The 104,095-nt window shown below is 40.4% G+C and overlaps 3 protein-coding genes across 5 annotated transcripts in view; all 3 read left to right on the forward strand.

Moving 5' to 3' along the window:
• The window catches only part of LOC108682451 (rhophilin-2), a 31,657-nt gene extending 8,710 nt beyond the window's left edge, over window positions 1-22,947 (forward strand). The window contains exons 1-13 of one of the 3 annotated variants that reach the window (XM_018171618.2): window positions 5,824-6,200; window positions 9,765-9,880; window positions 10,834-10,962; window positions 11,616-11,691; window positions 12,720-12,797; window positions 13,555-13,679; window positions 14,248-14,506; window positions 15,042-15,155; window positions 16,056-16,347; window positions 17,057-17,251; window positions 18,209-18,435; window positions 18,835-19,002; window positions 21,342-22,947. In XM_018171618.2, coding sequence (XP_018027107.1) covers window positions 6,159-6,200; window positions 9,765-9,880; window positions 10,834-10,962; window positions 11,616-11,691; window positions 12,720-12,797; window positions 13,555-13,679; window positions 14,248-14,506; window positions 15,042-15,155; window positions 16,056-16,347; window positions 17,057-17,251; window positions 18,209-18,435; window positions 18,835-19,002; window positions 21,342-21,716 — 2,196 coding nt within the window. In that variant the 5' untranslated portion in view covers window positions 5,824-6,158 and the 3' untranslated portion in view covers window positions 21,717-22,947. Of the gene's footprint in view, window positions 1-5,823; window positions 6,201-9,764; window positions 9,881-9,934; window positions 9,989-10,833; window positions 10,963-11,615; window positions 11,692-12,719; window positions 12,798-13,554; window positions 13,680-14,247; window positions 14,507-15,041; window positions 15,156-16,055; window positions 16,348-17,056; window positions 17,252-18,208; window positions 18,436-18,834; window positions 19,003-21,341 lie in introns of those variants that run through there. The other 2 variants (XM_018171617.2, XM_047880449.1) reach the window with 2 other exon arrangements.
• A 7,936-nt stretch (window positions 22,948-30,883) lies between these two features.
• Window positions 30,884-54,550, forward strand: LOC108682442. The gene is made up of 16 exons (XM_018171602.2): window positions 30,884-31,576; window positions 32,171-32,345; window positions 32,900-34,551; window positions 34,791-34,920; window positions 39,934-40,148; window positions 40,764-40,892; window positions 41,544-41,745; window positions 42,731-42,872; window positions 44,135-44,514; window positions 45,245-45,330; window positions 45,770-45,943; window positions 46,184-46,321; window positions 48,941-49,095; window positions 51,176-51,336; window positions 53,045-53,268; window positions 54,413-54,550. The coding sequence occupies exons 1-16, from the start codon at window positions 30,884-30,886 to the stop codon at window positions 54,548-54,550; spliced, it is 4,794 nt and encodes a 1,597-aa protein (XP_018027091.2).
• Window positions 54,551-56,945: 2,395 nt separating this feature from the next.
• On the forward strand, window positions 56,946-100,499 carry LOC108682443 (polycystic kidney disease protein 1-like 2). The gene is made up of 32 exons (XM_047880452.1): window positions 56,946-57,098; window positions 58,663-58,757; window positions 59,420-59,504; window positions 60,634-60,772; window positions 61,106-61,220; window positions 64,217-64,367; window positions 67,068-67,301; window positions 68,167-68,337; window positions 70,887-71,047; window positions 71,423-71,575; window positions 72,206-72,383; window positions 72,705-72,915; window positions 73,138-73,385; window positions 73,810-73,942; window positions 74,799-75,034; window positions 75,352-75,526; window positions 77,089-77,258; window positions 77,467-77,578; window positions 77,800-77,953; window positions 78,523-78,622; window positions 80,517-80,655; window positions 80,899-81,004; window positions 81,664-81,782; window positions 87,521-87,592; window positions 89,013-89,215; window positions 91,649-91,778; window positions 91,978-92,185; window positions 95,197-95,264; window positions 97,111-97,197; window positions 97,853-97,956; window positions 98,668-98,757; window positions 99,189-100,499. The coding sequence occupies exons 1-32, from the start codon at window positions 56,946-56,948 to the stop codon at window positions 99,285-99,287; spliced, it is 4,599 nt and encodes a 1,532-aa protein (XP_047736408.1). The 3' UTR covers window positions 99,288-100,499.
• Window positions 100,500-104,095: the final 3,596 nt, after the last annotated feature.

The raw sequence follows: 104,095 nt of genomic DNA on the forward strand, positions 1-104,095 counted from the left end.
GCTCCTAAGCCTTACAGGCGCCTGATGCTCCTAAGCCTTACAGGCGCCTGATGCTCCTAAGCCTTACAGGTGCCTGATGCTCCTAAGCCTTACAGGTGTCTGATGCTCCTAAGCCTTACAGGTGTCTGATGCTCCTAAGCCTTACAGGTGCCTGCTGCTCCTAAGCCTTACAGGTGTCTGATGCTCCTAAGCCTTACAGGTGCCTGATGCTCCTAAGCCTTACAGGTGTCTGATGCCCCTAAGCCTTACAGGTGCCTGATGCTCCCAACCTTTCATATCTGTCATTCAAAGTTACATTTTTAACACTAGACTTTTTTGCCTCTGAAGGTTGTGTTCCAAGGCACGTATCATAAGGCTTTTGCATAGTAGGTTGCAAGCAGATTGGGGTAAGATAGGAATGTGTATTTGAATAATCAGCTTAGGATTGTGTGTAAAAAATATAACTCGATACTCACCGCCGTAAGTGACAGAGAGCGCATTTTCTCGTTGACGGAAACCTGAAATCACGGACGGACGGACAGACAGACGGACAGACGGACATGGCGAGCACAATAGTAAATTTTTTTCATAAATGAGAAAATGCGCTAAGAAGAAGATTTTTGACCGTTCTTTATTGTGTAGTACGCGATATCCCGCGAGATCGTACGCTGTTCGAAACGTCTTGTTGAAGTTAAATGCTGAGTTCAGTAGCCAGTTGTGAACTGTCGCATTTCTCAGGTATGATTCTTGTGTTGCAAGCATGTTTATAAGAAGGAACTGCAATGACTTTTGTTTAACTCAAGAAGCTCGGGTGTTGGTGAACACAGTAAGCAGACCGTCTTGTTGTGCGTGCGTAAAGATACAATACAGCTTACATGTCCTCAGCAGCGGCTTCAGCCACTGTGTACTGAGACTTGTGTAATGGCAAGCCAGAGCTGGTGTGGTGGCAAGCCAGAGCTGGTGTGGTGGCAAGCCAGAGCTGGTGTTGTGGCAAGCNGGGCAAAACATGAGAAGCAGTGCAGTGCTAAACATGAGAAGCAGTGCAGGGCAAAACATGAGAAGCAGTTCAAGGCAAAACATGAGAAGCAGTGCAGGGCAAAACATGTTCATCGCAGCCTCTAAATCAGTGAGATTTAAATTTTTGACGCAGATTACCAATGTTCCTTCTTTACATTTGGGTAAATTTAACATTGAACAACGTTTCATGGTTCAGTGTTACTTTGCTCTATATTATGGTTCAAGTGCTGTGAGTGGCGACTGTACTTTTATTATCTCTTTTTAGACTTCGATGTATTTTATTTTACTGATTTATGTAAGTCCTGAAATCTGATGGCATTAAATCGATCAATTTATAATGCGGCTTGTCAATTTTTATTTAGGTGCGGAAGATGCATGGATGGCGTGAAAATTACTACTTGTTTTGTGTGGGGATTTATTTTTGTTGTAGCACTGCTACACACTGCACTGCTGTGCAGCACTGCTACACACTGCACTGCAGTCCAGCTCCAGCTTGATGCTCGAGACAATAATTCATTAAATGGTGTCCATGTTTCTTTAGTGATACGTGACCGCCAGCACGCAAAGCTTTAATGCAGTAAATAATTTAATTTTTTTTTCTGAGAACCATGCCCCTTGAATTTAACTCAAGCACACTTCTTATTGGCATGTGAGGATTTGAATCACTGCTTTTATGTCACTGCTCTAGAACGCCACACTTCCTGACGTTTTGATTCACCGTTCGTGAGGGAAATCACCATTGCTCATTTATCTTCTTTGTTAATTGTTATTGTTCGTTAAAGTCTGTTATGTACTTCATCGTTATCACAGGAACAGTTTGGTGATCTAAGCTAATATTTTCATAACGCTTCATACACAAATTATATTTATAATAACCAACCATTTTTATGCGTTCCAGTTCTCTCTTTATTAAATTTTTTCTATTTTTAACAATTTTGCAGACATCGTAACTTATTTTAGTTTCTGAAGTTTGGCGTTTACGAGGCTAAAGTTTGGCTTGAGCGTTTGGCTAATAGTTTGAAGTTTAGCTAATAGTTGGCGTTTTCTATGAACCAACGTGTTCTTTCTTTCATCATTTATAAGGTATACTTACCTACTTGTGTAATACGTATTTTACTTGTGTGTAGAGAGCCTGTGGACCAGTCACAATACACCAGTGGTGATCGATTAACCTTTGTGCAATCGAGTACCACGCTGGTGTCCTGTACAGTTACCGCGTACCATCGACATATTAACTGCTATTTTTAAATATAAATTGCTATTCATCTCACTAGAGGTTTAAAAATTATTGCTTTAAGGAGGTGAACCTTTTGAATTCGCTGGTGGCCGGCGGCTGCCGCGAAGGCATCTTGTTATCGGCAGCAATAATTTTTTTGATTACCGAAATTCTTTTATGAGCCCAAAAGATTTCGCCACCTCTCAGAGGGCCCTTGTGTACCGTTAGTGTGCGCAGCACTACGCTTGTTTCGAACTATGGTCTAGATCGAGAGATTAGGTTTTATGTGAACAAGTTGGGAAAATATGTTAGAACTGAGCATCTCGAATGTTGCGCGGAATTATCAACAATTTAACCGATTTGTAGTAGATTTGAGGAAAAGAAATTTGAATGAATTCTTGTAGAATTTTGATAAATGTAGTCGAGTAATTGATTAAATCGCCAAGTTGAGAACAGTTAAACACGCAGTAACAGATAAATTAGATATTTTGCAGATAGATTTGATTAGACAGTTTGCAGAGCAAACTATCAAAACAGTTTTATTCGTCACGCGCTCAAACTTAGACTAGACCTGCTCTCATGTAAGGATTTACAAAGTCGAGTTTCGATTTATATGTTTATTTAATTAATGAATTCAGATCAATTAAAATTGGCTGGAAGCAGCAACAGCGCTTTCAGTAATAGCCACGATGCTTTGTAAAGTTTTCATTTATTTATTTATCCTCCTGTAGCAGTAACAATGAAGTAAAATTTGGTAAGCAATAGCGATGAAGTAAAATAAGGTTGGCTTGTTCCGAGAGTGGCTCAATTTTCAAAGGGCTCCAGATGGGGTCTCCTAGGCGCTGCGACGTAGCCGTGACGCCAGACAACGTAGACGTTAGGTATAAGAAATAACGTAGCACGGAGGAAAGGCTCATCGACAGCACTGGACCAGAAACTTGAGGAATATAGATTCTAGAAATGAAGCATAATCTTGGTCAGGCTCATACAGGATTTGACAGTTAAACAATAAGCTGCAATTTTTAGCAATAAAAATCAAATTGAAATCTTTCAACTGACCTGAGGTTTTTAATGCCCAGTGTTACGACTATTTGAATATGGAACGAATGAAGAGTTTAATTGGATAAATTGAGAGGAAATCAGTTAGAGGAGTAGGAAGTTGGACGGAAAAAGACAGCAGGAATAGCTAAAGATTTCACTGCGTGTTGAAAGAAGATGAAAGACTTAAATTTGGATGGCGCATTCCGAAACAGTATAACAAACTGCCATCGTGAATTGCACGACCCCTCTTCTTGCAAAATAGAATTTTTGATATTTAATATACTTTTGCTAAACTTTGAAACAGTTCAAATTATTTGCTGTAATTTGATATATATTTACCATAGGTACCGTATATTTAAAAACTTTTATAGAAATATTTGATACAGATTTTATTGAAATAAATTTAATATATATATTTAAATAAACTTGAACTTTGCTATAGATTTGAAATTTATTAAATATTAATTTGATAAAAATTAGATATAAATTTGCTTAAAATGATACACTTAAAAAATGTGTTCAACTTCCCACAGGAGCAAAAATAAGCATAATAAATGCAAACCAAACAAAAGGAAAATGACACGGCATTCGCACAAAATAAGGGACAGCGAACCAGGTTTATAGGAAGTTTGAGAAATACTTAATGAATGACGAATATGATGCTTCTCGAGACACTGATTAGTTGACGGCACAAAAACTGAAGTTCGCAAGTATCACAGATTGACGACCACCGCTCGGAACAGCTTTATGAATCTGTCGAGATTGTTCGCCCATTTTCGGACTTTGACTTGTCCGCATAAGCTAGACATATGGCAACCGCACTGCGCCGGAAATAAATCGTTTGAGATTACCTTTATTAACATGGAAGATTGTTAGGAAAGAATATTTAGCGGTGAAATTCAATAGATTATCAGTGAGAAACTTATAATTTCTTACACTCAGCCCCATTCTGGCGTTCAAGTATATTGACTCCCAGCTGCAGACACGCAAAATTTGCATTGCAAGTTAAAGCTGTTCCAGCTGTAATGCTACGACGAAATTTTGTAAAATCAGTAAACAGAAGCTGACTGTAAACAGTAGTGATGCGGTCCTGCACAGAGTTTCTTGTACTCTGGATTATCGACGTCCAATCCATGTCGACATCAAGCCCATGTAATACGGTAACGGCTAATTCATTGAAATTATAACACTTTCAAGGCACAATTCTTAATGCGACCTTTTAAACCATCTAAGCTACCCTTGAAATACTGTAGGACGATGTACGTTTCGTTCATGTGCTGTCAATAATAATTTCGTGGTAACGGTTGATTTAGCCGCTGCAAGGAGGGCTTCCCTGACGCCAATAAATGAAGCCTGATTCACACCTGCCTCGGGTTGATGGTCCGCAACACTTCGTGTCAGCAGTCGCCAGAAGAGACGACGCCCTACGTAGAGGCCGCTAAGATCAGTCTGTATTGCGCGTTGAAGTCCGCGTGGGCCAGTTACTCAGGCGCCTGCGAGTGTCCAGCCAGTGTTGGTTCATCACGCACTCCCATCTCTAGCCACAGATGATAGCCACAGAACGTTGCTTTTTCCTCTCTTTGTTTGTTGTCATGTGTACTGTACATTAATCCTCACATGTGAGAAGATCTCGGGTTTTTAATGATTACGCCGCCACGGGCGCGTGGGCACAGGGAAAAGTGTATGTTAGTGCGGCGGAGCTGCCGTTATGACGTTCCATTTGATAATGTTAGAGTTTTTCGTAAACAACAGAGTTGCCTCAACGAGTTGTGCGTACGTTTGTCCGCGTCGTGCCTCCAGGTGCGTAACGACGAGACGGTCGAGTGGCAATGAGATCGCTACGCCAGTGACGTTCTGTTGGTGGTGGAGGCTGGTATATGTTGATTGAGAGCTCCGATTCCAATCCCTACCGTGATTCCTTTGCATTGTTGGCAGCTTATTGTTGTGAATGGTGATAAAGTGCTGTCTTGTCAGTATTATTTGAGGTGCTGAAGTTTACATGCCATTATTTCTTTGCTACGTACGATCATAAGAAAGTGAGGCAATGGACCATCTTTTTTCTAGCCTTCCTGCGAAGAAAGTTCCGTGGTGCTAGCCTCACATGGCGGTGGATGCTCGAAATTAATTACGGTGTTGAAAATTCAAGCAGCCAATCATTACATAGCTGTGGCTACAATCTAATTTCGACTAACCTCAGCCTGCGATATGTTTTTGCGATCACCGTAGATTTTACGATCCACACTGACACTGGAATTGTTGAGTACCTAGTATCTTGGCTAGGTAGAATTTCCCAAAATTTGAATCAGGAGTTCGATTTTAGACATCGTTACTTCGTATTTCTGGTGGATCTGAGTGGCTAGGGCTAGTTGTGGCTACCTACATTTACGATTGACCGTTGTCTTCATAAGGAGCTTTCTAACTGACTCCAGATTTTATTTTTTCGCATAAAATTCTTTTATTTTCGTTTCCAACACTAGGCTAAAACAAATAAATTACGAATTCTATGCCCAATGTCGAACTGATGTGCTGAGTGTTTGAAGTTTTAGATATTTGTTATTTTATTCAGTTATGCTAATTGTCGTTTTTCCATTAAGGCTTAAGTGACTCGCAAATGCAAAGTTTATCTATGGTGTAAAACAAAATATAAATATCTAGGTATATTGACTTACGAATGTTTCTCGAAGTACTATTAACTGAACTAAGTTCACAGCACTCTCTATCATCACAAAACAATTGTGGACACCACAATAATTGTGGACTAACTATCAGGACATCATAGAATAATTTTGGCTAGCTCAAAGCGATCATAGCAAGAAAAATCACAGGCCTCTTGACTAACCGGTTGGCTGCTAATACTGTAAATGCGAGGCGATTTAAAATAATCTTGACAATATATAGGGCAACGATGACGTCCATCATGAAGATCTACAGCAAAGCTACTCGCAAGGTTGGTGCATTCTTGCAGGATATTAGCAAATAACGCCTTGTGTTACTTACTGTCAAAGTAGCTAATCCTCCATTAACGTTACTGGAAATGAATGGTGCGAGATGTCTTATTTTTGTCTTTGTCACGGGAAACATTTACGTTAATTTAAATCGAATCTAGAGACCTAGAAACTAATGTCAACGTGGTTTTACTGTTTTTACGAAATGAATGCTTGCTAACTATAAAGTAAATGCTTGCGAAGTGAATGCTCGATTGTTGCAAATTGCAACTATAGCTTCACACTTCCAAACACATGCTTCAAAGCTTCTTTCGGTCCTGGTGGAGTATGGAGACACCAATGCCAAGATTGTAGACTCCATTTAATATTATATTGTATTAAGAAGAAGGTTATGTTGGCTTAGTTTAGGTAAGGTTACATGCATTGCCGTGTACCTCAATGGTCCACCAATACTGCTTCTCTTACAACGATTCATCGTATCGGTACAGCGTTGTTAGTCTTGCACCTAATTACGTTCCGTCTCGCTGTCACCGAAGATTACCACTGGAAGCGCAGTCAGCCTGCAGTAATATTGTCGATCCAGGGGGAGTATGGGGACACCTTTGTATGTTATATCGTAATGAAATACTAGGTTGGGAACGTTGGGTTAATTAAGTCTATTATTATCCTATACATTTCAGTTGATATCTTCACTCCACTGCCATTATTTCTCGTAATAAACGAGACGTAATAGTGAGGACGTTGTTAAATTTAATGGGGAGGTCTGATTCCTGCGGTGTATTTTATAATACGAAGTACTGCAAAATATTGTCTCTACCCCCGTACCCCGAAACTGAAAGTGACATCTCCACACCAGCTGTCTCTCTTATTTTACCAATGCCAGCTGTTTTTGCTGCTTGAGAATGTTAATATGCTGGGTTAATTTTGATATTCTGAGTAAGTTTTTCTTGTTTTGCTGCTGTAAGAGTAAAGTTGCTCGAGTAATTTTGTCGTAGTTTGCTGCTGTAAAATTAACAGAAGTCGACGCAGACGTTGAGGATCTGCTTGACTGCTAATAAGGTTTATGGGTAAACGTTCAATAGATGAATATGAATTCAATAGAAACGTTCAATATAATTAAATTCTACAACCCTTGCCTCGTTGAACTATTCGGATTACCGCTGACCAAACGCTTCTGTTATCGTTCTGAGCGCTGCGCCGTCACCTCTTTTACTTTACACCCTCATTTTAATCACCTTCCAACCACCATATGGAAAATCAACTCAAAATTTGAACCATTACTACTTCAATTCCATGCTCGAAATCTTCTACGTATCCGATACTTTAGATAAGATTGGCAAACATCTTGGTCGGTCATCATGCCGTGCGGCCTCTACAATTATTTATATTGCTCACGGACTCCAATAACCGAGAAGTCTAATGGACACACGTGAACAGAAATACCAGGAAGCGCCAAACTTCCCCAAAAATATGAAGTGAAATTTTTGAAAACTAAAATTCCTTGCATGCCTTCCTACCACAATGCCATTACAATACTGTTAAAAGACGTGTTTAGCTCATATAGGTAGTATAATATAATGTCGCCAAACAAAAAGTTGGCGAAATTACCGACTATGATGGTGATTCTGTTTCTTTATTGAGAGATACAGCTGTAAAATTCTAAGAATTTCAGGATCAACAACATCCTTCCAACGTTTTCCGAGATCTGTCAGTCTCTATAACTCACATTTTAACAAGCTAAACTTGCAATAAACTTTTGCTGCGAAAGCAATAAATGTCTAATCAATTTTATCTTATATGTTGCTGTAAGAAAACGAGAGTGTTCGCTTCTATTGCTTCGGGGAAGTTACGCAGCCTCTTGACATTTGCTTCACTGAACATCGCCACCCAAGGCTGTCCAGTATCTGGAGTGCGCGCCAGTTGCCTTGACGTTGCGAGCTAAAATGCTGGGTATGCGAGAGCCTTCTATGCTGCGATGGTGCTTCTGAGAGCGCCTTGGTGCCATGTGATGGAATGCGGGGTATGCGAGAGCCCCCTATGCTGCGATGGTGCTTCTGAGAGCGCCTTGGTGCCATGTGATGGAATGCTGGGTATGCGAGAGCCTCCTATGCTGCGATGGTGCTTGTGAGAGCCCGCCGATGCTGCGTAATGGAATGCGAGGAATGTGAGGAATGTGAGTGCTCTCTGTACTGTGTATATATATGCCGTATGGAGTGTATGGCATGTCTCTGTGTGTGTGTGTCACATACTTCATAGGCCTTGAATTATGCCCCTAGAAATGTCTGCACGCTATTCAATTGTGGCAGCCAATCGTCAGATAAGTCGTAATATTAATGAGTAACTTTCACTTTACGTTCTCTAGTATTTCCTCAATTAGCCGTAATTCTTCAGCCAGAAATTCGCGATCAATGGCTTAATGCCAATGTAAGGGTTTCTTTATAGAGATGGTTTACGGCCGCGTTTTAGCTATTCTCATCTGAATATTTTTGAGCCTTTGCACTTGTGATATACTCGCGTTTTAATTACAATTCCTAATTGATTTACCCATTTCTTGTGAAGTAGCGTGAGAAAAACTTGGAAGTGGTTTTAAGGTATATTCCACTTCAAACGCACCCAAGGTAGATTTCTATTGAATAAGCTCTTAGCTCAGCACAGCTTTAACGACAATCGAGGTAGCGATGATGTTGCACAATCTTGCGGCACACATCGACAGTCATCTCGAGTGTTGTTGGTTCTTACTGCTGGGTTGTTCTTTCCAACGTTCGCCAATAGACCACACCAAGCATGCATGGACGCACGCTCGTTGCGACGCCTTCTACTAACGCAATCGCTTCCTGCTCTGTGCTTCATACATCACTTTCCATTTAGCATTCCATTGCTGTAGAGTGAAATAATAATTAGCTTTCATTAATCCATTTTAATTATTATGACTAATGTTTTGTATTAACATCTAATCGTGAAATTTTTCGGAATTCATTTCCCGTTCGTATTTTTGATTGAAATTTCGATAAATTGGCCTGTTTTTAATTAATAATTGGCTGCCTCTACTAATTGCTGCTGGTCCGACAGAAATTACTTTGAGTTTTCGAAATTTCCTGCTTCGTCTTTATTGTTCCATTTGTACGACAGCGCGCCTACGCGAGTTGAAACAAAATGGGAACACAAAAGTTGTCAGCGGATGTAAGGAGACTCGTGATAACTACAGTTCATCTTGTCGTACATTTGCTTGCCGTTGCCTGGGCAACCATGCACAACGTTGTGGTGGACAGACTTCCGAAGATTATGATTGCATTTCTTCACTTATTACATTCTGCCAGTCCAAAGAAGGTTTTGCAGTATTATATTACTTGAGGTATTTCGCTTTCGCGTTTTTTGTGGTATAAGTACTTCAAATTTATATCACAATAATATTCCATTAATGAAGGTGTCGTTTCAATTGTAATCTGAAAGCATCCATTATTCAGGTAACTCTCCTATTTATGATCAGTATCAACAAATTTCGTAATGTGATGTCCATTTAAATCCCGAGCAAACGTGTATAATTCTAACGCTTGTGACCTCGGCAGGGCTCTGATCCTCGGCTACAGACATGCCGGGGGAAGCTTCAGAACACGCGATCCAAACTCAACCTCGAGATCAACAAGGAACTCATGTTGCGCACCGGTGCTGAGAACTTGCTCAAGTGAGTACCCGGTACAGCAGTCATGCTGCGCACCGGTGCTGAGAACTTGCTCAAGTGAGTACCTGGTACAGCACTCATGCTGCGCACCGGTGCTGAGAACTTGCTCAAGTGAGTACCCGGTACAGCAGTCATGCTGGACACTATAAAACGGTTGTGTATGTTTGATTAATTTAATAATTTAAATAGCTGAGTATCGCATCCTTACATATTAGTATCCAAAAATTGAATTAGTACCATGTACTACATTGTACACTTCAGTGCCCAGGAGTTTTCTTCAGCCATGTACGCTCTTTTTTTCCTATAAAATTACGTCAAGTCATGCAAATTTAGCAGCTAAACTTGAGGCTAATAGCCTACTATGTTTCTCTTGCGTGTTGGCTCACGACGATCTCTAAGATAACCGGCCTCTTGAGTTGTTAGATGTCCTCCGCAATGCCTCTGTTATGTATGCATTTGCTTCATAATTCTAAAAATGTTGTTCTGGTGCAATGAGGGGAATCTATTAATGGATATCTTGCGTCCCATTTCATTTATTGATTTTATCATTGTTGAAGGAAAATGTTTTTATTTGCGAGATCAATGAACGCGTAGAGATGTCAGTAGCGCGCGCCGCCTTGACTGTGGGATTCTGGCGATGCGCTCGAGGCACGCGAGCTCACGTAGAGCATTTCCCTGCGCTCGCTGGCCGGACTTAGGGTACGCAGACAGTGAAAGCAGGTTTGCCCGCGCGGGCAACCTGCTCCAACCTGCCACAAGAATGAACNGCGCTGTTGTCTCACGTGCGCTGTCGTCTCACGGGCGCTGTTGTCTCACGTGCACTGTCGTCTCACGTGCGCTGTCGTCTCACGGGCGCTGTTGTCTCACGGGCGCTGTCGTCTCACGTGCCCTATGAGTTATGTATATCTGTCTTCCTTCATGTTATGCATTATTTTCTTCGTGTTTTTCCCCTGCAGTGCTACACAAAACAAGAAAATGAAGGAACAAGTAGCAATGGAGCTGCAGTTCTTCAACAGTAACCTGATGCTTCTGAAGGAGCAGCTGGCTGAACTCAACAGCTCCGTGGAGATCTACCAGGGCAACAAGTACGTTATTTTGCCTTGTGTTTATGCTGGTGACCTGACATCTCAGCATACGTGATATTTCATCACTAGAGCAATTCATCATTGGGTCATTCCATTATTCCAGCGTGTATTATGAGGTCTAGTCTTTTAAATGAATTCAATTTTGTGTCGCGTTAGTCATCAAGTTGAATAGAGCTTTGAATTTCACCGGTTATGAGAAGATATCTACAGAAAACTATTTGAAAAAGGTTTCGATTTTCCAAATAAACATTGGTACACGTAGAGTGGATTAGGTTAGTTTAGATTGGTAAAGAATTACATGATAAAATGTCCCTAATGATGAAGAGTTAGAGTGATGAAATGTCTCGTTTGATGTCTCGTCAGAGAACCGTTTATACAGGTACATGTCCGTTGCCTTAACTCAGGCAGGAGATTATTGGTTTCAAGGGACGAACGGGGTTTCCTCGGTCTTGTCATGATTAATGTATCGATCATGTCTTGTGATTCTTCCGTCATGCTGTCTCAGTATTCCATCAAAGTATGACGTTAATATATGTGACTGCAATGAATGTTTTTTTTATTATATGTGTAATACTCTAGTCACTACACGACTCTTCATAATATGCTATATTCTTATGTAGAGCTTCTCTAAATGTTCACTGTTACCCTTACAGTTCCAGGTGCAGAATCCCGATGATCCCTCTAGGCCTCAAAGAAACAAAAGAAATTGATTTCAGGCAACCTTTTAAGGTGAGTTTCATTTGTTAATATCAAGTCTTGTCCTGTAAACCAACCCGCAAAAGTTAAACCTTGTATCACGAAAGTTCCGAAATGACAGACGTACGTTTCCTGAGGTCTAGTCTTTTAAATGAATTCAATTTTGTGTCGCGTTAGTCATCAAGTTGAACAGAGCTTTAAATTTCACCTTTTATGAGTTGATATCTACAGAAAACTATTTGAAACTTTAGCTTATTTTGAAAGCGCAGCTTTCCGTAGACCAGCTTCAAAATTGAGTGTCAATAACATGCATCGACAATACCGATGAAGAATTTTACAAAAAAGGTTTCGATTTTAAATTGACAAAAACCGAGGACAAAATGAAAAGAAGGAAGAGAAAAGCGCATAGATAAACTTGCCTGCTGACAATTCAAAGCCTATTCGTGCTATTTGCGATTTTTTTATTTCTAAATATAGGTACACGGATGCTACAACGTTCAACTTGCACGCGCCCAAACGTTATAGTTTATATATATATATAGGAAGGTTATAGTTGAATATCCATCTGGTCTTCGGGACATCACAGCAGATTGTCATAACGTTGACTTCTACCACGCTGCTCTGATGATATATATAGTACCTATACGTAGTAGCTGAACATCGTTTTGTCGTTTTGTGACGTCGTATCGGCGTGCGTCGATGCGCGTACAACTGTCTTCATTATCTTCAGAACGCTGTAGTGGACAGGGAGACTGCTATTATAATTAAATAATGAACCGTTCTAATACTCATTGATTATTTATCTGCTTTTATTTCAAATTATTGTACCATTTTAGCGCTAAAATTTGAATTTTAAGGTTATGATGCCACGGTAGATCTTTGTCCATATCTGAGTTAATAATATGATTTAACAGAATTGCTATATAGGTTTGTTGTAGTCGTTGAAGAATAATTCGCATTAAAAGTTTCCAAAATTCAATCAACAGTTTTTTCAATATTGAGCTGCAATAAATGTTCAGCGAATATCTTTGTAAATTTTAATTTTATTCTAATGTCCGCAGAACTTCATAGAAGAGCACTACCACGAGGACCCTGACGAATACGACGCAGCCATCACAGACTTCATGGAGCTCAGGGAGGTCAGTATACCGTACTCGTCATATAGTATACTCATTTCTGCCATGACCTTCCCAAATCAAATGTCCGTGAATCCATCTGAAAATTTTATACGTTCACATTCTGAAGCCAAATCAAATTTTCAATAATAATTTCAGCATTTTAATATTGCCCTTCAATTATTTCGATAGAATAATATTGGAAATGTACCTTTATATATTCAACCTGGTTTTAGCCTAAGATAACATTTATATTTATACTGCGTAAAATTTCTGAGATGACTTGTTCCATGTCGAACTCGTACATTCATGTTCACAGAACAGTTGCGCCATACCCAAGTGAAACACTCATTTTCAAATGGTAATACTTTTTCCCCAATTGCTTCATTCATGTTAACATGAGATTTGTTCCACCCCCAACAACCACATGTTCATGTGGATGATTATTCTCTCATGTCGCGCGTCTCACTGCAGTCCTGATGATTATTCTCTCATGTCGCGCGTCTCACCGCAGTCCTGATGATTATTCTCTCATGTCGCGCGTCTCACCGCAGTCCTGATGATTATTCTCTCATGTCGCGCGTCTCACTGCAGTCCTGGGCCTATACTTTCAAAAAAAGTTAAAAGATCGTAAGTTCATCAGCCAATCATTGACAGTCTTTTAAGCAAAATCCACCAATCATAGACAAGAAAATAGAGCGTAAGTACTTACGTTCACTTAGCGAGTTTTGAAAGTATAGGCCCTGATGATTATTCTCTCATGTCGCTCGGTCGCGTACAGGCGATGCGGACGCCTGAGCGGGACGCCTCGGGAGTGTCGCTCATCTTCGCCTACTTCAACCAGCTCTACTTCATCGACCGCCGCTTCTTCCCTCCTGACCGCTCGCTCGGCATCTTCTTCGAGTGGTGCGTTATTAGTACAGAATTTACGGCTTCTGTTTGAGGTTATATCCAAATTTATGGAAAGTCATTATTTAACGGCTTCATAGTAATTAGAGAGAAATTTGTAGCTAATAATATAATTGACGTGCATGATGAGTCAATTCTAAAAAGGTATGCAGTCAAGTTAAAAAGGTGACTTGAGAACTATCAACAATAAATACATAAACCCAGCTTCGAGCATATCTTATTTTTTAATTCGTATGAGAAGCAGTAATTTACATTCAATCGCCCCTCATGAAATTAATATAACCAATTAATGAGAATAATAATAGTGCAATCATTAATGAAGTTTATTATTTTTGTCAGTCAATTATTTATGAACGTGATCGTGAGTAATATTGATCCGAACAATTTTCGAGAACCCTCATTAAATCTTTTAATTGTCGTTTTCTTTATACTTCTGATCTTGAACTTTTATTAGTGATCATCTTTCATAATTATCTTGAAGTTCCCCCTGATCGTCCGTATTTGTCTGGTCGCTTGCAATCCCCCTGATCGTTTTTATTTATGTCGCTGCTTGTCACGCGTGCAGGTACGACAGCCTGACGGGCACGCCGAGCTGCCAGAGGACCGTGGCGTTCGAGAAGGCGTGCGTGTTGTTCAACCTGGCAGCGCTATACACGCAGCTTGGTGCAAGACATGACCGCACCACCGCCTCAGGGCTGGACTCCGCCGTCAACTGCCTTCTGCGCAGTGCCGGGGTGCTCAAGTACATCCACGACACTTTCACCAACGCCCCTTCTAAAGACCTCAGCCCCGAGCTCCTTAATGCACTCATCAAACTCATGCTGGTGAGGGAGCGTCAGAGTTCTAGTGATATTAGGAAAATATTGACAAAATGTCAATAATGTGACCAACTGATCGCGATCTAACGCTACATAGTCGTACGTGTGTGACAACTCTATAATCACCCGTGGTGCCTTCATTTATAGTTTAGCTCGAAGAGCGGTCAGTGATAGGCCGATGGAGTTGAGAATTCGTAACTATTTTTGATACTACGGTCCCTGAGAACGCAACGCGCGCTGTGTACCAAAATTATTCACCACCCTAACGCCCCTCACCCTAACGCCCCACCACCCTAACGCCCCACCACCCTAACGCCTCACCACCCTAACGCCTCACCACCCTAACTCCTCACCACCCTAATGCCCCACCACCCTAACGCCCCACCACCCTAACGCACCACCACCCTAACGCCACACCACCCTAACGCCCCACCACCCTAACGCCTCACCACCCTAACGCCCCACCACCCTAACGCCCCACCACCCTAACGCCCCACCACCCTAACACCCCACCACCCTAACACCACTCCCCTGCCCCCAGAGCCAGGCGCGAGAGTGCCTGCACGAGAAGGCCGCCCTGACGTGCGACGACACCACTGAGAGCCTCCTGGAGCTGTCGCAGGAGGCGGCGCACACCTCGCACGAGTACACCGAGGTAATAATGTCACTAGATTGCTTCAAGCGCAGATTCACTAGAAATTTGAAAGCGAAGAAAACTCCACAAAAATTCAGCATTTCTCTATTGAAAACGTGCTGCCCGAGGTACCGGTATCGTTGCTCCTCGTGCTGCTCTTTACTGTGACGCTCTGGCGCCCTGAGGCTCTAATAAGATCATGTTTTATCTAAAGTCTTTCTGACTAACTTGTGTTTAATATCGATGATTTCAATCATCTCCGCGTTGATCCAGGAATATTCTTTAAAAGTTTCCCCTCGGATGATCTTGAATACAATGCATCACAGATGATTAGGTACCGTACTTATATTATCAGTCTGCTTATATCACAAGTTCACAAGGAATTTAAGAGCAAAAAAAAAAAAAAAGCCACGAAAATTCACCATATCAATATTGAAAACGTTTCGGAGTCCAGCTCCATCATCAGTTCGACTAGACTAAAAATGAATAAAATCATTTCTAAAGTCTTTCTGACTAACTTGTGTTTAATATCGACGATTTCATCATCTCCGCGTTGATCCAGGAATATTTTTTTTGAAAATAATTAATGTTGATAGGTCATCACAGATGATCAATTGCTACTGGAATATTTCCTTGACTCGTATAAATCCGTTCCATCACCCGCAAGTCGTGGTGTATATCCTAGGTGTACAGTTACGTTAACATATTTGCACATAAATGCCTACAAGGAACGTATTTGTGCCGTGTCATAAAATGCCTACAAGGAACGTATTTGTGCCGTGTCATAAAATGCCTACAAGGAACGTATTTGTGCCTTGTCATAAAATGCCTACAAGGAACGTATTTGTGCCTTGTCATAAAATGCCTACAAGGAACGTATTTGTGCCTTGTATTCGATGATGCCAAGGTCCACATTCGCAGGTGTACGACGCAATGAACGTGGCGGTGGTGCGTGAATATGTCCCCGCGTCATGGATCACTCTGGTACACATCAAGTCCCTGTACTACAAGGGGCGATCTCACCAGCATGTGGCCGAGGCTCTGCTCTGCTTCACAGGAGACGCGCAGCAAGAACCCGAAGACGACGTCGGGCTCAGCAGCAGAGCGCAGGAAATACTGCAGTATCTGCACAAGCCTCCTGAGGAGGGTCAAAGTGACACTCTCTTCCTTGACTTCACCATGCCCTCCAATGCTAAAGAGAGAACTTATTTGGGTTAGTTGTCTTGTTTTGATAACAAAACACAAACGTTGATCGTGGCCGATTTACCTCCTAACTTACTCGAGATTGACACTATTATGCCTTGCCTGGCTTCAAGGTACGCATAAAAAATTTAAAGTGGATTCTGACCTTGTTATACGCAAGCAGAGAAACCTTAATGCGTGTGTACTTGAATTTTTGATTTCACTGTCATTGATAGGTCACTTATGTCCTATCAACGATAGATGTGCACTTATTCGCACTTAATTATATTTAATCAACCATCGTCATATTCGTCTCCGATTACGTTGCTGTTGTAAAAACCTCCAATGAATGAGGTTGATGTTGAACATTTTTGTGGCTTTATCTTCTCGAATGAAGTTATTGTTAGTCGACATTATCTGACTTTTAGGCAACGCATGACATTTTGGAGCCGCTTTAGTGTCATGAGATTGCATTCCATTTATAATCAGGGCACATTTCATCATTTTATATTCGTTTACTTTAATCGATTTGACCTATGGCCAAATAAATCTTAGTTGTAACTGGGAGGCAACCCCACTAAACCTAGCAGTCAAGTCTCTAAACGTAGCAGTCAAGTCTCTAAACGTAGCAATCAAGTCTCTAAACGTAACAGTCAAGTCTCTAAACGTAACAGTCAAGTCTCTAAACGTAACAGTCAAGTCTCTAAACGTAGCAGTCAAGTATGACGTTGTGTGTGCAGGTCTAACGCACGGCCGTGAAGCAGGAGTGCAGTACGAAGAAGCGCTCCGTCAACAGCGCATGTGCCGTGACCTGAGTAAGCGGCAGGCGCTCACGGACGTGCTCAGGGCAGGACACGCCTCCATCAACAGTCTCCTGCAGGACTTCGAAGAACAAAACGATCTTATGGCCATATTTGATCCTCCTCCCATCATGCGTGAGTTTATCCAAAATCTTCCCTAGTACTAATTTGTTCATATGGATAGATTTTCTAGTAAGAACGAGGTCTATATATTATAAGAACTAAGGAATATTTCACTGAGAGTATAAACAAGATATGTGAAACTATCTGCTTGGGTCAACAATTTTCAAAGGTTTCAGTTCCCAGTGCTCCCCTACTCAGAGGCTCATGTAATAATTATATTTGTTGCTGACATTAAGCTTTGAGCTCCAATGACCTCTTGCTGATCTCAATGAGTGATCTTTGATCTCAATGATCAATGCATTTTGGACCCGTTTCAATTTTAAGACTGAGGCGCGCGAACAGCCACTAACATATCTATTTTAGTGACGGAGTTTGGACCTATTTGCTAGTTACACCTTCTTAGGTATTAATTTTTCAACTTGACGAATTTGTTCTAACCTAATCGATTTCCATCAAAATGAAAATTTCTCCCAGCCAAATAAATTGAAACAATTTCCCTTCCTTGAACCACAAAAGCCTGACTAATTAGGCTATTCCTTCACAATTTCTCTCGGTGTCTTTCTTTTTGACCGCGAGTTTTCCTCATCTTGATAAAATTTTCCTTAACCTGACAAATGTCCCTTTATCTGATAATTTTCTACTGCTCGATCCAATTTCCCGCCGCTTGAACTCACTGTCTGCTGATGGAACTGTAGTTAAAAGACCTTATGATACGAACAGCGTTAGACTGAGCATTTAAAAAAAATCTCTTTACCGTTAGGCGCAACTCAAACTCGTTTTCTGTTGAACCATTACTAAATCCAATGGACATCACTGCACCATTGAGGCGCTTCTTGAGTTATCAAGATCCAACAAATATAAACATGAAAATTCTGCTATACATGCACAAATAAAATATATCATAATTATCTATAAATATATGCAATATATAATTTATCAGAAACCTAAATAGCATTATATCATCGATAGCCTCGACGAAGATCCAACTGACGCTCGCGACGCCCGACTTCACACGGCACCGCGTAGACGACGCATTCCACGCGCTGGGCCCCGTGTCCAGCTTCTCGGCCAAGAAGACGTGGACCGCGCCGCGGCCGATCCTCCTCAAGAAGACCGAGCGCCAGGGTCTGGGGTTCTCGGTCAGGGGCGACGCGCCCGTCGCAATTGCTGCCGTTGACCCTGGCAGCCTGGCCGAGGTGGGTGGTAATAGGTTGTGTTCGTCAAGCATTGTGTGTTCTACTTTTAGATTCCTAGTTCATGATCCATGCTGTTGCGACATTAAGGTAAAAACGTTTTATCTTTTTTAAATTGAATCGCTAATTATCTATCCCTAATTTTTTGTACCTTATGTTGTAAAGTAAATTTTGGAAATGATAAGTCAATTCTTAACAAGCGATACCTATCAATTCTTAGGGTTTACTCTTCGAATTTTTCGCTTATAATTTGTCTTGTGCATGCAATGCGTTCCGTAAAAATGGCTTCCTCTCTTTGCGGTGCTCTTAAGAAAAGATAATGTATATAAAAAAAGATTCAGTACTTCTATTTAATTTGATAGGATAGTGAACGTATTATTAAAGTGTCATTGCTGTGAACAGCGCGCTGGGCTGCAAGAAAACGACATCGTGGTCGCCATCGGCGGCCAGGACGTCAAGTGGATGCCGCACGACCGCGTCGTGGCGGCCATACGTGAGAGCGGCGACTGCCTTCACATGATGGTGGTGTCTCCCTTGCAGGCGCCCCCTTACTACCACCAGCTCAGTAAAGTAAGTAACATGATGGTCGTGTCGCCCTTGCAGGCGCCCCCTTACTACCACCAGCTCAGTAAAGTAAGTAACATGATGGTGGTATCGCCCTTGCAGGCGCCCCCTTACTACCACCAGCTCAGTAAAGTAAGTAACATGATTTAGACTCCTGCATTTGGTTCTTTTTTTCTATTCGAGGCGAGACGAGACAACAGGGTCTGCCCCGGTTAGCAATAAAAACTGGGATAATTCTCAGCAGTATGGGGGAATTCCGGGACAATACCGAGACGAGACGTACCGGTTAGAATAGGAATTTTGAAATTTCGTGCAATTTTCATATTTTATAAAGGGACATATCGAGACATTACGAGACATAATAGTTGAACCTTTATATGTAATTAGAATAATGAATTGTTTCATTCATTATCTGATCAACATTTTGTCTGTTTACAACATTGCAGGAATATTACTATGTAAAATGACATCGCTATTACCTATCTAGCAAGATTAAAGAGCCAGAATTAAATTCATATCTAATCAATAGCCAGACTCCGCAGTATGAATCGACGCAAATTTTTGCGTTGATTCGTTTTCGGTTTAAACTATGGTCGGTAATAATCGTCACTAATTACCAGGCTAGTGGCCTCGTGTACAGATTATCTAATAATGCAAACTAATAATAAATGATGATTATAAATAAATAAATTTACTGCCTGCTTCAGAGGTCAATAGCGAGGAGCGGCCAGTAGCTGCACGTTGTGAGCCTACTTCCAGCCAACGAGTTTTTTCGAAACAAACATCTGCCAGGGAAACAATGATGCTTCTTTTTAGCGCATTTTCTCATTTATAGAAAAAATGCACTATTGTGCTCGCCATGTCCGTCTGTCTGTCCGTCTGTCCGTCCGTCCGTGACCTCAAGTTTTCGTCGACGAGAAAATGCGCTCTCTGTCACTCACTGCAGTGAGTACTGAGTTATCTTTTTTTAACAATCTTTGCTTAAAAATTAAATGAACGTGTGATAAAGCAAACAAGTTCAGAGAGCACAAGGTGGTTTGTTCTCTACTTGAATGGGACGAATTACTCTCATTTGCGGTACCTAGGCTACAGGTAATGATCATTGATGGAATAAGAGACTTTCTTCAATCCTTCACTGGGGGTAAACTTTGGCTTCGGTTAAACAACATCACAACTTGCGACGTATGCGTCTACTATTCTCATTTAAGACTCGAATTTTAAAATTCAGTGCAGCCTCATCTTCATGGCAGATGTTTTCAAGTTCGTTTGATGCCATTTCAGGGTCTCTGTTTTAGCCAGAATTATGTTTCTCTAGCCTAAGAACTAACCAGAGTCGGCACGAAGAAGCTGTCCACGTATGCCCGATGTGTTGCCATCATTGACCTTGTAAATATCGTCACAAAGTTTGCACCGATTATTGATCGGGTTTATACCTCGGCCTTCATCGGTCTCGCCTGTTTTTCGTTCAGATTCGTTCAGGCGAGATAATTTCGTTCAGATTTTTTATCCATGTTCGTGGCATCTTGCATGGCCCAAAAAAGCCTATTCACATTCTACTAAGTGCCTGCCCGATCGACACTGCGTCACAGGCTTGCGATGATGCTATAAGCGTACTGAACTCGTAGTATGGTTCTCGTCATGAGCGATATAAGCTCAACAGCAACAACATCATTCACTAAATATTCAGCCATACATAGTCAAGCTGCCCACTAATTCAACTGCCAAATTAGTTTGGCAGCCAAATGTCACCGAATCTGCTCATGACTGTCAATTGCCCATTAACAATCAGGGGCTAACTTGATATTCTTAACCCCACGTTCGGAATTTTTTTTTTTCGTCTAGTAAGGAATATCTTTTTTTTACCTTGAATATTTATGACATATTGTCTCGTTATGTCACGTCTCGTTTTATATCGATCTGACTCGTATCGTTTCATAATTACGGGTACACAAGATTTAAAGTCCGGGACACAAGTCTTGTTCCGCTTGATTTGTTGATTTCGGGACAAATTTTGCCCCATAACCCGTCATTTTTTCCCGGGGATTTCTCGTCTTGTCCCAATTGTCCCGATTCCTTTCGACAATATTATTCCGAGATGCAGGAGTCTACCATGATGTTGGTGTCGCCCCCGCAGGCACCCTTTTACTGCCATCAGCTAAGTTAAGTTAATACGCAAATTGGATGAAGGTCCTAGGATATTTTTACTAACTTTTCAACTGTGACTACTAAGCCTTCAACAATGCAAACGACTAATTAATTTTCAATTATATTATCGATGATCTGTTACTAAGTCTCTCGTTAATGCAATAGTCTGAGGTATGTCTAATTAAATTTTCTTTTGACAGTGCAAGAGTCTGAAGGATCTCTCGACGCACTCAACCGCGAGCTCAAGTAGTGGCGTGAGCAGCAGCGGCAGCAGCAGCACCCGCAGCAGCAAGTATGGCTCCATCGGCACCCGATTTAACGACTCTTCCCTGAACAACAATCGTTTTAGTGATACTTCTCTCCCGAACTCCAGGACCAGCAATCGGGCGATGGACTCCTCCACACAGTTCGGTCCCGTGCACCGCATCAGAGACCCCAAGTTACTCGGTTCCTTAAACAGCTCTGCTTCAGGTCACAGAGACAAGCGTCTTAGCTGGAATCCTTTCAGGAAGACATTATCGAAAGACAGACTAAAAGCAGACTCCATGAATGATTGTAATCTCATAGCTCGATGATTTTGTATATCTTGCCATTAAGTAACGCGAATGGAATGTATTGCAGGAATGATAAAACTGTACAGTGTACACGTCACGTTGTGATTCAGTGCTTGTAATGCCGTCTCGCGACGATGGCTGGCTTAGTCATTTACTGAAGCTCCTGCGCTGTAAATACAGCCGTTTCACGTTTTATTAAGTCAATATAATTGTTTTTCATTTATAAATATTAGAGTCTAGAGCATAGCAGTGAATGATTGACTGAAACGACAAAAAATTTCGTATTTTTGCTTTACCTCGTGCGTTTCGTAAATGTGTAATACTGTTACTAGGCATCAGTGGATGTTCCTCCTGCTTCTTAACAATTTCGCCTAATTGTCGTCCTTCAGTTTGTATGTATTTATGATTTGCATAAGATATCACAAGTCTATTGCCCACCTATTTTAAGTTTACGTTCGAAGGCTGCGAATCGATGTGTAAATAAAGTCATCCTGAGCGGGTCGAGCTTTCGATCGACATCGCCATCCATTTGACGACTCCTCATCGTTTCATAATACGAGTCGCCAAATATATTCCTATTAATAATCATCTACCTATAACTATGGACCATTAACATCCTCTATTAGAATGTATATCATCCGTATTGGATGATAAACGTTGCCCTCGTCTTCCTAACATTATCAGACCTGACCTATTCTTTATCGTCTGACGACCTGACCTTGTCATTGACTTCGCCCATCCATTGTTATTGGACCTTATACACCTAATGTAATTATCCAACTAGTTTTACCAAATAATGATCATATAATAGTCCTTTTGTTTTTACTGTATTTGACCATCTTGATGTCTGTTCTTGTGAGGATCGTGCTGAATCGCTTGCTAATGACCTCTTAAATTTGCATACGTCTCCTGCTATGGCGACCGCTCACTGAAACAAAATTTCTCGATATCTTTCCAAAGCGGTATCACGTCTTCTTATTCAATAATTTGATCACCCGACAGCCTTCACTATCGTGTTTAGCAAACGCGCCAAACTCGACCAGAGTATTGGCAGTTGAGCCGGTTGCTTCATTTATATCGGCAATTGCTCGTCATCATGACTGACGACTTAATTTGACTCGTAAAGAAGATATGTTTTAATGCATTGTGTCGACCTTGTATGTGGATGTATTGGACGATTATAATGATAATACTGCGATTGTTTTAGGCCATTTATGAATGTATATTATTTGAAGTATATATTTTATTTGAATGCTATTTACTTTCCCATGCGAGTTTCATCATGTAACAACAACGGTAGAAAAATAATAGAGTGATCTTAGTGAGGCCATGCCAATCTCTTTGAATTTCTTCAGTATTACCTGAAACTTCCTCAGTATTAAATGAAAGATTCGGATTTGGTTGTTCGGAAATTTAAAGATTGAATAGTTTCGCATCATAAAGTTGAGGTGTCAGATTAGAACGGTCAAAAGCCCGACTGGGTTGAAGGCATAACTCCATTGCCTTCATGAGACGAACCTCGGTCCTTACGGGGAGAGTCTGGGTCCCAGAAAAAGTTTTTTTTATTTACGGATCACTTTGAAACTTGGTACACATGTGTAAAACAGAAATCTAAGACTTTTTTGTTTGAGTAAATTTTGCGAAAAAATGGAAGAAAACGTAAAATTCTTAGAAAATGGACAAAAAGGGGGTACCACAGAAAACTATCTCCTAGGATTTTCAAGCTACCACATCGAGACGCATATCATTCGATGCGTTAAGACCATATCTATCGACTGGTCGTAGCTTTTTTTTAAATTAAGATTTTTGTGGGTAGGGAGGTCATTTTTGCCCTCCCCCCCGCCTCCCCACAATTTTTCAAAATATTTTAAAAACTATAACGAAAGTGAAAAAAGTTACGACCATCATCTAGATCTTTTCTTTGTAAATCGAATGGTATATCTCTCAATTCTGTAGCTTCAAAAACTGAAGGAGGAGATAGTTTACCATTGACAATAAGTGCGATGTTCAGGAATGTCCAGCAGAGCCTACAATCGGCCGGCCGGTCGCACCGCGTTAAATATAGGCACTTCCCGTAGCTATGTTAGCGAAGTTACGTGTTCTTTCACTTAGAAGAGAGTCAGCGATGTAAATAATGACTACATGGCTAGAACTAGAACTAGAGAACCTTTCCTCATGACAGTTCGAGGGGAACTAAGCTGGAGGCCGTCAGAGTCAGTCCGTCACTCCCGTCAGACCAGGTTTATATGTTCAGGCTCCCTTAATATTTCCGGTAGGGATTTATGAAGGACTCGACGAAAGGTAACTCTTTCGGGATCTGTCATGAACGCATAAATCAACGTACAGAGATGATTTTGGTACTGCTGGATAGCCAGGATAGGTCAGGATGTCAGCTTTAAGATGAGCATAAAAACAGGAAAAGCCTATAATTGTCGATTTTGGACCCTGCCAGACGTAGATCAGTGCTGCCTAACCCTTCTATTTCCGGTGCTCTCTAGAAGCCAGTATTTTTTTTCGAAATGCTCATTCCAGAACCGAATTGTAGGTTACAATACACAAGTTTCCTAGTTACGAGTACTTGCTGTCGCTATACATTTAATATATAATATTAAGTGTATACCAACTTTCCTGTTAGCTCACAACAACGTTGCAAGCGCATTTTCATTTTTGTATTCGAGTGTTGTATAACTGCTTTGGTTTAATTCTAACTATAATTAAGAATCTCATTGCCTCTTCGTTATTGGATTGCAATTGAAGATCACCTGCCAAGAAATTACATCTGTAAGTCTTTTGTTGGGAAAAGTTTCCTCTCAAACTTCCTGAAGCTTATTGTGAAGAAGTAGAGCGGGCTCGTCTTAATTAAACAGAGGGACTTTTTTGCCCATAGTTGCGCGAATTCTGAGCACTATTCTGTCAGGGGGCTACCTGCATGGACGAGTCTCCAGAGCTCACTCAGCTCTAAAAAAAGAAGAAATAGAGGGATGGCTCTAGAGAATATAGCTTATCTTAAAGCGAACAAACACGATGGCAGTTTTCTTGATGCTTTGTGTTGCACCATAATTTCCTATATATAAGAAATTCATTTAAAGTCCTTAGTTGTTGTGCACAAAACCCTGCTGCGTTTTTGTCTTCAGTTAAATTGTGCATGCGTTTTTCACTTCGTTAGGAACATCATGGCAGGCCAGTCAAACTTTGTGGCTGTTTCCCCTTAAGGAAATTTCAGCTTATTAAAACTTAACCTGTGCTTCAGCAGTACTGTAAGTTATCATTACAACTTAGTTAACAGTCTACTTTGATTGGCGGGTTATATTAGAGTCTAAACTCTATACCCTAACCCTTCAACTTTACCTGTAGTGTCAAGATATTCAAAGTAGGTTATGGTGCTTTAAATTAAGGATATGTGTCTACCTGTAAACTTTAATCTCGTGCGCTTATTTTGATTTAGGTAATAAGGTGAACATTACTCTAAATTAAAGTGATGTTGGAATTCTGAAATACTCACAGTATTGTACACGAATCCCCTCGGTTGTAACTTTACGTATTTCCTTGTTCAGTATGTATTCCTCAAAACTCTAAGTTTCGGCCCCCATTAAGTTGATCTGGATGCTAATTTTTATTACGTCGATGGAAGTAACCGCATCTTGTACAGAGGAAGAAATAAAATTAAAAATGTTTAAACATCATTTAATCATCGTCACTGTTTTCAATCATTGTTACATCATTATGAGAAAATTTCTAGAAGATAATAACTCTTTTTCGTAGGGAGAAATTCCCTACACTTTCCAGCTTAACAATCAGTCACTTAATAAATAGTAATATATTTTAGGCGTTCACTCGCCTGAAATATGGCCAGGTGTGACAAAGAGGGCGTTTTCAGTAGGAAATAAATAATTCCGACGGAATTAATAAATTAATTCTGCGAGATTAATGGCAATCAATCGTCCTTCTCCTGGAATAAAGCGTAGGTAATTTTGACTTTAGTTTATTTTATGATATTGAACATAGATTGTGTGGTGACGCGAGTCGCCGACTGCAGTACGGTCGCTGTAAACAATACTGCTGCAGAGATCCGCGTGAGATATAAGGTACTGGTCCTAAGCTCTATCTCGAGCTCTAAATCGTACTGGTCCTATGTCAAAGTTCGATTAAATTCCTTTTACAAGTTCGATTTTTGTTTCGTCCGACCAGGATTTTGTCTTATTTCCCAAATCTTGTGGTTTTCACGTGTCGGTACTTCAACAGAGGAATCTTTCGTGAGGATCTCGACATAGGACCAGTACTATTTAGAGCTCTGCTGATGTCCTTCTCTACATCAATCCAAGATTCCTCCAGGTCGCTTTTAATTTCACCGCGAGTAACAAACGGGTTCTTCTGTACCTTTCTGTTAATCCACCTTGCATTACCGCCCTTTATAGTTTCCTTAGACGACCAGGTCTTGGAAGGTTAGCAACAGCATGCTCGGATGATATCATCAGGGTGATTGCTTCCTGGTGATATTTCCAACTGTACTCAATGATAGATCAGGCTCTTTGGATATTATTAGATACCCCTTCCGTTTCTTTTGACAATCTGTCGAAAATTCATGCACGACAATTCTCGTGTTGTGACATGACGCAAGCCTGTCGCCAACTCTCGATTTTTAGGCATTTAAAATTAGATTTAAACGATGAACAAGAATAATTATAATTAATTATAATTATATAGACACAATTATAATTGTGTCTATATAATTATATAACTGCCTGATTGGTCAATTAGATAACGTTATGATGTTAGTGGAACGTCTGAAGTGAAAAGCGAATTTTGAGTACATCAAAAAATTTATTTTTGTTTATTTTTGAACATGTATCCAATACTTTTGCGTGGGTTAATTTTTCTATTTGTTGAATAAAATCTAAACAACGCATACTTTCAATATACTTTCTATATAATGTTTCTAGCACCATTAGCAATATACTGACCAAATATTATAAAAAATATTGCACTCTAACTTGAGATATGAAAAAAATTGCAATGTTTCCTATACTTTAGCGAGCCACTGTATATTCCTATGGATAGCTGACCGGAGGAAAAACCATACGAAGGTACATCAATGGGCACTTGATTCTCAGTTTTATATTTATGGTATAAGTGTTTCAGTGCAATGCTCGTTTTGTATATCTTTGCCGTTGCCTATATAACGAGAAGTCGAGTAATCGCTCACATATACTCCCAGGAAAACCCGTGACGCTATACGGACGAGACCTGACTAAATGATAGCAGGTATTGATCAATAGTAAATCAATATAATGAAAACGAAAACAACGCTCAAATTTAACTTTAATCATCCCATCATTACTTTTTTAATTCCATCGATCATCCCTATAGCTACCTCTTCATCCACTCAATCATCTCCATCATTACTTACTTCATCCAATATCAACCATCCCATCATTACCCATTCATATGATCATTACCTCCATTAATCAGTACAATCAACTCCCTCAACTGCATCTCTCTAACCAACCCTGTTCAAGATCACATACCATCTATTTTGCCAACATTTCTCGCGTGTTTAGTGGCAGATTAACTTGCTTCGCCTGAGCAGGTGCAACCAATCAAGCGATCTAAAGTCAAGCCTTATCGAAAATCTGTTCGTAAACAAATATATAATCGTTAAATAGGCTTCCTTTGTTCGAGGGAAGTCATTCTTTCGCTGGCGTTGGTCGTGGAAAGCTGTGCTCCCAGGCCAAACTGTTGTCATTTTACGTGCAATTAAATGCAGCAGCATACAATGTGGCAGTGCAATTGGATGCAACAGCATACAATGTGGCAGTGCAATTGTATGCTGAAACATACAATTTTTGCAATGCACACGTTCCACGAATAGAAGGGAAATGATGTCTTCAATTTATGCGTTCAGAGACCAACGTTGTGAGCCTATTTTAAATTTAGTATTTAATTGCCATAAAACTGACTTTGTATAATTCTAATTGTAATCAGGAATTTCATTGTCTTTGGTCATCGGATTGAAATTGAACATTACTTTACATCTTTTAAATTACATCTTTTTATTTTTACAGCTTTACAATCCGTCACTTGATAAATAGAAATATATTTAAGCGACCACTCGCTTGGTGTATGGCCAGGTGTGGCTAACAAAGCGTTTTCTGTCGGAAATAAATAATTATTTCCTCCTTGGAGGAAATTTCCGAGCTGTGAAAATGAAGAAAACTCCTTCATTTGGTGAGTACAATTCTATAACATTGTTCCATCAAAAGTGTTTTGGGGCGCAGCTTATCAGAGGAACGTAAATAAAATTAAATGGAGCAAGCGGATGACCGATGAAAAAAAAATATAACTCAGTACTCGATCACTGCAGTGAGTGACAGAGAGCGCATTTTCTCGTCGACGAAAACGTGAAGTCACGGACGGACAGAGAGACAGACGGACGGACGGATATGGCGAGCACAATAGGGAATTTCTCCCATAAATGAGAAAATGCGCAAAAAACAATTATTTTATTTCGGGACGATGCATTGAATGCCATGATGACATACAAATTAGGCCGCAACAGCAATTAGTAAAGAAAAAAAGTGCAGCTGCGAAAAATAGTTATATTGAGTTTCCTGATAAAACGTTCAACATTTTTAAAGTCCAAGTCTCATGACGTCTTGGTAAAGAAGGGCAAAAGTAATGCTCCTCGCTACGTTTTATTGAGAGGCAGGCTGGAGGCATTAGATCACCTATACGTTGGTATTTGCAAATGCCTCTCGCTCTAGCACGGTGAGTAGATAGAGCACTTGCTCTAGCATAGTGAGTTTGAAAAGCACCTGTGCTAACACGGTGGGTAGATAGAGCACTTGCTCTAGTATAGTGAGTTTGAAAAGCACCTGTGCTAGCACGGTGAGTAGATAGAACACTTGCTCTAGGATAGTGAGTTTGAAAAGCACCTGGACTAGCACGGTGAGTAGATAGAACACTTGCTCTAGCATAGTGAGTTTGAAAAGCACCTGGACTAGCACGGTGAGTAGATAGAACACTTGCTCTAGCATAGTGAGTAGCAAGAACGCGTAGAGTTAGATAAATACCACCTTTAGGTAATGAAACTCAGAAATGGCACTATAATTTACCAGAAATGTATCTCAGAGACAACATGATGATTGAGAAACGTTACTCCAGTGTTGATAGTTGGAGTCTTGATCATAAATTCAATAGCGCCGTCAAAAATACAGATATAAATTCGACGCATAGCCTAACTCGATATTAGTACTTAAATGCTGAATATGCCGCGCATCTTCCGGTTCACAAGTTTCACCTAAATCGACTCCTTTACTTAACGCACTGCCACGTTTTACAGTAATTGATAATTTTCCTACCTCATCCAATTCTCAACCCAATACTAAATTCACCAATACCCAACAATATAATATTATGTTATTCTAAGGTGTTTGTCAGTTTTGGATATTCCTAATCATTAGCCATTACTCTAAATCTGCTAGCTTGAAACAGTTCACTTTCATTTAATTATTTACTTGTAGAGTTTATCGGCCTTATGCGCCGCAGCATATTAAAGCGACGCAGGAGTGACTTGTAGGGCCTCAAGATGAAATTCTGGAAATTCTGGGTGTGAATATTTGATATTTCATTGTCAGCTATTGGAGCGGATTTTATTCTCACTTGGCGTTAAATTTTCATATTTATGTCTGCACCTATTGAAAAATAAATAGATATAAATTATTTACTAATTATGCCACAAGAATACTAGTATGACGTTGCTTGTATGTTTACAAGGCATATACGTGATACTTGAGAGAGGAAAAAAACAGTACTGATGCAGAAAACCCACATCTAGCACAATAATGTGACTTGCATTAACGTAAAATTGCTTAATTTCTTCCAGTAAAACTGGATGCAGTTAAAAAATTTAATGTTGGCATCGTTTAATTATCAAGCATTAATGAAAAACACGAAACCAGTAACATATGAATACTCACAAAAAGACCCAGTTTTGTTTTAATTGAGTTATTCATGCTGCATGCTGTATATGGGAAAAATAGTAAGAAGCAGTCATCACTATCCAAGATAATCTGAATGCGGGAGTTACTTAGGTCCGCCCTAAGGTATAATTCAATTTAAGGTAAAGTTCAATATAAGAAAAAACCGAGGAAGCAAATACCACGAAATAAATTTGTCACCAAAGGCATGCAAACATAGGAATGAGGTGAACCATGCCAATATATATAACTGGTGACCACCGGAGAGATAACTTAGTTTCAATTACTGAGTGATTCAGGCATTTGGTACTTGAATAAAAAACCTTCAGATTAGACTATAAAGCTTCTAAAATAACTTCCGGCAGCGGTAGCGTTCGAGGAAAGTCTTGATGTTACTAATTGGTTGTAACTTGATGCTACCGATTTTTACCGAGCGTGACTGCCTTAACGTACGAGTAATTGGTGATATTTAGCTGTTTTATTCAATGTAATTTCAACATACATGTTATTCATGGAATTGATGGTGTCGTTGCAGGACACGTATGGCTTGTGACGGCGTGGCTGGCTCTGGTGTTGACCAGTCGCATGTCTTCTGGAACATCCCAGACGACGTCAATAGCAAGCAATTCCTCTGACGCTGCTCCAACCACTGATGATACAACAATAGCGGCATCCATTCCAACGACTACTGTTTTAACAACAGCTATTCTATTTAATGATAACTCAACTGATGCCAACACGACAAACGCTGTTCCACAAACTGATTCTCCGACAACTGTTGATGAATCAACCGCAACAATTAATACTTCGGTCAATGTTTCTACAACTGCAACTGCTTTAACACCAACAGTTGCTGAAACCACCATTGTTTCCACAACAAATGCTAAGCCTTCAGTTGAGATATCAACTGCTACTTCAACGACAGATGCTCGAACAATAACTAAGGGAACTATCACCGAGCCTATTACAGAAGCAGCGACCCAAAGAAACGTTTCAACAATGAATGATTTCACAACCGGCACTTCGGCTACAACAGCGGTTGAAACGAATACAAAAGATGTTTCAACTACGAATGCTACAATGGTTACCTCAACAGAAACATCACCTGTAACAAATTCATCATCAACCTCCTCTGACGTAACTGTTCGCACAACGCAGAAATCTCATGAAAGTAATTACACCAACACAACATTTAATGCGACAATAAGCACAATGCACTTTAATGTTTCTGAGCCAACAAATGTTGCAATAACAACAAGTGCTGCTAATGAGACGATACCAACACCTACCAACACAAACACGACAGGCGTCGCCAATACAACTGCGGCCACAACTCCTCGAACTACAACAACCACCAAGAAGTTAGACCCTCCCACGGCAGCCATAACTGAACTGGCTGCAACTCGGGCTACAACAGCTAAAAATTATTACGAGATAGAAAATCAGGTCACTGTCCCTCAACAGAATGTTTATAACTCGTTCTCCACTTCCACCACAACCACAACCTCTTCCCCTTATCCTTCCTCGTCCGTAAGCCCAACTTCTACTGCATCCATCAGGAAGGGATCGAGTGAGGCATCAACCACTGAGGAACCAACTTCTCAAATCGCGTCGACTTTACATTCCTCTTCGACTAAGCTACCCACCACCACTCGTTTGGAGCCTGTCCCTTCAACGCAAGACTCTTTGACTACTGATAGAGTTACACCCTTAAATTTGGTCACAATATCCTCTCAATCTTCAATCTTGCCCACCAACCAATCTTGCTCGTTCCAAATCGCGTCAAATTTCTCAGAAACCAATCAAACCACGCAGTGCAATGTAACATTCGGGGACAACAGCCCCAACGTTAATGTGGACCTTATTGCCTCGAATCAATCCCTACATCATACCTACGCCTTGGAGGTGAGCTTCATTTTAGTTATTCATGAACTTCGTGCTAATTGCAAAGAGTTCGACTTCACACTTGATGTTCAGTGGAATGTTTTGATTGGCGTCGCAGATCGGAATTACGGTGTAGTTTCGGCTCGACAGAAATGATAGACTAACTAGTATTATTGGTGGAGATTTACTGCTAAAATGATTGACTGTCACAATGGCAAGAGAAGCGAGTTTTTATTCAAAGTGACTTTTCAGGAGTTAACTTGAATGATAAGCCTATTATGCGTTCGGAAGATTTAGTCAAATTCCAGTGTTTCAGGAATAAGAACCAATAATAGTGTCCTCGCTCCTTATTTGTCATTTTTTCAAAATTTTAATGATATGCATGTTAACTACCTAAATTTAATTGCTGTTGGAAAACCTGTAGCAATTCAATCTTAATAATTGGATAATTTTTGAAATTTAAAAGAGCATTTATTTTTCATAATGATTCCACATCGATGAACAATTTCACTGGATCATGATCCTAAAATTATTTTTCATCATTACCAATCCACCATATTTCTACGTGCAATGACGCGCTTGAAATTATTTCTCGTGTGAAATTCTTATATTCAGCGGGAAGGTGAGGCAACGGTGGAGGCTTGGTGCTGGAAGGCCAGTGGCGGCCCTATTTCCTCCAGTTCGCTGGTAGTTACGCTCGTCAGGCCTCTCAGTGACGTGCAGCTCACCGTCACGCCCTCTATGGTTGTCGTGCCTCCAGGCATTGTCAACGCTACCCTTACTTTCACTGGTGAGTTTTCCGAGAAATATTCCATTTTTAATTATTTATTACATTTTCGTGCTGTTTAAGTTAACCCTAATCAGTATATTCATTTATTTGTTGTTTTTCAACCTAAATTTGATGGTGGAAAACAGTTCGTGTAATCATGATTCACAAATTCAAATTATATTTTCGCGTCGAGGGTACTTCGTACGATGCGCTTGAATCCTTTGCTGCAAATTTGTGGTCTGAGACACTTTTTATATAGTAATTATGGATTAATTATTACAGAAAAAGTTCCTCAGATACAATCATTAGAGGCATGAAATTTTTAGCAGAAAAAAGGTAGTTTCGTCTCGGGTGTTTGATACTTCTTTCGGACAACAATGACAATAAGTCAAATTTCGTTTCAATGGTTAATGCTAAACTTTCCTCCGTTATCTGATAGATAGTCGACACATGAGCAGTATTTTTAGAGATATTTTTAAATCTTATGAATCTTTCGACTTTTCATATGTGTGGACAAGTAAGATATGTTGTCCTTAGCAATGTTTTCAAATCTCTGATTCCTCCCAACATGACAGGCTACAGGTATGCAAACCACAATCTGACGTTGATCAGAGACATGGGTGATGGGCAAACATTCAACCTTGGCATCAACAACTCAAACCAGCAACAGTCTTTCGTCTTCACGCACAGATACAACATTACGATGGTGTCTGCGAAAATAACCTTTATTCTAATGAATGCAGTAAGTGACGTGACTCTGATAGAGAACATCACCACGCAAGAAGCAATCGGCGGAGGTCAAATCACAGCAGTGAAAACCAAATTGCTGGTGAATGAGGAAGTTAGACTTCAACTCAATTTAACTTCACGTGCAAACGCTACCATCACTATTGACTATGGCGACGGTGCAGTGAACACGTTTTCAACGCCGCCATTTAACACAATGACTCACAAATATGCTAACCCAGGCAACTATAGCGTCAGAGCTTACATTTTCAACAACGTCAGCAGCGTTAACGTTTCCTGCAATAGCGTATTGACCGTCAGGAACGACCTGCAGAATTTAATTATAGATACCCCCGCAATGGTTGCCCTACCAGCCGGTAACTACGTCATTACGTTGAGTTCACCCATACTTTTCATAGGAGTTACATGCACCTTCAACGTGGCCGGTAATGTAACTCCTCAGAAATACTTCCCATTGATCTCGCCCAATTCTACTAGGCAGGTACTATTTAACCTCTCTTCACTGCAGACAAGAGATTACATCACGCGAGTGATTTGCCAAAATGAAGTGTCCAATATTTCTACCTTCACCACCCTCACGATGGTTGAGAGCATTACGGGTATCACGATGAAACTATCAAAGAACATCACCCAAATAGGAGACTCTTTCACCGTCAACCTAGAAGTAGCTTCAGGTTCAAATATTTCATTTGTGGTGAGCTATGGCGATGGAACCTTGGACCTGAAATACGGTGGCGCGGAGTTTCGTAAAAATTTCACAGGGGTATACAACACGACTGGAACATTCTTGATCAGAGGTTCCGCCGTCAACGCACTTTCTTCCGCTACTGCTGATGCAATAATTTACGTTATTGAGCCTCTCGAGGGCGTATCTTTCAGTCACTACAGCATCGATCTGTACTCAGGAAGAATATTCTCAGGCACTGGCGAGAGAAGTAACAAGTATAACCTGGACAGAAAGCTGGTCATTTCAGCAAACATCACCCGAGGTACAAACTTGAATTACGTGTGGATTTTCGACGTGGGTGGCAACAAAGAGTTTGTAACCACAACCGAAGCGCAGGTCATGCAGAAATACTACGAGCCTGGCAACGTAACAGTGACGTGCACAGTGTCCAACGGGGTGGTAAACGCATCCGACCGTCTAGTTGTGGAGATGTTGACACCGGCGTCATTAACGCAGTTTACAAACAATGGTCCGCAGAAAGCACAGAGCAACGTCACTTTCAGCTTAGTTTTGAGAAACCCAACGCCGACCACCTGCGTACTGATAAATCTTCAGAACTCGACTCAACTTTATGGCGCCTCAGTTTGCCCCCTAATCTTCAGGTCTCAAAACTTCGTCGACCTCAATTATGACTTTTTCGAGCAAGCGTTGTCAAATTACGTCAACTTCACTGAGTACTATGACAAGGAAGGGTCGTATACGGTCAGAGCCTCACTTTTTAACTGGGTGTCGCGCTCATTCGCTGCCTCTCAGGTGAGCCAACCAAACAATATAAACTCTGTTATATGCAATCAATTCTTATCTGAATTTTGGTTTAACTTGGCTTCTCAAAATAAAAATAACGGTGTAATATATTCCTACTGTGTACAGGGTTAGCCTCATAGTGTATCTGTCAGTAAATCAAAGTTGTTACTGTCCAATAATTGCATAATACAATAATGAAATAACCATTCGTGACACGAACCGTAACACACCAAACGCCCAATCTTTAGGTAGCCATCACTCGGGCCGAGTGCAAGTACCCGACCGTGTGGCTGTTCGGGAGAGGCAGGGACGTCGAGGATCCTCTGGTCACAAGCGTCGGTCAGCAGGTCGTCGTGGAGGCCAGCGTTACCCTCAACTGTACGTTTACGGTATTAATATGTCTTTGGAGGTATTGTTTAATCTTAAAGGTATCCTGAATTCTCAAACGATGAAGTGTCTTCATATTGAACCCTATTACACCTGCCTCACGAGGTCGCAATGTGACAGGATGAATAAATGAGTCTACTAGGCTCATAACTATAATGCTCAATAATGATCGGGTGCTGGACCAAGATGGAGTGCATAATTCAGACATTCAACCTCCAGAGGCAAGCAACAAACCACTTCTAGGTGTCCTGAAACCAATCAGCGACAACATTTGGCACTCCAAGCACCATTTAGCGACATCATTTTGCCCTCCCAATGCCACTTAACAACATCTTACCCTCTTAACACCATTTATCGACAAAATTTAGCCCTCTTCACTCCATTTGGTCACAACGTCTAGCCCTCCTAACACCATCTAGCGACAACATTTAGCCCTCCTAATATCATTTAGTCGCTGCATATAGCCCTCCTAGCACATTTTACGACAGCATCAATCCCTCCTAACAGCATTTAGCCACAGCATCTAGCCCTCCTTACAGCATTAAGCCACAACATCTTGCCCTCCAAGCACATTTAGCTACAACAAGCCCACCTATCACCATTTAGCTACAACACATAGCCCGCATAACACCATTTGGCCCTACATCAATCTGTCTTATGACTATTCAGTGTTAACTTCTTATCATAGTCACCTCCTGGGTCATCCAGTCTTTTCTTCGAAATCCTGGATAAACACATTTGGCCCACGTGACGTTCTATGATCTTATTATATAGCCATTTAAAACACTGAGGCAACCACATGAAGCTCTTCGCTTTAAATATCATGTAGCAACAACATCTTGCCGTTGTATGCGCATCAGGCCCATCGAGCCCATCCGTATCAAAAATTTGATTTTTATCAGCCGCTGGTACAAGGACGCCCCAAGATCGCCTAGCGCGTAAATTAGCGGCTCAATGTCCGTTTTAGGTACGAGGGAAATTATCGCCTGATTAGAAACCGGTCTATTCCCTGACAACCGTGGGGCGAGTGCGGGGTGCGCTTATTAATTTGGTACCTGATACGTTCGGGACAGACATGGCCGAATCTGAAAAGTGCGTTAAAAAATGCCCCCTCACTTACCCCCTTATGCTGGGGGAAGGGAGGGGCATTTGAATCGCTGTACGCTATATATATGAGCAGACTAGACATGTTTCACCGAGGCACAATTAATGAAGCAAATGGCAAGTAAACACTAGTTTGAACCGGGAATAATCTCAGTTAATACAACATTTAACCCGACTCTCCACATTACCCACAACTTTCTCTAATATTAACCAGAATGCAAGAGTCTTCCAATTGTCCAAACAACATAATCTACAATATTCACCAGCACTCAACATTCTCACACATTGCTCAAAACCAAACATTCTCCGACATTCACAAGCACTCCACAAAAAACATTCTCCAATGGGTGGTCCAATGGTCCAACATTACTGGGCAGGGTGGCCCAATGGTTAAAGTTCAGAGTACCGAGATTGGCGCAGAGAGGCGCGGGTTCGATCCCAGCTCTGTGCGCCAGTTTCTGGTCAGAATCGGCAAGGAGGCCAGGCGGTTAAACAAAGAAAAAATAGAAGCAGTGAGTTGCGAGTTAAAGCCCGCAACAAGCTGTGGAGGTTCTGCAATGTTAAGAATTGGCGACAGGCCTACGGCCTAATAAACCCTGAAACCGCTATATAAAGATATTCAACACCGCTCAATATTATCTCACATTATCCATGTACGAAACATTTTACCATTCATCCGTATGAAACACTCCTACCAATTGCGGTACTAAACATTTTACACATACGGCAGAGCAAAACATTCACCTTAACCAGTATTAAACCTTCCCTCATATTCGCCAGCACCATACTGGCGTATATAAACTGTTATATATCCCTCATATAACAGTATATTCACATATACTGTTGAGCATTCTCCCGCGATAATCGCTTGAAATCAGTCCTCGAAATTATTCCAAAATATTTGCAAACAGCCTATTGTATCTACAGGGCTCAATTCTACCCATATAATCACAGCGCAGATTCAATCTACTATATAGTAGCTAATACCTGTGATTCCAGGTATGAACTACCTAAAATATAGTGAATTGTTCTCGGTAATGCAATTCTTCCCAATCCTGTGTATCTAATATTCTCAAAATGCATACGCCCAAAACTACTTTTCACATTGACCAGTATCAAATATTCTCTCACTAGTCTCATATTCACCAGTACCATTTTTCTGACATTCATCAGTACCAAACATTATCTTGCATTCAACAAGTCAAGAAATTTTCTTCCAATTCACCAGTAAAAACTTCTCCCACTTGCAATAAGAACCAAACATTCCATCACATATACACCAGTACCAAGCATTTTCGCGCAGTAATCAGTCTTCAAACCCAAAGTTCTCCTACAACATTCACAAGCAACAGCCTAGTGTATATACAAGACCCAATTTTAAGACAAGGCTAAATTTTAATCCAATTCAAAATAATACTTCAATTTCACTTCGAATAAAGTTCAAAATAACGGAAACGTACACCTTCCGAAGCGGAATGCTTCCGAATACGCTTTGTAACCCTGTTGAAACAACGTGTTCAGCAGCAAGTTGTTCGCCGACCGGTTGGTAAGACTGCCAGGCGCCGCTACATAACTTGAGCACGTAATTCAACTGTTGACGAATCTAAGCTTTCGGTTCCACAATCCCCAAAACAATCCTGATGTCTTGTTTGATCAATCAGAAACCTCTAGTATATGAGCACGAGTAGCTGAAAAAACACGCTCATGTCAACATATACCCCAAAATAAAAATTTCAGCAAAAAAATGTAAGCAAGATTCTTGAAGCTCAATGATGTGTTCTTGAATGTCGTCATGAAGGGTATTCCAACTGCCAAAGAACTTTACTTCAGAAGGCATTGGACATTTAACACTTATGAAGTTGTGTTTCTAAACATTCCTAAATTAACATGTTCAGCCTTTAGAAACTCAATTATTTTCTTTTCGCTCACATCGCAATTCACACCAAGGTTACACGATTGGAACGAGAAGCATGTCTCACTTATCACCCGCACGAGACGAAATGCACCAAACTACTGAGCGTCGAGGGTGGTGGGGGTAGTGGGCATAACCCCACCTTTGAATGGGGAGCATTATGGGGTTGTTTAGCAGTCTTGCCTCGAATGCGTGAGTTTTGAACACATTTGTGCACAAGTAATTTGCGCGTGTTGCCTAAAATACAAAACTCGCGTGTTGCTAGAACGCGACGCACACATGTAGATATAAATGTAACACAAGCGTGTTCAAGATAACACAATGCACGCGTGTTGCTGCACATATTCGATAATCGCAAGCGTGTTAACAGAAAAACAATGTTCGCGTTAAATGTTGACGGATAATAGTAACAACCCTATTGACATAAAAGTAACGCAAGCGTGTTGAAGATAACGCAGTGCCCACGTATTTTTCTGTGTGCACGCAAAACACGCGCATTAACAGACACCCATTAATTGCTCGCATGTTGAATCTCACGCAACTCTCGCATGAGCAACACCCACTCGATGCAAGCGTGTTGAAGATAACGCCACGCAAGCACGTTGACGTACACGCAATGCAGAAGTGTTGAAACACTCGCGTGTTGATAAATGCGTACCCATGCACAATGAACATGCAGCGTCAGGACTGAGGCAGAGACTAATTGTCACGCTCACGCTAAGAACTCATGCCAGCTACTGAGCAGGATAAGCAAATGGCAGCCTGACCAGCCGCTGATTTCGTGTGTCATTAATAAATAAATAATAATAATAACGGTTTCAGCTCTTATTACGCCGTAGGCCTGTCACCGATTCTTAACATCGCAGAACATTCATAGCATTTTGCGGTCTCGAACTCGCAACTCACTGCTATACTTCTGCTGTGCTTAACCGCGCCGGCCTCCTCGCCGACACTGACCAGAAACTGGCGCACAGAGCTGGGTTCGAACCCGCACCTCTCTGCTCCAATCTTGGTACTCTGAATTATAACCACTGGGCCACCCTGCCCCTGATCATTGATCCTGATATTTACCATGAAACTACCCAAAGTAGCTCCTATTTAGAGGCTGAATACAGGCGGCTGTCATTTCGTGCTTGATTCATCTCTAAGGCGAGAGTGGAAACCGAAAGGCGACCGAGAGCTGACTCTAAATTTTGACTGGGATGTAATTACCAAAATCAGCAGCAGTGTTGCCCCTGCAATGATAGAACGCTACAACCCCATGGCACTGAACATCTTTAGGCGACATTATATAAGCCCTGTAACATCGACATCTAGTGCGTGCAAAATCTTAAGGAAACAACATTATATGTTGCTCATTATAAAAGTGGAAACATAAAAACGGATAAATTGGAGGTCAACCACTATCTAACGCATGTTAAATCGTAAGATAATAATTGACTCGTGTCACAAGCAGCACACAAACTTCAGCCGTTAAAAAATCTCTAGCAGAACGCGATATCTTCAACATTATTTAAAAGCCACATCTTGCCAATTAAATTTCCTATAAGACCAAATCATCCAACCGTTGTGTAAATGAACTTCGCGCAATGTTCATAAAGATTGGTAATACCAACTTCAATAGGCAGAATGTAATACAATAGAGCTAAAATTCACGTATCAAAAGCAACATTTTAAAGAAAACAATGTGTAGAATTTGTAAGATAATAGCGGTGTCAGCGTTGATTATAGACCGTTACTGGAACTAAATCAAGAGGGATATGCGGAAATACAGTGACCGTCTAATGGTCTGTAGATAATTTAAAAATAGACCAAATAATGATGCCACGGAAGCACCACTCAGTTTATTCCTTCTGATTCTGATAGTGATTTTTTTAGTGCCGTCGCATCGTTTATTTAATTGATTTGCATCTTCCGTCCATTTACAGTTTCGGAAAGACTTCATTAGGTTTCTGTCTTTACAATGAAAATGCTTTTTCTATTCGCAGGCCAGTACTCTTCTCGTGCTAACTACACATGGTCGCTGTCCCGGATTGGCCTGCGAGACGCTCTCGTCGACACATACATCAACTACCAACTCAATGCTTCGCTTAGCAACGATCCAAGCGTATTTCTCCGCAGCGTGGTGTTCCCGGCCTTCTCTCTCGCCACCGACATAATCTATAATGTTTCACTCACCGTTACAATGATCGACATGCCCGAGGTGAAGTGCCATTTTCTGATAAATAACTCAGGTTTGTCGCTTTTGTTAACTTGTAATAGGAGGCAATCATCATAATCTTCAATTTCAATTTAGTTACTACGTCTATTGATATGCAACTTTGATATTGTGTTATATCAAGAAAATATGATATCACCTCCTGTTTGGCTAATTGAATTGATATCTGTGTTACCACGTTTATTGGTGATGTAAATAAAATAAAATATGATAGGCTACGTAGCGTTCCACTCTTACTCCACACTCTAGGACTCAACTAAACCTATATAATTATGCCAATACCTTATCTTCATATCATTCGCACTGAAAATTAGTTGTCAAGTCCGAAGCTTTCACTAAGGTATCAATTTAATTTAGGCGGGTATTTGTCATCAGTGGTCTCTATCGGTAGCCTACTCTATATCAATAATATTGCTTATATATAAATATAAAAATTTAAAATCTGCTTCTCAAAGAGATTTGTTATTATATTTTGTCAATGAAAAACATTTTCAAACGCGTCCAACGGAAAAATGTTATATATATGAACTAAATTTCAAGCAGAGAAACAAAATTTTCTATGAGATTCAGAATTAATTTTTCAACATTTCGTTTCCTCAGATCTACCGCACTACTTCGTCTTACATCTACGTTAAGTCTCGACCGCTTCTACTGAGCTTCAGAAGCGGCTCCCAGCGTGTTGTGGGCTACAGTAAACCTTACACGGTCGACATCGTCTCTCAGTCTACGGTACAAACGTGACACTTGCTGTTATTTTACCATGAAATCTACCTCATATGCGTATGAAATCTACCTCATACCTCATATGCGTATGAAATCTACCTCATATGCGAATGAAATCTACCTCATACCTCATATGCGTATGAAATCTACCTCATATGCGTATCTACCAAAACAATTTGTAAGCCTACCTCATATGTCAAGCTGAAATGCGTTTGGTGCGTTGAAGCCATTGCAGTGATAATGTAATTTCAATCTGCTACAGCACGAAGAAATAGTCACAACATTATATAACTTCAAATATGAAATTGGGCGGTCAGAATATTATTGTATTTTTCAGTTCTCGAAAAAAATAAGAAAAATAATTTCCAAAACTGAAATTACGCTCCCATTAACAATGAACGTATAAAGTTCATATATACCATATTATATGTATACGAACACAATTTAGTGTCATTCATTATCATAACGATGGGGGAAAAAAACTCGAAATGGTTTGCAAATAATTTAATGAGTAATCTTGCAAAAAAAAACATCGAAATAAATCGCTTGCAAAAAACCATCAAAATAAAAAGGAAACAACTAATCTGGTTCTAATATTTGAATATCAGGAACATAATGCAAGAGGTACACGATTTTATGGCAATAAAAACATTCCAGGATCCAGACGACTCAAGTGAAGCGTCTAAGAGTCAGTGGAGGTTCGTGTGGTCTTGCTACCGTGAAGGTGAACCTCGACCGGACCCTAGCGTTGCACCCATCATCGAGATACCAACAACACTCATGAACATCACCGTCATGACGGACAAGGGCGGCTGTTTCGGGACGGGACCAGGTCGTCTGAACGTTCCCAATACCAGAGGTTGGTTTATCAAGAATTTGCAAAGAGAGGCTGGTTATCAACCCAATACCAGAGGCTGGTTTATCAAGAATTTGCAAAGAGAGGTTGGTTATCAACCCAATACCAGAGGTTGGTTTATCAAGAATTTCAAAGCAAAGAAGACAGCCAAAAAATTCACCATTTCTTAAGAATGGAAACGTTTTGGAGTCCAGCTCCATCGTCAGTTCAATAGTAATACCTATAAGACAAGTAGAATCAATTAGAAAACTAGAATTCACATTGAAGATAAAATCCTAAATTGACGGAAGAAAAAACAAATACACGTGAGGTGGAATGCCTATCTATTTACAATTTCAAGGGGATAGGAGCTGAAGGTTGCATTTAAATTAGGTTTCTGTTTAAAAATATACAGGGATTCTAAAATTCGAAGGGTTCTTTGAGAGCCTTATGTCCCTATGACTTTGCAAGCTAGGGGCCTCCAATTTTGTTGGCCATTAATATCTGAACACATTATACAGAACGAATAATGTTGCTTGAAAAGCTAATAAAAAACAGCCAAGATTCTGTGAACCAGATCACAGCTTTCAATGATTTCCAGTGATATATTTGGTCTATGGCTCAAGGACATTAAGTTCTATTCATCAGTCAACCTGAACTAACCATTCGTTCAAACTTACATCACAAATAGTTCTTAGAGCGATATTTCAACTTACTATACGATCTATTTCAAATGATACTTAATGATTAAAGATCATAAAAGTTTCTTCCAAAATATAACTACTCCGGTGATATAATTTTGCCGACGTGCTTTTTAGCGCATTTTCTCATATATGGAAAAAATGCACTATTGTACTCGCCATGTCCGTCTGTCCGTCCGTCCGTGACCTTAGGTTTTCGTCGACGAGAAAATGCGCTCTCTGTCAATCACTGCAGTGAGTACTGAGTTATATTTTTTTTTCAAATATCACCCGAGTTATCAATGATATAATGTCTTTGAACATTGCAGGCACTCTGGAGCTGAACACGAACTACTCACCCCTGCTGGCGGTGATAGTCCTGGAGGTGGAGGTACGCACTCCGCGTAAGTCGAGCGTGGCCCAGCACAGGGTGCAGATCGTGCCTGGGGATCCACCGCCAATAACTATAAGGTTAGTATACATTTCTTCACAACGTCTGCTTCGTTTTTAGAGAGACTACAAAAGATTCATCAGCAGGTGCAGAGAAATGCATGAACACCAAGAGTTAAACGAGAAATTGCCCAACTCGAATCTTCCAACGAGGTATACATTTGACCTTCTTCACGACCACGTTCATCTGGCTGACAGCATCCTCATCCATCATCATCCCTCAAACCACTTCAACCTGAAAGTAAACTAAATTTGATCGCCGGATAATTCATTCGTGCAGAATACAACTTCAGAAATCGAGCCCAAAATTCAAACTGACAGACCTGTAATTTTCCAGCCGTCTTTCAGTTACTTGAACGCGCTAACGACTTTGCGACGGTACAACTGTTTATTTTTCGTAGGAATAGACGACGCTTCTGCCCAAACAAAGGCGTAGGCAGAAATACTTCGGGAGAAATTATTGACTATAGTTCTGGACTCACATTTGAAAAGTAATAAAATTAGAAGGCAATCCCCATGTTATTAAAATACACTCACATCCTCATTGGCTACAAGTGCTATAAATTTGAATGAAACCTAACTCACCTATGCTCCGCCACTACACAATCCTACTCTGAGCTAGCAACCTACGGCCGCACCTACACACAATGCATCGACACATAGCAACAGAAGTGCTTCAGTGGCCACCAAAAACGCATGATAATGGCCGCAACTATCCGTGCCGGAAGTACGACATATTAAGTCTAGTAAAAATGTAACAACAATCGACCATGAAACTCATAATACAGAATGAAAATACACTGAAATAGCCAAACATGCACTGATACAAACCAAAATCCCATAAAACATCCTCACTTTCACCAACACCTAACACATCGAACTGACTGCATTATTACTTGCAACCCATACTGCCCGCCTCGCTTGACACGGAATATTCGGTTTAATACTCTGAAAATCACTGAAAGCGAATAACGATATCTACTCTATATTTTCTCGACCGTGACTTAGCTAAAATAATAATTAAACTTTTTCTACAACCACGACGACATCAAAAGTCCTGCAGTAACTACTTCAAAATCTGAACCGAATTTAAACATGACGATGTCATGAGACGGCAGCCGTTCAACAGAACTGCAGCCGGACGACGAACTCCAGAAGACCGACCATCCAGCCTCGGTAACCAAGCCCACTATGAAGACCGTAACCCAAAGAAAAGAAAAATATGTAACGAACAATACAACGAATCGTTGATCACGCAAGGAAATTCCCCTCCTCCCCACCAGGTGCATCAGCAACTGCCAGGCTAAGATACCTCCCCTCCTCCCCAACAGGTGCATCAGCAACTGCCAGGCTAAGATACCTCCCCTCCTCCCCAACAGGTGCATCAGCAACTGCCAGGCTAAGATACCTCCCCTCCTCCCCAACAGGTGCATCAGCAACTGCCAGGCTAAGATACCTCCCCTCCTCCCCAACAGGTGCATCAGCAACTGCCAGGCTAAGATACCCCCCCTCCTCCCCAACAGGTGCATCAGCAACTGCCAGGCTAAGATANCCAGGCAGCCAATTCCGCATCAGCCTCCTAGGAACCTCCCCCTGGGCCGCCCCAACCTACACGCTGCTCGAGTTCGCGACCACCCGACCTCCTTATGGCGGCAACTGCTCCGTCACTCCCATGCAGGGTCTGTTGAGAGCATGCCAATATTTTGCCTGTTACCTTCCTACATGTTACTTGATTACCTGATGCCTCCCCTACATGTTACTCGTTATCTTGCTACACGTTACATAATCACCTGGCACCTTCCTACTTGTTACCTGTTATCTTTCTACATGTCACCTAATCACCTGGTACCTTCCTACACGTTACTTGATTACCTGTTACCTGGAATATATTAGACAAGTATCTAGCCTTTCTGCATGTTAGTCGATGACCTGTTACCTTGCTACATGTTACCGGCACCATAATGCAATTAGCAATAAAATACCATCTGTATTACGGAGCAGTGAGTTACCTCATTTTGCTGTTCCCTGCTGAACATTAACACAGGTAACTGCTGTTATTATTAGAAAACTGGGTAATTACCCCACGGCGTCATTTAATTGCAAGTGAGTTTAGTGCCTGTGAGGCTCATTTGTTCTTAGCTTGTCAATACTCAGACACGTCCCACTGGTCTCCTCTCTAATTGAAACTTCTCCAACATCTCACTCATCAACCTTTCGCCACTTATAAATACTCATCACCATCCGCTCACTAACCACTCACCCTCAGTTTGCCATAACTCACCTCCCACTCATCCGAGTTTTGCCATCACCCACCTTCCACTCATCCCATTTCTTCCCTACTCACCCCCGACTCATCCCGATTTTATTATCACTCACCCCCTCCCACTCACCAGGTGAGGCCATGACGACGGCATTCACGGCCACATGTGCGGGTTGGATCAACCCTGAGACGTTGACCTCAGCAGGGCTCGTCTATAGGGTAGGTTGAAAGCACCTCCGAGCATGTTGAATTTCAGTTTTGTCCTTCAATTTACGCGACGTTTTTGTGACTTTTCATTCGACGATTTGCAGCTACTTGCTGAGGTTATCACTAACCTGCGTGTGCGTTCACTAACCTGCGTTCACTCGAATGAAACTAGTTCTGTTTGGGAGTTACCTAGCTGTGCTCGCGCCGTCTCCGACTTAACATGTTTCCATCGAGGGCTGCATTTGAAGTGTATATGGTGCGGTCGATGCGTGTGGTTAGAACGCACTTCCGTTTGGGATTAACTAATGTATTGAATTCCCATTTGTGGGATGATTTAACCCACGTGGATTGAACTTACTTGCGAGAGTTGAAATTTCTTGCTTAGCTCGCGTCGGTGGAACTCGTCCGTGCGGTTTGAACAACCCCGTGTGGGTGACACTCCCACGCGCAGGTGTGGCGGGTGGTAGGGACGGACGCGCCGGCGTTGCTGCGCTCGTCCCCGACGTCGGAGCTCGTTGGACTCGTGTCAGGACCCGGCGACGCAGCGGCAAACTTCGCCGTGACGTTCCTCGTCGACGTCGCCCATGATCTCGGCGCCTTCGTCAGGACCAGCGTCGCCGTCACGGTGAGATATGTGCAGCATAGCAATATCTGTCAATCTGAAACAATTTTACCCGAACTTTTCAGGAGATATTTTTGCATTCATTTATGTATGGTATGTATGTTCTAGTTGCACGATTCATTCGTGCAGCTGGTCTGTTTTTGTTCCTTAATCTGTGTAAAAAAATATGTCATGTTTTATTTGAATGGAAGAAAGTAATTCACGTGTATGAATAATGGAATGCGAGTGCCTCAATGTGGGCAGGTGCGGCCCGCGGTGCTGGCGGGCGCCGACGTTACAGCTTTTGCGGAGAGCGCCACGGACCTTCTGAAGACGGGCGACCTGCAGACGGGGCTGCAGCTCGCCGCCGCCCTCGCCTCCAGCCTCAACACTGCACCTCAGGTGCGAGAGTGATTAGTGAGGATCTGTTGGAGGTAAATCTAGGCTGCATCTAGGTGATGAGCGGACGCAGCTGTGGATGAGGGATATAGATGCATAAATGTAACGTGAAGCATGTTGGTGACAAGAATCTAGGTGTAGTACAAGTGGTTCAGCAAAAATTATCCATAGTCATCTCGGTAACTATCTTAAGCAGTCCGGTCTCGTGCCTTTCCTTTAGTCCGCATATCGTCGCGGATGCCAAAACTAAATTGAGAACCTAATTTATTTGGTTTATGACTGCTCGGTGTCAGCATCAGCTTCTGGCTGACCCTGTTCGCTAGGTCATCACTCCTGCGTTCTCGATTTTAAACCATGCATTCAGCCGGACTCAAATATCTACGAACAATCACGTCACTATGCCAAGCTCATCACTGCTTCTTCTTGCACTTAGCGACGAATTTGTAGCGTCATGCACCTGTTGTGCCTCGGGAACCTTGTGGTCACATATGTTCAGGCAGGGCGCCGCCGTGGAAACACAAATTCAACTATTGGATAAGCACTGGAGGCAACGCAACGGCAATGCCTCACTGATTAAATTCCGGCCACAGCACAAGAGAAACTGCAATATGTAATGAACGCCGCCGCGTAATACACGAGTTTAAAAAAAAACGGTCACTTGGTAATGACGTTACATTTTTTATTGGTTGCGCAGCGCGCGTTTAGCTGCAAACTTAGTTAAGGTCTGCTTCCGTCGGCAACGGTGATTGCGCAGATTTATAGGCTATAAATTCAACTTTTGAAAAAGCTCTGAAAGTGACGCCCAGCCTCAGCAAGCAATAACTTTACTCAGCCTCAGAGATTGAAGCCGCAGATGATTCTGGAATACTGTAAAGTTCAAACAGGATGACACTAATTGGGCTCAACCATTCCACCCACGACTACCACCGCGTCTCAACGAGAAATTAATGATCGGTGAACTATAATTTATTGAAGAAAGACCAGAGAAAGCTGAGTAACGACATAACCAACTAATTAACAAATTTTAACGCGAATAAATTACCGAATATAAATGGGTACATAGCAACACAGCAGTATTGAATGTAAACAATACAGCGGGGATGCGTTACAGAAGGTAAACGATACTGAAGGTGCAAAAGCATGAAGTCACGCGATACGGTAGATAAACGACATAACACTGAAAATACTATGTGCAGAAAATACTTAGAATAGGAGGTACGCAGAAATTAGGTTACACAACAATAAAGGTACACAGCAATGAAGGTGCACTGCAATTAAACTGTGGCTGTAGACACTCGGCGCTATATCTTTAAGCGCTCAACTTACCAGATGGCTATGCCCCTAGCGTGCTTATTGCTTACTCATGGAATGGAGTATGAACTAAGGTTTGCGTTTGACATATCTGGCCTACGGCATGCGCCCCGTCAACGACGAAAATCATCGTACCAACGTCGGAACTAATTCCTACGGCGTTGTACAAAGTGTTTTTTGTTATTTTTTCCGTCTTATTTTAACTGACTTTTAAAATTTTCCTCAATGCCCTCAGTATGTAACATACCCTCGAAGACCTATTGTAACAGACATCACAATACATCTTCGTAAAATAACAAGGTCATTCGATTTAGCATAGCATTCATACATGTAATGGCAGTGGAAGATCCTTATCATAAAATCGTTGGACAAATTTTTTAATTCGATTTCAAAAATTTATTTATTGCTTTAGATAATTATTCTACGAAGCACATTCCTTAAAACGAGAGTGCAAACCGTATATGATCATCAGTAATTAATTTAAACTATTCTGATCATGTGATTGTTAGAAGTGACAATCAACCAGGAATTAAAAAATATCTATAATAATCTAGCGGTAAAACGAAATTTTAACTGTGGAAATTAAAACTTTGATTAACAACGAGAGATGGGGTGAGGTTTTTCGTTTAAATGTGGACAAGGTTGCTACAGTATGCGATTACTCGAGAATCACTATGGAGGTGTTACTTTTGTAGTGTCTTAATTTCAGGACACAAGTCAGCAAGCGTGTTGCAGTTCCACGCACTATAAGTTCATGCGAAGAATTATTATTAAATTAAATGAATGATTCAAAATCAATCAGCACAGGAAACGATCCCTTAAATGTCGAAAAGCAAATATAATTTGGCTGTACGAGTTTGGAAGAGCCTATAAGAGGCTCTTCGATGTGCTCCTGAATGATGGAACAACTATACAAATTTTGACTATTCCGCAATCAATGTAACTATTTGTGAAACTAAATGATGTAACAAATATTCAAATTTTGACTATTCTGCGCTCAGTGGAAGAATTACAATGGCACATTTAGCTGTTGGAATCTTGATATAGAAAATCGGACAATGGTTGACAATATTGCCTTTCCATAAGAAATTTAGAGTAAAATTTAATTATTTGCAAAATAATCGGAAAGGATACAAGCTATTGAATTAATTTTGTTAAAAGAAAACAGGAAATGATTTCAGAAGCGCACTAAGTATGCAATATCGTAATTTTTGGGAATGATACAAGCTATTAAAATATTTTTTTAAAAGAATACAGGAAATTATAACAGTGATTTGATATGTATGCGATATCTTTACATTTTGTTCTCAGGCGAGTGTGGAGGGGATGACGATGACCGCGGCGTCCGTGACGACGACTCAGAGCTCATCAGTTGACAACGAACGCGTGCGTCTGCGGGACGAGCTCACTTTAGCGGTGACATCTGCGCCTGTCAATACCCTCGAGGCGCTGCAGCAGAGTGCTAGGTGGGCCTGGATGTGATTAAATTTATTACATTTGATGTGATTAGATTTATTACATTTGATGTGATTAGATTTATTACATTTGATGTGATTAGATTTATTACATTTGATGTGATTAGGTTTTTTACATTTGATGTGGTTAGATTTATTACATTTGATGTGGTTAAATTTATTACATTTGATGTGATTAGATTCGTTACTCTTGATGTGATTAGATTTATTACATTTGATGTGATTAGGTTTATTACATTTGATGTGATTAGATTTATTACATTTGATGTGACTAGATTGATTACATTTGATGTGATTAGATTTATTACATTTGATGTGACTAGATTGATTACATTTGATGTGATTAGATTTATTACATTTGATGTGACTAGATTTATTACATTTGATGTGATTAGATTTATTACAATAACGTTATCTTCCATGGCACGTGTTCAGGAACGCAGGCGCTGCATGAGCTTCAACGATCTAATACCATAAACATTATTTGCTCGTGGCGTCGTGGTCCATATGGCGTCAAAGTAACAGCGGAGGTTAACATTTAGGAAGGATTAAACAAAAATAAGGTTTAAAACCTCTACATTGTAAGGAAAAGACACCGAAATTAAACAAGTTGTTTACCGGTGGCATATTGCAAGGGCAGGCTTGAGCAAATCGTTCTTGTCCTGGATGTCTGTCGCTGATTGCCTTTTCCGAATCTGATTCAAAAACTTATTTCCTCTTGGACCTTTTGCACATGGCATTGGATCGTTGGCTACGGTAAACAACTATTGTTAGGATGAAAAATGCTGGAGTCACTTCGTTCTTGCGGACGTGACTTCTTCTTCTCTTACACGTCGCTGCGTAGCTCTAAACTTCTTAATTAAGTTGAACGGCGTCCAAGTTCCAACCATAAACGGCGCGGGAGTTCGAAACGATGAACACTGTGAGTTGTTTGACTGCTAGTAAATCTTCTATATTTTAACGAGACTATTAAATAACGTCGGCGTCTCTCTGCACTTACGGCAAATCTCGGTCCGTTAGAAGTCGTGTTGAGCTTTCGTACTTCATGTCGGTCGTCCGCTCATCACACACTTACATTAAACCTCTGTGATATTAGGTCACTGACTTTACCATTAAATATTTACCATTAACTATCAACCAAAGCTGCTGTTGCAGCTTTAACTGTTGCAAAAAAAAAATAGAAACGACCTTTACAATAGCGAGAAATCTATTTTCACTTCATGAAGAATATTGATATTAAGCGCTTTCGTCCAGCCTGCCAGTGAAATAGGATAGGATTTAACGCCATCCATCAAAACGAAAATAATTCCCAATACAGTGCAATAATTTGCCAGATAACCTAGTGGATATTCGAAGTAGCGTGCTATGTGTGAAGAGACAAAGGATTGGATGGAATGGATTAGTATGATTCAAGGTGATAATCTAGAATCGGCTAATATAGAAATCTTTTGTATTTCCGCTGACTACTCTATTGGCTCCAATATGAATGGCAAATCATAAATTTTGAATGCAACATCGCTAAATTCACTAACAAGCTTGCAATCTAGCAATTTATCGAACCAGAATTTAGAATGAAGACTGAAGAATTTAGAATGAAGCATGAAGCTACGGGATTGCATTGGAAATGTCCTTCAACAACCACTCTTTCATCGCCTCGAACATAAGAGTCCTCAGTCCGCATCAGCCAGGTCTTCACCAAATTCCATAGTTGTTTGATCAGCGGTTTACTTTCTCGTTTGAAACAACCACCGCTTCAGTCTCCTGTGGAGCCAAATTATTAAGCTAGACACCGTCGCGTTCAATCATAATTTTTGTTTCCACAAGGACTTCTCAGTCTCCCACGAGCTTGACACTCACAACGACCGAACATTGGGGCGCGATTGAACCCTGTATAAGGGGCCGAAACCCACAGACGACAATCAGGAACAAATACCCATGAACTCTCCCTCCTGGGAGACTGTTAGACCCACATTGCTCGTACAAATTTTAAGTAATGATTTAAAAGTATTGGTATGCTATAACTTTTTTATTGAAAACGAACATGGAGGTAATTAAGTAATGTCGCTATCAGCACGATGTCAGCCATCACGCAGCAGAAGGAAGAAGTGTCAGCGGAGAGTCAAATGCTCACTGTCGACTTCATGGCTGCGGTTGCTGGCTCCCTGACGCACTTCACCAAAGGCGAGAAAGGAAATCCTCCTTCACTGCAAGACACGGTCAGCTCTGCAGCCGGTGAGTATCAGCTCTGATGTTGGTGAAGCACTATTGGCAGCAAGTCGTAGCTCCGTAGCTAATGAATGTGTTATTTTGGTTCAAGGGTCAGTTCAATTGATAGTGAGTCAGCATCAAAGCTGATGATTGTCAGCAGCGCAGCAGAAGAATGTCAGCTCTGCTAAGAATGAAAGCTTCATTACAATTATTGTTTTAATTGTCATATGTAATTTTGGATGTGATTGTTCGCGCCACATTAGTGACACTAACAATCATGGCGCCATTTTTTGATAGTGTATTGTTAGCGGCACATTAGCGGCTCTCGTTTGGGAAATTCTAAGCTATCCTCTTGGCGGGAAAGGATGGAAGAACTGACGACAGCATTTATTCTCGGAATAAAGAAACGCACAATAGAAAAATACAAGTAGACTATCAATGAGAAAAGTAATTATAAAATTCAGTAATTTATATTTTATTGAAATTATGGTCATATTAAATCCTGAACCCGGTTGAACGAAATAATTGACAAGATCCGGGCTATGAACTTCAAAGCGATTTAGTTGAGCGCCGTTGTGAAAACTCTACATAAGTTAACATGTTGATGCTGGCGGCAGTATAAAAATAATTTCTAAATAAAGACATACTTATAACCGCTATAATTGGTCAAATTTGAGCGATCAACTTTTCACCAAAGACACAATTTAAATTAGTAGGGGTTTACAGTAGAACATTTACGCCGTTTAACAATTTATCATAATAAGGCATTTAATTTTAGGTATATATCATTTTTGAATGATATATGAATTGATACCAATTAATATTTCTTGACCACAGTAAGATCGATCTTAATGAGGCAACACATTGAGCACGAGTTTAAAGTTCATATTGCCGATTAACGTAAAAAGATTATGACATCAAACTTATATAGACTGGCGCATGAACCACAATAACCGTTTTAAAAAAGTAATCAATGAAATTTCCTGAAGCATGTAAGGGAACATGGTGTAGTAAAAGCAAACATACTTGACATATACAACATTACATAACCGTGGTTAGAAGAAGCTTTGATCCAGCGTAGCTTCTAGGCAAGCTCGACGTGCAGTGACAAGGCAAACGATTGAAATTACTGGGGGAAATCACGTAGATGGGGGAAATCACGTTTCTAAGGCAAAATGACACATTTATTCCATTCAGTTGTTGCTTATGTTATATGACGGTTAGACTTACACATGAATTAAACACAAATTCCTGCAGGCTTCATTTTTGGGTCCTATACTCGGGCACTGTCGGCAGAGGAATATGGAGACACGCTTAATTCTCTTGCGCTGTTGCCATTTGAGAACTCGCACTAAATCGAATCGCGTTTGTACTTTTACTAAATGTGAAACATTCAGAGTATTTTAAAATAGATGAAACTTTGGATTATTATGCGACTATCTTGGTCTAAAAAATAATTAAACTGGCCGATGAGTATTTACTCGCAAAGGAAAATGTGAATAGGCTAACATTTTTATAGTTTAAGGCACGCATTGAATTCGCTTTCTGCGATTCCAGATCAGTACACAAATTCATATTTATTTTGCAAAGTTTACAACCGTTCATCCGGTCAATACAGTTTCGGAGTCAGTAGACTTGTATTCTTCGTTGATTCTCGCATGTTCAGTTAGACTGTTGCATCAAAAATAGAACAATTTGACGCGCTCGTTGATGTCTTCAATTGTTACAACAGGTATTATGAACAGCGTCGCTAACGTTGGATCAGCAGCTGCTGCGGCGTACAGCAGCAGCGTACAGAAGGCGCTGAGCCTCATAGCATCGCACAACGGAAGCGAAGCCAACACCACCGAGGCCCTCATGACGAGTCTGGCCGAGCTAACGACCACCACGCAGTCACCAACCACCATCAGCATCATTACATCTACCGCCGCAGCCTTAGAAGCTGCAACCACACAGGTGTTTTACGGACATATATATTTAAATATAAAATACGAGTACATATAATTTTCTTCCTGCTTCATTGAGGATCGAAGAAATCATTTTGTTTTTCTTTTTATTTTTTCTTTAAAATGATAAAAATGTTGATTATTTTATAGTATAAATTTATTCAAATGGTTTTTAAGACTTTAGGCCAACTATAGTAAGTGCATAGAAAATTTTCAATAGACATCAGAAGGTCGCTCCCCCAGCTTGCTTCTGTTCACCCTAATTAAAAAAAGGATTCGTACTACAACGGTGTAGTAGATTGCAAGATTGTGCGGTGGCATAGAGTGATGAAAGCCACTGGCTTCTAGAAGTGTCTCACCTCGCACCAGGGTTTTTACTTTGAAAGGGTCGGACTATTCTCATGAACAAGTCAAACACTTGCTTAACGTTTTGTTCCGTTATGATTTTATACTGCCACTGAACAACCATTTAATTTTTGTGATAATGCCTACTTTTTCACTTTCTTGCAAATGCTTTTCCCGTGCCTCTCTGGTGTGTGCTTGGGCTGACTTGTCTAGTTACTTTAGTTCAATGGAGGAGAGATATGGCTTTTTCTTGAAAAATGATTGAAATGATGAAATATTTGAAATTTCTATGGAAACGAATGTAAAAACTATTGAAGAATTTTGTCCTAACTGTGTTGTCGAAAATAAATAGAATTAATATGTAGGAATTGCTTACAGTAAATAGCAAAATAAGAAAAAATTATTGCATATATTTAAAAAAAAAACTGTTAAAATTCAATTATGTGGAGTTTCTATTTAATTTATGGTTTGGTTCCTACCTCGTGACGCTGGAAGACGTGTTCAGTTAACCGCCACTTCGAAAATAGACCTGCATTACGCGAGTAAATGTTCAATCATCGAATTGAGCTTTCGAAGATTTTTTTTTATCATAATCAATTTTTTTAGCTTGGAAAAATTCCTCGAAAAAGAAACACATTATAAGTTCTTTCTAGGCACCCGCATTATAAATTTGCTGCCAAACTGGATCTGAAATTAGCATATTTTCTATATTCTTATATTTTGCTATCCTGCATATAATGATAGTACATTAATTAAGTTTAATATCGAGGCACAATATTAGTGAATTTCATTGGATTATTCTTCGCCAGGTTCGCGCGGTGACGAACGGCATGGTGGGCGTAACGAGTAGCGTGACCGAGTCCCTGCTGAGGGGTCAGGTGCCAGGTGAGGTCCTTTGGGACGCGCCTTGTGCGGGACAGCCTTGTGAGCCACTTGTGTCTGTGTGACAACTGCAGACACGCTAGCTTTTTTGGGATCTCCTTGTGCTAGCGCGGGACAGCCTTGTGAGACACTTGTGTCTATGGGACAACTGCAGACATGTCAGCTTTTTTAGCGTCCCCTTGTGGTAGTGCGGGACAGCCTTGTGAGCCACTTGTGTCTGTGGGACAACTGCAGACATGCCAGCTTTTTTAGCGTCTCATGTGACAGCGCCATGTTGCAAGTGCCGCATTTAATATTGCGATTTATGGTAGTGCCATTTCTAATGGTGCCACTTGCGGAAGCACAATATGCGTAGGGCAACCTGTGCATGGCGGTACTTTTTAGCGCATTTTCTCATTTATGGAAAAATGCACTATTGTGCTCGTCATGTCCGTCTGCCTGTCTGTCTGTCCGTCCGTGTCTGTCCGTGACCACGTTTTTGTCGGCGAGAAAATGCGCTCTCTGTCTCTCACTGCAGTGAGTACTGAGTTATATTTTTGTGTTAATGACACGTGTGGTAGTGCCCGTAGTGGTGCTGACGATGTTGCTGCGGTGCCACTAAGAAAGAGTGGAAGAGAACAAGAGGTGGCGCAGAACGGTCAGAAAGAGGCAGGAGGAATGAAAAACACAGTACAAGATGAAAAAAATGCGCATTGCACATAATTGGGGTAGTTGTAGGTGAGTGGGGTATATTTGGGGTCGGGAACCCGTCATGGCTTTGGATGGTATAAGCGGGTGGGTGATGAGAAATTGGTTGTGGTTCTTTATTTACATTATTTACATTTTTTTGAGCACAGTTAAACCAAAATAAAGACGATGCATGTTCATGCTATTTACAGGCGTTTTAGCTTTTTAAAATTTTATATTTTTTGCATTTTTCATAAATGATATGATGGAAAGAGGGTTGTCTAGTGATTTCGTGTTTGATTTCGTCAGCAATGTTGCTTCCTACGTCCCCGTGTAGATGTCGTACAAAAATGATCCCTTTAGCTAGGAAATTTGGAGGTATAATGAGTGTTAGGTTGATTTTTAGGAATACATAGGTGTTTTTTTTGCAGTCAGTTTTCAATTTTTGTAGCGTCGTCAGTCACGGCGTAAAATCCTGTGGCAACGTCGGTCAGTCGGATGAGTAGAGCGTCGAGTTGTTTGAAGGTTGTCTGGTATTTCTTGTGTCGGTCCGTCGGTATTCTTGAGTCAATTATTTTCAGTTGGATGCGGTAAGTCTGGGATCTTGAGCGTTCTGATAAGATTGATGATGGGTTGGCTGAGGATGAAGATTGAAATGATGAAGATTGAAAGTCTAGATCGTGATGATGATGGTGGGGGGTTACTGCCTCTTGCGTTCTGGGACAAGCTCGTCATGTTCGAGGCAGAAGTACCCCCTGAAGGAGGGGGCATGAGGGTATGGGGAAGAGGGAAGGGTGCAAACACAGCCGATGCAGAAGTATGCACAGCCACAAGGATGCAGAAGTATGTAAAAAAAAAGAAGAATAGAGACAGAAGTAAAAAAGTCGAGGTTCCTAGTGACACGCTCTATAGTTCTTAGTGACACGCAATCATTGTTAAGAAGGCTGACAAATCCAAGTGAGTCACAAGAGATCACGAGAAGAGAGCACAGTCACAACCACTAATAATGACCCCGGGGGGCTGGTTATGATAGTGTGAAGTTGATCTTTGTCCCTCGCCTTTTCTATTCTCCCTTTGCATTAATGTGAGAATAATTTTTAGGAAGTAATTCCGTAAATATGGATTCAATCGATACTAAATATTAAAATGTTCATTTCATGTGTTGCTCAGGCCAGGATGCAGTGGTGATAATGACCCCGTCCCTGGAGGTGAGGGCGGGACGGGTGCTGGGTGAGGCTGCCAACACCAGCGAGGTGCCCACGAGAGGAGGAGGATTCCAGCTGCCCAGCCTGGGCGCCATGCTGGGCAACGCCTCCGTCAACTTCCTGGACCAAAAGGTTAGTCCAGCGGGCGTTAGGACTAACGATATATTCTCTTATTAAGAGTAGAGTGCGATGTTTTGTTTGCGGCCGCTCATTTTTAGTTCAAGTGTTCTCCTTATTGTTTAGTTTGGGTGCCGAACAAAGACTCCACGTCAAGCGTGCTGTCTTTTTCTGATTTATAAATAGACGAAAACTCAAAATTTTAACCGAGTGAGGAAGTGTAATAGTGGAAATTTCTACCTGTATTTTATAATTTTAGAAGGAAATATCATGTGTGTAGGTGTGGGCGTGCATGGACAACCCGTTCAAATGGCACCACAGCGGCGATCAGCTTGGGTCGCCTGTGCTGTCGCTCGCTATCGGCGACGGCGGCGACGACGGCGACGTTGCAATGCGCGACCTCGCCGAGGACTTTGTCATAAACCTCGACATCGCGCCCCATCTCGTACCCCCTCCAGTACAGGTGGGTGCAATGCGCGACCTCGCCGAGGACTTTGTCATAAACCTCGACATCGCGCCCCATCTCGTACCCCCTCCAGTTCAGGTGGGTGCAATGTGCGATCTCGCCGAGGAATTTGTCATAAACCTCGACATCGCGCCCCATCTCGTGCCTCCTCTAGTTCAGGTGGGCAACACAGATATCCCACGAAATACATCTCCCGTGAAATGATTTGGGAGAAATTTCTTGATCATAAATTTTATAGAACATTCTGAATTACGCAATAATTTTAGTATCCGACAAAAGGATTTATAACCTTATTAGATTGTTCAATGTTAAACATAGATTGTTGACCGACACAGGCGTCTTGCATTAGCCGGCGTTAATTTTTTGTCGGTTGTATCGTTTGGTCATGAGTGCTTTATTCATCTTATTTATCCTAATCTGTCGTAATAAATTTTCGAATTAGTCTTCTCTATAACAAATTAGTTGATCATATGTTTGGATAAGTTTACCTTTGCTTCCGGTGACTAAATAGATTAATTGATTCAAAGGGTGTCAGTGATAAGTGGTTTGTTTTCGTTATTTTCAGTGACTTTCTGTTCGAGGCACTTAGTCATATTCAATGATTCGGCCTTGCTGACCTGTCGCTGATTTTTTACCACCTGACCCTTTTTCCGATTTCGGCCAGAATTGCCACAACTAGTTTCGACACCCAACACGCTGCTACAATCGCTTCAAAATCATTTTAACTGTATTAATATCAATTATATGATAAACGAACATCTAAAGAAAATGATTATATAGCCATGAAAGTGATTATGTATCCATCTCCACGTAAATAATTATGCACGTGAAGTAAACGGTAAATGAAAAGAGGCTAAGCAATTATTATATTTTTTTAACTAAGCAAAATATTTTCAAGCCGCTTGCAGAATCATACTTTTTGTAACTATTTCAGTATTCACCTAAATACAACTTAATATCATCGGGAAAGCAACCTAGATTAAAAAAAGAAGAAAGCAAATGTGGAAAAAATATGGCTAAACTATTACAAATCCAGATTTAAATCCGGAAAAATACATGCTGATAGGGAAATAAAACTACCTAAACTTCTATGAATTAACGGGACGGCATTTGATTTAGATCAAAAAATTACACAACTGAACTCGTTATCAGTGAGCCAAATGCAGGTATCAAATTATAATATATTATTTAGCACGTTATTCCTGCGGACACCTCAGATGAAAACGCAAGAATATCATTCGGAAAATTATCGGTGAACTGTAAAAATATGCCAAAAAGTGCACCAGTGACGTACAACTCAATTACTAACCCTTAGACAGCGCAGCGAGTACTTAGAGTAACTTTACTACCATACTAACCACAAATAAAACATGGTCTGATTTTAGAGCGCTGTTACTTGTTACACTACTCCGATTATGACAGGAGATAGAAGGTATAGGACGTTTGGGTTTAGTAATCGATAGTCCGGCTCATCTCTGACCCATAGTTATTAACTTACTGTAAAACTTTTCGCCGTTTCTGTAACGATTTAGCGTAACATACCGTCGCTGCACAAGGTCTTCAAAATCATCAGCTTAATAAAATATATTTTGTACCTTAGTAATTTTGTAACTTAATTGTCGCAAGTAACCTTCAAGTGTGACAGTAGCATATTTATTCGGCTACAACACGACAATGTAGCGCCTAGAATTATTGCATAAGTAACGTGCGCTGTTGTGTGCAGGTAGAGCCGCTAGTGAACAGACGCAACCTGACTTGGGGAGTGACACATTCCATCCACATCACGGATGACGACAGCGCCATCTACTTCGTCCTGACGTACGTTATTGTGCCTATGCGCTTCCTGGCTATTCATTATTGAAAGGCAATAGCTAACAAAAGCATTTTACTACAAATGTCACTAGTGCTAATTTTGTGCATTTTTAAGAAGTGCCACTAGTAATAATTATCATCATCTTGCTTACGCGTCACATATGCCTATTTGATATTTTGTTTAATTAAGTGTTGGCATAAAATGCTAGCGTGTTGGTGATGTTACTAGCGAGTGTTAGTAGTGTCAAATGCTAGCGTGTTGGTGATGTTGCTAGCGAGTGTTAGTAGTGTCAAATGCTAGCGCGTTGGTGATGTTGCTAGCGAGTGTTATTAGTAGTGTCAAATGCTAGCGTGTTGGTGATGTTGCTAGCGAGTGTTAGTAGTGTCAAATGCTAGCGCGTTGGTGATGTTGCTAGCGAGTGTTAGTAGTGTCAAATGCTAGCGTGTTGGTGATGTTACTAACGAGTGTTAGTAGTGTCAAATGCTAGCGTGTTGGTGGTGTTTCTAGCGAGTGTTAGTAGTGTCAAATGCTAGCGTGTTGGTGATGTTACTAACGAGTTTTAGTAGTGTCAAATGCTAGCGTGTTGGTGATGTTGCTAGTGAGTATTAGCAGTGTCAAATGCTAGCGTGTTGGTGATGTTGCTAGTGAGTTGTCCTGCCATTTGCAGGCCTTCTAACGCGACTTCGGTATACGACGTGTTTCTCGGCTTCGAGGAGCAGCCGACTGAGTCGTCCTCTAACATGTCCTTTACGGTGAGTATCGGCTAGATATGCCGTACTCCCTTAAAACTATTGATCTCGGCTTCCAGCTGCTTGCGGAAAGAAAGATTGCGATTAATTTCTATTCAATGCACAATATTGGATTTCTTTAAATTAAATTTGTTCACACCAATTATCACTCATAACAGCAATACAGATGGTTTGTGACCTAATTTGGTCTCTAAAACTAGACTTTGCATTAGAAAGCGGTTAGAATTAATCGAAGATTTGCATAAGTGTACCTACATCAACTTTCAACCAGAGAGATCTACAACATACGAGTTTTTAGGCGTCCTCTTTGTCACTGTAGTGATAATACTTGATGAGCAGTTTTGAAGAGTCGTTGCCATGAGCAATGAGTAGGGATTAAAGGACTTATACAGGCGGTGGGCAACCCATGCGGCCACGTCGGACGCAGCTCGATCGCGTGGTGAGTTGAAACAATTCCGCCAAAATAAATCCAATTGATCGAAATAGAAACAGATACAATCGTCTTGTTCCACTAACAGGGATAGAACACAGATAAGGAGTATATTGAAAGAAGATAGCATGACGAGATTTCTTATTAACTTTCTCTGCCATGGAAGGTTCATGACGTTGGGTACGGATTAGGTCCGCCCCACAGACATGAAATTGATGCGAAGCATAACAAATTGCAATGACTGAATGGCTACACGCTGGTATTCATCTACACGGGCATTCTCACTTAAATGGAAGCTAGTTTGTGACTCAAAATTGGACGTTTGATGCTTCTACCTTACTGTATACTAAGTATACTAATGCTAAAAAGTTGCCTCAGTTCATGTTTACAAAACATGAATCTTCAAGTGCACTTGCAGCACTGATGCTGACCATACCAGGGCTGTTATCAAGTTTCTAGCACGGAGTAATTTTTTCTTTTGGTGACGTCGAAAAATTAACTTTCATGCTTGTTGCATATCACATGCAATGAGCACTAATAATTATTTCTCGATCGTATTCTCGATCGTTCAATCTTATTTATAGCTCAGCTGCCTCACTCACAGTGAAATCATGCGCAGAAGGTAGAATTAATATTTCTTAGACAATATGCATGTGTCAGCCAACACTTGTAGTGGCAGACGTCGGGCCATTTGTCGTACAGGTGCCGCACGAACTGCTGGACGAAGACGTGGCTGCTGGTGTGCTGCCGATGGCTGAAGAGGAGCTCCGCCACAGCGTACTTATCCCGTCACAGGAACTCTACGGGAAGGGCGTCTATCTTCTGCTGGTGCAGGAGAGAGGTGATTAAAGTTATAAATTTTGTTAGATATGAAATAAGCTACATTTGAAATCGCTAGACTGCCATGAGAATAGCTTCTCACGAGGATTATTAATAATTAAATTAATGACACGAGAAAGGCTTCTCTTCTGTTCGACGTGTCTAACTGTTCGTGAAAAACTGATGCTGTCAAGATAAAATCAGTAATAATGCTAAATATATGCTACAAAATAGTGAATTAAACATGACTTTACAATATTATTGAGTTCAGCATCGACAACACATCAATCCAAGGAACATTTCATAAGTATCAATCAGCCTTGTGACTCAACAATGTTCCCTCAACCGAGTGCAGTGAACATAAGCTTCGACTATGAGATGCCCGCGTACGAAGACGTGACTGGCACTCGCCCTCCTGCCCCCACGCCGCCCGCCGCCGACGCCGAAGACTTTTTGTTCGGTGACGCCGCGTGAGTCTTTGGGTGTACTTTACTGATGATATTAACTGATGTATTTTATGATATGTTGTGCTGATGTTGTCGTACAGTTGTGTATCTTTACTGCATAATTGTAGGTAGCACAGTGTTGGTATACCTGCGCAGTTGAGTCGATTCAACAGAATTTTCACATAATGGAATAACATTTAATTCTATAATTATATGATGAGGAATTTCCAGCCGAGCTAAACCGGCAACTATTTACAGCTGTTTAAAAGGTGTTTAACAAATTAAACCTAAATATCACAAATAGTGTTAAATTGATAATGATTTAAACTTCAAACAACTAATATTGGTGAATTGAATGTATTTCATAAATTACCTCCAATACTCATTGAAAATCTTTGGAAACGAATAAATGTTTCTAATATTTTTATTTTTTTTTTATAAATCCCGGGTCAAATACCCATTGTTGCTAAGAAAATGGGAACCGAATACAAAATAAATCTGGAATGGAATATAAAAATGAGCCTGATGCAACACTTTTTTCCAAAAAATAATGTTATCGTAAATTTTGAATGAATGAAAAGTCATGAGAGATAAAATATTTTGTATAAAAAGTCTCAAGTGAGAATAATTTCAATTATATCAGTCATTTGGATTTTTAAAACAAGTATATATATTCACGAAAAATTGGAAAAAATCTTCAGCCATTAATTAGAATACGTATGATATATATTCAAAATTTTAATTGAATAATTTAAACTAATAAGGATTTTCACTTAATTAATTATAAAATTAAACTTCATTAAAGAAGCCGTCAATGAAAATCGTTCACAATGTAGGTATTCTGAGGTAAAGTTGTCTTAAATGAATTTTTGCATAAGAAATTGTACATGTAATTAAAAAGCTAGAAAATTGAGAAAATGTTTAATGTCATGAGCTCGTAACTAAAATTTCAATTTGCAGCGATCAGTAAAGTAAAATAACTAATAGACTATGGAAACATGATGTTTACTTGAAAATTGAACAACTCCGAATTTCTAGTAAGAGATAATAATTTTTACGGTCAAAATAGTCGAATTGTTGATTTGAACTGTTGTGATGGTCGTAAGTCTACCCTTGGATAAAAAAATAGCAAGCAATGTATTAAATGTTCGCAGCTTCATTTCTATTCTTATGAATGAAATAGTAGCAGAGTCACAGTCTTGTGTAACAGAAAGCTAGAAAGAACATCTTATATGTAGGTAAAAAACATAATTTTTAAAGAACATAATTTTTACTGTAAAAATGATAGATTTTGATTCATATGCTAACACGGGAAAAATTCAATACCTTTTCTAAATTTGAATAAAATACTGAAATTATGTTCAAATTAAGTAAATAAAACTAGATATATAATATGATTTCCTCATTGTTAATGAAAGTTGGTGTTTGCCCATGCAACCTGCTGGAAGTAACAAGTTATCTGGCAAAAAAAAAATAAATGTATGATCTTATAACGCACCTGTAAAATATATGTAAAAAGAGAAGAAAAGCTTAGACTGAATTACAACCATTCTTCTATTTACGTTGACTTTAAATCGACGTTTAGGATAATGAGTTCATGTCAGCGCACTCCACCCGCAAATTACACAGAGTAAAATACAAGAAACGTCGAAGTTTCTTAGGTGATGATCGGCTGAAATTCATTTTGTTACGAATAATCAAGATTTTTAAATTTCCGTAACGAAAAAATCAGACCTGATTGAGTAAACCTATAAGGTCATTTTCTGACTCGTGAAGGTTTGCCTTCATAATTATTGTAGATTTTATGAAAAAACCAAAAATATTCTGACCCTTGGGCTGGTGTGTCCTCAAGATTAAGTTCCACGAGAGTTCTTTCTGTTTTCGAAACCGAATAAAATAATTTATGAAGTGATCTTTAACGGGAAACTAGTAAAAATATAGAGTTTCTTGTAAAGTTTCTTTGATACGCATTGCTGAATTAGACTTGCTTAACGACCAAGATATTTTAATATTTATCGAGAAAGGAAAGTAAAGGTCGACGGATCAATAATATAGATGATGCAAAACTTCGATCACAATTTGAGATAACGCATTAGTTAATGGATGAAAGAGTTTTGGATGTCTCAGATGTTTAGAAAAAAATATAAACGAATAATTAAAAGATAGATTGGGCAAGATGAGGAGTCATGGAGCATATTAAATTCCTTGAAAAGGGAATGACAATTGAAATTTATGTTGCGTAATTTCGACGAAAAAGTTTCATCAGGAATGCAATAAATTAACTGGCGTTTTCCTGTACACTGTACACTTTATTTGATCTAACGAGTTTATTACTGGCATTAGTACAACCTTAAAATTTATTTTGAATTAGACAGCGCAAGTATTGCGAACCTAAACATTACAGTTGTAGTTGGTCTATCATTAATTAAGTTCCATCAGAGAACTTTACTGATTTAAACAATATTCGTCTTCCTAGTAGGTCAGCACCACAATCAAAATATAAGTCGGTAAAATTTTTTTTTACTCGGGATATAATAAATCTGATGTTGGTGATTTATTTTGAGATGTCAATGATAATATTATGTCAATAATGATGTCAATGTTCAGTGGTTAAAGTTCAGAGCATCAAGATTGGAGCAGAGAGGTGCGGGTTCGATCCCAGCTCTGTGCGTCAGTTTCTGGTCAGAATCGGCGAGGAGGCCGGGCGGTTAAGCACAGCAGAATTGTTGCAGCAGTGAGTTGCGAGTTCGAGACCGCAAAATGCTGTGAATCTTTTGCGATGTTAATAATCAGCGACAGGCCTACGGCCTACTAAACGCTGAAGCCGCTATTATTATTATTACTGAGTTAAGTTTTGAATTTTGTCCAGTGAACCTAGCTGCTCGAATTGCTTGGAGACTTTAGCGTAACAAAATGAGCATCTGCCTGCCCGACACACAGTTCTTTTCAAGTGTTTGGCTGACTGCAGTTCATTACGTTCCCAATGTACTATAATCCTACCCTTATTTTCAATGATGCAGGGTAAAGGCTGCCCTGGATGTGCAGCCTTGGTACGCCGACACGCCGACAGTAGACGACTTGCGTTTGAACAACTACAGCATGCAGCTCGTCGCTCCGTCCTGCAGATACTGGGACGCTGAGCGCGAAGTGTGGGACACAACAGGTTGCCGAGTGAGACTGCCTTATATGAAGGCAACTGGATAGTAGAACCACTGCAGGGCAGATGTTGCTGATGATTGCCAACGCGAAATATGGCCGTAGGGAAGTTCTGATGTTAGGTAGTTTGGTCATTGAGTGAGGCAGCAAAAAGAAAATGCAACTGCTGAGTAAGCAGTTACAGGCAGTTGAGACAGGTCGGCTGGTAGGTATTGCGGCTGCAGAGTTAGCCATTAGGCATGTCGGTTGGTAGGTATTGCGACTGCAGAGTTGGCCATTAGGCAGGTCGGCTTGTAGGTATTGCGACTGCTGAGTTGGCCATTAACCAGGTCGGCTTGTAGGTATTGCGACTGCAGAGTTGGCCATTAGGCAGGTCGGCTTGTAGGTATTGCGACTGCAGAGTTGACCATTAGGCAGGTCGGCTTGTAGGTATTGCGACTGCAGAGTTGGCCATTAGGCAGCACGGCTGGTAGGTATTTGGGCTCAAAGGTATAAGGATAACAGGATGATAGGTTATAGTATAGATATATTAATCAATTTAAGACAACAGCAAGGGTATTGGTTGCAGGAATTACGGCTGCAAACTGGAGTAGCAACTGGTATCATCATCAGTACTGATGGGTAGGATGACTGAAGATAATGCAACAGCTACAGGGTAAACAACTGGACGATGTTCTTGTTGAAGAAAGGAAGCACTCCAAAATAGGTCTGCTAAATATAGAGATAGACGGTTGCAGAGTAAGGGAGCTTAGGTTGAGAACAGATGTCATTGCTTGTGGATAAATGACTGTATTACATCGGTAATATTCCCTAACATCATATTAGTCTGCGGCTTAGTAGTTTATTTGCCTGGTTTGAAGAACGACTGCAATGAAGACGGCTGGAGGGTTGGATATGGATAATTTGATCAAAGTTGAACGTCTGCTAGTTGGACCTCTTCAAAGGGCAGTCGCCGGGTTTCACGGTTTCAAGGCCGTGCTGAAAAATCGATGCATGCTAGAGACCAGCACAGCTAAAATGCACACTTCCTTCATAATAATTTGCGTAGCGAAGCGTAATAGACGGAATGGTGGCCTGGGAAGTTAAGTTTTTTAAAACATTATAGCAGCGTAATCCTACAGCAATCACAAAATTAAGCGAGCTCGGTGCAAGAAGAATGTTAATGGGCTGCAAGAAGAATGTAAAGTAGTGCCTGTAGACTTACGACTCTGTTGGCTCAAATGTCTCGTTCTCACACTGCCGGTTGGAGGGCCGGAAGACACCCGGAATCGATTCCTGGGGTACCGGTTATCAAACTGGAGATCAGGGAAATGAGATCCGGGAGTTCCTAGAGTTCCTGGAGGGTGTGGCCATAATCCGGCTTGGTCGAAAAAAAGTATTGAACATGTTGAATAATTTTGCCGGTACGCCAGGAACCATAAAAATCCGGGACCCAACCTGCTCCTCCGATGCTATGTGAGAACTCAACCGGCACGGCCGGGGGACCAGCCTGGGGTACCAGGAGGGGTGAAATAGATACCAATAGTTACCATAGTCTAGTCTCCTGCCTAGCCAATCTCTGACCCAGCATCTCTTTCGCCGCCTTTCTCTCCTTCTCCTCATTGCTGCCAGCTGCTCTCCCTGCAAAAATATAATTATAATCTACAATATATCATACAATAAAACTTACTTTATAGTGGCTAGAAATCCACAATATTATTTATCAAAATTAACTTACCAATTCTATAACAATTCTGTTTTGTAAAGCCTTGGCCATGTGTACATACTCTCCCATTATGTTGGCAGCCTCTGTCAATATGTCTATCCTCTGTCTCTGGCTTGCCATGATGTTGCCCGATCTGTTGTGCTGCTTAAAATGAGGAAATCATCCACACACCTGGACTTTTTATAGGAAACAGGGGAAGGGGCGGGCTTAAATTTGCATAACTTACCTGGAATATCGGGAAAAAAGCCGGGCGTCTTCTGGTTTTACGGCAGTTCTTACTGCTCAAACGGCTCTACTTGCTGTTTTACCGGCTTTTTTCCGGGAATTCCGGCGATCTACCTGGAAATCCGGGAGGCATACGGGACTTCCGGCAGGCTCCCGGGAGTACCGGGAATACGTTGACAGCCGGTATTGCAGGATCTCCCGCGGCTGCTGAAGCCGGATCTCCCGGATATCCGGCTCTTCCGGGAAACTTTCCAGCTCTTACGGGACAGCTACCTGGAGGGCATTAGCATATTAAGCCCTGCCCCATATACCGGCTATAACTCCGGCATTTCAACCGGCTTGGCGTTTCCGGGACTTCCGGCTCTTTAACCGGCTACGAATCCGGCATTTCAACCGGCTTGGCGTTTCCGGGACTTCCGGCCCTTTAACCGGCAGTGTGAGAACGAGGCATAAGCAGTGCGAAACTGACTAGCTTTCCGTGTTCCGACATGGTCTGCAGCTTTTATCTCTGAGGTGGAGTGTAGTTAATGCAGGCTGAGGATGAGCCTCGGCTCCAAAGCTAATTTAATGCTTTAATTTGTGGCCACGACTGGACTCCACTGAAACGGTCTGCGCAGGATGAAGTAGTTTGGACGACAGGTGATGGTGAGGCCGTGCAGTATAGCGTCGACCAGGTCAAAGAACGGCGGCGCGGTTGGATAGCTGCTAAGAATAATGATTGCTTAGTAGACACACTGTAGAGCAAGTCAAATGCAACATCTGTTTTACCTTATGAAATCACACAGGTGGGTTACGGCACGACGCTGAACCGAGTTCGTTGCTTCTGCAACCACCTTACTTCTTTCGGCAGCGACTTTTTCGTGCCTCCAAACACAATTGACTTCAGCGCCGCATTTAGTGACCTCGGCGGCAAACTTGCCGACAACTACGCCGTGCTCCTTACAATTTGCATCTTGCTGGGCGCCTATGTAATCCTCGGCGTTTGGGCGAGGTACAAGGACAGGCAGGATGTGAAGAAGGTGAGTAGTGGCTGCTTCGAAAAGACATTGTTGGTTAGTATCATGGTGAGCAATTCGTCGAATATCTATTTGTGCTTGAGAATGCTTAACAGGCTATCGGTGTGATATTCATTCGATCGAGTGATAGACTGATAGTATTCACGTGATTTGCATGGTAGTGTAACACACGTTGGAAGGGCCAAATACACATACGTGCCTGATACCGAAAGACACACGCCATGAATGGAGAGATACATGTCCTGCTCCTGCAAAAGTTATGTGCTGTGACGGTGGGATAAATATATAGAAGCGGGTTCTCATATGACAAGTAGGAACAAAAGCATGATGCCTATACTAGTGGTTTTCTTGCACAAAAGTAGTAATACATCAAATGTCCAGCTCAAGTAATTATGGTATGGTATTGTTCTGAGAAAAGAAAGTCGTACCTTATTAAAGTTTTATAGCCCTGAACGGAGTACGTGTTCGTGTGTCGTGCTTTACGCATATTTTTGTGAAAATTTTAATATTTATCGGGTATGTTTACAGCCATTTTGCATGAATGGAGTCTTCCTCACTTGAAATCTAACTAAATGGTTATGCAGTAGTTTTTTTATTCCATATTTTCTGGAAGCCCAAAGTTAAAGCCTGCAAAAAAGGAAAAGCTGGGGAACTGGTTGCAAGATCTGAATTATCTCAGTTGAATGTTTGTATATAATTAATGAGGGCAAGAGAGTGAAGTCAGTTACCAACTCACTGAATCTATTTGATCTATATTATCGAAAATTTGGCCCAATTGTCATGAAATGCTTCAGAAAGAGCCGAAATAATTAGAAAATATTCAAATAAACTTCATTCCGACGTTCTAATAAATCATGCCGACTCCTAGTGGGGAGTGACGCCACTCGAGGATAACTTAGAGAGTGAGAAGTTCCTGTACCTGATCACGGTATCGACTGGCATGCAAGCCAAATCTGGCACCAGCAGCAACATCTTCTTCAGCGTTGCCGGCGATAAAGACCAGACGGGGGTGCGCAAGCTCTCTGACGGCAAGAGGAAGGTAAGTCGAGAGTTTGACAAAAACTTTTTTTTAACGGTTCAAAACAAAAAAACTTACTCAGCTTAGACAATCCGGATTCATAAAACAAGAAAAACACACACTGCATTAGCTACACTCCGAAACACTCCCTTTCAACGTAGCTCAAATCACAAAATAAATATACTCCTCCGTGATGTCACATAAGCATTCGACCGAGTTTGGCACGTTGGCCTCGCATATAAAATCAGTCAACAGATAGAACATTACAGATAGAACAGCTTCAATTTGAAAATGCTCTTATCTAGAACCCCCATTCCCATAACGCACTGGGACTGGAGTTCCCCAAGAAGCCTGCCTTTCAACCACACTCCACAGCTAATACATCCCCTTACCGACTACATTGCATACGCCGACGATATCACGCAGACCACGGCAAGCAGGTACACGCCAATACGCAGCATAACTAACAGAACATGCAATCACACAGATAGAAACATTCGAGCACAAATGGAAGAATAAAACAAACAGATCAATACTCATGATAATTCCAATCTGCAGGAAAATAAAACAACCGAAATTTTCATCGATAACAAGCATTTTACGTACACCAAAAAAAAGAACGGTTCTGGGGCTACAATTAATTGCTCACGGATACAGAACACAAGTCACAACAAGACAGCTGATAGCCCCAAGAAACCCCAGAAACCTTAGCGAATCGCCAACCTTCCCCTCACCCATAATACAGACTAGGCATGACATTTGTACGATCCTCACTTACCTATCCGCCCATGGCCTACCACTGCAATCCCTGTGCCCATACCATTGCACACCCCACGAACTACAATCTTCCAACTGGTGGTTGTTTGATAAATAACACCTATTACCAGTTCAACCTCACCCTATACATCACAGACGACTCTGTACCCAAATGACGCCTGTCCCCAATTTTCTTGAGTTGAATTCTGTAGGTCTGAGGTTTCGAGCATTCATCAGGGTTTTATGATTGATGTGATGATTTCGATGAAGATGAGGGGGCGTGAGGGCCGGGGAACGTGATGCTACAGATGGAAGGAAGTCGAGGTCGTGATAGTTGGTTGGTCGTATAGCCTCTAGCCCTCTGGGATAAGCCAATCGAATTCGGGGCGTGAAGGAGGGGATGAGGAAGTGGGAGGGGAGAGAGCGAAAACGTAAGGATATGATAGGATTGCAGTCGTATAGACAGAAGAATAGTAGACAGTCGAAAAGTATAATCACCAGTTCCTAGTGACAATTACGGCTGGAAGGCTGCTAATCCAAATACGATGGGTTCAGAGGCTGCTGGTCTGAGGCTTCGGGAGAGCGCCAGAAATCACAACTACACTAGTTGCCACGAGGGGCCATGCCTGTGTTCTCTCTTCCTCCTCTCCACTCTTTATCTCCAGTCCCATTTCTCACACCCCGAACCTGATAAGCTTGCCTCAAAGAGCTAGAAGAACAAACCCTTAATTCTCACGACATCATTGTAACCCACCATAAAACCTCCATCTTCATCTCTACCCAATCAGCAACCCAATCACGTGACCGCTTGAGACCCTAGACTATTAGAATCGAAGTCAGTAAAATAAACCTCAGGTTACCGACCGAACCATGAAAATTCTCCATACGACCTTTAAAGAAATGGACGCCCAGTTAATTAGCCCGAACGAAATTATCAAAGGATTTTGCACCGTTACTGACGCTGCTAGTTACTGCTGCCTAGCAGCAGTAACTTTTTAGGACAACTCAAAAAAGACGGAGGAAATCACACCGTCGAATTTCTTGTCGTTTATTTGTGAGTTTCAGACAGCTGGACTGTGACGCTGGATATACCACACTGCAGACAAAATCGTGACCCAACAGTGGCTACATGTATAACTCTTCAAAATCATACACCACGCACAAGATGTCATATAGATCATAATGAAAGACACTAATATATAGTCTAGTGTATGCTCACAAATGGTTTCTGCATGTACAATACTACAATTACCACAGCACGATGCGAACAGGAACACTACACACCACATACACATACAACTAAATTTATATTTAATTTTATAATTTAGGTTTTAATGTCTATAATATGAATTTTGGTTTTCTAATTTACTGTAATTGAAATCTAGGATTGTTAGACTGATAATCGAGCTGTAGTCTGAAATTTTTCTTCTGTAAAAATATAGTGAATTTTTTTGTCGTTTTCTCTGCTTTCAAATTCCTGGTAAATTTTAGATTCAAGCAATCAATTGTTTTTGGAACTTCATTAAGTTTCCATTGATGATATCCTAATAATATCATTCTAATTTTCGTACCACGACTATTTCTCTTCCCCAAAAATTGAGTTAGGGTACTTAACGCATTTAAGGTGGCCAGTGACTATTCACTTGAATTAGCACATATAACTTAACCTAACGCCACACATCTGCCCGCCTTCATTTTTGCTTACCTGTCAATGAAGAAACACCCCACGAGTTCCACGTTATCATTGATGCATTTCACATTGGTACCCCGGAATTACCAACATCCTCTTCTAACTACCTACTTACCCTCACCAGTACCTGTCACGGAGCAGCCAGGTGAGGTACGTGGTGACGACGGAGCGGCCGCTGGGGCGCTTGCAGACGCTGCGTGTGTGGCACGATAATTCCGGCAAGGGCGACGACGCGAGCTGGTTCCTCGAACGCATCACTGTCTCTGACTTACAAACTGGCAGAACGTTAGTGAAGATTGCCGTGTCTTTTATTGTGCTCCTAATCTTGCTGTTCTCTGAACAGTTCTCCACATTCTTTAAAGAGATGTCCGTAAATAAGCGCGGTTTATGAGCAACACTATTTGTATTTATCTTATTTGTAATCATTTTAATTAAGTGCCAGTAAAAGAATAGTGATGAATAAGCCGGTAATAATTGCAATCAATTGAACCAAAGGTTTTGTATAGGTGCACGGTAACGATGGACAAATATTCAGTGCTGTGTAGATTATGTTTTCTTGTGAAACCAAGTTTAATGAATTACAAGTTTGCCGTCCTGGTGTACCTTAAGTTTCGTTTATTTGAAAGTTCACTTGTATATCGAATAGTTTTTTTTGTGCAGGTTTGCCTTCCTCGTGAACCAATGGCTGGCGGTGGACGAGGATGATGGACAGATCTCGCGCCTGGTGAGCGTCGCTTCTCCTCAGGACCTAACCGCCTTTGCCAACCTCTTCGCTAGCACCTCCAAGAAGAACTTTACTGACGGGCATCTCTGGTGAGATTCCGAACAGTCTGTATTAAGTTTTGGTGATATCATTAGGGTTGTATCGGTGGTTCCCAATGCCGGAAATTATTAGCTAGCAGCAATAAAGGGTAATGTCTAACGATGAGCGCACAAAATCACAGAAACGATGATACACTATACATAACATTCTTCGTAAACGCCTCAATTTACTTTGCAATAGATTAATTTGTAAAATATCTCGCTGAAGTGGTAGTTCGTTTCACTATCGCTGCTTCTCCAGTTTAAAACTCACTATTGTTATGCGATAGTTGATTGTACCAAATTGCCTGATCGTAACAAATAAGCGTTTCCTCGCAATAATATATCCGGACAACACATGAACTTTAACGTTGTTGCACGCGGCTTCCGTTTTTTGTTCAAAGCGGAAAATTCAAGCATGTGCACAGTGCAAAATTAACAAATTTAAAGGATTTTTAGTATGAGTATTTTGGTTGTACCAGAGCTCCTCTCTGCGAGTCGATCTGTTTGATTTATATATTGTTTAGTATCCCTAATCAACATTTGAATGGTTGTCCTGTGGTTGCTGTAGGTTAGATGCTGCACGAGTTACAAGAAGGGAAATTTGCATAAACTAACAAGTTTTATCTATAAATTATACAGGATTTCGGTGTTTGTCCGGCCCTACCAGAGCACCTACACTAGGTTGCAAAGGTTGTCTGTGGTGGTAAGCGTCACCTTCCTCACCATGGTGGTCAACGCCATGTTCTACGAGACCGAACCACCAAACTCGGCAAAGTTTGAGCTCGGCTTCGTTACCATCACCAGCTTTCAAATCTGGGTGAAGAAGCTAAACATGAGATTGACCGAGAATATTACTGAAATTATTAAATAATTTGAAGGCACTAGACCAGTTACTAGTTTCTAATGTTTTGGAAAATATGATTTGATGCATCGCGAAATCGGAGTAAGCGATAACCGTACGCTTGCGTTGCTCTTTCAAGATATCTATTCTTTAGTATATTGTTTACAATTTTTACTTTGACCTTTCTTTCACTACAGTTTGTTTGTTATAAGTTCATTAATATCTATGATTGGCTTGATTTGTTCAAAGAACAGACGGTGATTGGCTGCCAAGCTCACGTTCGTAGCTCCTGAGCAGGTGAGCATCATGGGCACGGTGATCGTACTGCCGCCTTCCATTCTTATGGACCAGATTTTCCGGAAGGCGCGACCCAAGCCCTCAAAGACAGACCCTCTAATGCAGAAGGTGGCGCAGCAGCAGGAACACCTGCAGCAAAAGATTAGTAATGGCAATGGTGGTGAGAATATCGGAGAAGATTATGATCCGGGATACACCAGCAGTGAAATAGGTGAGCTTTCTTTGGTGTAGGTGAAATGACTTCAACGCCTATTTGTTTTCTGCCACTTCAGAAGAAACTGAAATTTTTCTCAAACTGCTGCGAATGACAATCTTTTCAAGAACTTCTATTTGAAGTAGCAAAACATTTTAAACAAAACCATTTTGATGGATTCGATTTCTTTCTCATATACTTCTCTTATAATATGTAAAGAATATTTATCAATAATTCCAGATTCCGATGACGACGAAGTGACGAGGAGTAAGAAGCTGTTGCGCAAGAAGATGAAAAAGAAGAATAAGAAAACCTTCCCGTGGTGGACTGTGTTCGTCGCGTGGGGTTTGGTTCTGGCTGCGATTGGAGCCTCAGCGTTCTTCGTATTCTCGTACAGCATGCAGTGGGGCAAAGATAAGAGCAACTCGTGGCTTATCTCCATGTCCCTCTCCGTATTCCAGAGCGTCATGATTGTGCAGCCCCTCAAGGTGGGTGTAGCCTTTGAAAGCACCTATATAGAAAGGTGCTCGCCTTTTTCACGACAATCCGGTTTGGATTGGCTTCTGATACCTTCTCCTGCTGGTACGGACTCTTTATAGCATAGCATATTTAGCTCGCGTAACCTTTTAGAAATAACTCGTGGATGTAATCGAGGAACCATTCTCTCGGGTACAAATCTTTTTGGAATCTAATTTGTCCGTAAAGTATCTTTTCATGCTTTATGCAAGTGAATATTGTAGTTGTTATTGTTTAACACGTCAAGTGCGGCTATGTCGTATTCAGGGCGTACTTCACGTACTTCATACCGGTGATCCTCATGTACAACACTAAAATCTCACCTTCACAGTGCGAACAATAACGATACGCACACAACGTATTAAATATGTACGAAGAATAACAACCGAGACGCAGGTGCTGCTGCTGGCTGCTGTAGCGGCGATTCTACTGAAGAAGCCTGACGTGGAAGACCTGACGGAGGAGGAGCGTCGCATCAACGGCCTGCCAGCCGAGGATGAGGATCTGGTCGTCGCCATGCCTGGGAAGGGTGGGTAACATTGGCAGTATTGTGGGCAGTATACATCGTACGTCGCTGGCTTTGGCTCAGTTTTTCCTTAGTTTGCAGTCGTTTTGTCTTTCCTATGCGGGCCGTATACATAGTCGCTGGCTTTAGCTCAGTTTTTCCTTTGTTTGCAGTCGTTTTGTCTTTCCTATGTGGGCCGTATACATCGTCGCTGGATTTGGCTCAGTTTTTCCTTAGTTTGCAGTCGTTTTGTCTTTCCTATGCGGGCAGTATATATCGTCGCTGGATTTGGCTCAGTTTTACCTTAGTTTGTAGTCGTTTTGTCTTTCCTATGCGGGCAGTATATATCGTCGCTGGCTTTGGATCAGTTTTTCCTTAGTTTGCAGTCGTTTTGTCTTTCCTATGTGGGCCGTATACATAGTCGCTGGATTTGGCTCAGTTTTTCCTTAGTTTGCAGTCGTTTTGTCTTTCCTATGTGGGCCGTATACATCGTCGCTGGCTTTGGATCAGTTTTTCCTTAGTTTGCAGTCATTTTGTCTTTCTTATGACAGTATATGAAACGACTTTTTTCGGATGGAATCAAGCAACACGGCAGGTTTTGCTCTGACTCATATTGTGTCACCGTTGTCTCTTGTGCCGTTATAGAAATCAGGTGTACGCAAAAGATTTATTGCTCGTTAAAAAAATAAACTTCAAACAATTGTTCACCAGAGGCGAACATGAAAAATCTTGTCATCTTTCGTGTGTAAAAGTAAAGAAGAGGCAACGAAAATGAAATTTTCGATGCCTTCACATCTGTAGCAACGAAATCAAGCGACAGACTAGTTGATACTATGATATTTTATGTCATACATCCACTGACATCCGATGTACCCGACAGGTACGCGGCAGAGGATTGAAATGAAGCCTGTTAACAGCAAAAAGTTGGAAAAACTTCGTCTTAAACGCAAACAAGAAAATGAGATGCTATCTCTGATCAAACAAATCTTGATATACGCCATCTACTTGATATTCTTGTTGTTCCTAGCGCAACAGAACAGGAACTTCAATGCCTTCCTCATCAATGACAACATGAAGAAAATGTTCGTTGACTACGACTCCGATAGCTACGAAAGGGTGAGGGCCTTTCTTTTGTAATGCTAACCCACGATTTACGGTTCTGGTTTATTCTTTATCGTTTTGCATAATGATACAAAATTAACGTAGTGACGATTCGAAACCAAGTATTCTGGTAAACATACATATTTACTATTTTTTCGATTACGAACTTCTAACCTAGTTCGTAGCCCAATGCTGAACCACCAACTTCAATACCCGAAGTTATGTTATTTTCCTAGACCCCAGTTAATGGCAGCGTAAGGAGCTGCCATGAAAGTTGCCGAGCATCTACTGAATAAATATACAAATAAACGTTAAGTTTTGCTCTGTGGCAGTACATGCAGCCGGCAGATCTGCTGACCTACCTCAATGAAACTTTTGTGCCGAACGCTTACTGGACGGAGGAGTACAACGGTGACCTTGTCACATGGCGCAATGCTCCCTTCATGAGCGACATGGCGTCTTTCAGGATAGGCGCGGTGCGGCTCCGGCAGCTTCGCGTCATGCCAGGTACGTTGCGCAGTAGGTAACACGGATATAAATACATATCGAGTCCCTCTTACAATGAATAACTAAGGGAAGAAAGATGGTTAAATTTGTTCGTTGGGAAGTACACATATGAGTATAGTAAGCTTTACAGCGACAAATGATGCCTAGTGTTGAACTGAATAGATAGTGCTTCGGAACTAATTGATTCACACACGTTGAATTTCTGCGCCACCAGTCAGCATGACTTGTCGTTTGAGCAATCAAGCAGCTTGCTCTGATTGGTCAGCTTTAGCTTGACCGCACCGAGACATGGTGATCGGTTCACTGCTTTTGTATCGACAATTCGCAATCTAATCCTGAGATAAAGTGGCTACTTCCTAACTTAGAGACATTATTAGTGGTAGTGGCTGTGCTCTCTTTTTGTGCTCTCTTGTGACGCACTTGCATCTAGCATCCTCTTCACTGTTAGTGCATGTCACTAGGAACTAGTGACTCTTCCTTTTGTACCTCTGTTTTTACTCTTTTTTAGCGCATTCCTCATTTATGAAAAAAAGACGCTATTGTGCTCGTCATGTCCGTCCGTCCGTCTGTCTGTCCGTGACTTCACGGTCGGACGAGAAAATGCACTCTCTGTCACTCACTGCAGTGAGTACTGATCTAATTTTTTGTACATACGGCTGCACCCCTTCAAATACATGTTTTTTGCACCCCCCTCCCCATACCCTAATGCCCCCTCCTCTAGGGGTACTTCTGCCTCGAACCCGACGGGGCTTGTCCCAGAAGGCAAGAGGCAGTAACCCCCCACCATCATCATCACGATCTAGACATCTATCTTCACCATTTCAATCTTCATCCTCATCCAATCCATCATCTAACTTATCAGAACGCTCTAGATCCTAGACTTACCGCATCCAACTGAAAATAATTGATTCAAGAATACCGACGGACCGACCAAAGATATTTTCCACGACGTCAGTCACGTCGTGACAGATGACGTTACTGAAATTTAAAAACTGACTCCAGAAAAACGACCGAACCATTCCTTAAAATCAACCTGACACCCATTACAGCTCCAGACCTTCGACCTAAACGGACCATTTATGTGGGACAATTAGACAGATCTGTAGGTAGCCACACTGCTAATGAAATCAAACACGAAATCAGAACTGGCTACAATACATATGTACAGGACATCATCAAAATCAAACACTACTCGCAGGCTATTAAAATCATAACCACAGACACTACAATAGCACAACGCATACTTACTCACGAATTTTACATGTATAGATACAACACTAAAATCTCACCTTCGCAGTGCGAACAAGAACAATATGCACATAATTTCTCGTATGCTACAAATGTTACCAAATAGAAAATCATCCTACACACCAATAGTGCACATTCACCACTACCTCGTGTTCCGAATGCGCCGCCAAAGACCATACCCAATGCACCAACACCTACACACCACGACAATGCACCAACACCTACTAGAGATGCCTCAACTGCCAAAACGATCACAGTACACTTGTTGTAGCGCCTGAAGAAGTATAATAAGCGTATCAACCTCTGTTCATCAGATCAGTGTCAAACGCAGTCGGAAATGGGCAACGTTAGCAAGCACTGCAACGTTGAATACAGCGACGATACCGAAGACAGGGGGCGTTACAGGGCGGGGTGGCTGCCGAATGCTGGCTCGCCCACCCCCTTCAACTCGCCCTGGGCTTACCGCACTATGGGACAACTTAAAGTGAGTATTTTAACTCTTTGATCCACCAGGCTACGGAGTGAAACTATAAAAAAAAAATCGGCTACACAAAGTCAGTGAGATAAGACGTTCAATCGTTTGGATTAGATTGAGCTTGAGAGACCTTAAAATCAGCTAAACTGATCACATATGTTTTAATTGTTCAGTGCAATATTGCTTATCTCCTTATTAGTTGACTTGTTACGAATAGGGTGCCCCGGTGGTGGGGAGGCTCAACACGTACGGGGGAGGAGGATTCGTCGTGGACCTCGTGGGGAGCAAACTGCAGGTAGACGTCATCGTCGAGCATCTCAAACAAAAAGGTGAGAAAATTCCTCTATCAAATACCAATCTGTCTACATTTGCCCTATCTAGTTTTCTTTGCTAACTTACCGTCTTAACGCCCCCATTGGTTGCTCACCTTTAATTCAACTATTCAAATGCGACTTCAACTTTTTGAATTGATCCTAATTTACTTTCAACATCCACATTCTCACTCATGATGATGATGGTTACTGTGTACTTATCATTTCTGGATGCTCAGCGTGGCTGGACAAGTATACCCGTGCGGTGTTCATCGAGCTCGGCGTGGTGAACGTTTACGTGAACCTCTTCACTCGTGTCTGCCTCCTCACCGAGTTCTCCAACACCGGCCTCGCTTTATCTAGCTACCAGATCACCAGCTTTCAACTGTACAGGTATTTCATCCTCAACACAGTATTCATCATGACGACTATCAATTGATTTTATAAGAACTAGCTATATATATATAGCTTCCAAAAAATTAATGTAGCCTGTTTATAGAATTTCAAACTTCTATTTTAATTCGAAGAAATCTCCTCCAACAGCCTTGAGCATTCTGTGCTATAATCAGCAATACTGGAGTATTGATCTCGGATAAATTGCAAATAGTTCACCAGCCATCATAACTGGCAATTCAAATGGGAAAGCTTGAATTTATAATAATCATAACCTGGCGCATTGCCAAAAAATAATATAACAAAAATATAAAAGCCACGTGGGTGAAGTGTGATCAGTCTTCAATTGAAGGTCGAATTGAATTGAAGATGATATGAAGTGTCTTTCACGTTCTTCATCACATTCATTGCCTTCCTGTAGTTCGACAGGCCTATACAGGCCTATTCTTTAATGCCGAAGATACTATACTACATCGGTAAGTCAAATTGTGGAGCAATAAGTGAGGATAAATTGAGAAGCAATCATGGGCATAACTTTGGTGCTTATGACGAACTTTCTGCTGTCTCAGCTACGTTGGCGCAGGGGCTGCATGGATCGTATTCTGTGAGGTGGCGGTGCTGGTGTTTATAGTCATCTTCCTCGTCAGGGTCAGCAGGAGCATCAAGAAGGTGAGGTTGGCTCACGGACGGACGGAGAAGTCTTGTAGTTTATGAAAAGAAATGTCAGAGAAGCTAGGAGATGAATGGGAGGAAGACACTGGGAAATATTGGAAATTGGCATCGGGGAAAAATGATAAAGGAAGGTTACAATGGAGGATTATGAGAAACATTAAGGCAAAATTAGCTAGAAGGGGCTTCTCAAATATTTTCAAATAATAACAAATTTTAAACCATATTAAACAAAAAGACCAAAGTATGACCAGCATGCTGGGAAATAAATTACAGCTCAACCATGATTAATTTTTTGGTAATTATTAACGCGTTGAGTTCGGCAGATGGCCTTAAAACCGCTATCTTAATTGGTCATATGGCTTGAATTATAATATATTGAATTATAAAAAGGCCTATTATTAAAATAATACTTGTGAATTTGTAGGTTCCGGTGCAAAAATCAAATTTTCCTTCTTTCCGTACTTTTTGAAATTTAATGAGATATTACTGTCATCATAAATTTTTGTCCACAAGCGCAATTGAAAAAACTGAATTGCAGAATTTGTCCGGAAAAAAGAGCTTGCAACCCACCGGCTGGTCGCGCCGCATTCAACGCGTTATTGAATTCCTAGAACAAACTCAGAGAAATTGGTGATGGAATGACTCATATAAAGAAAATATAATTGGTTACAGTATGTCGTTTGTGTCATGTCTTTGTTAGTCTTCCTGCCGCAAATTTTATAACTTTCGTTCTTTGTCATGCTTGAATCTCTTGAGCAATAATCCCGAAGCTGAAGTCCGTCAAGGAACAGAAAGGTATCCGAATAATAAGGTTAAAAATTAACTTGTTTATTGAACAAGCACACGTTTTATTCAAGATATTCACCTTGAGAAATTTTTCAAGCATTCTAGGACCCAGTTGCATGACATGCAGGACAAGGCCTGCACACAACTTGTGCGCTTCTTCTTGGGATATAAAGGAAACTGGACAGCTGCCAAAAGAGGAGTGCTACATACGTAACTAAAGTAGCAATGCCATATTCGAGGAAAACTGTTCTCAAATCCTCGCTATTGCGAATTTACCGCTGAATGCGTATCCATAATAAATAAACGCTATTGATTCTATTCCTCCAAAATAACTCAGTTTTCTACTACCACCAGCAGGAGAAGATGCCAAAGTAGCTCCTGGAAAGTGCCGAAGCTGATGAAGGTGGAGAAGTGGAACGGTGGTTTAGTGATGGCATGTTAGATTATTTTTATAAGCTTATATCTGTTGGCAAAATAAGTTCACGTTTTTCGTCTAAACGACCGTTTAGGCGTTCAAAAATCATTATTTTTGCCATATATGGCTCTTATTTGTGCATAACATTATAATTAATAAATTAATTAATAAATTAATAATTTATAAATTATAAATTTATAAGTCTTCAGCTTTTCCGCCCGCGGGTCCCATAGTACAAGGATTATAATCAATTTACGTAAAGGGCGCATAATATATTTCAAATTTGAGAGATAAAAGTTACCTTACACGAAGATTATAAATAAAAGGAAATAAACTGAAATGACCACAGTACCATAGACCGAGTTAAGGTTCTAATTACTGGTAAGACACAGACATCAACATATTTTAATAGAACAGTGAAATTCAATTTAATAATAGATTTAAGGAAACGGCAGCTATTTTGAGCTAAAAGAGCCAGCTAATGATGGTTCAGATTGAAACACGGCTACTTATTAGTCCCTGCGCCCAAAGAAAGAAGCATATCATACTCATCTTCAATCATGTTGGAGAAGTGGGTCTGCGTACAACAAAACGCTGAGCGTTTCAAGCGAGGCCAAAGGCTGGTCCTCTACAGTGGATCGACTGGAACCCCTTCCTTTAGTATATTACAGTAACTTTCATTGCTTACAGGTTGGCAAAAGTTTCTTTAGGAGCTTCTGGAATGTGATGGAGCTTGTAAAAGTGGCTTTAAGCATCACGGCCGTCGTCATGTACGCCATGAAGAACGCTTACGTCGCTCTTTCCTTAGGAGACATTGCAAACCGGAGTGGTACGTTAGTAGCTGCATTTACATTGAAATCCAAATTTTGTCCAATGATATTTTGATGGAACTCCACTCCATTGAAGATGGAACAATTTTTGGAACAATTTCTGGATTTTTTTTAGAAAGGCTCATTGTTTTCTACCGAGTTGATTAAGTAACACAAAAATTTTTCCTTCGCTTGATATGTTTGCCTCTGAATGTCAGTTAAAAAACTCGCATATTTTCTAATTTGCATACCCAAATATTCAGGGGAATTCATGAACTTCCAGCGCTTGGCGCTGTGGAACGAAACATTCATCTACCTCATAGCGTTCGTGTGCTTCATCAGCATCTTGGAGTGCCTGAACCTGCTACGGTGAGTCGGGCGATGCCTCAGTATTAAATAATACTTGAAATAATAGTTGAATAAACGTGTGAGGGCTTAGTCATAACTCATTCATCGGGCATTTATTGATTGCTTTAGTGTGGCTCATGAAATCAAATGCTGAATCGCCTCAGTATTTAAATAATAGTTGAAATAATATTTGAATAAAAGTGTGACGGCTTAGTCATAACTCACACAGTATTTAAATAATAGTTGAAATTTTCCAGGGTGAAGACACGAAGAAGTGTGAGGGCCTCAGTATTTAAATAATAGTTGAAATAATAGTTAATAAAAGTGTGAGGGCTTAGTCATAACTCATTCATCGCATTCATAGATTGCTTTAGTGTGGCTCATTGCTTTATTGTGGCTCAATCAAATGCTGAATCGCCGGATGGCTTTTCAAAATTTATTTTTATATTAAATTACAATTAAAATAACGAAATATTCTTTGCTCAATCTAATTTTTTAATCCATAAAAAGAGCTCGTTCCCTACAACTATAATGCATTTCAAAGAGAGATAAAATAGAGCAGAGAGACAAAGGAAGGGAGAGATAAAATAGATAGATAGGGAGATCTAAAATAGATATCTATCTCCCTTTGAAATAGATAATTTCAAAGGGAGATAAAACAGAGCAGAATTTGTTGTCAGGTTCAACGTACGCATGTCGATGCTGGCTCGCACGCTGCGCACCTGCTCTACGGACCTCGCTGCGTTCTCGTTCACGTTCTTCATCACATTCATGGCCTTCGTGCAGTTCGCGTACATTGGTAAGTAAGGTAATTGTGGTAAGGTAATTTGGTAAGGTGATTGTGGAGCAATAAGTGGGCATAAATTGTGGAGCAATAAGTGGGCATAAATTGTGGAGCAATAAGTGGGGATAAATTGTGGAGCAATAAGCGGGGATAAAGTGTGGAGCAATAAGTGGGGATGAAGTGTGGAGCAGTAAGTGGGGATAAATTGTGGAGCAATAAGTGGGGATAAATTGTGGAGCTGTAAGTGGGGATAAATTGTGGAGCAATAAGTGGGGATAAATTGTGGAGCTGTAAGTGGGGATAAATTGTGGAGCAGTAAGTGGGGATAAAGTGTGGAGCAGTAAGTGGGGATAAAGTGTGGAGCAATAAGTGGGGATAAATTGTGGAGCAATAAGTGGGGATAAATTGTGGAGCAATAAGTGGGGATAAATTGTGGAGCAATAAGTGGGGATAAATTGTGGAGCAATCTTGCGCATCACATTCGTGCAGTTCTTACTAATTCAAAGTGAAGTGTTCATTCAAAGTTAGTATTCAAGTTTTTAATGAAATGAATAATTTCCGGGATTGTGAATTTTTTATTTATTCCTTAAGAACCTTAAAGGAGCATATTGCAAGCAGTTAAAGAGAATTTTAAGCCCTATGAATACTTTCCAGAGAGATAAATGGTTATATTTTATAAAACGAATTGAAGAATTTCGATATGCTCTGATGTTTTGTCTAATAATGTGCCATAAATTCGTGACAAGAAAATAGGACTAATTTTTTCGCCTTGTAATTTAGAATCATTAAGCGAGATTTTTCTTCCTCGCAATAGCAATATCACTATAAGTGTCGATGTTTTTGGAATATTTGGTTATAACTTCATGCTGCTGACATTTTGTATGTTAATTGATTGGATATTCGTCGATATTACTATTTCAATCTGAAAATAATTCAATGACCTCAGAAATATTATAGTTCTTGCCGGAAAGATTCAACGAGATATATTTCATGACTGACGGTGTCAAGCTAGCTTCCTGAAAACTAACGTTGTTTGGTGGTTACATTTCCCGATTAGGTGGCACCTCTAACTGGGAGAACGAAATTAGAAATCCTTTACCTTTCATTTTTTGCTGTCGTCTTTCCATTTACGGGGCATTTTTTAAAGTTTCATTCGAGTAACTGATTGGTGATGAACATTTCGAAATTTTTACTTGCTTTATAGCTAGTCAGATAAGTGGCGTAAACATGATAAAGTAACTTCGAACACAAACTGGAGGCTGTTGTGGGTCTTTTAGGGAGGAGATTTAAAGAAATTATGTGTGATTTTACCCGATAAAGATTTAAATGCATCAATAACAAGCGAGTTCTGTGAGTGTGCAGTTTAAAGTTAATGGCGGGACCAAGCGGATGACGCGTGGCAACTGTTGTGAATCACCATCAGATTATGATATGTGCTGGGTATCAGCATTTCTTTGCTGTGAAAAACGCCTATCGTGGCGTTAAAATTATTGGTTTGAGTAAGATAAAGGCTCAAGTGTGGTCGAACATTTACTATATTTGTTTGTTTTTTATGAAAAACATAATATGTCAGCCTAGTTAATGGTGGAAGTATGTTGGTCTTTTACTGTCACACAGGTTTGAAATGTTAATAATTCGAAATTGAGCGAAGTTTGCCTGTATTTGTAAAGGTGCTTTACATGGGATAATAGTAGCAGGAGTATTTATTCACCGCAATAACTTCACATTCCCAGTTTTGCGGGCTGAAATAGTATACACTGGGAAAGTATTTGTTTAACTGTATTTTTACATCAGCAAGCGTCAGTGTGTGCGTTAGAAGCCGTTGAGTGAGGCTTGGGCACGACGGAAACCGTGGACTATGGAATGTGACGGCAATGGCGAGTTTGATGAAGCTTTTGATAGAGCAGTTGGTGGCATAGTTGCCACTCTTGCTGAGGAGATGAAAAACTTTGTAGATCACCGGAAAGTGTTGTTCAGAGACCTAATAATGTCTCGTTCAAGTTTCAAAACAGCAATTTGTCAATTGTTTTTGTTGGAGTAGTCATCGTGACGTACATTCCGCAGTAGATCGTAATTTGGAATATCCATAAGAACATTTCGATATCAACTGAACCCCTCTTGACGTTCTTAGATCCGTCGTCGTTGTGACAAGACATAGTTCATAACATTAGAAGCATTTGCCTTAAATAGAATACACACACAACGGCTGCTGCAGTCAAACTGGCGTTACTTCAAAGTTCATAAACAACCCGGGCCTATACTTTCAAAAAAAAGTTAAGAGATCGTAAGTTCATCAGCCAATCATTGACGGCCTTTCAAGCAAAATCCACCAATCATAGACAAGAAACTAGCTGGGCTGATTTGGTTTTATTTTTTATTCTAGAGGCCGTAGATGGCTTTTCTCTAGAGGCCGTTGAGGGCTTTTCGACTATCTTTTTTATTTTCTGTCCAGCCATTATTAAATGCACGAACTAGATCTCTTGAACGGAGAAAAATACAGAAAAGGACGGAGAAACATACGACTGAGTTGAGTTGGGTATAGTAAAGTTCCCTCGAAAATTAAGGCTGGAAAAACAGCTGAGCTGCAGCTGGCGAGGGAAAGACAGAGGTGTGGTGGGGGAATCAAGGTATCAACGCGTAAGGCGGGTGGAGAGGGGTAGGTGTAGGGGCCAAGAGGGTGGGGAGGGTATAGGAAGGCGAGGCTTGAGCGTAGTCAAGGCACCGATTGTTCTCCGGTTACAGGCGGTCGCCGAGGGTTTCAAAAACTTGCCCTCGTTTCTTGCACTAGAATTTGTCGGGAATAAAACACTTGTACTAGCCGTTTTTCTCACTATTCGCACAATTTTGATTGAACTGCACTAAAATTGAACCTTTCACTGAAATCGTTTCGGTACAAAATTCGCGAGATAAGTCAAACCGGCATAGTAAAAAGTGAGAATGTTGGGACCCGCAAACACTACGTGCGTCCTCGATCACTGCCAGAACTCAACTCAATTATATTATATTATATTCTATTCTATACCAATGATGTCTATGACGCCTAATTTCGTCTACTTTCTTTTGATTCTCCCCTATAAGTATTAGTGCAGTTTTAGCCACCTTTCTTTCTTCCCAATTTTAGGTAGTAGTAACTCACACACAATTAGTGTTGTAAGTCTATATCCCATTCATGAAGTTTAAACTCTACTAATCTGACATGGGATTCTAAAAACTAAAAGTTACGATGCAACCCTGAGACTCAACCTACGATGTACGCTGCAACCCTGGGAGACTCAAATTGGACCTTTCCGGGTTTTCCACTGAGACGTCTAAGTTATTCTTGCTTAATTTATTTAATGTATTATCTTGCAAGTAGGCATTTAATGTTAAGCGTTAAATTTTACAGGCAGAGCACGTTTATAACCCATATAATGATGTCCATATACTGAGAAATAATTGGTGCAACAGAAAATATACATATGTTCAATCACAACATTCTTTTGCGGTCAAGTTTTCAACAAGTTTTCGTCTGTTGGCCCCGTAAATTGATTGTAATAATTATTTAAATTGAATTACAATTTTTTGTAGTAATTATTGTAGTAGTTATTATTATTATTAGTAATTATTTAAATTGAATTACATTTGTTATTATTCGAAGAAACGTTTGGGCTGTTTGAAAGTTTGAATTACATATTGATTGCAGGTTTTTGAAGAATTGAATTTTTTCGGTTTTATCCATTTATAATCTCATGATTTCTTTGTTAACATTGTTTAATGACACGTCTCTTTGTCTGTATGTCCAACCTGGCTGACTGTATTCAGGCAGCATCGACATGAAGGAGATGCTGCACCAGAACGGATACTTCGGCGTGATTTTCTACCTCGTGTTCATCCTGCTCATGTCGTTCATCGTACTGAACATGTTCTTCAGTATTATGGGCGAAGCTTTTGCCTCCACCAAAGAGGAGATCGCAAAGGAGAAAAATCAGTATGAGCTTCTGGCGTTCATGACCGGACTCGTATATGTAAGTCATGAAATTAACCTAATGAGGTACAATTAATTAACCTAATGAGTATTGTTTTTGTGGACATGAGTTTTTCTCAATAACTAACATGTTGGCCCGGCTCGACTCCGGTCAATACTATTCATCGAAAAATGGAAAGCTCTTGGAAAGTACGGCAAGTATTTTATTTTAAAAATGGCAATTTAATCTGAAACCGAACTCCCTTAAAATACTATTTCGAACTTCGCAAAAAAATTTGTTTTTATTTTTTTGAGTAAATTTAAATGCCTCAAATATAAAGCATAAAATTTATTTATTGGTCCAATTCTCCTTCACGTTTCGTGGCGCCTTAATTGTGATTCCAAGACATAAAATTGAATTTCATGCTCACGTAATATCCCCACACGATTATGAAGAGAGATTCGAGATAAGATGAGACATGCCGAACGCTCGGTTTAAGAATTAACATGATAAATTTTCGATGCCATTTACCCAGATTGCTAGTTTAATTAATGGCCCTACTTCTGGGCTGGCAGAATAATGGCGCTGCTGTCATTGTCCCTCGCAAATAATAATAATTTGATACACTTCAAATAATCGCGCCTAACGCGGATCTAACGAGTTCGGTGCACGATCCAAACAATGTCGTAATGGCATATCAGCTCGTGATTTCGACCTTATAATTTCTAACAGAAGCCTAGCTTTGAATGTAGCACTCATTTCGTATCCTCTTGAGATCGTAAAACAGATCAGACAGTTTGCTGTGGCGTTTTTTTTTACAGTGATTTGTCTTTATTGACTGTAAATTTTGGATTATTAACTAATTGCACTAATTTCTAGGATTTTCGATACGTTTTCCTTTATGAAGATATGGTGAATTTCGGTGCCATATTATTTGTTTTTGCATTCCATTTCAAAAATCCAAAACGTTATAAGTCCACAACTTGATTGTACTGAGCTTCTCGGAATATAGGGCCATTATGCCCAACTTCTCTGAATATAACATCACACAGAAACCAATCTTCACAGATACTTCGACTCTGATTCATAATCCAACCTGGTCGGACCTAAACATACCTCATTGGCTGTGTAAATGAAAAGAGGCGGTGCAAGTGATGAGGTAAGGCTGGTATTTGGCTGTATGGTGGTTTACTTTGAGCATGTGAATATGTCATGGGAGGAGCNACTGAGTTAGGGGTACCAGGGCCTATACTTTCAAAAAAAGTTAAGAGATCGTAAGTTCATCAGCCAATCATTGACGGCCTTTCAAGCAAAATCCACCAATCATAGACAAGAAAATAGAGCGTAAGTACTTACGTTCACTTAATCATAGATAAGAAAATAGAGCGTAAGTACTTACGTTCACTTTGCGAGTTTTGAAAGTATGACCCCTGAATTGCTTCAGACGTTCTTGCATCAGCTATTTTCATCTGAGGAAGATATCAGCACAACATTTGAATTGTGAAGAACCGGCAGCCAATACTCGCAGCGAATGCTGTCCCCGTGTATACGCACTTTAATATACGCTCTCGTAAAATCATCGATATGAATTGATAATTTCTTCAACATTACTCCTAATCTGTCCGACATTAACTGCTTACGTATTTACAAAACATTGAATTAGGATTGGTTCAGTCTCAGCTGTTATTAACACTGTATTAAGTTATATGATTCTTTTACGCCAACTATTTTTCACAGCTGAATTAACCTGTGATCGCGTCTGCAGCAACTGATAATAATATAATTTGCATTTACCTGAGATTCCTACAGCTTTCAGCGCGAACATGCAGATATACAAGGGGTTCGTTACCACCATGGAGAGTATGGTCGGCCATCTACTTGGTGAGAATAGATTAATGTAATCTATTCTCTTGTAATCTAATGTAATCTATTCTATTGTAATCTAATGTAATCTAATGTAATCTATTTACCTTATTGCGCCATACACATTTTAGCTTCTTACCCTCACTTTGGGTAGCCAATTCAATCACACCCTGTTGCATTTTCCTTATACTTCTTGCGACCTTCGCTTTCTGTTACTCATAACCTTTACTTAATTTTTTATCAGTATATTATACCTAAATATTTCTTGACCTATCCCGAATCATACTTACTTATTCTTATCAATTAACTAAACTATGGTAACAGAACTTTGATTATTGCACTCTCAATCTTATTAATTAATATTTATTTTCTTCCTCATTTGCGTTCCAGTTAATTGTTACTTACGAAGACTTTAATTATTATCGCTAATAACCACTCTCACAAATGAATAATTATACCCATAACCTTATTTATTACATCTGACTCTCAATCTATTTCATCATTAACCAGAACGTCACTTATTTTATCATTAAACTCAATTATTTATTTAACATGAGACTCAAATTGGAATTTTTTCGTGTTTTTCTCCAAGTTATTCGATCCTGCTTCATTCATTTGATTCGTTGCCTTGCAAGTAGTCATTTAGTGCTAAGCGTCAAATTTTACAGTCAAGGCACGTTTAAAACCAATAATGATGTCCATATTGAGAAAGAATTGGTACATCACAAAAATTATATTCGACCACTACACGCTATAAAGGCTGAAGTCCGCTTATATCTAATTTATTTGAAATAGCATTCAAAAATACATTTTGCCTGCATTCAATGTGAAGAAAATTGGCTCAAAATCATTTGTAATATTTTATTGGACAAATTATGACTACTTATGATGATGCAGGATGCATATAAAACATGATGGTATTTCTTAAAATTATTTGCATTTGTGAAGTGGTGTACGCCCGTGGCTATCGTATCGATCAGCATTTTATCGATTGAATTAGACGAAATCTTCAAGTGTTCACTTTAATCAACTCATTAGCTATGTAAGCACATGATAATTATGTAATTATGATGCAAATTGGGCATTGAGATTTTTTTCACCGTGGGGAACATCCGATTTTTTCATTATCACATCAGGCGAGTGATCGTGTCTGGTTATATATTAGAACTTTACTAAATTTACAGTAGAAAACAGGGGTCGATTTGAGCTAAATATTAACAAGTTTTCTTCTGTTGGCACTGTAAATTAATTGTAAGGATTATTTAATAAATTGAATCACATTTATTATAATTCGAAGAATTGTTTCGTTTGATTGTTTTTAATTACTAGACGTCGTAATTGACGTTTTTTCGGTTTTATCCATATATCATCTCATGATTTCTTTGCTAACATTGTTTAATGACACGCCTCTTTGTCTGTTCAACCTGGCTGTATTCAGGCAGCATCGACATGAAGGAGATGCTGCACCAGAACGGATACTTCGGCGTGATTTTCTACCTCGTGTTCATTTTGCTCATGTCGTTCATCGTACTGAACATGTTCTTCAGTATTATGGGCGAAGCTTTTGCCTCCACTAAAGAGGAGATCGCAAAGGAGAAAAATCAGTATGAGCTTCTGGCGTTCATGACCGGACTCGTATACGTAAGTCATGAAATTAACCTAATAGTGTACAAGTGTGGTTAGAAGGGTGCAGAGGGTAGATGAATTTTCGTGTTTTTTTTTAAATTAATGTTCGTTGAGTATTGTTTTTGTGGATATGAGTTTTTCTCTATAACTAACATGTTGGCCCGGCTCGACTCCGGTCAATACTATTCATCGAAAAATGGAAAGCTCTTGAAAAGTACGGCAAGTATTTTAATTTAAACTAATGCTAACTTTACTTAACTAAACCGCTACTTTACTTTAACTAAACTTTAAACTAATTTAATTTAAACTTTTTAACTAACTAAATTTAAACTAATTTTTGATTTAATTTAATGGCAATCACATCTGAAACCGAACTTCCTTAAAATACTATTTCGAACTTTGCAAAAAAATGTATTTTTTTGAGTAAATTTAAATGACTCAAATATAAAGCATAAAATTTATTTATTGGTCCAATTTTTCATCCTGTTTCGTGGGCCTTAATTGTGATTCCACGACATAAAACTGAATTTCATGCTCACGTAATATCCCAACACGATTATGAAGAGAGATTAGAGATAAGGTGATGCATGCCGAACGCTCGGTTTAAGAATTAACACGATAAGTTCTCGATGCCATTTACCCAGACTGCTAGTTTAATTAATGGCCCTACTTCTGGGCTGGCAGAATAATGGCGCTGCTGTCATTGTCCCTCACAAATAATAATAATTTGATACACTTCAAATAAAATAATTTAATAATTTGATACACTTCAAATAATCGCGCCTAACGCGGATCTAACGAGTTCGGTGCACGATCCAAACAATGTCGTAATGGCATATCAGCTCGTGTCAGTGATGGTCTCAGAGTCTGCCGTCGTTTATATTGTATGTCAAAATAATATATATATATATATTATTTTTAATTTTAATTCGAAACGTCGTTAATAAAGTGATATTACTCCCTTGAACCTGCATTTTGATCAACTAATGTCATCTGAAGAATATTGTTCGACCCTGAAAATTTAAATTGACGAATTCTCCGGCCATTAACCACCCGTGTTGAAACAAGCTTATTCTGCCTTATGATACTAATATATATATATATATATATATTTTTCCTATATGTTATTTATTGAAATCTATAAGGTTTATAATTGTTGTCATTGATATCCCTACACTTAAAAAATTAATTTACTTCGGAACAATTGTAAGCCACTTGTTATATACTTTTAATTACGAACTTAAACCTTCGTCACTGACAATATCTACTTGCATTAATTTTTAGTACTATGAATTAGTGCGACTAGTTTTCAGGTAGTGCTGTAACTGAAGTGATTGATTGGTGAACTTTACACGTGACTTCTGAAATTGGGCTGAACGGTATTCTAGCAATCAGTTTTTATATCTTTTAACGACAAAGAAGCCACCACAGATGAGGAAATGCTGTGAATTACTTGTCGCCTACTGTGCTTAAAGATATTGGCCGGTAAAAATAGTGTCGGCCAGTTTTAGAAGTTAGCATTTTTATTATGTGCCACAAATTACCCCCTTGTGTCAAACTTATGAAATGTTACTAATGTTCATAAGAAATTACTGAAAAAATTCGTAATTTGGATGCAAAATTAGTAATTACCTGGTTTATCCCGTTATGACCCGTTTTATAATTTAAATTTCACGATACTGTAAAGTTATTATTTTGCCTAGGACGTTTTATTTCGTCTCGCAATTATTCCGGATTTCCACAGAAGTTTAATATTATCTTGATTTTTATCAATTATCAGAAGAAAGATGTCAGGTTTGTCTCGTATCAAATAGAAAACTACGAGACGCAGCTGCTGTCAGTGCGTATAGACGCTACAGTATTCTCTGTGAAAGTAATTATATGGCTCTATATTCGCGTAAAATAACCAACATTTTTGCAAGTAGAATTGCGATATTCTAGAAGTGATGAACCGCAGTGTTCAGTGATCGAGGAACTACGGAATTTAACCTAAGGAAAAATATATATAGCCTTTTACCTAAGAAGCAACGGTATTACTCCTTTGCCAAATTAGCGCAGGTGCATTGGCCGGGCGCAAGAATTCTGGTCCACGTGTATTTGCATATACTTTAGGGAAAAAACATTGCTGGTCTTCTCTTCCTCAACTGCCTGACACGAGTAACCAGAGCAAAATTGTCACAAGCCTACTTCCCTAAAAGGATACGTTCTAGTGAGCGCAAAATGACTTGCACTGATGGTTGCTGCCACGTACGACAACTTTAAAATGTTCTCTGTTGCGTACAAACGTAGTCAGTTTGCTACACTCAATAGTTTACGTATAATTTAACTTAAAAGTTATTTCCCCATGAGAGTGACATGCGGCAGTAGAGGGTTAAGGAGTCTCTGTGTTCAGGAAGTCAGTATTATTGTGTGTGTGTGGGTAAATATAGCAGACACTCCTCGCCCCAGGACCTGATGGGGTGGAAGAACAAGCCCAAACTTATCACCGACTTCGACGAGGACGATGTGCTGGACGACGGCGAGGACGACCAGGATGAGCTCAGTGACGTGCGCAAGGAGAAGAGCCCTCAAAACGAAGGCTAGTTTAAATTTCATTAATTCAATATAACTATTTATACACTAGCATATTCATTATCATGTTCGCATCCAACATTATAATTTCAGTTACTTTTCTTACTTACAATTTTATTTCTAAACATGAAATGCATATCATGTTTTCATTTCATGTCGTGAACTCATATTAGTTTCAAAATCTTCACCTTTTTTTCCCCGGACAGGTACCACGGAAGCTGCAAAGCTAAACGAGGCAGACGACGAACTCACTCCTGCAGAGGGCACCCTGCCTGAGGCGCCCCCCGTGGCGAGCTACCTCGAGCCCCCCAAGATCGACCCCCGCAAGCTGCCCCCTCTTAGGCTCCCCTCCAGCCTCCCTGTCTCCAACAAACCTCCCCCGGCGTCATACCTGCTGTCTGTCCCCTCGTCTAGGTGAGCCATAACCTACCTGTCATCTAGGTGAGATTAACCTACCTGTCATCTAGGTGAGCTATAACCTACCTGTCATCTAGGTGAGATTAACCTACCTGTCATCTAGGTGAGCTATAACCTACCTGTCATCTAGGTGAGATTAACCTACCTGTCATCTAGGTGAGCTATAACCTACCTGTCATCTAGGTGAGTTATAACCTACCTGTCATCTAGGTGAGCTATAACCTACCTGTCATCTAGGTGAGCTATAACCTACCTGTCATCTAGGTGAGCTATAACCTACCTGTCATCTAGGTGAGCTATAACCTACCTGTCATCTAGGTGAGCTATAACCTACCTGTCATCTAGGTGAGCTATAACCTACCTGTCATCTAGGTGAGCTATAACCTACCTGTCATCTAGGTGAGCTATAACCTACCTGTCATCTAGGTGAGCTATAACCTACCTGTCATCTAGGTGAGCTATAACCTACCTGTCATCTAGGTGAGCTATAACCTACCTGTCATCTAGGTGAGCTATAACCTACCTGTCATCTAGGTGAGCTATAACCTACCTGTCATCTAGGTGAGCTATAACCTACCTGTCATCTAGGTGAGCTATAACCTACCTGTCATCTAGGTGAGCTATAACCTACCTGTCATCTAGGTGAGCTATAACCTACCTGTCATCTAGGTGAGCTATAACCTACCTGTCATCTAGGTGAGCTATAACCTACCTGTCATCTAGGTGAGCTATAACCTACCTGTCATCTAGGTGAGCTATAACCTACCTGTCATCTAGGTGAGCTATAACCTACCTGTCATCTAGGTGAGCTATAACCTACCTGTCATCTAGGTGAGCTATAACCTACCTGTCATCTAGGTGAGCTATAACCTACCTGTCATCTAGGTGAGCTATAACCTACCTGTCATCTAGGTGAGCTATAACCTACCTGTCATCTAGGTGAGCTATAACCTACCTGTCATCTAGGTGAGCTATAACCTACCTGTCATCTAGGTGAGCTATAACCTACCTGTCATCTAGGTGAGCTATAACCTACCTGTCATCTAGGTGAGCTATAACCTACCTGTCATCTAGGTGAGCTATAACCCACCCGTCATCTAGGTGAGCTATAACCGCCCCGTCATCTAGGTGAGCTATAACCTACCTGTCATCTAGGTGAGCGTTAACCCACCCGTCATCTAGGTGAGCTATAACCGTTACTACGTTATAACCGGTTACAGGGTTTGACTGTTACTTACCCTTCACCTGGGGGAGCTATAACTAACTCATCACATTCGTGAACTATTATTTAATTATTATTAAAAGTTATTAGGTGAGTTCTCAGATGCTCGACGTCTGGATGAGAATGGTAGGATCGCTCCAAGCGGATATCTACAGATATACGAGAGATTTAGCCAGCTTGCTCAAATTTTTGTCTATAACAGGATGAAATGTAGTTTTTATTAGATTATTAATAAGGTTAATGGTGGAGCAATGTGCGCACGTAAAATTACTCGTGCATAAAAATTAGCATGTGGCCTGATTGTGGGTTGATTTGCAGCATAAAATCTTATAAATTTTGCTAAAAAATAATTTAAGAGTTGCTTGAGATGCGGTATAAAACTTAGCATGGATGGTATGACCAGTCCTTCAAAAATAATCACTTCTCCCTCTTTTCCTCCTGCTGCTCCAGGCCGGAGAAGCAGTCTCCTCTCCAAGAAGCTCCTCCATCTCCCGGGACCCCAATCTATACCTTCCCTGGTATGTGATGTCGGTGTACGACGTAAAACTTTTAACGGGTTTCGATGATCACTTGCACAGCATTCATGTTGCGAAAAAAAAGTTGGCACCATGCTGGAAATAGGGCGCTTGTTCTGATGTGGTGGCAACGAAAGTCACAAGACTGTGGTAACAAGGCGCTTGTGTCGGTGTGGTGGCAACGAAATGCACAAAAGACAGTGGCAACAATTATGGCGCTCGTTCCGATGTGGTGGCATGAGTTGTACATGACAGTTGTAGCGCGTCTGTCAAAGGCGGTCTATATTGTTATTAAGGTAGTTTTAGCGCATTTGCCAATGCCAGTTGCTGAGCGATGGCCAATGCCAGTTGTAGAGCGGTGGCCAATGCCAGTTGTAGAGCGGTGGCCAATACCAGTTGTAGAGCGGTGGCCAATGCCAGTTGTAGTGCGGTGGCCAATGACTAATAGTTAACATTTGGAGCGACTGCATGTGTCAAAGCAGGTCAAAGCTTCTGCCTAATATGCCTTATTAAATTCGATAAAGTTCCAGTTAGTAAAATTCTATGATTTCTTTAACATTGAGGTTAAGAAATGAAAATAATTTACATTATCCCAACCTGTTATCCAGCTGAGCTATGACATACCTGTTATCCAGCTGAGCTATGACATACCTGTTATCCAGCTGAGCTATGACATACTTATCACCTGATAGAGCGGGAGCAGTCCCCTGGGCGAGCTATAACCCCTCCACTGCTAGGTGAGCTAATACATGTAGGTTGCAGGATTTGACTACAACTTACCCGTCACCAGGGGAAGCTATAATAAACTCGTCACACTAGTGACTTAATAATTAAGTGACTAATAATTAATTATTACATGCACTCTCTTAGCTGAGCTCTCACCCGCTCAACATCTGGATGAGTATAAATGGATTGTGTTCCGACCGGAAGTCTACAGGAATATGAGAGACTTGGCCAGCTTGCTCAGAATTTTTATATAACAGGATGAAATATAGTTTTTTTATTAGATTTTTGATAAGGTTAATGGTGGAGTAAAATTAAATTATTAAATTAATTAGTAAAATGGAATAAAATTGCACACGTAAAATTACTCGTACATCAAAATTAGCATGTGGCCTGATTGTGGGTTGTTGCGCAGCATCAAATCTTATAAATTTTTTCTAGAAAATAATTGAAAAATTGCTTGAGATGCGGTATAAAACTTAGCATGGATGGTATGACCACTCCTTCAAAAAATAATCACTTCTCACTGTTTTCCTCCTGCTGCTCAGGCCGGAGAAGCAGTCTCCTCTCCAAGAAGCTCCTCCATCTCCCGGGACCCCGATCTATACCTTCCCTGGTATGTGATGTCGGTGTACGACGTTAACTTTTAACGGGTTTCAATGATCACTTGCACAGCATTCATGTTGCGAAAAAAAAGTTGGCACCAAGCTGGAAATAAGGCGCTTGTTCTGATGTGGTGGCAACGAAATGCACAAGACTGTGGCAACAAGGCGCTTGTGTCGGTGTGGTGGCAACGAAATGCACAAAAGACAGTGGCAACAATTATGGCGCTCGTGCCGATGCTGTGGCATGAGTTGCACATGACAGTTGTAGCGCGTCTGTCAAAGGCAGTCTATATTGTTATTAAAGGTAGTTTTAGCGCATTTGCCAATGCCAGTTGTAGAGAGGTGGCCAATGCCAGTTGTGGAGCGGTGGCCAATGCCAGTTGTAGAGCGGTGGTCAATGCCAGTTGTAGAGCGGTGGCCAATGCCAGTTGTAGAGCGGTGGCCAATGCCAGTTGTAGAGTGGTGGCTAATGACTAATAATTAACAGTTGGAGCGACTGCATGTGTCAAAGCAGGTCAAAGCCTCTGCCTAATATGCCTTATTAAATTCTAAGTTCCAGTTAGTGAAATTCTATGATTTCTTTAACATTGAGGTTAAGAAATGAAAATAATTTACATTATCCCAGTGTAAGCGCCGAAATATTTTTACTCATACGTATCTGTCGGCGGTAATTAATAAGCGCCAAATGTGAATTAAAGCTTGAACCTCGAACGGCTTCCTTAAGAAGGAAACCTTGCACGGCTTCCTTCTTAAGGACCAAGTTATAGCTTGTCTTGGAATACACATGAGAATTAATTTATTTAATTTTACTGCTTTTAAAATTATTTAATTCTATCAAATGTTGAAAGTACTTATATAGGTTCATGTGCCATTGATATATTTTACATTGAAACTGAAAAATATGCTCTCTATAACAACAAGTTCTTTGGCAAATACTCTACGAATGCGAAGTTTATGTATCTAGTTCGTAAACGAAATTCATGCGTCCATACAAATTTCCTACCGGTAATTTTTTGATGTTCGGTATAGAGGCGAGCATATATGTTTGGCCATAGCGTGTACTGCAGATTCAGGATGGCCCAGTGGTTAGAGTTCAGGGCCCATACTTTGAAAAAAGTTAAGAGATCGTAAGTTCATCAGCCATCACTGACGGCCTTTCCATCAAAATCCACCAATAATAGACAAGGAAATAGAGCGTGGGTAATTACGTTCACTTAGCGAATTTTGAAAGTATGGCCCCAGGGTACTAGAATAGGAGCAATAAGTCTTGGGTTCAGCGCCAGATTCCTATGACACTTCTGGTCAAGATCAGCAAATTGGTCAGGCGGTTGAGAACAGCGAGATTAGAGCAGTGCATTTCAGGTTCAAAGCCAAGCGAGCTGCGATAATTCTGCGACAGGCCAAATGTGGCATTATGAACGCTTAAACCATTATTGTTATTACTACTAACTGTACAGACCATTATTAATATCAATACCAACTGTACAGACCATTATTACTATCAATACCAACTGTACAGACCATTATTACTATCACTAACTGTACAGACCATTATTACTATCACTCTTAACTGTACAGACCATTATTACTATCACTCCTAACTGTACAGACCATTATTACCATCACTCCTAACTGCACAGACCATCATTACTATCACTCCTAACTGTACAGACCATTATTGCTATCACTCCTAACTCTACAGACCATTATTACCATCACTCCTAACTGTACAGACCATCATTACTATCACTCCTAACTGTACAGACCATTATTGCTATCACTCCTAACTGTACAGACCATCATTACTATCACTTCTAATTGTACAGACCATTATTATTATCACTCCTAACTGTACAAACGGGTCGTGGCGGCCTCGCCCACCGTCGCCCCCCGCGGCCGCTGACGCCCCCCTCCCGCCGCCCCTCGTCTACCAGCCGCCCCCAGGTGACGTGTCAACTTTATTGAAGCATTTCATTATTTTTATTATGTTATCATTTATGCTCGGATTAAAGATAATACTACATTTGAACACACCTAGTTCATTAAATCCGATTAATATAAATAATGTTCATAAGTATTAGCGAGCAATATCAATAAAATCATGAATTACTTGATTGTGTTCAGAAGCCTCAGAATTTGATGCATTATTTGTCGTTTTGTATATCCGAACTTCGGTGAAATAAATTATTTAATGCTTAACCAATAAAATATTTAGCTGCAGCGTTAATGCAATCACCAAATTATGAAATAGATCTTTTATGATCGTTAAGGATAATAATTTATCTTGGTGATAAAGCGATGATATCAAAATAATAATTGATTGATTAAAACTAATATATTGAGCTACAGAGGAGGATAATAATTTATCTCAGTGATAGAGCGATGATATCAAAATGATAATTAGCTAATTAAAATATTGTATTAAGCTGCAGAGGAGGATATTAATTTATCTTAGTGTTTAAAGCGAAGATATCAAAATAATAATTAGCTGATTAAAATAATATATTGAGCTGCAGAGGAGGATAATAATTTATCTTAGTGATATAGCGATGATATCAAAATAATAATTAGCTAATTAAAATAATATATTGAGCTGCAGAGGAGGAGGTGCCTGTGCCGTCTGCAGGTCTCAGCGACAGGCCCATGGACTTCATGAAGCTCGCGCCGCTCCCTGACATCAAGACGCTCTACGGCAATGCCTGGGTCTGTACTATTACTATTACTGTTACTATTACTATTACTACTACTATTACTATTACTATTACTACTACTATTACTACTACTTTTACTATTACTATTACTCTTAGTTACGATGTTGCTGATACTCATAGTTACGAGGTTTCACCCAACCGACCAAACTCACCCTGTTACTGATTCTCATAGTTGCTATGTTGCCGACACTTACAGTTGAGATGTAGCTGATAATAATATTATTAATTATTAATGACAATAATGACTCCTGTTCACAGTAACGTCGTCGGGACTTCTTAGCTATCTTATTTGAAATGCCAATAGCTTCAGTTGTCGAGGATAGGTGAAATGATGTACATACTATTATAATATATATTTTATCTAATATATAATTCTTAACAAGATCAAAGTTGATCGTGAGTTTTGAATCATCGTATTTTCTGCTGTGATCGTAAACTCATGACTCACTCTCGTGATTTGCAGCATTTATTTGAATAAAAATCCTTCACCACTAGTGGTTGGGTAACGGTCGTCTTGGCGGCAGTGTCATTAGTTTCCGGCCACTTATTGCTGTTGGGGTAACGGCCGTCTTGGTGGCAGTGTCATTAGTTTCCGGCCACTTATTGCTGTTGGGGTAACGGCCGTCTTGGCGGCAGTGTCATTAGTTTCCGGCCACTTATTGCTGTTGGGGTAACGGCCGTCTTGGTGATCGTCGTGTTGCAGTACCGGTACTTCACGCACGCGGTGCTGCAGCCCTTCAGCGCTGTCTCCCCTGTCGTCCCAGAGCCGCCTCAGCCACTCCCACATATCGAGGTTTTTATAACTATCATAATACGAATTTTTGTATTTAATATATTATTTGTCTTTTTTTAAACGCTATTACCAATACGATGCAGGTATAATGACAGACTAATTAACAATACTGGAGTTAATATGACAAAAAAGAAGTATATTCATTTATACAATGGAATTGTTGTAGAATCTTGAATTTCTTAAATCAAGTTCATAACAATTTTTTTGGATCGTGTAATTTTAGTGTAAAATGAAGTTAAACATGGGTAAATAAAAGCAAGTCATCATGTACACCAGGCGTACGTATGGTGTAATGAAAGCGATATTTACACCAGGCGTATGGTGTAATGAGAGCCATATTTACACCAGGCGTATGGTGTAATGAGAGCCACATTCACACCACGCGTATGGAGTAATAAAATTAAGTTACTAACTCATGTAACTTGATGCAGACTGAGGCTGTGCTGTGTCGTCTGGACCAAGTGGAAGCTCAGCTCGATGCCCTGATGGATGATGAATGCGAAGTGCCAGGGCCATTGCGTGATGACTGAACACCGCAATTGTCATGGCAGGGAGATGGCGATATTGAGCGCTGTGTTGTGATATTGTTCTTCTCCGCTCTTCAGTAAAGGATTATATATTATAAAGGATATGACCACATCTTGGCTGAGAACGTTGAGTGAAGCGTTCATTGAGGTGCATTAAGTGAATTATTTATTGAGGGTTGAATAAATCTTTTTGAGATTCACGTATGTGTGGAAATTTCTGGAATATTCAGACTCACGTTGTCTCACCTCACGATCATTAGATGTTCTGAATGTAAAGAATTGACCAATTCGCTTATAAATATGTATTGTTTTAACTGAGGGAATTCTTCTTGCATTTCAGTTTCCACCAGTTCAGGTATGCATATTGGAAGAGAAATTATAATATTAAATAGGAACATTACGAACGACGAGTAAATATTTTCCGATGAATCATCCCATTTACCAGGACAAAATGAATTTGTACAATTATATTGTAGCGTACAGAACTGAACACCGATACTTCGATATAAAATATAAAGTTTGAAATGGACGCCCGCAGAATGAGCAGTTGTTTTTCCAAAGAAACCCATTGAATATGCTTGGCTTTGCCCTCGTTCATTTTTCTCAGATAACAATAAAGGGCAAGCCCTGAAATTCGAGACGTGAATCGTAATCAGAGTCAAGGAGGCTTACGGTCTCCTTAGGTGCGTCTGCCACAACTTATTCCATCTTAGACATTGTTTCCATTTTACCTCGTAAACCTTCTAACTGGACCAAAAAACATTCTGGTGCTGGTTTTTGTTGTGAATCATTTAATTTTGTAAAAGATGCTTAAATTTAACATCGAATCAATTATACATGGAAAGCCACCTGCACTTACATTGAATCCTCTGCTACGTCCTTCCCAGTTAATCTCTGACCATGACATTTGCCATTTTACTTCTTACTCACTTCTTAAAATTTTCTTCTTACATTTCTTACTTCTTAAATTTTACTAAAATGGTTGATGCCATTTTACTTCTTAGTTTCGAAAAAGCTATCGATAAATATTGAGTCTTCTAATTCAGCCGTAGCTCCATTATCTTGTGAACTTGAGTGTAGAATGTGTGCCTTAGTTTAATGTGGTTGAGTTATGGAACGGTGGCTTAACTTGAAAATGGTGGGAAAAGTGATATCGCTTAATAAAGAGGAGCGTCTTGGTCCAAAATCGAAAATTTTTGCTTCTCCGCTTTTTATGCTCATCTTAAAGCTTACATTCTGCCGCGTCTAACGGTACCAAAACCATCTCTGTACGCTGATTTATGCGTTCACGGCAGATCGCGAAAGAGTTACATTGCGTGAACCCTTTAACAAATAAAAAGGCCTCCCACACTCACCATTCCAACAAAAAGGGGAATTAATTTTATTAATTAAAAACAGGGAATGGTTTCATGGCAATGATCAGGGCCCCGACCTTAACGCCTCTGATGGTGGCCTACACCGACTCCGAGGGTCACTGAGCTGTGACGCGAGCGAGGAGCGGGCCCACGTCGAACTTTTCTCTGACTGCCGTTAGGATGCTAGCTGCATTGCCTCTCTGCACAGCCAAACCCAACCTTTGCTCCAACCATAGAGTCGCTCTACGTTCGCCGGACAATTCCGCAATGCGACGGCCAATCAGTGATATTAAAGGACCAGTCGTTTCACCATATGTGCCCGAGCGACGCAGCTCGAAACCATTACGATCAATATAATTAACTTTAGTTCGTTGTCGTGCGTTTCTTTCAAACCCCCCACTCGTTTGCGTTTTCAAGAGAAAATGGTTGGAAAAATGATCGCCTATTGGTGGTATCGCTTAACTCGAAAATGGTTGGAAAAATGATCGCCCATTGGTGGTATCGCTCAACTCGAAAATGGGGCAAAAATGATTGCTTAATGATCGTACAGCTTAACTCAAAAATGGTGGGAAAATGATTGCATAATGGTGGTATCGCTTTAACTTATCGCTAATAATTGACATTGCAGTTCACGAAGATCCGTCCTATTTATTTACTTGTCCAACTGAGAGCTTTGGTGTGTGCACAGGCGTGATTATAATACAGTACACGTCATATAAACTATTATTTTGATGTGTTTATTATTATCTATTTTCCATGCTTAATTGCACGGGTTTCATTAGCAATAAATGTGTTGGTTAAAGAAAGACTATCATTTATCCCTTCAATACCCGCCAAATCTGGGAACTTCGGTAGACAATTATTTTTCTGAAAATATTATGAGATTATTGGCTTAGAGCGATCTGCGGATTACCATGCACAAGTTGTACGATAATAGTAAGGCGAATTGTGAGAACTCTTACTTATTTTATTAATTTTTTTTTTCAAAAATAAAAATACTATAAATTTTTTTAAAAACAAAATTCTTAAAAAAAAAAAACGTATAATTTTTTATTCAAAAACCTGAGACGGATTTTAGTGTCTGATATCTTCATGAACCATTCAGTGGTTCGTCAAATAGCTTCTCTGACTCCTAAAATATTTCATAACCTACGCGATCCTGAACCTAGAAAATAGATTCATATAAATAACAAAAATCATGGTTTATTATTTTTAACTCGAAAATTGAGCGGGAATGCACCTAAGTGAAGCTTAAATCTCAATAAAAGAATATATATTAGAAATAAAATGACAGTGTATTTTTATTCTAATATTTTTACCTGGTAAATTAAGTGCAGATGCACCTTAGTCTAGCTAAAATTGCAATGAAAAGAGTATTCATCAGAATTTAAATAATTATATNATAATAATAGAATAAATAAAATAACCAGGAGTAGTGCAAAAGATATCATGAATAGAAGTAGCAGAAATGGGTGGATTGATTTCAACTTTCACACTTTTGGCAGAAACTGTACAGTATAAAAAATGTAAATACTTCACACAGACATTTCAACAGAGGGTTACAGAATCTAGGCCTCTTGATGAGGCCCCCACTGATTCTTAATACTACCATGCTTCATTTTGCTACTGACAGCTCAGAGCAGCACAACTGATGAGGAAATAAAAAATTGTTAGAGGAGCTCAATTGCTCCTAACAAAACCCATACATCTTACTGATATTTTTCTAACTACTCCATCATATTGCTGGCATATTGGGCATTCAGAAGAGCTTGATGTATTTTGAGATAGTCTTGGTCAAAATTTGATAAATATTGACCTTAGCAAGTAGTCAAGCGCCTGTCTCTTATACACATCTAGATGTGTATAAGAGACAGAAAGAAAGTGTACCCGGCTTTTCTAGACATAGAAAGAGCGTATGACCGGGTGGATAGAGAACTTCTGTGTCAAACACTGGGAAAAATTGGAATGTGTGAAAAATGTGTCAGGCATGTCAGAAGTTTGAATGTGAATATTAGAGCTAAATATAGACTTGGGAATGTATTTAGTTTTTAGTTTTTTACTTTCAGTTTTTAGTTTTAATTGTTGAGACGGACTGCATGGGTGAGGAGCAGGAGGGGCGTACGACAAGCCGGTACACTGTCTCCGCTTCTTTTTAACCTCTACACAGAAGAGATGGCTACGAGGGTGAGGAGAATGGATGGATGTTGGTGTGCATGTGGGCGGCGAAAGGTTAAGAATGCTTCTGTATGCTGATGATGCTGCCATTGTGAGTGAAAATAGCGAAGAACTACAAAGTATGCTGGACTGTGTGACTGAGTATGGAAGTGACTTCAATGTGCGATTCAGAGCGGAGAAGAGCCAAGTATATATTTGTTGTGAATGGATCGGTTGAGGACATAAGCAGAGTGTGGATGTTGGGAGGGAATGAGATTGTTAGGGTAAATGAGAATAGGTACTTAGGGATGTGTGTGGACCAGGAGGGATGGATGTCAGAGAACCAAGGCCGCGAATTTCAGTAAGGCGAATCAATGGATGAGTATACTTGGAAGTGCAGCAGAAGTGAGAGCGAGTAAGTATGAAGTATTTAGGTAAGTGAGGAAGAGTGTGGCAGTACCTAGTATTATGTATGGATTGGATGCGATAACATATAGTTATGGTGAGCTAGATAAACTGGAATTGGAACAGCACAGAGTGGCGATATTAGCACTACGAGCCCCCAGGCGGACTGCGGTGGAAGCCCTGAGAGGGGACATGTGATGAACTTTTAATTTTTTGACTATGGTAAAAGCGTGTATGACCCATTACGCGTCTATGACCGATTTAAAGATCGTAACCGGAGGTCAACACGCTCCCAATTCCAGCACGAAGAAGAATTCCATGAAATGGTAGCCATGTACTTGAAATTGACTGCCGGTGGTAATGGATCAGTTGCCCAGCAGGAGGCGCCGCGCCTTGCAGTCCTCCCATTCACTGCAGCGTCGCCGGGGAAGTGAGTTACATAAAAAATTGTTAAATCTTTCTGTCTTATGAAATTATACTGACTAGCATATTGTTAATTATTATTATTAAATTATATAATATATTTATTATTATATTATAATTACATTTATAAATTAAAAGTATAACATAACTTAGTTCGATGATTTCTATTGCTGCCAGCAGGCAATCTGTCAGACCCCGACACGCTGCTGCACGCACTGGCCTGCACCTAACGTCAGGCCTAAGACCAATCGCAGCAAATACATATTAAGTGTTTGATAGATAATTGCACATTCCAGAGCAATAATAAATATAATTACAATGAACATGTCGAATGTCATCACAAAAAAAAAGTATATTTCAGCGAATGCTACGACTTTAACCGATTTAGGCGGCCAGATGCAGCAGAGAAAATAGTGGCGATGGAAGCAGAGCTGCTAGAAACGCAAATACGGTAAGAATTTTGTAAAGTTTATA

The sequence above is a fragment of the Hyalella azteca genome, unplaced genomic scaffold (assembly GCF_000764305.2).
Source record: "Hyalella azteca isolate HAZT.00-mixed unplaced genomic scaffold, Hazt_2.0.2 contig5407, whole genome shotgun sequence".
Lineage (NCBI taxonomy): Eukaryota > Metazoa > Arthropoda > Malacostraca > Amphipoda > Hyalellidae > Hyalella > Hyalella azteca.

Excerpts from the sequence above, each read along its gene's own strand:
- LOC108682443 (XM_047880452.1), top strand. The coding sequence starts at position 56,946 with ATGCGCGACCTCGCCGAGGACTTTGTCATAAACCTCGACATCGCGCCC. Across the intron at positions 81,005-81,663 it reads GAGTGCCTGAACCTGCTACG|GTTCAACGTACGCATGTCGA; the intron begins GTGAGTCGGGCG and ends ATTTGTTGTCAG. Across the intron at positions 97,957-98,667 it reads CGCTCTACGGCAATGCCTGG|TACCGGTACTTCACGCACGC; the intron begins GTCTGTACTATT and ends GTCGTGTTGCAG.